General features: G+C 43.4%; 1 protein-coding gene across 1 annotated transcript; it reads left to right on the forward strand.

Annotated features, from left to right (window-relative positions):
• Nucleotides 1-5,990: 5,990 nt before the first annotated feature.
• Nucleotides 5,991-113,344, forward strand: C8H21orf91 (chromosome 8 C21orf91 homolog). Its single transcript, XM_069204104.1, has 5 exons — nucleotides 5,991-6,125; nucleotides 18,248-18,381; nucleotides 65,214-65,747; nucleotides 91,987-92,049; nucleotides 107,145-113,344. Coding segments are annotated over exons 1-5 (900 nt in total). The 5' UTR covers nucleotides 5,991-6,123; the 3' UTR covers nucleotides 107,312-113,344.
• Nucleotides 113,345-144,179: the final 30,835 nt, after the last annotated feature.

Below are 144,179 nucleotides of genomic sequence, written 5' to 3' on the forward strand. Positions count from 1 at the left end.
CCCCAGCCCTCTTTGTGTCACTGTCTAGAGGAGAGGTGTGAACAGCCCAACTGTCAAACTGACCCAGATGGGGAATCCACAAACAGACAGAGTCACAGAATGGATTAACCAAGAAAATGCCTACTTTCTAAAAGTGGCATTTTCAAACTAACAATCTAAAAACCAACTTCACTAAAAGATGTGTTTTTAAATTGTGAGACCCTAAACTCCACATTTTTATCTGCTCTCAAAGAGAATATGCGCTTTAAGGATATTTAAAAGCACCCCCCATGTTAACCTATGAGAGAGATAGGCCTTGCACAATGAAAACCAAATTTGGCAGTATTTCACTGTTAGGACATATAAAACACACTAGCATATGTCCTACCTTAAACATAGATCACAAAATACAGGGACAGGGAGAAATAATGGTCCAGTGTATGACCTCCCTAATGAAATGCGTTTAACAACAAAATACACTGTTCCAAAAGAGGCAGTAGGAAGGAAGAGTCCCAATTATAGGAGCAAGAGACCTCACACACCCAACTGGGTGTCATGCTTCATCATCGGAATTGCTCCTCGTCAGACCGGCGCTGCAATGTCTGATGGGCACACCCCAGAGGGGGGCTCTTTGCCGGAGTTCTTTTACTCGATGATGCCAAGACCCCGAAGTGCCACACCCAGTATACAGTATGTGTGTCTTCAGTTCATTAATCTTATAGCCCGAATGCCCTATAAGCAGACAAGCCTGAGCCTCAATCTCGGAAACCGCTACACGCGGATGCGCTGTAAGGATTGCGATATCGTCCGCATATGCCAGAGTTTTATACTTAATTTGGTGAACTATTACAGGCTTAATGTTGGCACTTTCCTCCAGCTTCTGTAGAAAAGGGTCAATATACCGAACAAATAACAGCAGATAGTATTGGCTGCCCTGTCTGGTGCCCCTGGAAATGACAAAGCTGTCTGACACTCATCTCCTTCCAAAACCTCCACGTATGCCAAAACACATGGGATATCAGAATCCCCAATCCAACGGTGGTCCCGCCTTGACTCGTAAAAACAATAGTGGTGGAGCAATATAAATCATTATAAGTTAAGGATTTGGCAAATAATAAAAGTCGTAAGGAAAACTTGGATTAGGTGAATAATAAAATAACTAAATAATCAAAAATGTAAGATGGTCAAAATTAAATAAATGTTAAATAGTTACATCACCTGTGAAATCCACCTAAAACTGACTGACATGCAGAATTCGCAGTTTCCCAAAGGTCAAAAATGAATTTTTCTCAAAACCAGAGGACAATCACTACGAAAACCCTGTACTTGGGAAACAAAACTGCCTCACAAACTTACCTGCACCTGTAAATATATTGGATAGTCTTGAAGAAATCACCGAAGAAACGCTGTACTTGTGAAACAAAACTGCTACATAAACTTGCCTACGCCTTAAATATCGGATTGGACAAACTTGATATATAATTAGGATGACCGCTGTTTAAAATAAACCATCCAAAAATCTTATGACAGATGCTGCGTAAAGATAATGTCTGTTTTTACCCAACATTCTTATCTCCACAGTTCCATCCATGATGTACCCCTCCACATTCTATTCTCCATGCCCTAGGGTACATAACACAAGATAATTGAACTCCGAAAAAAATGTGGAACATAAAACGCTTCGCCCAGATTTTAAGAGATTGAGACCTATTCATGGTATATCATTGATCTATATTAAAAGACACATGGCAAATAATCATAGCTTCTTGCTTGCAAATTCAGACCCAAGGCCTCATTCTCCAGCCCTTTATTCATAGTTTCCTCAGGTTGCCAACAAGACAGTTTAATTTTTTTGGACAGGCTTTATTTTATGGTAAAGCTTGTGGTGAACCCCAATGTCTATTGTGTAGTTGTATGGTACGATTGTGTGTGGTTGTAACATTATTTGTGGGAGATGTGTCAAGGCTCTTTTTATGGCTTTATCATGGCAGGGACTATGTCCAAGCTACACAGTGCAAGTGGACCATTCTTTCTTCTATCAAAATATGTTACATTAAATGCAAATAACTGGGATAAAGTGTCACTCACAGTGTCACACATTGCTAGGCCTGCCAACTCACAGGGTGCCATCATGTGTCACACAATTTCCCTCCATGCAATCACCTGGTGAGGAGCCGAAATCACATTGTGGCAGAGAATGCAAGCTGGAAATGACTTCAAAAAGTGACTTTTCAGCTTATCTTTGAAGGCTCTGAACAGCCAATGTCCATTAAGAGGTGTGAAAACACCCCAGGACATCGGCGGCAGCCTCGTCCACCGTTGTTTTTTTTTTCTGGAGGGAGTTTGGGGGGATTTGTGGAGGGCAGAGTGCCTCTTACCATGCCCTCAGCACGTGGTCTCGCCCTCCAAGACCAGGCCCCTTCTTCACACTGCAAAATTTAGTTGTAGGTTGTCACACACGAAAATTATGAAAATGCCACATGTAGCCAACCTGAAAACATAGCAGCTGTGGACCCCCTAAACACGCACAAGAAGTCTATATTTTTCTCTGAGAAATGTGACAAGCCTGGCAGTTCGCAGGCAGTTACCATCTAGCTAGTTTTTTTTACAGACCATGCCCCACCACTTTAATTCCTAGCATGTTAAAATTTGGGGAAAGTCTGCGAAATACAGGATTTTTTCTTCTGAAACATCAACCTAAAAGAACAAACACATAAAGAAATTAGTAAAACAGCCCTGCCAAGTACCACACATCAAGCGTTAGACTAATGCATTTTAGTGTAGTGATCCGCATCACCACACTACAATGTACAAGTCATGCATTTATACCACCTCCTGACACCAGTTGCGCTGAGGCAGACACAAGCGAAAGTGCCACCTATAGAAGCACTCAAGCAAACAGCCAGTCTGCACGCTGCTCTAGCACAGAACGCTGCACTCACTGCACATTGGGCAGGGCTACCTGGTGCAGTTATTTAAGTTCACTCATTGCAGTGGGTTGTGGAGGCCTGTGGGCTCAGCTGTGCTGGCGGTATTCATTATCTGATGACAGCTACTGCTGAGACTCACTCAGCCTGGGACGGCCACCACGGCATCATGTGACAACAATCACATAGTGTGTTGGTTTGCAGCACCACTGCCTGTGCCACTAGTTTTGTGCAAGCCATGCCTCATCATGCGCCACCATTAAGAGACCTAAGAGGCAGGTCGCACGGAGTCATTGTTGCAGACACAGGGATCATAGTTACAAATGATCCGCCTAAGTATGCTGCCTTGCTGCAAGACTCGTAAACCGCTCAGGTCTGTGGAATTCATCACTGACGTAGAAAATGTATATAAGTTATAAATATATACCTTAATTTCAGCAGCCAGTGAGCCTGCGAGTAGTGAGACAGGAGATGATTAGCCCACCTGAGGTAGTGGACACAGAGGCGGCAGGCATGTTATAGAAAAGCCCCAGTGTAATCCACAGAAGGTGATTGTTTGCAGCCGGGGCTGCTTTTAATAATATTCGGTGGGGCGAGGGAAGGGGTCGCGCAGTGGAGGGTTATGTTCGCACTGGTGGGGTGGATGGGGGTGTTAGCGCAGGCGTGGGGTGTGGTGGGAATAATTAAAAAAAAAAAAAAAAACACTTACCTTAGGAAGGCCGCCTCGATGTTCCTTGCCGCCTCAGTGCTTCTGTGCGTCTTCTCTCCCCAACCAATCCAGACACTTGTCTCATGCTGTTATCCAGCAAGAGACAAGTCCCTGGATTGGTCCCAGCGGCCTGAATTGCCGCTCAGATGGGGACTGAGAAACTGCACTGGTTCTTCACCCGGGCTGTGATACACAGCCCGAGTGGAGAGTTCTAAGTACACATGTCGGTTTGGCTGGCCTTGGATGGCCGGCCAAACCGACATGCGCACTTAGAAGTGCACACTACTCCTCCCCCAACACCCCTCTTTGCTGCTGCTGATGATGATCACCCCACCACTGCCTTGCCCTACGAGGATGAAGCAAAAATTAAAATTATAGTACGGTAGTTGTATTATTGTTTTATTTTTATGCTATCTTTCAGCAGCGGGCGACACTCCTCCGCCATAGCAGAGGGGCTGCCCCTGATTGGATGTATAAATTCGGACTCTGAATCTGTAGTTTTCTTTTTCCATTTCGTACTAGTAGAGAAGCTGTGACCACTGAGATTAGCTATGGAGGCCTTCTATAAAATGTATTAGATCTATGTACATAATGGGGGCTTAACCCATTGTTGTACTTCCCTGTTAGTGTGGGCACCTGGGGTCTTCCTTCCCTCTCTGCTGGCGGCACACAGCCCCTTCTACTCCTTTACTACTGTTCGACCCCTCTCTGTAGCTTCTTATCTGAGCCCCATCTCTGAAGAGTGGGCACATGCATGCCACGTCTATCAACTCCAGTCATTTCTTTTTTTAGGCACATTGTGTTGTTAGGTTTGAGGTTTTATTTTAAACAGCGTAAAAGGCGATCAAAATGTGCGCAGGCATTAATATTTATGACTCGCCTCGAGGATCATGATAATTTCGGGGACACGGCTGGCAAGATACAAGGTTGGGGTTTGGGGATGGCGCAAAATCTCTCAGTCTTGCTTGTTCTGTACCATGCCTAAAAAGAGCACTAATGGTGTGCAGCCTAGTGAGGCTGATTGGAAGACAGCTGAGTAGTCAGTGGGCATGTGGCGCATATCGGTTAATGGCCTAATGTCATGTGACACTGCTAGGTAGGGTGAGGCACATTTTCCAGCATGTAGTTGGTGACATTTGAAGGGGTTTTCTGCACATTCAGGATTTTTTAAAAGCTTCTTATTGCTCAAAGGGGTACTTTCTGATATTTATTTCTGCAGAATAATTTCATTACTTTGTTTTACTCGTGAGAAAGTGTCAGTGTAAGTGTCACACATTTGGCAGTAGAATGTCACTCACAGGTATCCTAAAACCATAGAAATGTCACACATAAGCAACATGTGAACTTGGCAGCTATATGTGTTTCGCTAGCCTTCATTGTTTTATTTTGCTCGCAACAAAGTGTCACTCATAGTCGTTGAAACGTCACTCATAATTACAATGAAATTATGAAAATATCACACATAATCTGAAACCTTGGAAGCTATGGTTAAAAAGTATTTTAAAGTTCTCTAACGTTTCAGAATGATTACTAGACAAATGTGGAACTTCAAGATTACAAAATAATTCTGACAAGTGTAAACGATGTTTCCACCTACCTACTCTTAGTTATATTACCACTGCAAAAAGTTAACAAATGCCCGGTATGTATTATTTCTAAGAAAGAGGCCACCGACCCTTAAAAATGATAATGGAAGATTGGCCACTCTTCATTTCATTATAGGGTTTATTAGTCTTAAATGCTAATTGTAGAAATTGTATGTGTTATTTTACTTCTACAGACAAATAGTTTCAGGAGTGTTTTACCTAATTTATGTAATAGTGTATTTGGTGAAATCTCGACAACAAAATGCAGGACAGTCCTCTCGCCACCAATTAAAGATGGCCGCTATGCTGAAGTACGAGCAGTTTAAGAAACCCATCGAAGCCTAAGAAACAGAAAACGGACAGGAGATAACGCCTGCCTCAGAAGACCAGTTGGGCTGTTTTGTCCGGCGTTTTCCCAGGGGTCGATAATTTCCCTTCAGAGCACTGCACACGAGAATTGGTAGCTTATGATCAACACGATACATTTATGAGACACACAATACAGTTTCTATTACTCATTTGTTGCGGTAAGAAGTGATAAACGTTCCCCAAAAACGAGCTTTCACTGTTGAACAATAGTTGGTTGAATAAGCATTTTTACCTGTAAATCTTTTAAGGCATGAGAATAGTTATTTACCAATTGTAGTATAATACAAGTTTTCTTTCCCTTTCTAACATAGGTACATAAGTGCGAAGATGGCCGCCAGTTTTGCTTTTTTACCATTAAACGTGGGTTCGGAGTTATTCTTCTGTCACACTCGTCCTTCTTTAGTTTCTATGCTAGGGGATGTCCATGCTGGCAGCAACAGCCCAAGCTTTAAGAACAATAGTAAGGAAGCGGCAGCAACTGCAGCGGGCAGCTGTGCCCGAAACGAGGGGATGTACAAAGAGCACCGCAGGACCAGCGGCCTTATAACAACACATGTAGGTAATTTTTGGATGTAATTACCCCAAGGCAATGTTGTTATATTAGCTGTTTTCTCTCTGCCCCCCGACCCCGGCTGACGTTTCTGTATTTGGTACCCCACCCCACACTTTTTACCTTTCCCCAAAACAGAGATGTAAACCTTTCCTCGTTCCGCTGGTTTTAAGTAGGCTGCTTCAGGACCCTGACAGCTCCCTCGAGGTTGTAGTTTTGACCTCCATGAAGCAGGAGCCCTGAAGCTCGAGCTGCGGTGGGTGCCAGAGGGCAGCCAGCCGCCCGAGCAGTAGTGTAGTGTTTACCGAGCTGAGGGGGCAGTGCAGCGGCTCCCACACGCACTCACTGGAGCTGGACGCAGTGGCCTCGCTCTTTGGACCGACACGGCTGCAGGCCCACCCAGGTCAGCGGACGCTTTGGAGGGGTGCTAGGGTATGAAAGTTGTTTGTTTTCCACCGATGTCCCAGGGTGTCCTTCCCCGACTGTTTCTATCTGATGTGCTCGAATCTGCCCCAGCTTTTTGATGATATGGGGTCTATGCGTCTACTGCCCCTGTTGCACGGCCTGCGCCGCATGCCGCTGTTGTGAAGTCAGGTCTGCTGCCAGTGATCTTCCCAGCTAAGGTTTCCACGGTATAAATTCCGAGGTCCTCCTGTGGCAATTGCTCCTTAGGGTCAAAGAGTCTCGCTGTCTGCTGTCCTTGTTCAATTTCGAACTGTGTGTTTTGCTGCCCCTTTTATCTCTGACTGTTTTGAGTGGTGATTTAGATCAAAGATGGTGTGTGTTCTGGTCCTAGAATAATTAGCTGGGAGCTAACCAACACGGAATTAAAAGCAAAGGACATCGTTTGGGTGTAACGTTAGCTACCCCTGCCACTAACTTTATCTGTCACTGCACATGACACCCCTGGTCTCAGGAAGTCATGAAAATAAATAAATAAAGTATTTTCGTAGTTTTCACTACTTGCCCTTACCACTGCCCCTCAGCAGCAAATAATAGACTGTCGTTAATCTAAGGGGACAACCGATTGATTTTGTGTTAATGACTGAAAAATATCTTACATCACTTCTCCTCCTCCATTTTGTCAATTCTTTGTACGGGGTGAATGTGAAGAGACAAAGAGAGTCTTGAAAAAAACAGATTTTTTTCTGCGCACTTTTGGAAGATAGGATTGTTGTGTGTGTGTGTTTTTTTTTTTTTTTTTTTTTTGTCTTATGGAGTTTTCAAAGCGTGACAAGTAGAGGCCCATTTAGTTGTTTTGGCTTTTTACCAAGATATTTTGTAGCTGGAGGTGTAATTTGCTTTTCATATTTTGGTCCTTTTCGCAACATGCAGTTTGATCTTTCGGTAGGCAGATGTCTTTAGGACAGGAATTTTCTTTGTGATGCAACGGCTTTTAAGTTAAAGCAAAACACCTCAGAGCTAGAGTGGGCTAATTTAGATGAAAAAGAAACTGCCAGATGCCTTTTATCTTGACAAATTGCCATGACTCCTCTTTTTGGGCAAGATACCGTGGGTTTTTTATTGGTGGGAGTTATAATTCTGCCCCCTAAATTCCATCCATGTTCCTCTCATATTTTTCTCTAACGCTCTGCCGACCAGATTCTTTTCATCTGGTGGCTGTTTTCAATTCCTTCACCCCATCCATCCTGACCTTAATTCTGTGCCAGTTGCCAGTTTTGATCAGTGCTGTTTTCCTCTCATCCACTCCGGTTCCTCCCTTATGTCTTGCTCCTTGTTCGGGTTGTAGTAAGCAAAACAAAGATGGACTACAACTTAATTTGACAGGAATGATGTAATATTTCTCAACAGTTTTCTGATTGACAAACTCAAAGTTCCCCAACTTGAGGGCTTTGTCTGCTGTTCTTATTTTTTAAAAATATTTTTTTGCCCCATTGGGTTTGCGCATATTCAAGTGATTTGAGATCTGTTTGTTTCTCTTAATTCCGGTTAATAAATAAATTATTGCATTAATGGATGCCTTTACTAGATGTGTGTGAAATGTTGTCGTACATATGATACTTCTGTGGAAAACTAAGAACGATTAATGTGCCAGTCTGTTTTTGTGTATTTTTAGGTTTAAACTGGAATGTAGTGCAAGTTTATAGGCCTTTCTGTAGAAGCAAGGGAGCTTGTAGATCACATGGTTATAACTTATTCTTTCAGTTCTGCATTATGGTGTGAGAAATTGTGATGAAGGATTAATTGTATTGTGATTTAACTTTTGAGGAGCCCATTTGAGTTTTAAGACTAAGGGCCTGATTACGACTTTGGCAGAGGGCATTACTCCATCCCAAATGTGACGGGTATCACTCCCGCCGTATTATGAGTTCCATAGGATATAATGGACTCGTAATTCATCGGACGTGATATCCGTCACACTTGGGACAGAGTAATCCCCTCTGCCGAAGTTGTAATCGGGCCCTAAATGTTTCCAACTTGTTGATGCATGGGGAAGAGAGTTCATGTGTAAATGGGCGCAAGTGATTGACAATCTCTCTACATGGCGTTATTGTGCCTGGATGCTTATTGTTTTAAGTTGAACAGGTAACCTAAGGCACCCAGTAAATCGTTGCGAGGGATCTGGAGAATCTGAATTGGACTGTGTATGAAAGAAAGGAAATAAACATTTTCTGCACAGGTCACCAAAGCCACTCCCACCCCGCCCATATGTTAGTAGCTAGAATGTTGTGCTGCTTCTTGTGGTTAACATTATTAATGCTGTTGAGAAAGCACTAAGGTACTACCAGAAGACAGGCCTGTTTTTTCATTCAGAATGTGATTCCTGTAGTTTGACCTCTATCTGCTATCTCCACACTAACCTCTCTAGCCTCTCTTCCCCCCTGCCCCCCAGCTGAAATATCTGTATCTACATTCAGTTGGTCTTCCGGCCAAGGTCTCTATTGACCTTACTCTCTAGAGCGACGTTACTCAAAGTACGGCCCGCGTGCCGCCTGTGGCCCCACAGACCTTCCTTGGCGGCCCGCGGACACGTACAGGAAACGCCATATAATAATGTCCGCAGTATATAAACATAGAAGAGGGCCGCGGGAGCATGCGCAATCATGGCTTCTTTGCGCATGCTCCCGCGGCCCTCCTCTATGTTTACCCACGGCGGCCATTATTTATGGCGTGACGATCCTGGAAGCCAAAGCCCCATAAAAGTCAGCGCTTGCAGCTAACTTTTACGGGGCTTTTTCGTCTGCTTCCTGTCACCGGCTCCACGTCTGCTGCCCGCCTGCCTGCCTGCCGTTCTACATTTGTGGCATCTTTACAGTGCTTTATTAAGGCAGGTAAGGCTCTTTGGTTATTTACTTATTTGTTTTTAATGTAGTGTGTGTGTTACTGGGGTAGGGGTGAGAGCAGATTGCGCTGTGTGTGTGCGCGGTGTGTGTGTGTGTTACTGGGGTAGGGGTGAGAGCAGATTGCGCTGTGTGTGTGTGTGTTACTGGGGTAGGGGTGAGAGCAGATTGCGCTGTGTGTGTGTAGGAAGTTGGCTCTGTATGCACTATTTCAAAGTAAGGAATAGTATGCACAGAGTCCAAGGGTTCCCCTTAGAGGTAAGATAGTGGCAAAAAGAGATAATACTAATGCTCTATTTTGTGGTAGTGTGGTCGAGCAGTAGGCTTATCAAAGGAGTAGTGTTAAGCATTTTTTGTACATACACACAGGCAATAAATGAGGAACACACACTCAGAGACAAATCCAGCCAATAGGTTTTGTTATAGAAAAATATCTTTTCTTAGTTTATTTTAAGAACCACAGGTTCAAATTCTACATGTAATATCTCATTTGAAAGGTATTGCAGGTAAGTACTTCAGGAACTTTAAATCATTACACTAGCATGTATACTTTTAACATAAAACACAATAAGCTGTTTTAAAAGTGGACACAGTGCAATTTTCACAGTTCCTCGGGGAGGTAAGTTTTTGTTAGTTTTGTCAGGTAAGTAAATCACTTACAAGTCTCAGGTTTGGGTCCAAGGTAGCCCACCGTTGGGGGTTCAGAGCAACCCCAAAGTTACCACACCAGCAGCTCAGGGCCGGTCGGGTGCAGAGGTCAAAGAGGTGCCCAAAACGCATAGGCTTCAATGGAGAGAAGGGGGTGCCCCGGTTCCGGTCTGCTAGCAGGTAAGTACCCGCTTCTTCGGAGGGCAGACCAGGGGGGTTTTGTAGGGCACCGGGGGGGGGGACACAAGTTCACACAAAAAGTACACCCTCAGCGGCACTGGGGCGGCCGGGTGCAGTGTAGAAACAAGCGTCGGGTTTTCAATGTAAATCAATGAGAGATCAAGGGATCTCTTCAGCGTTGCAGGCAGGCAAGGGGGGGGGGGCTCCTCGGGGTAGCCACCACCTGGGCTAGGGAGAGGGCTTCCTGGGGGTCACTCCTGCACAGGAGTTCCGTTCCTGTCGGTGCTGGGGGCTGCGGGTACAGAGTCTTTTCCAGCCGTCGGGAAATGGAGTTCAGGCAGTCGCGGTCAGGGGGAGCCTCGGGATTCCCTCTGCAGGCGTCGCTGTGGGGGCTCAGGGGGGACAACTTTGGTTACTCACAGTCTCGGAGTCGCCGGAGGGTCCTCCCTGAGGTGTTGGTTCTCCACCAGTCGAGTCGGGGTCGCCGGGTGCAGTGTTGCAAGTCTCACGCTTCTTGCGGGGAGTTGCAGGGGTCTTTAAGTCTGCTGCTTGAAACAAATTTGCAGTTCTTTTGGAGCAGTGCCGCTGTCCTTGGGAGTTTCTTGTCTTTCTTGAAGTCGGGCAGTCCTCAGGATTCAGAGGTCGCTGGTCCCTTGGAAAGCGTCGCTGGAGCAGGGTTCTTTGGAAGGCAGGAGACAGGCCGGTAGGACTGGGGCCAAAGCAGTTGGTGTCTTCTGTTCTTCCTCTGCAGGGGTTTTTCAGCTCGGCAGTCTTCTTCTTCTTGTAGTTTCAGGAATCTAAATTCTTAGGTTCGGGGGAGCCCTTAAATACTAAATTTAAGGGCGTGTTTAGGTCTGGGGGGTTAGTAGCCAATGGCTACTAGCCCTGAGGGTGGGTACACCCTCTTTGTGCCTCCTCCCAAGGGGAGGGGGTCACATTCCTATCCCTATTGGGGGAATCCTCCTTCTACAAGATGGAGGATTTCTAAAAGTCAGAGTCACCTCAGCTCAGGACACCTTAGGGGCTGTCCTGACTGGCCAGTGACTCCTCCTTTTTTTTCTCATTATCTCTCCTGGACTTGCCGCCAAAAGTGGGGGCTGTGTCCAGGGGGCGGGCATCTCCACTAGCTGGAGTGCCCTGGGGCATTGTAACACGAAGCTTGAGCCTTTGAAGCTCACTGCTAGGTGTTACAGTTCCTGCAGGGGGGAGGTGTGAAGCTCAGAGAGCACAAAGGCTCTCACCGCATGAGGTCAGAAACTCGTCTCTCAGCAGCAGGCTGGCACAGACCAGTCAGTCCTGCACTGAACAATTGGGTAAAATACAGGGGGCATCTCTAAGATGCACTCTGTGTGCATTTTTTAATAAATCCAACACTGGCATCAGTGTGGGTTTATTATTCTGAGAAGTTTGATACTAAACTTCCCAGTATTCAGTGTAGCCATTATGGAGCTGTGGAGTTCGTTTTTGACAGACTCCCAGCCCATATACTCTTATGGCTACCCTGCACTTACAATGTCTAAGGTTTTGCTTAGACACTGTAGGGGCATAGTGCTCATGCACATATGCCCTCACCTGTGGTATAGTGCACCCTGCCTTAGGGCTGTAAGGCCTACTAGAGGGGTGACTTACCTATGCCACAGGCAGTGGGAGGTTGGCATGGCACCCTGAGGGGAGTGCCATGTCGACTTAGTCATTTTCTCCCCACCAGTACACACAAGCTGGCAAGCAGTGTGTCTGTGCTGAGTGAGGGGTCCCTAGGGTGGCATAAGTCATGCTGCAGCCCTTAGAGACCTTCCCTGGCATCAGGGCCCTTGGTACCAGGGGTACCAGTTACAAAGGACTTACCTGGGTGCCAGGGTTGTGCCAATTGTGGAGACAATGGTACATTTTAGGTGAAAGAACACTGGTGCTGGGGCCTGGTTAGCAGAGTCCCAGCACACTTCTCAGTCAAGTCAGCATCAGTATCGGGCAAAAAGTGGGGGGTAACTGCAACAGGGAGCCATTTCTTTACAGTGTGTTACTGGGGTAGGGGTGAGAGCAGATGGCGCTGTGTGTGTGTGTTACTGGGGTAGGGGTGAGAGCAGATGGCGCTGTGTGTGTTACTGGGGTAGGGGTGAGAGCAGAAAAAGGGGGCGGGGTGGTTGTGCCCCCTATAAGCCCTGCCCCCCCACCCCCTCTGTCACTTCAGTGCGGCCCTCGGCCGCAAACCATACTGCAATTTTGGCCCCTGAGAAAAAGTTTGTGAGTACCCATGTTCTAGAGTCTAGGTTGAGTCTAAATGCTGAGTAACCATTACAGATTTTCATGCACAGTGCTGTTTCTTAGGTAGCTGTTCTGGTGCATAAGTTCAGTTACTGAAATTCATATCTAGGTTTGATGGCGCTCAGTAAGCTTATGCACCACAGATAAATAGTTGCTTTTTCATAAATTCCGTGTGTCTCATTTTTACTTTCCCCCTTTTATGAGGGGGCATGGGCAGTGTCGGCAAGGGCCCTTTAGAACACAGCTGTTGCGCTTTCTCAGGCTACTTCAGATTTGCCTTGAAGCCTCGCAGGTCGGGTGACCTGTAGTATCAAGGCCAGGTTCTGAGAGACGGGTCGAGTCTCATTCTCATACCTATTCCCGGATTCCTTAACAACATTAGTTAGAAGTTACACAATTGACGCTCTGAATGTGAGTCAACTCTGCAATTTATTTTCTCCTTGTTGCCACAGTACTAACCTTATGACGTCTACCAAATCATAGTCCTATTTATGTATCAACGGGATTTTCCAGTTTTTGGTTACCCGAGTGTCTGATATGTCTGCCTCCCTACTCTCTTCTAAGCAAACTTGTTATGCTATTTTCCTTTATGGTCTGAAATACGGAGTTCCTTGGTGTTTTTCCTGTGCTGTGCCTGACACATCGTTTGATTAGAGCTATGTAGTTGCGCTCTCTTAGCACTGTATTTTTGTTGATGTGTGCCCTCGTGACATTTGTACACACTTCTGTGGCATTGTTGGATGTTTATACGACGGCTACTAACGTTTGTGCATGTGAGAAACCATGCGTACTTTGGTCAGAATGAATACAACGCTGGTGGTTTACAGATGTCTATCATGTGTCCTTTGCCAAAACGTAACTTCTCATGGGCGTGGTCCCTTGGTGAATTATGTACAGTATTTAGACCGTCATTCTTGTCAAAGGTTTACATTCTTTAACATGGCCTGCAGCACGACATTCCGTACACTAGCGTTAGTGAACCAGGAGGGGCAGTGAGTTGTGAGGGATTTAATCAACGTTCACCCGCTCTAGCACTTCTCAGGAGAAACCTTTCCAGACTTGAAGTCAGCGTGAGAGTGATGGACAAAGTATGTGAATTGCATGGCCTTGGTGATTGCGGAGGTGCAGCTTTTTTATGAAGTCGCGGGTTTTCGCCTTGCTGAGAATGTAAACCGGAGAAGATCAAACACTGCGTCTTAGTGGCTTTAGAAAGGGGTGGAGATACATTGCCTGTGTTATTAGTTTCACTTTATTACGCTTGAGAGGAATTTCCACCTAGTTGTTAGTTGATTATAGCACACATTTGTTTAAAGATCCTTCCTGCTTCAAGACACGGAATGTACCTTCTTCCCCTGGGTCTTTCTAGTTCCGTTTTTGAAAGGCCTTGACTGTATTTTTTTCACAGAGACGTTTTGCTTTTTGGTTAATTGACAGAGCCTTGTTATTTTAAGCACAACTCAGATGTTTGCATGTGCACGTTGCCTCTTGGGCTGTTTGGCTTTAAATAGCCCTTCTTGTGGCTTGAAATGGGTACTTGTTTTGTGCTCTCCTTGTCTATCTACAGGCAGGAATTCAGTGTGAATCTCCGGAATCATGCATACTTATTTTGTGATTAGTTAAACGGCGCCTACAACAGGCCACTTTGTTTTGTATTAGGACACTCTGCATTGTGATTGCAACTGTTTTTCTTTTCATTTTCAGGGACACACGCATTGAGTAGATAATTTAAACTTGGAGTGTGCGAAATTTCTATAATTTGCAGTTGCGTAATTATGCACAAAATTAGAGAAATTAAAAACCTGCATTTTGAGATATATTCTTCGCACAAAAAACTCACAGGCCGTGAGCAGCAGCTGCTCACATTCTGGTCTTTCTCGTTGTTACGGTACAAAAATTCTGCAGTGATGTGGCAGAAAGCAGCTACAAGGTGTAATTTAGAAATTTCACGTAACAAGTGTAATGCAAAATTCCCAAACATATTTGAAGATTACATGAGCGTGTTTGGCCCTCCCCTGGAACATGGACCAAGATCTTGTGTCTATCAATTGCTCCCAATTTTTGGAGATACATTATTTTTGTGTTCAGGCTCTTCATATGAGTGCCTGCCTTTCTAGTCTGTCTTCCTTGTCCCCGTCCATGTAGCTTCTTTTCCCTCCCACCCACTACCCTGTACCATACGGCACTGCACTCTACACTGCTCTACTGCACTCTACTCTGCAACACACTGCACTCTGTGCCACTCTACTCTGCACCACTTTACTCTATGCGATAGTGCTCTACACCACTGCTCTATAAACTGCACCCTAGTCTGCATCACTTTACTCTATCCAGCTACATTATATGCCCCTCTACTCTAGTCCACTGTATACTGTGCCACTGCACTATCTGACACTGCAAACTTCTGTGAACTACTCTGCTCTATTCCACTCTACTATGAAACTACATTTTGAAACACTCAGACCTTCCAATTAAAATAAAAAAAAATGTATTTTGAATTAAACCACACTGTTGTAGCACTAGGTATCTTCCTGCAGCACATACTCCAGCATTAAAACACACAGATCTCTTCTTGATTGATCTAATTCTAGCCCTGGGTGACAAAAGTATGCTAGCAGAACAGAAAAACACAAAATATCTCTTTGCATAGCAGGTGAGCATGGCTCTCTTTTCTGAGATATGGTGATAATCTACTTTATACAAAAGACACTAGATTCATTTCTTCACACAACTCTGGAATAAAACTGACCATTACTTGCAAAATAATAAACCACCACAGTAAAATCATGACTCCAGGTTTGTGAACTGACTGTGCATTGCTCTGCTTCCCAAACTTATAATACAGTGTTACCCAAACACGCATATATTGAAAACCCTGACTCGATATCCAACATATCCCTCATTATCCCGGTGGACGTGCTGTACCCCTAACATTTTACAGGTTAGTGGTGCACCAAGGAGTATGATAGATGGGGACTGTTAATCTCAAATCACGAGGCAATGTGTCCCAGAGACCAGCTTCAAAACAGCATTTCATAATGCAGTCAAAGAAAAGGACTGACTCAAGAAGTGAGCTCTATAGTGGAATTTAGAAACGCGTAAAGGTTTATTACACAATTCATAAAGATACAATCCAGAAATAGTAAAATGCTGATGCAGCCAGCAAATCCCATTTAAATACAGAAAATCATTACAATGAAGGTTCTCAGCAGTAAGAACAATGCAGAATAACAGGCAAAATCATACATAAACAAAATCTCAAATGTGCAGAGATAGTAAGGAATCGGGCCGCATCCCTATTAGAGAGCAAATAGATCTCGCTCACCCCCCAAATTCAAGGGTTTATATAGACATTTTCTGCATGAGAAAACCTTAAAACTGCAAAGTCACCATGGTGTGAGCAAAAAAGCAGATTTTCATCAAATTACAGAAGTATAAATTGTCACTATTACTTTAGCACTAAGACAATACATGAATATTAATTCAACCCTTCGATGTAATGTCATCTGGAGGTGTCGGAACTAACTAGTTACACAAACAATCAATCAATCAAAAAACGTATTAAGCGCACAACACACCCATTAGGGTCTCAAGGCGCTGAGGGGGGGGGGGAGAAAGGGGGGTTTGCCGTTTACTACTCAAAAAGCCATGTCTTGAAGTGCTTTCTGAAAGTTAGGAGGTCCAGGGTCCTGCGTAGGTTTGTGGGGAGGGAGTTCCAGGTCTTGGAGGCGAGGTGGGAGAAGGATCTGCCGCCGGAGGTGTTGCATTGGATGCAGGGGACTGTGGCGAAGGCGAGGTCAGCGGAGCGGAGAAGTCGAGTAGGTGTGTGGAAGTTCACTCGTTCGTTAAGGTAGGCTGGTCCAGTGTTGTGGAGGGATTTCTGAGCGTGGATAAGGACTTTGAAGAGGATGCTTTTGCTGATGGGCAGCCAGTGAAGGGATCTGAGGTGAGCGAAGATGTGTTCGGGGCAGGTTGAGGATGAGACGTGCAGCTGCATTCTGGATTCGCTGGAGTTATTGCTGAAGCTTGGCAAACCATTGTGAATGAATGCAATACTGTGCGGGCGCAGAAGGTCCTTGGAAAATATTTAACAATAATTCAGGCCCTCCTCTTCGAAAACAGTGTCTTTCAGGGATAAACAAATCCACATCTTGCTCCATGCATTATCAGGCAGAACTATAATCGGATAATATTCATGGCAGCATCCTTTTTGGACAAGATTGCGTCAAGGCCTTACTAAGGTCTAGTTAGCCTAAGCCAGAAAAATACACTTTAATAGGTCGTAGCAAATTTGTTTAAACTAAAATAGTTCCATGTCAATATGTACACATGTAGATTGGTCTGTACATTATTTATAATGCATGTTTTGATTTTCACTCACAAAACCACTAATAGCCCCTTCAAAGTCTGCACATCTCAAGTAGCCCTGTAGTTCCTCTTAGCTCCCCTTTCCTATATTTCACAACAATTTATTCTCTCTTCCAATCTACTTCTCCCTACTATTTCCCACATTCTTTCCTTTATTCAAATATTGCCTCTCATTCATACATCACGTACTGTGTTGTCACACATTCTTCTTTAATACCTACCATGCATCCACACTCGGACTAACCATAACAATGGCACACCACAGACTGGTTTTTAGGTTGAGCATAGCAGCACGCAAGCGCTGCTTTTCCAACGTGTTGGTATTTATCTGGGCCTTTAACCACACGCCCATCACTACCACTCGTTCGTGGGCTTTCTCTTCAAAAATCTTTTATTTTCGTTGGTAAATGCTTTACGTTTTTCCCTCTTTGAGGGCAGCTTAGTTACCGCCTTGGACATCTCCCCTGTTACATGGCTAATTGCACTTTTACCGATATGCTTGACTGCGAGTGAACTTCTTTTCCCTTTTGGGTGCTCCTTTACGCTGATGCTGTGCCGCTTTGAATTGGCTTGCTTATGTGAAACTGTATTACTTTTCATTTTCAATTTATGTGGGAAGAACATTCAGGTTAGGAATTTACAACGCTAAGAGCTCTAACTTGAGCAAATGGAGACCCATTGCATTGCAAATGCTTGTTATTATTGTGTTTGAATATACATTTTCAAACAAAGATTGTGCCCTAACGAAAGCTTGTTGTCTAGACCTTCCTCCTGCATTTCAATATGTGATGCATCTTTTCCTGATATTGTTCAATGTTTTCTGCTTCTTCGATATTTACTGTACTCTTAAAAAAATAAAATATTTTGAAATTGCTTTTTTTTCTATTGTATGTGGGAATTAAATGTTTCATTATGTTTGTATTGGTTTTATGGATACTCATTTCGGTATTTGTTTATTGTTTTGTAGTTTAAGTCGTAGAATTTTTCAGTAGTTTAATGGGGTGAGATGGGGGCTACATAAGTTTAAAAGATAAAGAACTGCTGCCTTAGGTTTTACATAAGAGCCGATATGGCTTGTTCTTGCTTTGACCCATATGCCAACCAGGAGCAGACATATTGTGGAACATTTTAAAACTGAGGGCTATCTGTCCCCATCAGACTCTCTCTAGAAATATTTTGTCTTCTTGAAGGAAGATAATGTTTCTTCTGTGTGCTGTCGGTGCTGGCTAATAAGAAACGTTTCTACAACGTTATAAATAGTACTCAAGTATTTGATCACAGCATTTGATCTCAATTAGTTCTCTTCTACTGAGTTTTTATTGATGTTGTTAAACCAGTGCCACTTTTAATGTACTTTTTTTTATTTTTAGGGGCACAATGATTGAAGAAGAGCAGTTTGTAAATATTGATTTAAATGATGACAATGTTTGCAGTATTTGTAAACTTGGAACCGATGTAGAAACACTGTCATTCTGCCACATCTGCTTTGAGCTGAATTTAGAAGGTAAGGTTAATTGTATATTCTGGACTTTATTTTTAAAATAAAATCCATTAAGTACCACGTTTATGTGCCGTACAAAGCCCTACTTGATGGATTTTGTTTTGAGATTGGGATTTCCTTTGACATCTTCGCTATTTAATCATTTGATCATGGTGTTTACCTCAGTATGAATATCTGTATTCTAGTAAGGCATTGTAGAAACAATTGCACTACTGTTTTCCTTTAAGTCGTTAACTAGTTTGTGTACTTTAAAAAAGCAACCTATTATTTAACTTGAAAAGGTTTACCCTCACAAGCAAAAAAGCAAAACTGTTTGAATCCCTCAGTGATTAGTTATTTTTGCGAAAATATTATTGTATGCCTCTATTTCATAGTGAGTCAAGGCATATTAAACAAAAGTTAGGTCTACTGTTTTTATACTTCTGTAACTATTATGCAAGCTAATGTATGAAAATAAAGCTTTTTCATTAGACAGAGTACTCCGGGCCCGAACCAAGAATCCATTCGGGTTATGATTTGGTTCACCATGTTAAGCCTGTAGAAGTAAAATGGTAGTCTTAAACTGTTAGCAATCAGTGCCCTGCTTGTGTGCTCCAAATTCAACCCTGTCAACATAGTTTCCTTAGTCTGGTCCTATAAATTGTCATTGCGTGCACCCTGACCAACTGGAGTTGTGAAATAGAAAGAATATCATTGAACTTTAGTTTGCACACCTAGAGCGATATTTAGTAGGATATTTAGTACACAGTTGAAATAAAGTATACCACTAGTGTTCTTTGTGTCAACAGTTCAAAATGATTTTTGTACCAACCTGTTCTGCTTTTTTGGATTGCGTCCACTCGCACCATCTGAGTAGTTTCTAGGTCTCTCCTTCAGACCACTTGTAGCTGTCTGTCAAAGATCTCATTAGGCCCATACTGGAAACCTACATTGGACTTCGTGCCAACCACTTGCTTACTATTGGTTGGCTTTCTTGTCACTGTCATTTACGTACTTCTTATTCAATGACTTTCCTCACTCTTTCTGTTTGTCCCTCCCCTGGAGCATAGCTTCTTACCTATCCTTTGCATTCGAAAATGTGTATTCTTCCATTGCTCGTTAGGGAAGTACTTATTTTTTTTTTTTTCTTCTTTTCATTCAAGACTCCACGAAATTGCATGTTTTTTTTTCTTGCTTGATCCTTGGTGTGATGCTTTCACCCTCAAATCCCTGGCCCACTCAGATAGGGTTGTTTCCTTCCCAGCTCGTCTATGAAATCATGGCAAAAAGTAAATGTTTGCTATGGTATGAACAAAGAGTACTTTACAAGTTGTTTTCGATTTTTTTTTTGTTTTGCCTGTATTTTACATATTGCATGAAAGCACAGTTCCTGTGCTGAAGGAGGGGCCGGCTACTGCACTCATCCAGTTGGCATTTAGGCGTATGAGATGTACTTAGCATGGTAGAAACGGAGATGTCTCTTGCTCTGAAGATCGCAAACCTGCCCCCTGGGCTACCAAATGTCTGAACCATATTTTTAAGATCTAAGCCATGTCAAACTTAATCTTACATTGGCAAGTATTTCCTTTAAATTCCGACACTTCTTATTTCTTTTAAAATAATTGTTAGTGTTTCTAAGTGAGAAATATTTGAAAAATGAACTATACCATTTAAAAAAAATTGAAAACATTGAATTTATGTACAGTTTTGAGATACATTAACATGTTTCTTTTTCTTCAAGTATTTTGAAATGTTTTTCTTCTTTTTTTTATTTTAAATCAATGCTTATAAACAACCTTCGACAAAGTCAGTAGTTTGGCACTTGCAATGTAAAGGCTAGATCTATCAGCTTTGCCATGTTTGTTTTTTGCTTTGAAACCAAACTGTATCTGCTGAGCTCATGTCTAGGAATTCACAGATCATTATTACTTCACTAGAAACCCCCTGCATGCACCCTGGTATTTGTGGGGAAAACAGCCTATTGGGTAACTAACCAGTAGCAGTCCCAAGGATGCTGACGTTTTTGTGACCTGACAGGCTAGGCTAGGGGAACCTGTGGCCATCGGCTGAGCGCTTACCTGCAGCCTAATCTGCGTTTTCATGTTCTCATGGCACAGATAAAACCTGTTAAATCGACTACTGGGTGGTTATTTGGCTGGCCGGGCTATCCTGTGTGCTGCATCATGAAACAACGTGCAGGAAGGTGAAGAGCCAGTGAAGTGAAATTCTGGTTGCCACGCAGGCCATTGAAACAATGACTGTTAGGGTAGCAGAGCTTATTCATCCTATGTGCTGCTTCGTGAAAAGGTGCTCCTCAGTTGGGGGCATTTATGCAGAGGAAAGCTAGGCAGGCCACACCCACTACTATAGAGCCTTTCCATGACAGTTCTTATTGGTGACAATTTCCATTGGTAAAGTCAAAACAGAGAAAATGCAAACAATGAAATTCCTGGAGAGAATTCTCTTAAATTACCCCGAATCTTGGTGCTGATGAATTCTTCAACTGCTACAGGTAAAATGTCCTAGTCAACCACTGGAACATCCTCTTTGTATTATTTTTTTTTTTAGTTAAATGTTTTGGCTGTGGACTTGACTTGCTGTCTCTTGAATCTCAACTTGAGAAAGCACCTGCACTTTTGTCCTTAGGCAATTGTTAAAATAAACTGCTTGAGAATGGGCCTCCATTGCAGGATTAGTTAAGCCCAGTTGAAAGCAGGGCCGTAATTAGTGTCTACAAGGGAAGACCTGTAATTGGCTGAAAAATGTTAATTTATTAGCTTTATTAGGACTAGTTGGAAAATGCTGTAGTAGAAAACCATTAGTATGGATTCTTACATAGGTGGATCTTTATGGTTTGGTGTAATCCACATGGAGAAAAAAATCTTTGTCTAATAGGCCTCTATTTTATTTCTACCTTGTATTCTGCATAAATGCTTGAGAACTAAATGGTAAGTAGTATCTCTGTATGGTATTTGAATTTATTATCCACTTACCGAACAATAAACTATACATACTTGGGCAGTTTTCCTAAGTAATTCTCTCCTTATGTGATGTTGGAATGTAAAATGGTGCTGATTTTTAGTAATACTCATTGGAAAAAAATGTATACTAAATAAACACCTGCATGAAATGGTATTTTCATTCAGCATAACCTTGTTCTGTGTAAGGAGACGTTTTGGTTGTTTTCTGTGTTGCCTAGATGTTTGCATGGCCATTTAAGCACTCTATAATATGGTTTCTATTAATTTTACCACAAACATGCCAAACCCTGGTCATGATTAGGAGAAGGAGGAAGAAAAATGGATTCTAGCCATATAGTCCTTCATAGCAAGCTAGAGCTGCCATTAAAGCCCTGCTCCATAACAATCACACATACCTTTAACAGCCGATCTAACCCACTAAGGCCAGGCTGTAAGGCTATTAGAACATTCTGACTCATAAGGGTGAAATGTCTACATTAAAAAAGGGAGCCTTCTGGGAGACTCGGGGCTTACATCCTCTCTGGCCTCCGAAACATAAGTGTCATCCAGAGCTCCTGCAGTGTGCACCTGATTGTTCCCAGCATACACACACTGGAGTAGTGAATGTGTCCAGCAGTCAGCCCCTGGATGTTCTTGGGCCCTGCCGTACTGTTTTACAGAGCTGAGGGAGACAGCTGAGCAGAATTTCCCCTTCCTTCTTCCGAGGCTCCAGTGACACAAAGCAACAGGGCAGGTGTAGGGGTAGAACTTGGTGTGTCCCCTCGCCCACAGTCTCTGGCTTCCGCATTCTACTATGCATTCCTTTCAGGCTGTGGAGAGGCGGGGAAGGAGAGTCAGAGGTTGTAGATTAGGACATTGAAACATTGACAGCAGCAGGACTACACCAATATTTTGATATCTTTTTACTCAAGTGATAGCAGCTCTTCCTTTCATATGGATTCTTGGACCTTCTCTAAATAGGCTCCTGTTATTACTTCTTGCATACTATAAATCTTTTAGCTATTTGTAGGCGAAGATCTCTTGTGGACCATTCCAAAAACCTACAGTGGGTTTAGAGCCCACCCATTTCTTACCATTGGTTTGCTTTGTTGCTCTCATTTGTTTTTCTCATTCAGTGACTTTTCTTCCTCTTGTGGTTATCCATCCCATGGCGTACATACCCTCTTCACCGTCCTTTTCATTGTCTTACTTGTATTCTTCCACTGCTCACATTCGGGGAACTTTTTCCATTTTTTTTTTCCCAGCATCCCAAGAGAGTGCATGTGATGTCTTTATCTCTCCCCTTGTGTGCTGCTTTCTCCACCAACCACCTGCACCTTGCATGTGCTCCATGTTGCTCTGTCTTGCCCCAGGCCTGTCCATTATTTTCTCTACCTCTTTCTTGTCTTTTTTTTTTTTTCTTCATATTTTTGTTCCTTGTCTGGCCCAACCTCAAACACCTCCTTTGCACCCTCACCTCCAGTCCAGTCCATGTTGCTTTCTCCCCCACTAGCTTCTCCTTTGCCACCCCACATCGTGGTCATTTAATAAATATATATATTTTTTTTTTCTCGAGGACTTTGTTCCGGCCATATTCTGCCAGCACGATCAGCTTTACAAAACTCTCTTTAGTGCAACATATATGTATATTCACAAAAAAAAACAAAGGTTACAGGGGCGTTGTAGTTAGGTTCAGATTTGTTTATGCACAAAAGCATAGAAATGCAGCTTTTATAGTTGGGTATTTCAAGTAATGATAACTCATGCGCTAAGGTAAATATAGCTCATTCCCACACCATGCACAGTTTTCTCATTGATAATTTTACTGCAAATGTTAGTGATATTATCATTAGTGTCATAAAAGATGTCATGAGTGAGGTGGTTTTTTTTGTTAACACCCCCTTACCCCTTTTCCCGACCGCCTCTTGACAGATCATCCTGAAACTTTCAATGCACAAGACTCTACAGGGCACTTTTTGTGGAAAATGTAGTAAAGATTCGCCAAACAGTACCAAAGTTATAGGCAAGTCAAAAAATGGTTTCTTCTATGGAAACTGGGAGACAGGGGGTGTAAAGAAATGGCTCCCTGTTGCAGTTACCCCCCCACTTTTTGCCTGATACTGATGCTGACTTGACTGAGAAGTGTGCTGGGACCCTGCTAACCAGGCCCCAGCACCAGTGTTCTTTCACCTAAAATGTACCATTGTCTCCACAATTGCCACAACCCTGGCACCCAGGTAAGTCCCTTGTAACTGGTACCAAGGGCCCTGATGCCAGGGAAGGTCTCTAAGGGCTGCGGCATGTCTTATGCCACCCTAGGGACCCCTCACTCAGCACAGACACACTGCTTGCCAGCTTGTGTGTGCTGGTGGGGAGAAAATGACTAAGTCAACATGGCACTCCCCTCAGGGTGCCATGCCAACCTCACACTGCCTATGGCATAGGTAAGTCACCCCTCTAACAGGCCTTACAGCCCTAAGGCAGGGTGCACTACACCACAGGTGAGGGCATAGGTGCATGAGCACTATGCCCCTACAGTGTCTAAGCAAAACCTTAGACATTGTAAGTGCAGGGTAGCCATAAGAGTATATGGTCTGGGAGTCTGTCGAAAACGAACTCCACAGCTCCATAATGGCTACACTGAATACTGGGAAGTTTGGTACCAAACTTCTCAGAATAATAAACCCACACTGATGCCTGTGTTGGATTTATAACAAAAATGCACACAGAGGGCATCTTAGAGATACCCCCTGTATTTTACCCAATTGTTCTGTTCAGGACTGACTGGTCTGTGCCAGCCTGCTGCTGAGAGACGAGTTTCTGACCCCATGTGGTGAGAGCCTTTGTGCTCTCTGAGGACAGAAACAAAGCCTGCTCTGGGTGGAGGTGCTTCACACCTCCCCCCTGCAGGAACTGTAACACCTAGCAGTGAGCCTCAAAGGCTCAGACTTCGTGTTACAATCCCCCAGGACACTCCAGCTAGTGGAGATGCCCGCCCCCTGGACACAGCCCCCCACTTTGTGGCGGCAAGTCCAGGAGAGATAATGAGAAAAACAAGGAGGAGTCACTGGCCAGTCAGGACAGCCCCTAAGGTGTCCTGAGCTGAGGTGACTCTGACTTTTAGAAATCCTCCATCTTGCAGATGGAGGATTCCCCCAATAGGGATAGGAATGTGCCCCCCTCCCCTCGGCAGGAGGCACAAAGAGGGTGTACCCACCCTCAGGGCTAGTAGCCATTGGCTACTAACCCCCCAGACCTAAACACGCCCTTAAATTTAGTATTTAATGGCTCCCCAGAACCTAGGAACTCGGATTCCTGCAACCTAAGAAGAAGAGGACTGCTAAGCTGAAAAACCCTGCAGAGAAGACGGAGACACCAACTGCCTTGGCCCCAGCTCTACCGGCCTGTCTCCCCACTTCTAAAGACACTGCTCCAGCGACGCTATTCCCCAGGGACCAGCGACCTCTGAATCCTCAGAGGACTGCCCTGCTCTAGAAGGACCAAGAACTCCCGAGGACAGAGGCTCTGTTCACCCAAGACTGCAACCTTGAAACAAAGCAGCAACTTTGGAACAACTTCTGTTTCCCGCCGGAAGCGTGAGACTTGCTACTCTGCACCCGGCGCTCCCGGCTCGACTTGTGGAGAACAGTCACTTCAGGGAGGACTCCCCGGCGACTGCGAGACCGTGAGTAGCCAGAGTTGCCCCCCCTGAACCCCCCACAGCGACGCCTGCAAAGGGAATCCCGAGGCTCCCCCTGACCGCGACTGCCTGCTCCTCAGATCCCGATGCCTGGTAAAGACTCTGCACCCGCAGCCCCCCAGGACCTGAAGGATCCGAACTCCAGTGCAGGAGTGACCCCCCAGGAGGCCCTCTCCCTTGCCCAGGTGGTGGCTACCCCGAGGAGCCCCCCCCCCCTTGCCTGCGTGCATCGCTGAAGAGACCCCTTAGTCTCCCATTGATTTCAATTACAAACCTGACGCGTGTTTGCACACTGCATCCGGCCGCCCCCGCGCTGCTGAGGGTGTACTTTCTGTGTGGACTTCCCCACTTCTTGGACTTGTGGACCCCCCCCCCCCTCCTCCCCGGTGCCCTACAAAACCCCCCTGGTCTGCCATCCAATGACGCGGGTACTTACCTGCTGGCAGACTGGAACCGGGGCACCCCCTTCTCCATTGAAGCCTATGCGTTCTGGTGTGGTAACTTTGGGGTTGCTCTGAACCCCCAACGGTGGGCTACCTTGGACCTAAACTTGAACCCTGTAGGTGGTTTACTTACCTGCAAAAATTACACTTACCTCCCCCAGGAACTGTTGAAAATTGCACTGTCTAGTTTTAAAATAGCTATATGTCATTTATGTGAAAACTGTATATGCTATTTTGCTAATTCAAAGTTCCTAAAGTACCTACCTGAAATACCTTTCATCTGAAGTATTACTTGTAAATCTTGAACCTGTGGTTCTTAAAATAAACTAAGAAAATATATTTTTCTATACAAAAACCTATTGGCCTGGAATTGTCTCTGAGTGTGTGTTCCTCATTTATTGCCTGTGTGTGTACAACAAATGCTTAACACTACTCCTCTGATAAGCCTACTGCTCGACCACACTACCACAAAATAGAACATTAGAATTATCTCTTTTTGCCACTATCTTACCTCTAAGGGGAACCCTTGGACTCTGTGCATACTATTCCTTACTTTGAAATAGTGCACACAGAGCCAACTTCCTACAGGGAGAGAGAGAGTGTTCTCCCCCCCCGTCCCCGTCCACCCACCCCCAACTGGATTAAAGTGGCAGAGAGAGACACACATATTTTAATGTTGATTGATTCTGCTCAACATCGGCCAACAGCGTTAGCAAGGCCATTGGCTTTGCCAGTGCTTGTTTGGGAAACCAGCACAGTACCCCCTGCCCCACAGCATGGTTGTTGTTATGCAGCTATGTATATGTTTTAGGACCCCTGCCTTTATACTGGACTTCTAGAATGGAGGCCATCCAAGTAGATCTGCCTCTTTTCTCTCCCTCTATTCCCTGCCTCATTCCCCTTTCTTCCTCCCTCTTCCTGTGTTACTCCCAGACTCAAACTTTACAGAGTGGTTGACACGGCAGCTACAGTGAGCTTATGATATGAACTGAAAGCATAATAGCAACCATAAAACATACCACGACACCTACAGTGTAAATTACAATTGCAAGCTAATTACAGATATCATCTGCTTCCCTATCCCACACTTATGTCTCAATCACACTGCCAAGTGCAGTGCCCTGGACAACATAAAAGCACCTCTTGGATGTCTCATGCATGACAACAAAATGCTTGCCACATGAGATCACAACTAACATAACTCTCTGCCAACCACACATTCCCCCCACCTTAGGTAAACGCAATGTGGAGTGCTATATACTTGTTACAGCACAATAAAGAAAATAACTGACTTCAAATTCTCACACTTAATTTGTCCATTCATAAAAGCCCTTCACTTTACAAATAACAGGTTTACCGCTGTTGACCAGAGATCAATTTGAGTCCGTACTATATACTGGGTGAATGTTAAAGGAGGAGCTGAGTTACTTTGCAGAAACTCTATACACCATGTGCACAGAATGCTGGCTACAAGCAGAGGTCCTGGACTCATGGCGAGGCTCTTTGTTACAATACGGACACAAAGAAATATAGATGAATTGCCCTGCTGGACATTGAATGGAAAGCATACACCAGCACTCTAAGAGAATTAGCCAGATGGATTGAGGAAAAAGGGATATTACCCTTCTTCCCAACTGGGTTCTGCAAAGGTGGCTCATCAATTGACAGCATAGTTGCTTTATCCTAGATAGCGCAGGAAGCAAACACAAAAAACATGCCAGCTTTTGAATGCTTTGTGGATTATTCAGCTGCGTTTTATGGTGTCTCCTGCATTAAGTTATGGAAGACGTTGAAAAACTGAAAGATCCCTTACAACATCTTGAATGCAATCATCTCACTATATATCAGAACCTGAGTAAGAATAAAATTGGCTGGGGAGACGGTCTCGGGTACTGAAACAGAGCTGTGTCTTAGCTCCAATGCTTTTTAACATGTATATGGCTAATTTGGACAAAGCCCTTCAAAAACCAAATTTAGCCACCCCGAAAAATGTGCAGCAAAAGGCACTCTTAATGCAGTATGTGGACGATTTGGTAACATTTGACCACACTAAAATAGGTCTACAAAGGGGGTTGGACACTTTAAATCTCTGTAATGAAAGCAACGAACTAGTGGCCAACCCAGACAAGACAAAAGTGGTGGTTTCGGACACTTCATAAAAAAAAAAGCCGTACTGGTGCCCAGACCATTACTACTGCAAGAATGTACAACTACCTGCGGTATGGCTCTGTGAAACGGGAAAGTCCTCTCCACACTATGCAATCTTCAGGGGAAGCTATGTAGTTCAACCACGGTACCAATCAGGAGGGCAAAAAAACCAGACTGTTGGCGATTGCAGGGTATGCACAACAGGCGTTCCCGGCCAACTTTATGTGATGCTGGAAAAAACCCAATGTCGGGGGTACAAATGCACCTTCAGGCTATCGGAATACACGTGCACTAGTCTGATCCATCTGGAGTTTGGTCTGGCCCAGTATAAATATGGATGTTTGGGCACACAGGCGAAATACTATTACTACTTGGGCCTAAAAGCTCCAGCAGGATCCTTGAGGAATGTGCTTAAAGCAAACTCATGACACCGCTACATGCAAAAGGCCGCAGAGGGTTGCTAAAACTAGCAGCTGAAGACTGGTCAAAGGAAGGCACAAATCGCGCTGCCATAAAGAATGCAATAAACAAACAAACATCTACCAGCTGTTGCGGGACGAGGATATAATTGGGTACAATGGAAACAAAGGGCAGCCAGGTTTAATCGATCCTACGAGGCAAGCAATATACGGCCGCATTTGAACAAAACACTTGGAAGGAAATGCCTAAAAGAGATTCAGTAGGCCACGTTGGAGCCTTGCCAACAAATGTAGACTTTGCAAGCACAGAGAGGAGTCTCTGTTGCTCTTGGTTTGCTGCTGTTCCTCCTTGTCTCAACAGTGTCGGACGCTAATTAAACCAATATTCTTTTCAAAAGGAGTAAGGACATGCGCAAAAGCAGTTTCCGTGCCTTTTCCAGTACCTCTTCCTCAGATTTGGGAAATATGAGAGATATGATCCCAGCTGAGCAAAGTAATGGGGCCTGGCAACAATAAAGAAAAGCATGATTCAATTGCCCCAGACAGCTGGCAGAGGCAGTGGAACACTCTCTGCTGACCTAAGTATACTTTATCTCAAGTAATTGTATACTATGTATGTGGTGTGGTTGCAAGACAAAAGTTTTTAGGAGCCAAACATAAGCTCCTCTTTATAAGTCCTAGGCACAATAAGCACACCCTCACTTAAGAGCAGAGGTCTTCTAACTTTTTATAGCCACCCCACCATGCCCTGTGAAATAGTCATTGGGTCCCCTTCCGAATTTTCAAATTTATCCTTAAAAACTGGTAATGTTTAAATATGTCTAGACTTATTCAAACATTTCAGTTAAGTTCTGTTACTATATTAAAAATGCAATCAAATACATGATGCCAAACATATTATTCTGGTCAGGCAGGCCTAACTAACATGTAAAAGGATCCACAGTGTGATTATTAGAAGTGGGGCTTTCACAAAGTATTTGGAGTTCCCCTCCTTTTTGACATATACATGTTAGCTATAGCCCATTACAGAGCAGTTTATTGGTGCTCATTTTTTTCACCTGCTAACGCTTTCCTTTCTAGTTATTTTACTCACTCTGGGACTCGTTTTAGGCCAATTAATCTTTTGACCCTGATTGAAGGCACCTTAGGACGAGATAACTAATCAGTATGTCAATCAATATGTCAATAACATCATCAATAAGACTCAGAAACCACCATGACCTTGCAGTCATGAATAACCACACCAGTTTAGTACGATTATATGAAGTTTATTCCCTATTGATTACAATTCTACTAGCAAGTTTATTAGTCTCAAAACCAAGAAACACATCAGTATTGTCATAATATGGCAACTTGAATAAGATTTCATCAAAGCCAAAATCGCAAACATTAGAACATAGCACGATGTCAACATATGTTAACCTTAGCAGAGTATCACTAGCACATTATTCAACAAAGCATTGGATCAGTAATTTGTCTATTTGCGTTTGTTAAGGGAACCCCCTCAACTAACCTCGAATTAGCATTGGCATAATGGGCTTCATGCAAAATAATTTAGTAATAACAATTTAGAAAACATTCTAATTATCGTCTCTGTCAAAAGTAGCAATTGGTACCTAGAAAGGAAAAGCAAACAGACAATTACAATTTCATTGTCATATAGTTACCCTCCATATTGGGGCAGCATACAGATTCAGTCTTCGTCCTCAGGACATCAGATGATTCGCCATCAGACAGGGAATTCAGCAAAAAACGGGTAAGAAGGGACACTTCCCTCATAAGGAGGAAAAGTATATAACGGGCAAAATAAGGACAAAAGATGGTTTGAAGAACCAAACAGCAAAGTCTCTATGCAGAGTGACAAAGTGCCTGGGTCATAGCAAAAGTTTGCAACGGCATCTCCTAATGGCTCCTTGTGTCATAGGTTTTTATCCCTTTTTCTGTTGTTCAGTCCCCTAATTTTCTATTGGATGGGGTCGGTACCCCACTATCTCCATCCAATGGGATTGGAATGATTTCATAAAATTTGTCACCCCATAACAGTTCTCATGTAGTTTATTGGTTCTTATGATTGACGTCTCCAGCGGGCAGAATGTCTGGTATGATTTCATACTCTAGTGGTCCTTTTCGCATCTTTAGTCAGTAGGTCTAATGTTTGTACCGGTTTAGGCGACCTTGTACCTGTCTTAGTCTACAGTGTTGCATTCAGCAAAAAATGTTTCTCTGAGCAAGTTGAATTTCTTGGGAACGGATCTGCTATGGTTACATTCAGCTTATAGTTTTTGAAAAAGTACGAGTAAATGTCCTTCAGCGAGTCAGCACACTGCACGTTAGAAAAACACATTTAATATGAAAACCGGGCAGCTAGGCCTTGACTCATGCTAACTAAAGTCTAATTTTTTATTAGCAAAACCTTAACATGTAATTCTTAATATTCGTGTAAAACTTATATTTTAACATATCATTTTTCATTATTAGTCAGTTTAATTAGTCATGGTATATATTTGCGGCCACTCCCCGTGGGCACATTTCAAGCGCATGTTTAGCAAAAACACATTAATACATTTTCTATGCGGAATTATTACGCCTTAGTTCATAAACATTTCATGTTAATTTTAAGTATAAGACTACGCTCTCACACCTGAAAACAAAGCTTTGTCATTAAAATAATGCTTCTTTTAGCCAGAGCCTCGTGAAAGGATCACTTTGCCCCCTCTCTTCCTCCCCCCCCCCCCCCCCCAGTTTGAAGACCCCCTGCTTTAGAGGATAGGCACTTGAGAACCTCTCACGTAACTGTACACCAGGCAGGAGTGTGTCGGTGCATATAGAGGTTTTTAAGTCGTTAAAAACAAGCTTTTAAAATGTTTTAGGTATAATGAGCGTATCGTCAATTTAGAGGTATCTTTAGCTAGGAATGTTTGCGTCTTCATAACGTTTTGCACAGTAACCAATTACGCTGGATTTAATGAGTGAATGTATACCAGGAGTGAGGGGGCTTAGGAGCTCTAGAAGTTTTTAGGCGCTAAACACAAGCTTCCTGTAACAGGCCTAGGGGACAGGAATTCTTAGCAAGGAACGTATCCGTTCTCGTATTGAGAGGCACTGGAACCAATTATGCACAATCTAACAATAAGCAGCAGGAAAATGTATTGTCACCCTTCTTTCATTTTTACCTTCTTCTCTCAGAAGTGTGACTGAATTGAATGCAATTGACAAGCCACAGTCTAAATATATATTAGCATATTTTATATTTTGTTTTATTTTAGATATGTGATTGTATCAAATGGGGAAACTGAGATAATTTTAAGTAATCACACAATATTTTTCATTCAGTAATATATAGCTAATGCTTTCACATTCTTATTTTATTGCTCTCACTTTTTGTTTGTGCTATGTGTTTATGAACTACATATCTACCTAACACACTGCAGATTTTTAATTAGGAGTGTGCCCATTTTCTTACTTGACAGTTTAGATGAGCGGCCATACTTCTTTTATGTTTGCGTTGTCTAGTTTTCTTGTCTTACCAATACACTTTCAGAGCAATGGTCAGTGTAGTCAGAAGAAAAGAATGCAAGCGTGACTATTCCTGTTGTAACTTGTCAGGCTATATGTTGTAAACGAGGGTTGCCAGGTGGTTGCTCCCGTCTAAAGTTTTCTTACACTTTATTCCTTAAGTTTTTTTAATTTTTTTTAAAATTGTTATAGTTTTTTCCTCTTGTTCAGTTTGTTTTTGTGAATCATTAGTCTGTCTTGGGTGAAAATGTTTAAGTGTAAAGCAAGTGGTTTAGAGGTTGGTGTCTTAAATGTTAAAGTTAAATAGCATGCCCCACGTTTGAACCTTTCTTCACTTTAATCAAGTGCAACATTCCTTTTAAAACAACGCTTAACATATGGGGCCAATATAAATGAGGCATAAGAGCATAGGCCAGATGAGATATCTAGTAAACAGTTATTATTTATTTAAATATTTCACATCAGAAGCACAGAAAATCACTGCTCCACCTTCCTCAGCAACTGCACTGTTTTCAGTGTTCTTTATACACCGGTCAGTGGCCATTTCCCCACATAATGTGTCTGACTCGGGTCCATAATTGTGCGATGGGTAAGAACTAATTAACATAATTAGCGGAAGTAGTGACACTATATCTAGTGCCTCATTACATCACTATCAAATTACATAAGATTTTTCCAGCCAGCAGCCCAACAAACTGCCATGCCCTACTAGCCTGCACTTCCTTCCTGTTTTAGACTGTGTCTTTTCAACTATTAAACATTTCCTTGTGAAACCACAGTAGGTAGCTTCACTCTTAATTGCTCACACTTGCTGTCACTCTTCCCTGATGTCCATAACGGATGGAGCATCTTTGCAATGGATGGAAGTGTAACAGGCTGTACTAAGGGTGGTATTCTGTAAGGATGGCGAACACAGCAGTGGTGCAGTAAAAACGTATTTATTCACAAACAGCTTGTTCGACTTTCGTCTTCCTCGGTCCCCAACGTCCACCACTAGAATCCCCCCACATTCTGCAGCCCCAATATTCCATTTCAACATTCCACTAACTACTAACATAGCAATTGCACAACTGAGTTATAACACATTTCCCTTCCAAAAATAAAACAGAAATACTTTGAGGGAAATGCATAAGATACCATTGTACAAACAAAACAAAAAACTTATAATATGACAAAAAAACAAACAGACAACATGAAACAAACACGTACAAAACAATATTGTATACCACATTAAAGAGAATTTTTCAATTAAACAAAATCTCTGAGTTTGAAAGGTAGACAACGGTTCCTCACATTGAGTTTCATCCTTGAAGCAAGAGAATCCCTGTTTGACATTGTCAGCACCATTCCTTTGATTCCCTGCCAACCCTACCTGTTCAGAGGTTTCCGCCTGAACTGACTGTCCACAAACCATTTAGCTACCACCACACTCCACAGAACGTGCATTTCCATTCCAACTCGCTAACAGGTGATCAACGTATTCTCCTTCAACAGAATCACCCCGGTTACCATAGCACTTTGCCACTCTTCTCACATTACACACCTTGCCATCCTGTGTAACCACACTGTTCCTCAACACCTTGACCACCTTAAGAGCCCTTCCAAATTTACTTTCAGACTTTCTTACGATCCCAGGCTTACGAATCTTGACCCGGTCTCCAACTGCAAAATCAGGTCCCTTCACATTCCATTTTTTGTCATGGATTTTGTTCATCTTGGTCTGTTTGCACCTGACCTTTCCCTGACATCATCCATAGACACATTTTCAGATTCTTTGCCTTGCTTCCTTTTGAACCACCATGGACACAATTTAGACACTGGATGCCTTCCCCTAAACAACCTGAAAGGACTTACACCTGTTGTGGACTGTGGTGTAATACGATAATGCCATAATCTTTCCCTTAACTTTTCCTTCCACAACCCCCAAAACCACGTCCCCAAACAATGTTATCTTTAAGAACACAATTAAATCTTTCCACCTGTCCATTCCCTTGTGGTTCATACAACAGAGTTGTAACATGTTAAATGTTACTATACCTAAAAAGAACTCCGTGTGTCATTTGCCATCAAATGGACCCCATTATCTGAAATTAAAACTTCCGGATAACCTTCTCTAGCAAAAATGTCCTTAAAAAAACTCTATGATTACCCCTGCTGATACACAGGGAACCATTTTTACTTCTGGCCATTTAGAAAAATAACCATTCAGTACTAAACCATACCGTGCATCTCCAGGAAGAGAATGAAAAGGGCCAGTAATATCAAATCCCAATTTCTGTCAAGGGAAGTCCGGCCATGAAACAGGCACAAGAGGCCCAGGCACAGTCCTTAACATCTTTTCTGCGTTCACACAAACATCACACTCCCGGACCACTTTGTCTACCATTTTATCGAATCCTGGCCACCAGAAACACGTGCGTACTAGACGTTTCATAGATGTCGTACCCAGGTGTCCCTCATGGGCTATTCTCAGAATAGTCTCCATCAAACCTCTAGGAGGAATGCACTTCCCTTTTTTGAACAACATCTCATTTTCCACCTCCAGTTCACCTCTAATCTTACTAAAAGGTTCTACCTCCGCCGAAACTCTACCTCTGACAGGCCAACCATCTCTCACATACCTTTTTACTACTTGTAAAACACAATATTTTTTTTCACAATTCATCTTCTTTTACTCCCTCGAACTCTGCAATAATGTATTCTGACACTGTGGAAACTACCTCACACTCCCACATCTCACGTAATGCATCGCCTTCCTTTTTCCCATTCTGTGGAAGTCTCGACAGACAGTCCGCCACCGCATTATTCCTCCCCGGCACATATTCAACCTTGAAACAATATTCTTGCAATCTTGACACTAGTCTGGCAATGCGAGCAGTGGCATTCCAACCACCGCCAGGAGAAAGAATTCCCACCAAGGGCTTGTGATCAGTTTGAAGGATAAAACTTGCACCCCAAATATAGTCCCTAAAATGTTCAACTGCCCATGTGCATGCCAACAACTCCTTCTCTATCACGGCGTACTTTCTCTCCGTGTCATTAAGTGTGCGTGAGGTAAACGAGACATTCCATCTGTCCTTACCACATCTCTGAGAGAGTACACTACCAATACCATACATGCTTGCATCCACTGTCACTATACACTGTGGCCCCTTACTGAAGGGTCTTAGGGTATGAGCCCCTACAATCTCTTTTTTAATTCTCTCAAAGGCTTCACACTGTCTTTCCGACCACTTGAACTGAACTCCTTTCCTCGTGAGTTCCCTCAATGGCTCCAACTTTGTAGCAAAGTTCTCAATTAACTTATTATAGTACTCACATAGTCCTGTAAATGATAGTAGTTGCTCCTGATTATCTGGAGCAGGAGCATTTACAATTGCATCTACCAACGACTGTTTTGGGATTACCCCCTCACCAGATATGGTATGACCCAAATATTCTACATATTTGGCAAACAATTTACACTTTTTCTCCTTTAGAGTCAAACCATTCTCTCTCAATACATTGCAGACATTTACAACATGTTCCTTGTGCTCTCTTTCATCCTTAGAAAATATTAAAATGTCATCTTGAAAGCATTTTACATATTCATCCATGTTTTTGAACAAGTGAAACATTGCTCGTTGGAAGACTGATGCCTCAGAGGCTAAGCCAAAAGGCATCCTCTTGAATTGGAATAAACCTTGTGGAGTAATAAAAGCAGTAAGATGCCTTGAGTCCTCTGTCAACTCCATTTGATGATACGCGGCTCTTAAGTCTAAGGTTGTGAAAATGTTCGGACCCTCCAGCAAGCTAATTACCTCTTTAACCTTTGGTAGAGGATGACAATTAACAATCATGTTTGCATTCACCGCCCTCAAATCCACACATAGCCTCAAAGATTTGCCGGGCTTGCGAGCCAACACAATTGGAGATACCCATTCCGAAGATTCGATTTCTTCTATAACATTGTCCACCATCATCTCCGTCAAGATGTGTTTTAACTCTTCTCTGACACTTATAGGCACATTCCTAAGTTTTTGTACAACAGGCTTAGCATTTGCCTTGACCTTAATTTTATGACTGTAATTCTCCAATTTCCCTAACTTACTGGTAAAGACTTGTGGAAATCTGAAATAATCCACTCCTTGTTATCGTAACACTCTACTGCCAACACAGGTTCCTTACTCCTGGGGTTTAGAACTATGCTCAATTTACCTTGATCTATCCACCCTAGAACATTCACCCCTTTCGCTGCCACATACAACTTAATATTTGCTCTCCTTCCCTTAAACAAAATCTCCATCTCAACAAACCCCATTACCTCAATAGTTGTCTCTTCAAAACTCTCAGCCATAATGTCAGGTTCCTTTAGGTCATTAATATCCCAAACTCCCTCAAACATTCTTTCAAAATAATCCTGCACGACAATTGTCCATGGCGATCTCGAGTATGCCATAAGATCTAGTTTTTTCCCCGCAATAGTCACCTCACACATAGGACGTTTCAACCCACTCACATTGTCGTCATGGCCACTCTTAAGTGACAACACTGTGCCACTTTGTTCATCACATCTCACATCACTTTCCCATCCATCCTCCTCACACTTCCTTATGCCTACATGCGCCACTTTCCCTCTTGACATATTGTTACTTTAAAAAAAAATCTCTGCATACCTAGCAAAATGCCCCACTCTACCACATTTTTTACATTCTTTACCAACAGCGGGACACTGGGATGACGACGCTAAGTGATTTAAACTTCCACACCGAAAACATCAACATTTATCCAACCTGTCACCTTTCCTTTCTCCCTACAGCACTGTTACTGGCACCTGAATTACTGTTGGGATTAGCTCTCACGGCACCCACAACATCCATTTCCACATTACATGTTTTATCAGACTCTAGAATTGTTTTCATCCATTTGTCCGACTGCTCTAAAGCTTTGGCGGTTGCAATAACATCTTGTACCTTAGGATCCCCATGACCCACAAATGTTCCTGGATCTTCCTACTTTTCACATGCACAATTATTTGGTCTCGGATGATTTCATCAGTCATTTCTCCAAAATTACAATGTACAGATAAACCACGTAGTGCCGTTAGGAAATCATCAAAACTCTCTTCTGGATGCTGAACTCTAGTGTAAAACTTGAATCTGTTTAACGCTATGCTTGGCGTAGGCTTGAATCTATTTTCCAGTCTCATAAGTGCTTCCTTAAACACATCTAATTCTCCATTGCCCTGCCCTTGGATAACAACAGGTGGTAAAGTTCTGAAAACCATTTGTCCCTCAGAGCATAAACAATGTAGCAGTGTTTTTTTTCCATTCGTGGGACATGTTTTCATCATCCATTGCCTTCATATATGTCAAGAATTATTCTTTCCATCTGGACCAGGGCATAGGTTGATCACCCTTTGTTTGTAAGAATTTAGCAGGCGGTTCAAATTGCATCTTGGCAATTTAAAAGTGTAATTTAGAGGATAAAGTTTATTTAATATGTATTTCTTTGTCCTTGACTTTGTTTACACCTTCTTATTTCTGATGAACACAATTCAAATTGCCTGCTGCGTGAGTCTGTCTTCAATTTCTTTAGTTCCACAGTCCTCTTTCTATGCAGATTGTATATAGCCTCGAGACTACGGACTGAAAATAACCAACTGGAAAGAGACTTCACCGAGTAATTTAGAAGCATGAGCACCGCTTCAAAACTTCAAAGATTCCATATATCACACGCAGCGCGAGGAGTTTTTCAAAGTCTTTTAACGTGGTGAGTACTGTGAAGCTGCAGCGCATAACAATGCGTAGCGTGAGGGGCCGGCACAATTAAAAGAACACTGCCGAGCGGGACACGTGCAGAGTATTTCAAAAGCCGCTATAACCTAACGGCTTTAAAAAGAAAGTTTCTTATCGTGTTAGCTTCACCAAATATACTCAACAAATAAGTTAAAGGACTTAAAATATTCACCACCGCCTTCGTAGGTTCCTCTTCTGAAATTGTTTGCCGTATACACGAAGTAATGACCGTCAGGCTTCTTCGGCTCGGTTTCACGGCTTTGCGTTTCTATGGCGACGCGTCTCAGGTCCGCATAGGAAATACAAAAGTATTTCCAAACACTCGTCGCCACTGTAAGGATGTCGAACAGGGCAGTGGTGCAGTAAAAAACGTATTTATTCACAACCAGCTCGTTCGTCTTTCGTCTTCCTCGGTCTCCAACGTCCAAACGACCACCACTAGAATCCCCCCACATTCTGCAGCCCCAATATTCCATTTCAACATTCCACTAACTACTAACATAGAAATTGTACAACTGAGTTATAACATATTCACTTGTGGTTCAATAAGCATTAATTATAGAGTATTTTATCAAGTCTTGGATTTTAAATGGCACAGGGGATCTTAAGTGAAGCTTGAGCCTGTTATTCTCATGTGCAGATAGCAGATTTTGTTGGGTGGAATGCAAAAGACGTGCACATCGTTCACTTTTTCCATACCACACTTAAGACAGTTCCTCGGCTCATATCTCCCAGGTTGGACGGTTCTGGATGTCTAGTACGCTCTGCACACTGTAAATAAATTATTAGAGTAATTAGAATAATTAGAGTAGCCATAGATACTTGCCATAAAGTTGTTAAATCTGGCATCAGCATTTCCCTCCTTCAGATCTGTGTTGGTAGGGTAAAGTCTTCTTTCCTGGCTTGCCCTAACAACCAGTATCAGTTAGAGAGTTCTTTTATCTGAAGATTTTCTTGCAGCCAGTCCTCCCAGTTCCTGTTGCCTTTTCCATCTATACCCAGATTATGCACCCAGCTTACCTGTTGGTAGTATTTGAATTTAGGCAAGTTACCCTTTGTGATTTCAGTCAGGGATTCCCAGGAGACCTGAGAATTATCTTTATTAACCTGACCCCATTTATTCACACCTTCCTCGATTGATTAGGGGGCCCGCCAGTTTGTCCTGCAAACATTCGGATGTTCCTGGTGAGTTCCAAATTGGTGCAAATTCACTCTAGAGCTTTATAGGGTTTGGTATACATGAGTTATCCAGTAGCAAGGATCTTACATACTTTATTTTAAATGCTCAGCAGTATAGCCAGAAACCCAGGCTTGTAATAACTCTAAACTCTTTTCCTGTGGAGTTTCCTCCATGCAATTCTCGCCCCATTGGATGACCATATAAAACCACTTATCTCCCCCTGTAGTTTCCTGAACCGGTACGGTTTGAAAACTAAGGCTATCACATTAAATATTAAGGTACATTTTTGGGGGTATCATCATTTTTAGAATGTTAGACCTTCCTATTAAAGAGCGTGGGAGACACTCTCACAAACTTAATAATTTCCTGACTCCATCATTGTTTTATCAGTTGATTTGGGCAATTTTATCTACGTCCTCAACTACCTGGATTCCTATGTATCTTATTTTTTCTTTAACAAGAAAGCTGTTGCACTGGTTCCACTCATTATATCTTTCTTTTGCCGAGTAATCTGATAGCCGGAGACCTTCCCAAAGTCCACCAGAGTACTCAAGATTGTTGGAAGGGAACTCCCCAAATCCTGTGTTAACAGCATCAGATCGTCTGCATGTAAAGCCACCTTCTTCACCCAGCCATTCCATTAAAAAGGAATAATATCTTGACTTGCTCTAAGTTTGATTACCAGAGGCTCAATATACAAAAAAAAAAAGTGACAACAGGCACCCCTGCTGCATACGTCTTTTATGCTTATTTGTTTGGTTAAATTCACATTAAACGCTATCCTTGCTGTTGGGTTTTGGTATAGTGACTTCATCACTCTTAAGAACCTATAGCGCAGGCCATGTTGTTGGATTACATAATGTAAGAAGGGCCAGCACACACTATCAAAAGCTTTGGCGGCATTAAAAGTCAACACCATCAAAGCAGTTTTACCCTCTGCCTAGTGCACCAATCAAGTCACATGTTAGCTACTGGAGTTGCCTTCCTTTAATAAAGCCCCTTTGGTCTTCATGTATCAAAGTGCCTTTCACCTTTTTCAATCACTTAGTTAATACCCGAGTATAGATTTTATAATCGCTATTAAGTAGTAAAATCTGTCTATATGATTCACAGACCTTTGAGTCTTTGTTCAGCTTTAAGATTCAACTGATGATCGCCTCATCCCAAGAAGGTGGCGAAGAAAGACCTCGAACAAAAGCCGCATGTAACAATTCAGTTAGGGTAGGAACCAGTTCTTTCAGAACGAGATACTAATTTGGTAGGCCATTCGGACCAGCTGCTTTCCCTCTCTTTAATTTCTTGATTGCCTCCAGTACCTTTTGAAGTTTAAATCCTCCTTTGCTTCTATTTTCAGAGTCTGGATAGCCACTTCTATGAGGTAGTTCTTAATCTGGTCTTCAGAGGTACCTACATTTTCTGTATACAACTTTTGGAAAAAGTTTGTAAACACCTGTTCTATCTCTAAATCCTCCTTGCATATTTTACCTGTTTCTTTGATTTTGATTACCTTATTAAAAATTCTAACATGTTCTGTCTTTGTTTTCCAGGCTAATAGTTTACCAGATCCCTCTTCATAGTCCTAATTAGCTAGTTTGCTGGCTTCCCATATACGACGCACTATGGCCTCCAAATCATTTGTCAGGTCGTCTCTTGCACTCCTTACCCTGTCTTCCGCAGCGGCCAGGTCCTGAGCACTATGCGTATTGCCTGCCTCCCACTGCAACCTTTGTATTGTAGATTTGAGGTCTCTTAACTTGTTCTTTGGTTCCTTATGTTTATTTGCTACCAAGCGGATGAAGGCTTTGTATGTATCCCATATAATATGCAGGGGGCCCAAGTTTTCATTCCCCTGAAAGAACTCTTTCATATCTTCTTTCAGTTGGCCTGTAACCTCAGAGTCTAACAATAATGTTCTATTTAGAGACCATCTGTAAGGTGCGGTTGTTTTATCTAGCTGAAATTCAAGTCACAAAGCTGAGTGGCCAGAGAGATGTTTTGAGACATGTTTAATATTAACTTTTTTTTACTCTTACCAATAGCCACTAAAAAGAAGTTGATAACGGAAAAGTGCCTATATTTATTTTGTTATGGAAAGTAAACTTCTGCTCTCTATTCCCTCTTATCCTCCAGATATCAATTAATCCTAAATTACTTTGAGGTGTTTCACTTGAGCTCTCATTTTAGGGAAGTTCACTGTATGCCTTATGATAGTTTTGTCCAGTGTAGGGGCTATTAACACAATAAAATCCCATCCTAATATTGTAGGAGTTTTAACCTCCAGAAGCTGATTAGACGACCCCTGAAGGGGAGCCAGATCATCAATATTCGGCCTGTGGTACCCCACAAAGGCATACCATTTTCTGTATATTTTTCCATTCTTCTTTCAATAGATTGTCTCATGCAAAATTTAAACTTAATTGTCTGAGATCCTCATTCCTTCTATTCTTTATTCGGAGGCTGTTTACGTTCCTGCTCAAAACCTTTAAAGGTACAAACATTGACGACTCTATCATCTTATACTAAGAAACGGAGACCATCGCAACCTTTATGAACTCCGTAGGGTCTTCATATTTTGTCTTATCTTTTTACCTATGATGACTTTAATTTTTTCTTTCTATTTTCTCCGACATGCTCTTTCACCCAGTGTTAAAAAGCTATCCCCCAATCTTGTTGCCACTCCCTCCCCGGTCACCCACTCTCCTTTCAGAACCCTCCCAAAAACCATTTGGGTACTATTGAAAGATGTATACCCCTTTGAACTCTGGTTTTCCTCTGCCAGTTGTTTGACTTCTGGTGCTCCTTGAATTGCTCTATTAGGACTTCTGCTTCCTGCGGGTCAGTTATACTGTGCATCTTGTTGGTTGTTCCACATAACTTTCACGATCACAGGGAAGCACATCCAAGCGGTTACACCCAACGCTTCAAATCCCTGAATGTGCTTTCCCACCTCCCACTGTCTGTCCTGTGTAGCTCTAGAGATATCCGACCTGACCTGGAAAGAACACTCCCCATTTGTGAAACTATTGACTCTTACAGCCTCTCAGGATTTATTTTCCTTAAGAGAATATGTCTTTTCAGGGTTTTTGCCTTGCTGCACTCTACTAAATTGATCCCGAAATGTACTTTGCATGTCCTCCTCCAACTCTGCGGTATTGATGCCAGGGATAAAAGCTTTGAGTAAGTAAGTTAATCATAACACCTATCATGTTCTCTCCCTCTAAGCCTTATGGAATGTTCCATACCTTAATGTTATTTCTTCTTGCATTCGTTTCTAAAGACTCTATTTTAGCTCAGAGATACCTTTCTCCCATTTTGAGATCCTTAATCTCCTCATGATTGGCTTCAACCTCCTTATTTAATTCTTCCATGGAGGTTTCTTTCACCACCATTCTCTCTATTAGAGTATTCCTTTTAGCTTCAAGGTCACCACAGGTCCCCTGGATTTTCCCCTTGTTCCTTTCTGATATCCCAAACCTACCCTTAATTTCTTCTGCTAAGGCAGCAAGCAATATCTAGCTGGGCTTCATGCACCTGCAGAAGGGAGGTTTGTAGTTCAGAGTCGCAAGGCTGCTCCTGTGCCATACCATTAGCTAGAACCTGAAATCTATTACTAGTCTGAAGAGACTCCTTAGCCCCCCAACCCCCAATTCTCTTCCATACCTATATTGTCTGCTCTTTGTGACTGTGGCTTCTCAGCCTGGGAAGACAGGTAGAGCAGTTGGGGGTGGGGGAGACCATCCTCTGCACTCTTTGACTGAAATTTAAAAAAGGACTGCAGAAAGTGAGTAATCTTAAGTCGGTCTGTAGATTTGCTTCCACCCCACCAGACCCCCTTTATGTTGCTCTGTTCCCCAGGCAAATTAAGAGGCAAATTTAGGGGTCCCTTGGCAAAGGGTGGAAGAGGAACCTGCAAAGTCGAGATTATTATGAACCTTCCTTCTACACCTTTCTCTTCCCCTACCTCCCGGGTTTTTTTGTAGGGGAAAGAGGACCGGGACTGACTTCACTCAAGGTACTGGATGTGTTTTCTGCAAGGATGTGTTTATTCCTTTGAGTATATCTGTTTTTCACTATGCTGAATAGCTGCTTCCACCGTGGAGCGGGGGCTGTGAGCAGATGTAGCATCTAGGTTCAGCACGGATTGGCGAGCTTCAGCACGAATCATCTTCCGGGGTACACCAAGCAGCGTAGACACCAGCTGGACTTCCCTGTCTCTGCTCAAATATCTGCCAGGAAAACTTTTTGGGGCTGAGAAGGAGGAAAAGGAAAGCGGGTGCCGTAGGAGTGTGGCGGAAGGACGAGGCGGCAGACGAAACCTACAAGAGATAGCCAGACCCCCAGCTATTCGCAGAAAGGTAGAAGGCAAAAGGTCAGTGTTGTCCGGAGGGAGAGCTTCGGAGGGGCTTAATTTGGACCTGGAAGTCTTATGATTGGGGGGGGGGGGGGGAGGGGGTGGGGGGGGGGGAGGGGGAGTGGCAAGGCAAGGTGTTTCCAAGGTCATATAAATGGTTTTGATTCCATTTTAAGTGTATCCATTTCTTAGTAGGCACTACCACCAATATATTTTACCCCAAATACAAACAACGTTCTTGGGCAAAATAAATGCTAGAATTCGCACTGTAAGCTCAAAGTACGGAAAATGCCTCACAATTGCAATCAAAATGAAACATTTTTGTATCAAAATGAACAGACTTTAAATCCGTGTTTTTTTCCCCTCAAATGGCACACCTCACCCTCATCACCTCCCTCTTCTAGGTTTTTGTGGAGTTACCCTCCTTTCCCTCTACGATGTCAGATATTGCCACCCTCCCCCATGTCAACTCCCATGGCTGTTTTCACCTAATACCCTCCGTCCGCCTCCTGTTACAAAAGTAACTGCCCACCCCTGCCCAGTCCTATCCTCGTATTCAGTCACTATACAGGTATGCACAATTTTGAGGCTAAGTAAACCGCAGTCTAGAGAGTGCTCAAACCCTGAGGACAAAGCTGTCTAGCTTCCAGATTCCATGCACGAGTAACTCTCCCTGTCCCTGTGTTTTGTCCTTAGGGTATGTGCAGTCCTGTTTTCTATAATCAGTAACACTGGTACCAGGCATGCAAAAGGAAATATTGGACTGGGAGCATTATTCGAACATGAGTGGGGAACATGAGAGCACCCCATAGCTGCCCAAAGTCACCACTATTTTCACTGAGCAGACTGCACAAGACGGTTTATGTCTGCACTCAAACGATCCTCAGGCCTCACCCTCAGCCAACTGTGTTCCTATCCCCACTCTTTTCACAGTGAAAAGCTGGCAGTATTGGGCCTTTCAGGAGGTACAAAGAGGAACTCTGCACCAGTAAGAGAGAGATACTCTCCTTTCAGTTTACACCCTTGCATATGCAGTGCTCGTCCTGTTCACTGTGACTACGGACGCAGCTTCGTTTGACTTTTCCGTCAAGCCGACTGTGTCTCAGGATGTCTCACATGGCATGTTAGAGCTATATAAATACCTACAGAATCCCCATTAAGTTGGGTATAAACATCAATAAATCAGGTGCCAGACGGCACTGTATATGTGATGTGCTACAGAAGTGGTCAACATTGTTTCACTTGGGGGACCCCAGCCTGCCACGCCTCTGATCAGTGTGTTGCATGTTTTAGGTGGTAGGTATGTCAGTCTTGGTGCGGTTGTTCTGTTTTTGCGTTTCTCTTTCTTCTCCGGCCTTGTTTCCTTTATTTTTAGTCTGCTTCCCCTGCCTTGAGAGAGTTCTCATAGTAGCCGAGGGGACTATTGAGGAATCTTGAGACTTCTAGTTGTACGTTCCTTACCTTTAAATTCTCCCTAGGCGTTCGACTGGATCCGGAAGATTTTCATGAGCAGTACCCCTGCACGCCATTGGGTGGCATCAGCTCTTCATTTTCCACGCTGGGTTTGACATTGCGGTTCCTATATAGGCGCCACCTCAGCGCGCTGACGTCAATTCTTTCCTTTCTGTGCCAGAAAGTGCTGATCTAAAGAGAGAGAGAGAGCCCCCTCAGTCACTTTCTGACTGGCCCTTTTTTATTTTTTAAGTTTTCCTCATTTTTCAAGTGTTCTACTCCTGGTATGTTGAGGATGTTCTCAAGAAAGACCGGCTTCAAGCCCTGTGGATCCCGTCATCGGGCAATGCCCGTGACGGGTCTGTGCACCTTGTGTGTTTTTGGTGCCTGGAGTGTGACCTGAAGTCCTGCTCCGAGTGTCGGTCCATGCATCCAAGGGCTTTGAGACATAGTCCCTGAAGCTGGTGGCAGCCCGATGCTCGACTCCTCACAAATCAATCTTGGTCGCAAGGAAGTTCACATGTGTTCGGTTTCAGACCCCTCCACCATTTTCGTCCCACTCCAAGCCCTCTGGGCGATAGGGTAAGTTGGTGCATACGAAGAAGTCTAAGACGTCAAAGTGTTTTTCGACTTCTCTTCGTCCATTGGCCGACGAGCTGAGGGAGTGTCTTATGTTTTTAGACCTCGTTCTGCAGAACCTGCCCCTAGGCCAACTCTGCACCTCACTGAGTTTCGGGATACAGAACAATCCCTTCCCACCATTTTTACGAGGCCAGGCGCATCATTTTTGGGCAGCCCTATAACTCTGGAGTGCCTTTGGGCCCTCTGGAGCCTGAGGATCCAGTCCTGGATCCAGACTGGCGTTGGTCATACCTCCCCGACCTTCCCTGACGCAAATGCTCCATACTCTCCCATAGGCGGTACCATCCCCATTGTGATCCCCCAACACGTAGCTCGATGGGTGTTGTATGACGCCGACCTCGGACACCGGCAGGAGCCTTGCCTCCTTGGTCAGATCCTGAGATCTTTTACTATGGGTTAGGCCTTTGGGATGAATGGGAAGGGTCGCTGGACCCTTTTGAATACCAGCCCCATGAAGCTATAGACTGGCATGAAGACTTGGGTGAGGTCAGTGGACTGGGTACCTCTCCAGATTGTAGTCTGCTTTCTCCCCCACCCCTATTGTGGCTACAGGGAAAGGAGCGTATTGTGCTGTGGTGGTGAGAAGAGCAGCTGAGGTCCTGGAACTTCAAATGCCTTTAGTGGCCATTAAGGCTAGTCTCTTGACAGAGATGCTACAACTGGGAGCTTCCACCTCGAAACCCCTGCTCCAATTTAATGAGGCCCTGACGGTCTGCACCCAAGCTTACACACGCAACACCTCACCCCTGAGAACTTGGTGGTCCAAGCTTCTACCTCCCAGGGTGCGTTCCCTTCCACTCCCCCAGATAGAGAATCCAAAATATTGGGCTCACTTGGGAAGAAAATGTTTTCTTCCACCAGCCTTGCATTGCGTTCTCAGTGGGACACCGTTGTGCAAGTGCCGCGCTGGATTCCAGAGGAGGCCCTAGCTGTACTCTCTCAGGCTGTTGCTGATTGGAGAGACTCAGTGAAGTTCACAGTCCGTTGCGGACTGACATGACCAACTTGCTAGGGAGAGCGGTTTCATTGACAGTGGTTCTGACTGAGGATGTTTAGCTTTTCAGGGGATGTCCAGGCTTCGTTCATGGACTTGCCCCTTGATGGCACTGGTCTCTTCCGAGACCAGACAGACCCTGCGTTCAAGTACTTCGGGGATTTTTGGGCTGTGGCCAGGTCCTTGGGCCTCACGGCGGCACCCTGACACCCTCAGTCTGTCTTTCATGGCTACTGAAGGGGCCTCCAACCGTGTCCATATTGGCCAGCCACCCTGCTGCGCATGCTGCCCAGCCTCTGCATGGCCGAGACCACAGGATCCACTGACCTTGTGGATCAGGTAGCCAGTGGTCTGGACAGTCTGCCGACCTCCTTCCCCACACCCCCACCTCAAGGAAGTGACAGCTCTCTTGGCCAAGGGAGCCATAGAGACGGTTCTCCAGTTGAATCTGGGCTGCACATCAACTTGTTGAAGCTCTGTGTAATCCAGCTAGCACTGAAAGTATTTCTTCCCTCTATCAAGAGAAAGATGGTGGTGTTGTTCATGGACAACACCACTGCCATATGGTACTGCAAGAAGGACAGGTTGGGGTCGTGGACACTTTGTCAAGAGGCTCTGGACATGGCTGGAACAGCAGGGCATATCCCTGGTGGTTCAACATCAGGTGTGATCTCTGAACGGCAGAGCAGATTAACTCAGCCGAAAAGGGCTAGTGGATAACGAATGGCATCTCCATCCAGAGATGGCGCTAGGTCTCTTTCAACAGTGGGGAGAGCCTTGGTTAGATCTGTTTGCCTCTGCAAAGAACGTGCAGTGTCAGCAGTTTAGTGCATTGGAGTTGCCTTTCAAGGCGGCAGTCGCTCTCTTATTCTTTCTCGTGTTTGTTTCTTTCTTGTACTGTTGTCTTTGACACTACATGAGGAAACAAGCATTGGCAAAGCAAATAGGTCTTGGCAATCCGAGAGCTGTAGGCTTTGGCAAAGTACATTTATTTGTGTGTGGCTCTGAGACTGTTCTTGTTGATATACACAAATGCACTAACATTGCCAGTGCCTACAGCTCTCTGATTGCCAAAACCTATTAGCTTTGGCAATGATTATTGGAGGTTGGTCACTGGGGCTAGTGCTAAATTAAGGCCTGAGTAGGCAACAGCCCTATAGTGCCACCACAAGAGACCAAAAGATGGCACCAGATTACAACAAGCAATTTAAAATTGTCTTCCCGCTATGGGAGGTGGAGTGCCCAAAAAGTCAAATGGAATTTAACCTAGGATAATCCCTGCACTGGAGATGTTGGTGTAATGGATCCATTTCTCAATCCTAGTGCAACTAGGATGTAACTCTTATCCACCCTTTCAAGTAATGTACTTTGCCACTGTAAACACCCATGAGTTTGTTTAACATAGTCACCAGGGGAGGCACAGTGATAAGATCACAGGCCCCGAAGGAGCCAGGTCCTGCAATCGGGGGATTAGATGTTAGATTTACAGGACGGACCTCCAAGGATCTGACACCCAGCTGCCACTAGGATAAGGACAGCCAGGGAGATAAAGTTATCTAGCCGGTGTGATTGAGAGACCCAGGCTGCCCGGGGCCTGTGGTCATATTGATGGATAGAGAGTTCCCACTCAGTGTGATGGGGATACACTGAGAGCCCAGATGACTGACCAAGGAATGGCAGCCCCTCTGACTTAGGATGACTTTTTTTCTCCAGCATCCACTCATCTATCTTTGTGATAGGGAGTGACGCAAAGAATCCTCAAAATCGGGCTGCTACAAGAGAGGCCTGGAAGTACAGCTGGGGATATGGAGGAGGGTTTCAAAATACCCACTTGGGAAGGGATATTGTGGTACAACACACTTGGTGGCCTGGGTTTGTGCATGCGTTGCAGGTGCCTAGAGCACCCGAGGAGCAGATAAGGATGATGAAGGGCGCAAGGAACAGAGTGCGCACCAGTTACAGGAACAGATGGAACGCGTGTGCAGCTGCACTTAGCCAGCCGGACAGCAGCAGTCCAAGCAGGTAATTCTCCTGTGGGGTGGCAGCAGGCTGGAGCAAGAGCCCCAAGTGGAATGTGCACCAAACACAGCAGAAAAAATACAAAAAGAAAAGACCAGTCAGAAAACAGAGCTGCAGTCGGTGTCACGCTGGGTCAAAGTGGGGGGTGGGGGGGGGGGGGGAGAGAGGATGATGCGCAGAGGAGAGCCTGGGTCCAAGGCAAGGTGAGGCATGCGGGGGCTGAGAGCACGAATAAACAAGTCAAGGTGAGCATAGTAGGAGGAAGTGGTGGGGCAAACAGGACTCAGGCAGCAGCATGGTATTTCCCCCAAAAATAATCAAATTGGTGCTGGGCACTATTGAAAACATAAGCGTTCTAATGTGTGGTGGGACCAGTCACCCATTGAAAACAAAATAAAAAAAGTAGTCCCGAAACAATGGCTAAAAAATGGCCACTGCGTACATTAATGGTAGTTGGCTGGTACTCTCTGGGAAGGCTAAGATCCGGAAAAGGTATGAGGTATGCATGCCCTTAATAAATAGGGAGACTGCAAAATGGAGTGACGATGGTGCCAGCAGTTGGGACGCCGATGAGAGGGCTTTAAGCCAGAAGAAGATACATTATGTCTCCATGCAAGGCAGCACGTGCACCATATATTCATTTTGTGGTCATTAATGGCAATGACGTGAAGGGGGGGACCCTTTGTGATGCATTCCTGACAAAGATAAGGTAATTCTTCAGACCTTTTTTTTTTTTTCTTTTGTATAACATTTCAGCTTGGTTTTCTTGTTCTGCTTACCTTCCCAGTGGGCAGTGTATTGGCTTTCTTAAGCTTTTTTCTTGTTAATCCCTGGCCTGCTGTGGTGATGGTGCAGCAGTCTTATCTGTGGGTGTTTCTGTTGCCTGACACTTTCTGTGCAGGATTCTTTGCTTACTGTTACTGGTTGCATCATGACACAGTTAGCTGGATATAACATTTCCTGTTTTTTGTATTCTTAGCAAGGCAACTATTAATAGGCAGTGCTTTAATGGGGAAAATAGTGCAGGTACTCACCAAATTGAGCTGTAGCCTGAGGGTGGGGGGGCAGAGCCAGAGGTGGGATTGTGATGGGGCAACTGACAAACATTTAATGGGTTCAAGATTTTCTTGGTGTGAGTGATGACAGGCGTATTCTTGGTGCCTCTGCCTGTATAAAGGATTCTTTTAACTTTCTCTTTCAAATGTTGCATACGTAGAGATTGCCTCTGCACAAATAGCGCTTGAATTACATTTGACTTTTTACATTATACACAGGTCAAGCTATGGTGGGCAGCTCATGGGAAGAGGAGAATATTTTTCCAATCAATACTAGTTAACAGATAGCTGAACAGATAAATGTGAGTTTCCCTTTTTAGGTCGTAGCTGTCTGGTTTGCTACAGACATCTTGGGGACTTTCAGAAAGTTGACGTAGGAATTGCATTCCGTCTGTTAACCATTGGCTCTGTGGTTTGTAACTCACGTTTTCTGACTTTCTGTTTGCTGGCTTTATTTGCTTTAGGCTCTCCAGGTTCTGTTTGTCCCTCTCTATGCCTAAACTGTGTTTACTGTATTCTTCCACAAACTCTTTCTGTAAACAGAATTTAAATCTTGTTATCTTGTCACATTTGCTGTGCTTTGAAAGGTGGAGGTCAAGTGTCAGGCGCGATCTTCCGAGGGTGCTTGTTTACTTTTTTTTTTTTTTTCCCTCTGACTTTAAAGTGAGAGGCTTTCTGTGACAATCTTGCTGGATACTGGGGGTGGGAAAGAGTTTTTCTAGCACAGGACAACATTTAAATGAACTGTGTAAGTACTTCAGGATGTATCAGAATTAGGAACATAAATGAAGCACTTTTTTGATAGTTCTGAAGTGTTTTGGGAACCAATACTTTAATATGATCAAAACGAATCATTACACTGGGTGATGCAAATTTCACCCATTTTCGTTTGTGCACTGTATAGTTTTATTAGTAGAACTTTGTCTGTGCAATGGTAGTGGTCATTTAAATTGAAAACGTGTTGTCTGTAATGGCAGTGTGCTACTATACAATGCATATTCTGCGCTATGCCACTCAACTCTACACCACTCCACTGCACTCTGCATTGTATGCCGCTGCACTCTGCCACTTCACGCTACACATCTCTGCTCTACCCTGTACCACTCTACGCCATGCCAGTGCACTGTTTGTCACTGTGCTCTAGGCCACCCCAGTCTACTGTGCACACCTCCACTCTATGCCACTGTACTCTATGCCACTCTGCAACATTGCACTCTATGCCAATCCACTGTACGCCACTCTGATCTATTTTGTACCACTGCACTCTATGGCACTGCACTCCACACCACTTCACTCCATTACGTTATATGCCACTCTACCTTTGAAACAATCTGCTCTATGCCACTGTGCTCTGTGCCACTCCTCTCGGCCACTGAACTCTGCGCCACTCTGCTCTTAACCACTGCAATGTACACAACGCCACTATGTCACTGCAGTCTATGCCACCACGCTCTGCTTGCATCACTGTACTCTATGCCACAGCTCTGTACTCCATTCTCCACCACTGTACTCTGACACTCTACTCTGCAACACTGCACTCTCCACCACTGAACTCTATGCCACTGCACTCCACTGCGCCATACTATACTCTGTGCTACTCTGCTCTGCACCACTCTACACCACTGCACTCTATGCCACTCTACAATGCACCACTCTAATCTACCCCACTGCATTCTGCGACGCCGCATTGTGAATTCAGTGCCACCCTCCACCACTGAACTCTGCAACACTCTATGCCAGTGCACTCTACACCAGTCCACTTCAGTGTATGCCACTCTACTCCACACTCTGCCTCTCCACTCTACAATGCTGTACTCCACACTTCGCCATTCCACTCTACGACACTCCACACAACTCTTATCTACACCACTAACTTTTAGCCATGCCGAACAGCAGGCATGCTGGTGTACGACATGGCTGAGACCTATTGGCTTTGCCAATGCGGATAGTGAGAAATGAGCCAATTACTGTATTGGGAAAAGCCATGTTTTCAGGGCTTTCCTGAAACTCAGCAGTTCATTATGCGCTCTCAAGGTCGTTGGATGTGTTTTCTACATCTGGTCAACTGTAATAGAGAAGGAATGGCCGCCAAAGTGGGCTCTATGAAATCTGAGAACCTGCAAAAAAAATAGCAGTCACAGAATGCAGAGCTCTTATTGGGACCTATCTACATCTGGTCAACTGTAATAGAGAAGGAATGGCCGCCAAAGTGGGCTCTATGAAATCTGAGAACCTGCAAAAAAAATAGCAGTCACAGAATGCAGAGCTCTTATTGGGACCTATCTTTTCAGTCTGTGCTGCAGCAGTGCCAGTTTCATCCCCTGCATGGCTCTAAACACGATGCACATTGATTTAAAAGGATCCTCTGTTTTACAGTAGTGTCTATACACTACACCGCCTGGGCAGAGTCGTCCCTAGAGCAAAGCCTGACGGCAAGCACTGCCTCCACCGTCCTTCTTTGAGCCCGCAACTTCAAGATCATCGTCATCGGAGACTGCAAGTTGGTGAAAACCTGCCTGGCCTACCGCTTTTGCAGGGGGTCACTTCCCGCAGCACACCGAAGCCGCCATCAGTGTAGACTTCCATGAGCGCACCGAGGATATTTACAGCAAGGTGGTCAAGGTGATTCCATGGATGAACGTGATTTGAAGTGGGTGAAACATCATGGCTACCTATCCATTCATCCACTTTCACCACCCCCACCTGCCCTCCCATTCACCAACACCAAACATCCTAACGTTCACCACCAACTCACCACCTGCCCTTCCATTCACCACCCCCACTCGATTGCGAAAGGCAATAGTTCACCCACAAGCAAGACCTATTGGATTTGCCAGTGCTTGCCGCCCCCCTTCACCTCCCCACACCTTGGGAGCACTTGTGTTTTCAACTGTTTCCCTTGTATGCTAGTTCATGAAGTAGCTTGGTTGGTTATGTTTCTTTGAATAGGGTTCCTACATCCTATGTACCTTGCTACACTTTTGGCTACAAGGATGATATAACAACCAGCTCGCAATTCATGCCTGACCACTTGAAGTTTTTCTCGACTGTACACAGTGTGTTGAAGCTATTATCTATTCCTCCGAGATTATCTTTCTGACGGACTGATTCTGCATATCTCTGCACTCCAAGTGCATCCATTAGTTATGTCTGTGAGAATGATGGAGTTCAGAAGGTGAATGAGTTATAAAGAGGCCTTTTAAATGTTGTTATTATCTTGGCACATTCCCTGTGAGTTCAGGGACAGAAGTGAAAATGTCAGGATGTGCCTTCTGACAAGTTGGTGTGTATTCTCTTAAAAGGGAGGTTGGTGTTTACTTTTCTTCCTCTAACTGCAAAATGAGAGGATTTTGTAAACTGAACTTTTTGACAGCCTTGCTGGATACAAGGAGTGTGAATGAAAGGTGCAGGATATCCTTTGATTTTCTAGCACACAACAAAATGTAAGTACTTGTAAATGAACTGTATAGATATTTCAGAATATATCGGCAGTAAGGAAAGCACTGTTGAAGCGCATTTTTCTTGGTAATTGTGACGTGTGGTGGAAACAAACATTTTCATAGCAACAAAACCAATTAATAAATATGGTGATGCACAAATGAAATATTTACTGAACTCTGATTTCCACACATTGTTGTGTATGTAAAGATAGTGCGCTACTACACCATACATATACTACACTATGTTATGTTATATTATTTATAAAGCGCGTGGCTACCAACAGGCTTCCCAGCGCTAAAAGACAAAGAACCAGCACAGATAGTGAGAGCGGAACCAGCACCTAGAACAGCCAAGTTTTTAGGGATTTCCGGAAATTATATTCATTGGTTATCCTGCGTAGACCAATAGGAAGGGAGTTCCACAGCTTGGCCCCTAAGTATGCAAGAATAGCACCTCCCCATCTAGATTTATTTATGCTGGGGAGGTTGGCAAGGGCCCCTGAGGCTGATCTGAGCTCCCTATTAGGCTTGTAAAAAGAAGCGAGGGTTCTCAGTATCTGGGGGCCCTTGTTATAGAGGGATCTGTGAATACAACATAGAACCTTGAAATTAATGCGTTGCTTCACAGGTAGTCAGTGTAGTCGTTTAAGTCCAGCCTTTACTGAACTTCTTCTGGGAATATCTTATAAGAGCCGGGCTGCCGCATTTTGGACCTTTTGTAGTTTATTTTTGACATATGTGGGAGACCCCGCAAATAAGCTGTTTCCATAATCTAGTCTGGAGATAATTAAACTTGAACAGTGAGCTTTTTAGCAATCGGAGGGAGAATATGCAAGACCTTCCTTAAAAGTCTGAGAAGACCGAAGCAATTAGCTGATATATACGTTAGCGTGACGGTCCATCGTAAGCGATGGATCCAGCCAAATCCCCAGGCTTTTGATATATTCATTTGGCGCCAGAAGAATCCCCATGGGGACGCCAGGCTCCAGAGGCCTATTAGGCCCTGGTTTATGGATCATCAGCTCCGTCTTGTCATTGTTAAATAGCATTCTGCTACTCTTCATCCAGTCTGCAACAGCTTGTAAGCAGGCGGATAGTGAAGACCCGTTTAGATTAAGATTGAAATTAAAGGAGACTACCAATTGCGTGTCGTCAACATAAGAGATCAATGATAGTCCAAAGGATTCAACCACTTCAGCCAGAGGGGACATGTATATATTAAAAAGCGTGGGACTGAGAGATGAGCCCTGTGGAACTCTACAAATATTATGGAACTTGTCTGAGAGGAGTGGTTTGTCTAGTACTTGAAAGGACCTATCTTTTAAAAAAGACTGAAGCCAAGGCCTGTCCTTGTATTCCCATATTCTTCATCCTCAGCCCCAACACCTCATGATCCACAGTATCGAAAGCAGCGCTCAAATCTAAAAGTATAACCGCTGTGGCCTTTCCGTGGTCAAAGCCCTTCCTGGCTTCTTCCAGGACGGCGATGAGCGCTGTTTCCGTACTGTGCTGAGGTCTAAAACCTGTCTGGGAGGAGTGCAGACGGTTATTTTCTTCCAAGAAAGTGGACAGCTGCTTATTAATATGTTTATCTAGGATTTTAGCGGGACTAGGTAGCAAGGAGATAGGTCTATAGTTTTTCAGGTCAGTAGCGTCAAAGGTAAAAAAGAATTCAACAATGGTTTCACTATAGTGTGTTTCCATAGTTCTAGAACTACACCCGTGGATATGGACTTCTTCAGAATGTCTGTTATTGCAGGGATGATAGCTGAAGCTCCTTGTGCTAGTACCTGGGGGGGGGGGGGAGCAGGATCTAAAGGACAGCCGGACTTGAGAGTAGTTAAGTAAGAGGTAACTTCCTCCCGGGAGATGGACGTGAATTTGGAGAGGGTGAACCTATCATGAGGAGGTCTGCCTAGAGGTGGAGTCCGGAAAACTGAAATAGATGTTTAAAATCTTTTGTTGAAAGAATCTCGCAAATTTATTGCTGTTCTCTACTGAGGCTTCTGTGGAATTCTCCTCACTGGGAATCTGGATGATTTCTTTTAAAATCTGGAATACTACTTTAGGAGACCCTGCTGATCCCTCAATTCTTTATGCTTAATAGGTCTTTTGTGCAAGTTTGATCTCTGAATGATAGGCTCTAGTCTCTTTTCTGTAAGCCTTCTTATCCGCTAGTTCGTAGGATTTTCTTTACCTTCGTTCCAACCTTTTACAGCTTTTTTTCAACAGGTGAAGGTGTGGAGAAAACCATGGGGACCTGGTAGTCCTACGGATCCCTGTTTCAATCCTACAGGGAAGTGTAAGGTCGAGGCTATCTGTGATCCAGTCATTGGAATGCTCTGGCTCACAGTCTGTTCCATTAAGAAAGATGGGTTTTCGGCTCTCCAGCATTCTAGTCCAATCTTTGCTGGGGAGCTTCTGCCAGCTCCTGCCCATCTGCCTAACCGGCTGCGAATGAGAGTTCCTTAAATTCATAATTAATTTCAGGGGATTAAGAAATTATCAGTCCAAGGAAGAGGAGATGGGCGTTTAGATCTAAGGGAAGTCAAATTGCTAAACACCAAATCAATTGTATGACCCCTTTCATGTGTAGGGCCTTTCACTAGTTGTTCAAGCCCCACTGCTTCCATTTCTCCTAGGAGCCTTTTAGTCGATTGAAGTTCAAGATTCTCTACGTGGATGTTGAAGTCTCCCAATATTGTGAAATTAGGTTTTTCACAAATCAAGTCAGCCATCGAATCTGGGAAGGAATTTAAAAAAGTTTTCGTGAGGACCTGGAGGGCGATACAATAATACTCCTGAGAAAGTGGATAAGGAGTCCAAAGCCAGGGAGAACCACATTCCTTCCCCTTCTACTTACTGCAGCGGCTGAGACATCATCTTAAATGTAATTTTTATAAATTATTGCAATACCACCTCCTCTGGAGGTTGTTCTATCCACTCTATCTATTTGATATCCTTGGGGGAGAGCTAACCTGATAAATGGGCCTGACCATTCATGCAACCAGGTTTCGGTGAGAAACCGTGCTGAAGGCTGCACCTCACTCAGAAAAATATTTATGTCCATTTTATGGTGGACCATAGAGCGGCAATTAATGAGAAAAAAAAGAAAAATGAGCTTTCAATACTGGCTGTGTCTTTATTTTAGTCGGGTGGGGTGACCACTGACAGATAGAACAACTCCATCTACTATTGCTTAGATCCAAACATCCCTGACAGCCTTTAGAAGCAGGCTGTCTGAGCATACGCAGGATATCTGAAGAGTATTTAAGAGGTGGAGAACTGGGCTCTGAAGTCGGAATTTGTTCAGGGGGACAGGCCCGGTCTGGTGCGGGCGGGTGCAGACGGGCTTGCCTTTGGCACACCAGCGGTGCGCGTCCACCACATCGCGGTAAATAAAGGATTTTGGGATGAGGTCTTAACAACTGGACCGCTTCCCTCTCAAAATGGTGCCTCTAAGTGTGCTGACGGCCGAAGGAAAAAAAAATGCCGGCTGCCTTCACCCAGAACCCCCAACCTCGAGGAAACTGAGGCAGGAATCAAAAAAAGACCAGAGGAGGGTTAAAATACTGTACAGGCACCCCTACTTACCAGAGGAGGGTTAAAATACTGAACACGGGCCAGGGAGCACACATCTTCACACACACTACACTTTCACACTTCAAATTAAAATGAAAAAGAAATATAAATAGAAACAGACTTAAAACAGAAACCGTCTAATCAGCTTTAAAAATCTTTAAAAGTCTCATAACAACCGTATGCTGAGAGCAGAGGACTCTCACCACCTATGAGGCCCGAGTCCGCTGCGCATCCGCCACATCGCGGTAAATAAAGGATTTATGTAACTATGCAACTCTATGCCCTTCCACTCCACTGTACGACACACCACTCGACTCCACAAAACTACATTCTGTACCCCTCTAATTTGCAACTCTTACCCCACTCCACTCTACCCAGTCTACCCCAATCGTCTCCAGTCCATCCCAATCGACTCTAATGTACCAAAATCTACCGCACCCCACTTTGCTACAATCTATCCCAATCTACTCTATTCCAATCTACCACACTCCACTCTACCCCACCCAAATTTACCCATCCTACCCTAATCTACCCCACCTCACTCCAATCTGCCGCTCTCTAGCCCAATCTACCACATTCCACTCCAATGTACCCCTATCCACTACGATACAATCTACCCCAATCCACTCCAGTACAATTCAGTCTACTATACTATGATCAACTGCAGTCTACCCCAATCCACTGCACTTCGATCCAATCTACTACACTATAATCTACCCCACCGACCCCATTCTGCCACACTCCACCACTGACTAACAAACACCACCCCACTCCAATCCACCCCACTTCAATCCACCTCACTTCAATGTACTCCAATCCAACCCACTCCAGTCTACCTGACCCCACTTCAAATTACCCAGTCCAATTTACCCCACTCCATACTCCTGCAGTCTATCCCACTCCACCACAATCTACCCTACTCCAATCTACCCTACTCCAGACTCCCCATCCCACTCTAATGTATCCCAGTCCACTCCAATCTATCTACCACACTCCACTCGAATCTACCCCACTGACTTCAATCCACCCCAATCTACTCCACCCCAATCTACATCCATCTATCCCACTCCAAACTTACCCACTCCAAACTTACCCACTCCAGTCTAACCCACTGCAATCTACCCTACTCTAATCCATCCAATCTACCCCACTCCAACTTGATCTACTCAGCTACACTCCAATCTACCCAACTCTTCCCCAATCTCACGCCAGTCTCGACTCTGCTCCAATCCACCACATGCCACCCAAGTCTTCCCCACCTCCAGTTCAATGTAACCCACTTCACCACAAACCACGGCGTCCCCCTCCAATCTACCTATCACACCCTAACCCAATCGACCCCATTCCAATCTATCCCACCCCATTCGGTTCTACACCATCCCACTCCAATCTAACCTACCATAATCCACCCAGTCTCTCACTCCAATCTACTCCTCTCCACTGTACCCCACTCAATCTACAATTCTCTACCACAATATATCCCACTCAAATCTACCCCACTCTGCCCCAGTCTACCCCACTTTGCCCCAATCTACTCCCCTCTGCCCCAGTGTACCTCCATTCAATATACTCCACTTTAGTCTACCAAGTCTACTTCAATCCAATCTACCCCACTCCATTCTACCCTACTATAATCCACCCAGTGTACCCCACTCTAATCTATCTCTCGTCACTCCAGTCCACCCGATTCCACTCCAGTCTGCCCCACTCCGATCTACCTCAATTCACCCTACTCCTCCCAGCCTACCCCAATATATCCCACTGCACTCTACCCCAATTTACATAGATCTACCCTACTTCTATGTACTCCAGTCTACCCAACTCCACCCCAGTGTATCCCCCTCAACCTCAGTCTACTCCACTCCAGTCTACCACGCTAATCTACCCAACTCCTCCACTCTAATCTACCCCACTTCAATTTACTACAATCTATCCCACTCCAGTCTACCCCACTCCATTCTACTCCACTCTCTGCTAATCTATCCCACTCCACTCTACCCATCTACCCCATTTTACTCTACCCCAATCTAATGTACCCTACCCCAATCTAATGTACCCTACCCCACCCCACACTACTAACGTTTAGCCATGCTGAACAGCAGCCACATTGGTGTACACAATGGTTAAATCACACTACCAAAGCCAATAGATCGCGCATAGGCAAGACCTACCGGTTTTGCCAAATTAATTTGTTTGTTCGTTTGGTCTCTGATTTATAAAAATTAGGAATGCTTAGAAACACTTTTATGCCAGGTAGCAAGTGATATAAAATCAGACATGATAATGTGTGCAAATATCGTGACCTAGTGTATTGATGTGTTCTGATCGTATTCAAATATTTGTTTTAACTTCACTTAAGAAATACAAAAAAGTGCTTCATTTGTGTGAATTTATATATAGTCTGAAACATCAACACAGTTCATTTTTTGATGTTGTGTGCTTGACCAATATCCTACACCCACTTGTCTCACTTTGAAGCTGGAGAAAGAAAAGTAAACAACAACCTCCCTCAGAAAAGATAGCTTGACATTTGACCTTAGTCTTAGAATGCAGAGGAGCAAATGTGAGAAGATACGCCAGCCAGCAAATAGAAAGCCAGAAAATGTGAGTTACAGCCCACCAAACAAATGATAAGCAACCAGGGGAATGCATTCCTAAGTCAGCTTTCTTAAAGTCTCCAAAATGTCTTCAGCAAAACAGAAAGCAGTGCTGTCTGGTAGGTGTCGACCTGAAAAGGAGATTGTGAGGCTGAATCTATTTCACTCCATTTTAATAATTGTTGCTTCCTTTGCACATTTTATTTACTAAAATAGGCTAACCCACGGGTGCAGTGGATAGATAGCAGTTAAGATACAGCATAACACAGTATTGTCAAATCTGTGTGTATTCTACAGACTGGGGCATCATTTAGAGGCTTCGCTCCATCTAAGCCCACATTTCCATTTAATTTACCTCTCCTCTGACTGTCCCCCCACCGACCCCTTACCCCCACCCTGCCTGCCATCAAGACGGCCCTAAGCCACACCACAGATCACACTTTTTGACCCTTGTGGAAATGTTTGTGCGTACCCATGGTGTACAGCATGACTAAAAATGATTGGCAAACAAATAGTTGCCAGAGGTGAGACTTGTTTGATTTTTACCAATGCTGGTTTCTTTTTGGTGGAATGGGGTTCAGTCCACATGACCCCAGTGCTGCAAGATCTCTGATGGTAATGAATGATTATGTAATCTGTTTCTTAGAGATGATCATCTAGTTGGAAGTATTGAACAGGACACCTTAAGAGAAACACATTTTAAGTGCTGTCTATTATTGCTGAAGGGAAATGAGGGGATCTGGGAGTGTTGTTTTGCGGCTGTATTATTATGGTTCAGTGGAGCCATGACTGAGATTGGGGGAAAATGCAGAACCATAAACGTGACAGTGCTGGTTCTGACAAGTAGCTTTTTATTCTCCTAAAAGGGAGGTTGGTGTTTACTTTTCTTACTTTATTTACTTTTCTTCCCCTAACTGAAAAATGAGAGGGATTGGTAAAGTGAACAGTGCAACAATCTTGCTGGGTACAGGGAGTGTGAATGTAAGGTGCCAAATGGCCTTTTTTTCTAGCAACAACATGTAAATACTTGGAAATTAACTGAAGAGATATTTCAGAATATATTAGCAGTTAGGAAAGCACATTTTTCTTGGTAATTCTGAAGTGTGGTGTAAACGAAGATTTTAATAGGAACAAAACAAATCAATGTACTTGCTGATGCTCATGTGAAATGGTCACTGAACCCAGATTTTCACACAGTAGAATTTGTTGTGCATAGTTTTATCAGTAAAACTGTATGTCTGTGCAAATGTAGTGATCGTTTCAGTGGAAAATGTGTTGCCTTTAAGTGACTGTGCTCTACCACACCTGACTAGAACTGGGAAAAATGCAGAACCATAAACGCGACTCAGTGCTAGTTCTGAAAGTTATGCGAGGGCCTAGTGGGTGGCCAAGTTGGGGGTGTGAGCTGTTGTGAAGCCTACTGGGGATTTTACACACCGAATGCAGGCTATTTGAGACTCTCCGAGCGTGCTATTTCTTAGCGGCTCTATCGTCCGGGGGTGGCTCTTAATAGTGCCACGGTATGCGAGGAGCTGTGTGTGATTCTGTTACACAATGTAACGCTGTTTAGATTACTTAATGGCACATCACGAACTGCGTCCGAATTTATCATACGTTGTCATATAAAGTGATTATTGAGCCTATAATCATAAGTATTTCCATGCCTTTGTTGAGCAGCATTAAACATGCCAGTTAAAAACAAGGAATTTTGTACAGCTTGAAAGAACATTTTTTTCTTTAGATATCATTCTTGGGCACATTTACACATTTTTACATCGGCTCACATGTTCAGATCCATGATGGCAACAGACTTTATATTGCAGGTGCTTTGCACAGTCTCAGTAGCGTTTGGCAAATGTTCTAGGTTTTTATCAACTCGCGCTCCAAAAAATATATTTTCTGGTCTAGTTAAAGCTGCATTCTGAAGAGCGGCATTTTCCTGGCTGTTAATGCAGCTCTACATGTCGATTGACGTTTTATGGAAATCTGCCAGCACGTGAATAGTTAGGAAGTGCTCTATTGCTTTCTGCACTTGTGCACAGTGTGTGCTAGAAGTCCACTTACATAGTGTCTATATTGCGACGCCTGACTTCCTGCTGTTCAGTTGTGTCCCAGGCATCATTTTCTCAAGTTGAGATAAATATAATTTCAAGCAACAGTTCTCAGGGGAAGAAAGTTGATTATCATGTAAAATGGTAGTTTGAGTGTCTGTAAAAGGAAATCTAACCACACTGACAGGGCAGGTGTTGTTTACAATATAATATTTGTTAGTTTTTTACAATTGCTGGATTAGGTCCACAATAAGGTCAAACCCATGCTATTTGTGGCCCTAACTTAAAATAGAAGTAGGATCCTGCAAATAGTCCTACCAGCAGCCCCCAACGTTGAGTAATTTTTGCATGTCAATATTGAATAGGTATCTTTCATTGAGCTTAGGGACTCCGCAGTGGTGGTCGAGGTGACTGAGAATCTTGGCATCTTGTCACACCTATGACATAATGGAAAATACTCCCAAATTTAGAAAACGTGGATTGTTTTTAGAGACTGTGTTTAAAGGACGTATCCACTCACGATTTTCTTGATTATCCATGTCGAAGCCTGTATGAAGTGTTTATTATTATTATTAGATTTTTTTTTTTATTAAATCTTCACCGAGTTTTGACACTTTTCTGCACAGTTCTGTTGGGGGTTAAACTTGTGTTACAGACCTTTGGCTATACGAAAAGGTTAGTAATGTGAAAAATCTCATGTGGCCAATTGATTGAATTATGAATCCTCACAGTAGAACATTTGTTGAAGTAATTTTGATGGTTTTAACTGAGAGCTTCTATTTTTTATTTTATATTCTGCCCCATATTACTTTCTCAATTTCTGTTCTAAATGTTTACATTTATTTAATTTCCAGTGCTAGTTCGTGTGAGAACCATGGTGCCATCTTATTGTGTAGGACAAATGGTGCTAACATAGGACAGATGGTACTAACTTACTAATCGTATGGTCTCACCACTGAAAGACATAATTCAAATCGACTTCCAAATTGCCAGTTACTTTTGAAAGTGAGCTCTTTCAACTGTGTATCAAGTCATGATCTTCAGTTTGATTACATATCCAAAATAAATACATGACCTCAGAGACTTTGCTTATTAGCTAACACTTCTTCCAACTAAAAGTGACTGTAAAATGATCCGTCCAAGTCAATTCAGATGTGTGGTCTATTCTTAAGGTACGATGATTAGTGGGAACCAAATCTAAAATATGGCCAGCTGAGTGAGTAGACGCTTGGACCAATTGATCCAAATTAAATGCAGTGAACATACTCCATTGTAATTGCGCGTTTTGTGTCTTTCGTATTATCTGTATGAAGACTAAAATCACCTACAACTGTTCAGTTTGTGTACTAAATATAGTGTTGTAAACAGTATCTCGAAAAATGATAACTAGACCTCCACCTGCAAAGCTAGTTGTTCAAATGGGCCATTGATGGGATGCCAGCTTTGGTATTAGGGACATATTGCTACTCCCACCATTTGCTCGTGCCGAAGCAGGATGGAGTCCTTTGCACCATTTTGTATTTCACCCTTTGAATGCTTTCCGCTGAAGTGAGACATCCTAAATGCTCACTTTGGACCAAGTTCTTCCTGTCTTGTATCTGGGCAAGTGGATGGTCACCTTGGACTTGCAGGATGTGTAGTTTTCTGTGCCCATCCTGCAATCTCACAGACATTATCTGTTTGTTCAGGGTTGGCAAGGAGCAGTTTCAGTTTGATATGCTCTAGTTCGACCTTACAAGTGCCCTTCTGGTGCTCACGAAAGTGACGCCGGTGGTCGCTTTCCACCTCGAGATGTTAATGATACCAGTGTTCCTGTACATCGACAACTCACTGTTGAAGATGGCATTACTATAATTCATCATAGATGCCCTTCAGATGACGTCGAACCTCCTGGAATATATAGGGTTCGCAATCAACAAGCTGAAGTCAAACTGTCTCCTTTGCAGTGGTGTAGTTTTAGAGAAGCTGTATTGGGCATGGTGCTGTTCAGGGCCTTTCATTTGTTGTAATGAGTACAAAACATTCAGGGTATGATCTTGATCTTTCAGCCTCGGTTCAGGATCTTGGTGAGGGCAGCGCTGAGACTTTTTAGCCTGTTGGCCTAATGCATCCTGCTTGCCCACTTCGCCAGGTGGCATATGCGGGCTCTGCAGTGCGATCTGAAGTTTCAGTTGGCCCAGCACCAAGGAAATCTATTGGATGTGTCATCCAGGTTTAAGGGTGGGGACTGCACAAGTTCTGCAGTGGTGGGTGCTCGACTGCAACCTGACCAGTGGCAGAATCCTTTCCCTCTCCCACCCAGAGCTGAAGTTAGTGACCGATGTGCCCCTTGTAGGATGGAGTGGTCATCTGAGAGCAGAGGAGGTCAGAGGACTCTGGTTTCAAGCAGAAATCTGGCTCCTCGTGAGTGTTTTGGAGCTGCAGGCCATTTGCCTGGTGTGTAAGGCCTTCTGTTATTCATCAAGCCAAAGCTGGTTCAGGTTCTCATGGACAACACCACCACCATGTGGTATAGCAACAAGCAGAGCCAAGAGCCATAGAACCTAGAGTTAGCCGGAGCCTCAAGCCACTTTCCTAATTATGAACCAGCTGGCAGGATCTTTGAATGCCAGGGTGGACAAGCTCAGCCGGCTTTACCAATCACCAATGGCAGTTGTAGTCTGAGGAGTCAGTGGGGTTAGTCCTGGCTAGATCTTTCAGTGCCATCTAACATGCAGTATCAAAACTACTGCTTGTGGAAGTTTCCAAGAACTCTCCCTCTTGGAGACACTACGGTGGAGCAGTGGTCTCTCTATAGGCCTTTCCGTCACTGCCTCACCTGTCCTGATTTCTGAAGAAGATCAGGAATGATTGGGCCTGATCCATTGTAGTGCCTCTCCATTGGGCAAAGCTGCGGCACCAGATTAGCCTTCTGCATCAGACCCTGCGCAGTCCACACCTCCCATGCGTGGAGATTGAGTAGGAGCAGGTGACTTTGTTTAGTCTGCATCATGAAGTTGCCGGTCATCCTCATGTTCAGTTGCCTTCATATAAAATTTATCTTCGCAGCATGTTAGTACATATTTGTGGCTTGGTGTGGAGTCAGCAACTCGGAGGCCTTACATGGCACACTGGTGTTTTACTATTTGTTTTGTCTCAGCAAGGCCTTGGAGTGGGCACTATTAAAGGTTATTTGTCTGCCTCTTGTGTCCCTCTTCCGTTTGTCCTTTAAGTCATCTGTTGTGATGCACTTACTTTATTATAGATTTGACATGCATGTTCCCCCTCTCTCTTTCCCCCCCCCCCCCCCCCCCCCCCCAAAGCATTTAGGGCATCAAATTGGTCCTGGCTTTGCTAAAGTGTACCCTTTTCAAACTTGGGCTGAGCTGTTCGCTTCATCTCCTCTATTTCAAAATAATCTTTCTCATCTCAATCACTTCAGCTTGTCACAAGTGAGCTTGAGGGTCTATATTTGTACCTTTTTCCCAGACAAGTTGGTGTTGTAGATGAGGCCACCTTCCTGCTCAAAGTGTTAACTCCGGTTTCACATGGCACAAACTAACATTGTTCTTACCAACACCTCACCCCTCGAAAGAAAAGGAGAGAGTCCATTGACTGAATCCCAGGAGAGCTTTTGTTTTAGTTATTTATCACACCAAAGATCCTCTGCTGGAGGATCAGCTATTTGTCGGATTCTCCAGAGCAAAGAAAGGCAAGGCTGTGCAGAAAAGTGCATTGCCCAAGAAGCTGCTTCTTGAAGGGCCAGGTGCTCATGCCACCAGGGCCCAGGCTGCTGTTGGTGCTGGTTCTTGAGATCGGTCTGGCCCAGACATGGACATCACTGCACACATTCATTAAGCACTTCTCCTTTGACAACGTAGTCTGGAAGGAATAGCATTTTGGCTGTTTGGTCCTGCAGGACTTTTTAGTCCGTGCTTGCACCACAGACTCTCCACCATGGAGAGGTACTTGTTTAATATCTATTCTAAATTTGCGAAATCTGCAGTTAGAAGTATGCGTCAGAAGAGCAAGTTACTTCTCTTCGGTAACACTTTTTGGTGATTACTCGAACTGCAGACTGCTCACTACCTTCCTAACTCTCCATCAGGTGTAGTGGTCTCCTGTCACCTAAAAAAGTTCCCAATTATAGATCTGCATACTGATACCTCTGATTGTTTTGAGCTCTTCATCTGAGGGAGCGGAAAGACTCTACCAAGAAACTCCAGGGGTAGTGCTTATATGCAGCTCCCATCTATCTCTTCTTGTTTGGAAATAAACCAACACAGACCCGCACAATGCCACCTAGAAGCACTGCGTTAAAACATAAGCAACCAGTCTGACGCATGGGTAATAGTCTAGAGGTGTATCTACCAAAAAGAACTTTATTGAGGGTAAGTAACTTGTTCTTCTTGGTCTTGCTTTTGAAAACATTTGAAAAAAAATAATGGGATCAGGAACCTTGTTAATGTTTGTATTGAAGTGTTGATTTTCTTTTTCTTTGTCGTGTATGATTAAATCAGAAAAATATCTATTTTTTGTATTTATTTCTAGGGGTGTCGAGATCCAGCCTTTTACATACCAGGTCATTAAGGGGACATAAAGATTGTTTTGAGAAATATCATTTAATTGCTAACCAAGACTGTCCACGATCTAAACTCTCGAAAAGCACCTATGAAGGAGTCAAAACTATTTTAAGCAAAAAAATCAATTGGATTGTTCAGTATGCACAGAATAAGGATTTATACGCAGACTCTGAATACCCCAAAACGTCACAAAACCAGCCTTACGGTTACAAGCATCAAGGTGATAGGACGTTGTTGCCACAGTTTGATTCAGAAGTACCTCGGTATACCTCAAAGTGGATTGATGGAAGTGCTGGAACTTTCTCACAGTGTTCACAAGATATTTTGAACCGGAGACAATCCACAGGATTTGGACTGGATATGTTACAGAATGCAGGGGCCACTTTCTGCCACAGAAGTGTTGTGTGGTCAAACCCACCAAAGGGGGAAGCGACTGAAAAATCTACACATGACCCCAAAACCAGCAATCAAGGAAGACCTCCTCATTTCAAGAGAGAAGAGTGTAAGTCTTTGTGAGCAGTGGTATACCATGTGTATAATTTTAATTTTTTAGAAAATTCAAATTCACAAACATTGCATTTTCGTGTTAATTTGTGAATTTCAGCTGCCATACTGTACAAGGTAAATTAAGGTATGTTAAATCTACAAGCCATACTGATATCCCTAAAAGATCTGCTATTTGAGTCATTTGATCATGAGCCCGGAGATTAGATTATAACCATGAATGATACACAGGACACTCACAACCCAGCTCTAAGACAACAACCCAAAAGAGTCAGCATAAAATTACAATGCACATGTGTAGATATAGATGACCTTTAAGCTGTCGAAATATTTGCTTATCCTATGGGGTTGTATGCTGCAAAGTAGTTGTTGACCTATCACACTATCAGAATAAGGAATCTGCCTTTCGATATGCTCCGTTTCTAGCTTCCTTTGTGTTTACCATGCTTGAAACATTGTTGGCAAGGATTTTTGGAATTATGTGGAAGAGTAGATTGTGCGACAAGGTTGACTTACCTAATCATAATGAGAGGCAAATTATATTATAATACAGCAGAATCTGTGGCAATATTATTTCAGTATTGTCTGGGCAAATGGTTCACTTTATTAATACCATACTGCATCAGTGGGCAACTGAAAGGTGACGAGTTAAACTTTGTTTAGCAGCAAGTGTGTGCTTTTGTATTTTTATTTTAATTTTTTTTTTTTAATATTTACCCATTTGTGTTAGAAATATTTTTGTTGAAATCTGCACGTTGTCCTGAAGATGTGTGACTATGTAGGAAATGCATATTTATGCAGAACACTCAGATACCGCAGAATCGCATAATTTCAGCGGCCTTTTATATAATACTGCCCTGACATACAAAATTATCAACATTTCATAATTGAAAGGGATCCGACTTCCACATCGATTCTCTGTTATTCTTAAAAACATGAATAATTTTTGGCTGGTAGTAAAGGGCTTGAATGAGTAAATGTTGGTTACAAGGTTTTTCAGTGAACATGTATATTTTTTTTATGCTGAAAATTAAGAAAGCCTGCGTCCAGTCACGAGCAATAGATCACGTCACAGGACTGGCAAAATGCAAGAATTAGAACCTCAACAAACAATGTTTATTAGACATGCTGCAAAGAGAGAATACATTCAAAGGAAACTTTGATGTACCAAACACTTCTTTCTGCTGGTCTTCTAACTGTAGAGCCCTCGCTTTTTAAATATTTTCCCAGGCATCAGACTGGATTTGGGACATTTTCAGCAGCAAACCTGTGCAACAGTAGTGGAATTGCTCTGCTGTGTTATGGAATTGTTCCACTTCGAAAGTGATGAGTTGAGTCATATATAAGCATCACCCATGCACACTGACATCAGTTTTGTTTCTTTCCATGTCTGCAAACGCTGATCATGAGCCTCCCTTGATCTCTTTGAGGCAGTTTTTCTTTTAAAATTACTTCTATGAGTGTGCTAAAGAAATGTCACCTTCCAAAACCTTAGGTTTCAACAATGTAGGGACTGTCACAAACGAATGTCTGTGACAGATCCTCACCAGGTTTGCCTGTGTTGTGCCTGGGGTTAGATCACAACTCAAAAGCCTGCAGAGAATGTGCCTTTATGCATCCTAAGGGCATTCGGGAACAGGAAGCAAAGCCCCATGTCATGAAACACCTAAATACTCCAAGCTGTGACCAGTTAAGATTGAAGAGAAGGTCCTGTTTCCAAAGTTCTTCCCATGACAGATCATCCCCACTGTGGTAGATTTAGGGCAAGTCTAACAAGAAGTGAAAGAAGTCTAAGTGGGATTTAGCCCTTTCCTGCCACACTCGAGCTGCAGAGTAGGCACCAATGTGCCTACCCGTCTCTGATCGGGTCATGTGAGCCGATTCCAACACTTGTTCCGCAACAACCAGAGTTCCAAGGGCAGACGGTGACTCTGCAAAAAATAGAGGAATTTGGTAAGGCCATGCATGCTGTCATCTCCTTCTGGTGTGCCTTTGGCCCCAATTTGGGCTTCTGCAGATAGGTCCGCCCTCTGCATCATTTGGGCCCTCTGGACCCGAAACGGGCTCAGCACAGAAGCCTATGCTGAATCCATTCCGGATTCGCAACCCATGGCAGATAGACAAAGGACAAAGACACGCAACCCATAGTAGTAACGACATCTTGTGGACATTCTGAAAGCTTCCCTGGGAATATTCCCCCCCCATTGCTGACCATGGGCTTTTTGGTTTGAAACTCTCATTTGCAGGCTTTCTATTTGATGGCTTCATTTGCTTTAGGCTGTCCAGCTGGCATTCATCCATCTAGTAGAGCACCCTTTTTTACTGTATCCTTCCAAGTGCTTGTTTTCTCTAACTAGGCCTTTAAATCTTGTTCTTATCTAATTCTTGTTGTAATCTTACTGTGAAACAGAAAGGCTTTTTTCAAGCACACAACAAAAATTGCACTGTGCTGATATATCAGAATTAGGAAAGTACAAAATTAAGTTTATTTTTTGTCTTTCTGAAGTGAAGTGGAAATAAATACTTTCCTACGATCAAAACACACAGTACACTAGGTGATGGCATTTCCACATATTAACGTTTGTGCTCAGCAAAATTGCATGTCTTTGCAAATGTAATGGTCATTTCAATTGAAAATGTGTTGTCTGTATTGACAGTACGCTACCACACCATGCATACTTCACACTACCCCACTCTACTCTACATCACTCCGCTTTACTCTATGCCTCTCCACTCTGTGCCACTCCACCTCATTCTACAACTCTACACTCTAGGACATGCCACTCCACTCCTCTCTACTATAAGGCACTCAACGCTACTCCACTCTGTGCCCCTCCACTCAACACCACTCCTCTCACCTCACCTCACTCCAATCTACCCCACTTCACTCCGGTTTACACCAGTCTATTCAAGTCCAGTCTACCCCACACCACTCTAGCCTACCCGAATCTCCCCCACTCCACTATACTCCATTCCAATCTATCCCACTCACTCTAACCCATTCCAATCCACTCTATTCTAACTACCTCTACACACTCTAATCCAATCTTCCCCAAATCATTTGAGTATACACTACTCCACTCTACCCCGCTCCACTCCAGTCTACCCAGCTCCACCCGATTCTACCCCACTCCAGTCTACCACAATCTCCCACTCCACTGCAATCTCCACTCCAATCTCCACTCTATCCAGCCCCACTCCAGTCTACCACACTCTAATCTACCACATTCTTCCCCCACTCACCCCAATCTACCCCACACTAATCTCCCACTGTACCCCACTCTAGTCAAATCTACCCCACTCTATCCAATCTACTCCAGTCCAATCCAGTCGACCCTACTCCACTCTATCCCACTTCAGTCTACCCCACTCCATTTCAATCTGCCACACTCAAGTGCACCCAGTCTACCCCACTACACTCCATCCCGCCCTCATTTACCCGACCCCACTCCAACCTACCCCAATCTAACCCACTCTAGTCTTTCCCAGTACATTCCAATCTACCCCACTCTACCCCAGTACAATATACTGTACTCCAATCTATCCCATTCCACCCCACTCCAGTATACCCCTGCAACTCCAGTCTACCCCTCTCTACTCCATTCCAATTTACCCTACTCTTCTCTACCCCGCACCACTCTACCCCAATCTGTCCCACTCCACTCCACACCATGCGACTAACGTTTAGCCGTGCTAAAAGCACCAACACTGTTGTACAACATGGCTAAAACACATTGCGTAGGTGACACCTATTGGCACTGCCAATGCTTGTTTGCATTGTCCGACAAGGCTTTGCTTTTGGCACAGTTAAAGGGTACATATCTGGCCTTTCAGATTTTTGAGGTTGTAGGATCAATATATTTGTTTGCCACCTCTTGTGATGCTTTCTTTGAAAGGTATGCAACATTTGTTTCCTCCTCCTCTTCAGTTCGTTATGCCCCAGTGGGATTAAAATGTGTTTTTTAGGTTCCTTATGTGTACTCCCATTTGAACCCATGCAAAGCTGTCCTTCGTGGCTACGTATCCTCAAGACAGCCTTGCTCATTGCCATAACATCAGTGCAGCAGTTGATAGAGCTGCCATCCCTCTGTATCAACCCGACATACACCATGTTCTACCCAGGCAAACTGGATTTGGGGACTCGAGCCTCTTATTTTCCAAAGCCGGTAACTCCTTTTTGTCTGGCAAAACATCTGCCCCCTCATGCACTTTGCTCCACTTCACCCCTCTAAGGAGGAGAAAAGACTCCACCAGTTAAATCCGAGAAGAGCCCTAAGTTTTTACATCAATCATAGAACACTGTGTGGATGATTAGTTCTTTATTTGACTTGCTGGCGCAGAGAAGAGCAAGACAGTGCAGAACAGGACCATCTCCTGTTCAACTGTAATGTGAGTTAAAATTTGCTATGCACAGGCTAAAATGCAGCCTCAGGTGGGATTGCTTGCTCATACCGCCAGAGATAAGGCTGCATTGGCATGTGGAGTGCCTGTTCTGGATTTTTTCCCAGGCTGCTAAATGGCTTCACTCCATACATTCACAAAGCACTATTGTCAGAACGTGTGTCATTTTAGGTACTTTGCCTGTTCGGTCGGGCAGAACTTTTTGATGTGAGCCAGTTCTTGGGGTCACCTCCTGGATGATATCCTTTTCGAATCTAATCAAATGATCAGGAATCTGTGGTTGGAGGTCTCTCAGAAGAACTGGTTAAATACATGTGGTAATGCTTTTTCTGGAAGAGACTCCATCTAACCACTGGTTCCTCATCAGTCTGCCCATTTTCCCTGTTCTGTGAACTGGAGTCTCTTCCATCCAAAAAGGTCCTATGTCATAGATTTGCACACTGGTCCAAACCAATCTGTGATTGGTCTGCGTGTCGGAAGGCGCATACCGCTCAAAAAACAGTTGACATCAGCGCACATAGGTGGCACCTATAAACAGTGTCATTGTGGAGCCGTGCAATGTCACTGCCGGCGCTCAGGGGTACTGCTGAAAAATTTCCAGAGCCAGTGTGACACCTGGGAAAATAGACCGAAGGTGAAAAATCTATGTAGGAAGTTGGCTCTGTATGTGCTATTTCAAAGTAAGGAATAGCATGCACAGAGTCCAAGGGTTCCCCTTAGAGGTAAAATAGTGGTAAAAAGAGATAATACTAATGCTCTATTTTGTGGTAGTGTGGTCGAGCAGTAGGCTTATCAAAGGAGTAGTGTTAAGCATTTGTTGTACATACACACAGACAATAAATGAGGTACACACACTCAGAGACAAATCCAGCCAATAGGTTTTGTTCTAGAAAAATATGTTTTCTTAGTTTATTTTAAGAACCACAGGTTCAAATTTTACATGTAATAGCTCTTTTGAAAGGTATTGCAGGTAAGTACTCTAGGAACTTTGAATCATTACTTTAGCATGTATACTTTTTGCATAAAACACAATAAGCTGTTTTAAAAGTGGACACTTAGTGCAATTTTCACAGTTCCTGGGGGAGGTAAGTTATTGTTAGTTTCAACAGGTAAGTAAGTCACTTACAGGTTTCAGTTTTTGGTCCAAGGTAGCCCACCGTTGGGGGTTCAGAGCAACCCCAAAGTTATCACACCAGCAGCTTAGGGCCGGTCAGGTGCAAAGGTCAAAGAGGTGCCCAAAACACATAGGCTATAATGGAGAGAAGGGGGGTGCCCCGGTTCCAGCCTGCCAGCAGGTAAGTACCCGCGTCTTCGGAGGGCAGACCAGGGGGGTTTTGTAGGGCACCGGGGGGGACACAAAGTAGCACCGAAAGTACACCCTCAGCAGCGTGGGGACGGCCGGGTGCAGTGTGCAAACACGCGTCGGGTTTCCTTCAGGTTTCAATGGGAGACCAAGGGGTCTCTTCAGCGATGCAGGCAGGCAAGGGGGGGGTGGCTCCTCGGGGTAGCCACCACCTGGGCAAGGGAGAGGGCCTCCTGGGGGTCACTCCTGCACAGAAGTTCCGTTTCTTTAGGGGCTGGGGGCTGCGGGTGCAGGGTCTTTTCCAGCCGTCGGGAAATGGAGTTCAGGCAGTCGCGGTCAGGGGGAGCCTGGGGATTCCCTCTGCAGGCGTCGCTGTGGGGGCTCAGGGGGGACAACTGTGGTTACTCACAGTCGTAGAGTCGCCGGAGGGTCCTCCCTGAGTTGGTTGTTCTCCACCAGTCGAGTCGGGGTCGCCGGGTGCAGTGTTGCAAGTCTCACGCTTCTTGCGGGGAGTTGCAGGGGTCTTTAAATCTGCTCCTTGTAACAAAGTTACAGTTCTTTTGGAGCAGTGCCGCTGTCCTCGGGAGTTTCTTGTCTTTTTCGAAGCAGGGCAGTCCTCAGAGGATTCAGAGGTCACTGGTCCCTTGGAAAGCGTCGCTGGAGCAGGGTTCTTTGGAAAGCAGGAGACAGGCTGGTAAGTCTGGGGCCAAGGCAGTTGGTGTCTTCTGGTCTTCCTCTGCAGGGGTCTTTCAGCTCGCAGTCCTTCTTCTTGTGGTTGCAGGAATCTAGTTTCTAGGTTCAGGGAGAGCCCTTAAATACTAAATTTAAGGGCGTGTTTAGGTCTGGGGGGTTAGTAGCCAATGGCTACTAGCCCTGAGGGTGAGTACACCCTCTTTGTGCCTCCTCCCAAGGGGAGGGGGTCACATCCCTAATCCTATTGGGGGAATCCTCCATCTGCAAGATGGAGGATTTCTAAAAGTTAGTCACCTCCGCTCAGGACACCTTAGGGGCTGTCCTGACTGGTCAGTGGTGACTCCTTGTTGTTCTCATTATTTTCTCCGGCCTTGCCGCCAAAAGTGGGGGCCGGGGCCGGAGGGGGCGGGCAACTCCACTAGCTGGAGTGTCCTGCGGTGCTGTGACAAAGGGGTGAGCCTTTGAGGCTCACCGCCAGGTGTTACAGCTCATGCCTGGGGGAGGTGTTAGCATCTCCACCCAGTGCAGGCTTTGTTACTGGCCTCAGAGTGACAAAGGCACTCTCCCCATGGGGCCAGCAACATGTCTCTAGTGTGGCAGGCTGCTGGAACCAGTCAGCCTACACAGATAGTCGGTTAAGTTTCAGGGGGCACCTCTAAGGTGCCCTCTGTGGTGTATTTTACAATAAAATGTACACTGGCATCAGTGTGCATTTATTGTGCTGAGAAGTTTGATACCAAACTTCCCAGTTTTCAGTGTCGCCATTATGGTGCTGTGGAGTTCGTGTAAAACAGACTCCCAGACCATATACTCTTATGGCTACCCTGCACTTACAATGTCTAAGGTTTTGCTTAGACACTGTAGGGGCACAGTGCTCATGCACTGGTACCCTCACCTATGGTATAGTGCACCCTGCCTTAGGGCTGTAAGGCCTGCTAGAGGGGTGTCTTACCTATACTGCATAGGCAGTGAGAGGCTGGCATGGCACCCTGAGGGGAGTGCCATGTTGACTTACTCATTTTGTTCTCACTAGCACACACAAGCTGGTAAGCAGTGTGTCTGTGCTGAGTGAGGGGTCTCTAGGGTGGCATAATACATGCTGCAGCCCTTAGAGACCTTCCCTGGCATCAGGGCCCTTGGTACCAGAGGTACCAGTTACAAGGGACTTATCTGGATGCCAGGGTGTGCCAATTGTGGAATCAAAAGTACAGGTTAGGGAAAGAACACTGGTGCTGGGGCCTGGTTAGCAGGCCTCAGCACACTTTCAATTCAAAACCTAGTATCAGCAAAGGCAAAAAGTCAGGGGGTAACCATGCCAAGGAGGCATTTCCTTACAATCTACAATCACCAGAAAATTTGCTACTAACGATAAGTAACTTGTTCCTTCAGAGATGGTGAGTTTGCCCTAAAAGGCTAAGTCTTATAATATTTTTGTGTGTCCAAGTGAAACATGGGCGTGCCCAAAGTTGACGGCATCCACTTGTTTCAGCTCCTGGTTCATAGAATCTGTATGTGGATTTGTAGGCTAGCAGATGCCAATTATAGTGCAGAAAACCCTCTTGTAGCTTAATGTTCCACAGACAAAACTGCAAGTCAAAAAATAGGTGTTCCCAAAGAAGCCCCATTGCTAATGCGAACACCCTCAAATTCAAGTGTTATAATTATTGGAAATGCCTTTTCCCACAACCAGTGCACTTCTAAACTTGCACCTACTATAAGGGATTTCTGCATCTAACACAAATGTGTGAAACAGAAATTACATATGCACAGTCCATCAAATTTAGCATCTTTTTTTCCACATGCATATTTTTCTTAGAAGTGCCCTTAGCTGTTACTCGAGGATTACCCTGAAAACCTAGGCTTTTAGCTGCCTGGATGATACTGTTATTTTTTTTTTCTATTGGCCCCTATGTAAGAAAATAGTGAGAGCAAACAGTGCTGTAGACAACATAAGATTTTAAATTATATACAACATATATGGGAAGGCAATGAACGTTAGTAGGGGTTTTGGTGTCAGCAGGCTAAAGTTTCAGGTTCTAAGCATTAGTAGATGAAGGCATGCTGATTTTATCAGTTTGCCCACGTGGACAGTCTTTCAGCGTGCATTGTCAACAGCAGTGGTTAAGTGGGGTGCTTTTGGAGTGGCTATCCAAGGAATTGATGATACAGGGACTGTGATCCATTCCTTGCTGTTTGAGTCTCCGGTCTCCTACAGGGTCACCGAAGTTGTTTTTATGCTTGTGTGCATGCTGGGTACACATTAGTAGCAACTTGTCCATCTGATTTCCCCTTGTCTTTATCTTCACAATTTCCCCACAGACTGCCAAATTCTGTTAATTCAGTGAATGACCATTATTGTGCCACCCTTCTGTAAGCTTGTGATGAGTCACTGTGTGAAGCCTGACGGCACTTAGCAATCTCTTCAAGTGCTTTACCAATACTCTGTATGTCCCTGTGCAGTGGACCAAAATGAAACTTGAATCTACACCTGACCTTCCCCTTAAAGGTATGCCCCCTTTTCCTTTCAGAAAAGTTAAAGAATCCTCCTGGCATGAAAGAATAAGAAACTTCCCTCCACTATGACAGCAGGTTCTTACCTTGGACTTTATCACTGCTGATCAGTGCTAAAATGCAGGTGCTCTCCCTTCTAAAGTTGTTATGATTGGCTTACACCTAATTGGCACATTTAATTTATCTATAAGTCCCTTGTACAGTGGTATCCCTATACCCAGGGCCTGTAAATTAAATGGTACTAGTGGGCCTGCAGCTCTGCTTGTGTCACCCACTGAAGTAGCCTTTCATACCTGGACTGCGTTTGCAGTTTTCTGCCACAGGGACCTGGCATCTAAATTTACTTGCCAGACCCAGAACTCCCCTTTTACAACGTGTAAGTCACCCCAAAGGTAGGGGCTAGCAAGCCCTATGGGCAGGGTGCTATGTATGTAGAAGGCAGCACATGTTCCTGGTTGCATGGTCTGTCTTGGTAGTGACAAACAGCCTGTTTCGTTTCTCACTGCTGGGAGTGCTGCCTTCTCATAGGATTGCATTGGAAATGCCTACCTTATGTCTAGGGGGCGTAGATTTATGAGGGTTAGCGTAGGCATGTTTGGTATGGTTGGAATGGTAGCGAGCAATGCTGTTCACTGGTGTAGGTGGATTTTTTTTATTATTATCAGTACAGAAATGCCACTTCTAGAAAGTGAGCATTTCTCCGTGCTTATGACTGGTAAAACACCAGAGCAGCTTGACTCCTATCCATGTCTGGGCAGAGTGGCAGTTGGGCTTTGTGCATACTTTTCAGACAGCCTGTACACAGGAAGCGTGGAAGTGTCCGAGGTGCATCTGCATTTTCAATAGTTTTCCTGGGCTGAGAGAAGGGGAGGCGGGGCACTCTTGCATCTGCTAAGGCTGTGCCCTGGCCTCACACAAAGGGCTTGTTTACCCCCAACTGATGTTTGGAGTCTGTGCTGGAGGAGAGAGGGCACACTCCCCGCTCCCCAGAAACAGTTGTAACTAGTTGGAACCTCCTCTCCCACTCTTTGTTAAAGCTTTGCAAAACTGAGTATAAGTACAGGGGATTTTACCCCACATTTTGAAGACACTCTGGACTGTAAACATGCTTGTAACTGGACACAGAATGCTGCTGGAGGGGATTCACCAGGAACCGCATTGGACTGCTATGATGACCTGTGACCTGCTTGGACACTTGGAGGAACTGCCACTGTCTGCTTCCCTTTTGTGATGGCCTGTTGATGGGCCCTGCCGCCCTGTGCTCCCCCTTTGTGTCCCCAGGGGCTGGGTGCTGTGGCTCCTGTCCTGTGTAACTGCTTGGTGCAGGGGTTAACGAGGTCGTGGGCAGGAGGGGCCCCTGTATCAAAACCGAGGGGGGGTGTTCCGCCCTCCCTTCCCCTAACTATAAAACAGCCCCCGTTTGGCGCCAAGAAGCACAGGGGGCCCCATTTGGCTCGTGGCACTGCAGGTGCTCCTCATATATAAAACGGGTACTTTGAGCATTGTATGCTAACCTGTTTCTCTTATGATGTGCCATATATTTGCTAATGTTTCTTTTATGGGCATGCTGTGCTGATATGTTTTCATGACTTGCTGTATGTTTTCTAATGTTCCTGGTATGGGCATTTATGATACTTTCATGACAAGTGCATTTCTAAAGTAATGTTTTCCTGACTGCTGCATATTTTGAAGAATAATGAGTAACCTGTGTTATATGTGACTACTGTTGATATCTACAGAGTAGTAGAACTGTGCAATGTTCTGAGAACTGCTTGGGTAGCAGGGTATTACTGACGTTTGTTTGGTCTAAAGATGTGTACAATACAGTTTATTTTGATATAACTTGGTGGTGTGTTTCCTTTGTGGTAGGGATAGTGCTCTGTGCGTGTTGTGCAAATGCTTTACACATTGTGTAAAGAAATGGCTCCCTGTTGCAGTTACCCCCCACTTTTTGCCTGATACTGATGCTGACTTGACTGAGAAGTGTGCTGGGACCCTGCTAACCAGGCCCCAGCACCAGTGTTCTTTCACCTAAAATGTACCATTGATTCCACAATTGGCACACCCTGGCATCCAGATAAGTCCCTTGTAACTGGTACCTCTGGTACCAAGGGCCCTGATGCCAGGGAAGTCTCTAAGGGCTGCAGCATGTATTATGCCACCCTAGAGACCCCTCACCCAGCACAGACACACGGCTTACCAGCTTGTGTGTGCTAGTGAGAACAAAATGAGTAAGTCGACATGGCACTCCCCTCAGGGTGCCATGCCAGCCTCTCACTGCCTATGCAGTATAGGTAAGACACCCCTCTAGCAGGCCTTACAGCCCTAAGGCAGGGTGCACTATACCATAGGTGAGGGTACCAGTGCATGAGCACTGTGCCCCTACAGTGTCTAAGCAAAACCTTAGACATTGTAAGTGCAGGGTAGCCATAAGAGTATATGGTCTGGGAGTCTGTTTTACACGAACTCCACAGCATCATAATGGCTACCCTGAAAACTGGGAAGTTTGGTATCAAACTTCTCAGCACAATAAATGCACACTGATGCCAGTGTACATTTTATTGCAAAATACACCCCAGAGGGCACCTTAGAGGTGCCCCCTGAAACTTAACCGACTGTCTGTGTAGGCTGACTAGTTCCAGCAGCCTGCCACACTAGAGACTTGTTGCTGGCCCCATGGGGAGAGTGCCTTTGTCACTCTGAGGCCAGTAACAAAGCCTGCACTGGGTGGAGATGCTAACACCTCCCCCAGGCAGGAGCTGTAACACCTGGCGGTGAGCCTCAAAGGCTCACCCCTTTGTCACAGCCCAGCAGGGCACTCCAGCTTAGTGGAGTTGCCCGCCCCCTCCGGCCACGGCCCCCACTTTTGGCGGCAAGGTTGGAGGGAACAAAGAAAGCAACAAGGAGGAGTCACTGGCCAGTCAGGACAGCCCCTAAGGTGTCCTGAGCTGAGGTGACTCTAACTTTTAGAAATCCTCCATCTTGCAGATGGAGGATTCCCCCAATAGGGTTAGGATTGTGACCCCCTCCCATTGGGAGGAGGCACAAAGAGGGTGTACCCACCCTCAGGGCTAGTAGCCATTGGCTACTAACCCCCCCAGACCTAAACACGCCCTTAAATTTAGTATTTAAGGGCTACCCTGAACCCTAGAAAATTAGATTCCTGCAACAACAAGAAGAAGGACTGCCCAGCTGAAAACCCCTGCAGAGGAAGACCAGAAGACAACAACTGCCTTGGCTCCAGAAACTCACCGGCCTGTCTCCTGCCTTCCAAAGAACTCTGCTCCAGCAACGCCTTCCAAAGGGACCAGCGACCTCTGAATCCTCTGAGGACTGCCCTGCTTCGACGACGACAAGAAACTCCCGAGGACAGCGGACCTGCTCCGAAAAGACTGCAACTTTATCCAAAGGAGCAGCTTTAAAGAACCCTGCAATCTCCCCGCAAGAAGCGTGAGACTTGCAACACTGCACCCGGCGACCCCGACTCGGCTGGTGGAGAACCAACACCTCAGGGAGGACCCCCGGACTACTCTACGACTGTGAGTACCAAAACCTGTCCCCCCTGAGTCCCCACAGCGCCGCCTGCAGAGGGAATCCCGAGGCTTCCCCTGACCGCGACTCTCTGAAACCTAAGTCCCGACGCCTGGAAAAGACCCTGCACCCGCAGCCCCCAGGACCTGAAGGACCGGACTTTCACTGGAGAAGTGACCCCCAGGAGTCCCTCTCCCTTGCCCAAGTGGAGGTTTCCCCGAGGAAGCCCCCCCCTTGCCTGCCTGCAGCGCTGAAGAGATCCCTTGATCTCTCATTGACTTCCATTGCGAACCCGACGCTTGTTCTAACACTGCACCCGGCCGCCCCGCGCCGCTGAGGGTGAAATTTCTGTGTGGGCTTGTGTCCCCCCCGATGCCCTACAAAACCCCCCTGGTCTGCCCTCCGAAGACGCGGGTACTTACCTGCTGGCAGACTGGAACCGGGGCACCCCCTTCTCTCCATTGGAGCCCATGCGTTTTGGGCACCACTTTGAACTCTGCACCTGACCGGCCCTGAGCTGCTGGTGTGGTAACTTTGGGGTTGCTCTGAACCCCCAACGGTGGGCTACCTTGGACCAAGAACTGAACCCTGTAAGTGTCTTACTTACCTGGTAAAACTAACAAATACTTACCTCCCCCAGGAACTGTGAAAATTGCACGGTGTCCACTTTTAAAATAGCTATTTGTGATTAACTTGAAAAGTATACATGCAATTGAAATAATTCAAAGTTCCTAATGTACTTACCTGCAATACCTTTCAAACAAGATATTACATGTTAAATTTGAACCTGTGGTTCTTAAAATAAACTAAGAAAAGATATTTTTCTATACAAAACCTATTGGCTGGATTTGTCTCTGAGTGTGTGTACCTCATTTATTGTCTATGTGTATGTACAACAAATGCTTAACACTACTCCTTGGATAAGCCTACTGCTCGACCACACTACCACAAAATAGAGCATTAGTATTATCTATTTTTACCACTATTTTACCTCTAAGGGGAACCCTTGGACTCTGTGCATGCTATTCCTTACTTTGAAATAGCACATACAGAGCCAACTTCCTACATTGGTGGATCAGCGGTGGGGTACAAGACTTTGCATTTGCTGGACTACTCAGCCAATACCTGATCACACGACAAATTCCAAAATTGTCATTAGAAATTGATTTTTGCAATTTGAAAAGTTTTCTAAATTCTTAAAAGACCTGCTAGGGCCTAGTGTTAGATCCTGTTTAGCATTTCTTTTAGAGTTTAAAAGTTTGGTAAAAGTTTGAATTAGATTCTAGAACTAGTTTTAGATTCTTAAAAAGTATTCCAACTTTTAGAAGCATAATGTCTAGCACAGATGTGAATGTGGTGGTACTCGACACCACACCTTACCTCCATCTACAGATGAGAGAGCTAAGGTCACTCTGTAAACTAAAGAAAATAGCAATGGGCTCCAAACCTACCAAAGTACAGCTCCAGGAGCTTTTGGCAGAGTTTGAAAAAGCCAACCCCTCCGAGGATGGCAACACAGAGGATGAAGATAGTGACTTGGAGGAAAATTCCCCCCTACCAGTCCTATTTAGGGAGAACAGGGCTTCTCAAGCCCTGACTCCACAAATAATAGTCAGAGATGCTGGTTCCCTCACAGGAGGGACCAACAACTCTGAAATCACTGAGGATAACTCCAGTGAAGAGGACATCCAGTTAGCCAGGATGGCCAAAAGATTGGCTTTGGAAAGACAGATCCTAGCCATAGAAAGGGAAAGACAAGAGATGGGCCTAGGACCCATCAATGGTGGCAGCAACATAAATAGGGTCAGAGATTCTCCTGACATGTTGAAAATCCCTAAAGGGATTGTAACTAAATATGAAGATGGTGATGACATCACCAAATGGTTCACAGCTTTTGAGAGGGCTTGTGTAACCAGAAAAGTGAACAAATCTCACTGGGGTGCTCTCCTTTGGGAAATGTTCACAGGAAAGTGTAGGGATAGACTCCTCACACTCTCTGGAAAAGATGCAGAATCTTATGACCTCATGAAGGGTACCCTGATTGAGGGCTTTGGATTCTCCACTGAGGAGTATAGAATTAGATTCAGGGGGGCTCAAAAATCCTCAAGCCAGACCTGGGTTGATTATGTTGACTACTCAGTGAAAACACTGGATGGTTGGGTAACTGGAAATGAAGTGTATGACTATGTTGGGCTTTATAATTTGTTTATGAAAGAACACATTTTAAGTAACTGCTTCAATGAAAAGTTGCATCAGTATCTGGTAGACCTAGGTCCAATTTCTCCCCAAGAATTGGGAAAGAAGGCAGACCACTGGGTCAAGACTAGGGTAACCAAAACTTCCACTGGGGGTGACCAAAAGAAAGGGGTTACAAAGCCTCCCCAGGAGAAAGTGGGTGACACTAGAAACAAAGAAAAAGAGTCCCCTGTAGGCCCCCAAAAACCAGACCAGGTGGGTGGGCCCAGAGACACAACCCAAAACAAAGGTGGGTACCAGGGTAAGAGCTGGGATGCCACTAAGGCATGGTGCCATAACTGTAAACAGACAGGGCACCACACCAAGGACACTGCTTGTCCCAAAAACAAACCCCCTAGCAAAATCCCAGGGGTGACCAGTGTAGCCATTGGGGATGACTCCTCAGATGAGGAGGTCTTCATAGCCTTCAACTGAAAAAAGGGCCCAACAGGTGAGTTGGAGATTCCAGAGGGAAGTAGACACTTCCACCACCTACAGGTGAATGGAATCCCAGCCACTGCCCTGAGAGACACTTGTGCCAGTCACAATATTGTGCATGACAGGCTGGTGTTCTCAAACCAGTACCTCCCAGGTGAGATGGCCAGAGTAAGAGTTAGCCCAGACAGGGTCACTAATAGGCCTGTGGCTCTTGTGCCCATAGAAGTGGGTGGAACGTTTAGCTGGAGAAGGGTGGTAGTCAGTACAGACCTCCCCCTTGATTGTCTCCTTGGAAATGACTACCCAGAGGTTAGTCAGAGCCCAAGAGAGGAACTGGTCCAGTGCCAGTCCTCTCCCAAGGATTCTGGAGTGCCTACCTCTGCAGTAAATGCAAGTAGGCCCCAGAAGAAAAAGAAAAGGAAACAGAGTAGGAAAGGTGGACAACCTTTAGCCAAGGTTCCAGCAAGCCAAGGAGATTCTGCTCCAGTAGGGGAGAATTCCAAAAGTGACTCTGATAAAGTCCAACCTGACCCACAAGAAGTCCTGGCTAGTCAGGCAACTGTTAAGCCTGAGTGGGTGGCTCCTCAGCTAACAGAAGAAAGAGTGGAAGAAGGGTGTTTACTACAAGATATGGTAACCCCCCACTCTAATACAGCAGACAGGCACCCTGAACCCAAAGAAGCCTGTAACTTAGCCCCTTCCCTTGTAGGTGAAGAGCTAAAGGTGTGGTTCTGGGCACTGACAGCTGTCAGTGGCCTCTGCTAGGTGTTAGCCTTTATGGCTGCACTATCCTTGGCATGGTGGTCTGACCACATGCCAAATAACAAGTTAGGCCACCTGACCCTGTTGGTCATGGTGGGGTTACTCCAGCTCTGGGTAACTTCTTTGGGTAAGCTAGGGGTGACCCTGGCTAAGATAAGATTAGCAGAGGTGGATACCTCTAACCCCAAAATAGAGAGAATGGGTGAAGACATAAAAAGCACAGACGAGGCAGTTCAGACTAGGTCCTATCACTGTGGAAGTGGGTCAGTTCCCCAGAGGGAATGACCTGAACAGGAGGATGTAAGGCAGAGTAGGCCCTGCAACAAACCAGCCTATTTCCTCTACTCTTCCTCGCCTGACAGACTAGGAAGACTCTCCCAGCTTTGGCTGAGTCTCCTGGCCTGTGGGCTGGGGGGGGCTTGTGTAAAGAAATGGCTCCCTGTTGCAGTTACCCCCCACTTTTTGCCTGATACTGATGCTGACTTGACTGAGAAGTGTGCTGGGACCCAGCACCAGTGTTCTTTCACCTAAAATGTACCATTGATTCCACAATTGGCACACCCTGGCATCCAGATAAGTCCCTTGTAACTGGTACCTCTGGTACCAAGGGCCCTGATGCCAGGGAAGGTCTCTAAGGGCTGCAGCATGTATTATGCCACCCTAGAGACCCCTCACCCAGCACAGACACACGGCTTACCAGCTTGTGTGTGCTAGTGAGAACAAAATGAGTAAGTCGACATGGCACTCCCCTCAGGGTGCCATGCCAGCCTCTCACTGCCTATGCAGTACAGGTAAGACACCCCTCTAGCAGGCCTTACAGCCCTAAGGCAGGGTGCACTATACCATAGGCGAGGGTACCAGTGCATGAGCACTGTGCCCCTACAGTGTCTAAGCAAAACCTTAGACATTGTAAGTGCAGGGTAGCCATACGAGTATATGGTCTGGGAGTCTGTTTTACACGAACTCCACAGCACCATAATGGCTACACTGAAAACTGGGAAGTTTGGTATCAAACTTCTCAGCACAGTAAATGCACACTGATGCCAGTGTACATTTTATTGCAAAATACACCCCAGAGGGCACCTTAGAGGTGCCCCCTGAAACTTAACCGACTGTCTGTGTAGGCTGACTAGTTCCAGCAGCCTGACACACTAGAGACTTGTTGCTGGCCCCATGGGGAGAGTGCCTTTGTCACTCTGAGGCCAGTAACAAAGCCTGCACTGGGTGGAGATGCTAACACCTCCCCCAGGCAGGAGCTGTAACACCTGGCGGTGAGCCTCAAAGGCTCACCCCTTTGTCACAGCCCAGCAGGGCACTCCAGCTTAGTGGAGTTGCCCGCCCCCTCTGGCCACGGCCCCCACTTTTGGCGGCAAGGTTGGAGGGAACAAAGAAAGCAACAAGGAGGAGTCACTGGCCAGTCAGGACAGCCCCTAAGGTGTCCTGAGCTGAGGTGACTCTAACTTTTAGAAATCCTCCATCTTGCAGATGGAGGATTCCCCCAATAGGGTTAGGATTGTGACCCCCTCCCCTTGGGAGGAGGCACAAAGAGGGTGTACCCACCCTCAGGGCTAGTAGCCATTGGCTACTAACCCCCCAGACCTAAACACGCCCTTAAATTTAGTATTTAAGGGCTACCCTGAACCCTAGAAAATTAGATTCCTGCAACAACAAGAAGGACTGCCCAGCTGAAAACCCCTGCAGAGGAAGACCAGAAGACAACAACTGCCTTGGCTCCAGAAACTCACCGGCCTGTCTCCTGCCTTCCAAAGAACTCTGCTCCAGCGACGCCTTCCAAAGGGACCAGCGACCTCTGAATCCTCTGAGGACTGCCCTGCTTCGACGACGACAAGAAACTCCCGAGGACAGCGGACCTGCTCCAAAAAAACTGCAACTTTATCCAAAGGAGCAGCTTTAAAGAACCCTGCAATCTCCCCGCAAGAAGCGTGAGACTTGCAACACTGCACCCGGCGACCCCGACTCGGCTGGTGGAGAACCAACACCTCAGGGAGGACCCCCGGACTACTCTACGACTGTGTACCAAAACCTGTCCCCCCTGAGTCCCCACAGCGCCGCCTGCAGAGGGAATCCCGAGGCTTCCCCTGACCGCGACTCTCTGAAACCTAAGTCCCGACGCCTGGAAAAGACCCTGCACCCGCAGCCCCCAGGACCTGAAGGACCAGACTTTCACTGCAGAAGTGACCCCCAGGAGTCCCTCTCCCTTGCCCAAGTGGAGGTTTCCCCGAGGAAGCCCCCCCTTACCTGCCTGCAGCGCTGAAGAGATCCCTTGATCTCTCATTGACTTCCATTGCGAACCCGACGCTTGTTCTAACACTGCACCCGGCCGCCCCCGCGCCGCTGAGGGTGAAATTTCTGTGTGGGCTTGTGTCCCCCCCGGTGCCCTACAAAACCCCCCTGGTCTGCCCTCCGAAGACGCGGGTACTTACCTGCTGGCAGACTGGAACCGGGGCACCCCCTTCTCTCCATTGGAGCCTATGCGTTTTGGGCACCACTTTGAACTCTGCACCTGACCGGCCCTGAGCTGCTGGTGTGGTAACTTTGGGGTTGCTCTGAACCCCCAACGGTGGGCTACCTTGGACCAAGAACTGAACCCTGTAAGTGTCTTACTTACCTGGTAAAACTAACAAATACTTACCTCCCCCAGGAACTGTGAAAATTGCACTGTGTCCACTTTTAAAATAGCTATTTGTGATTAACTTGAAAAGTATACATGCAATTGAAATAATTCAAAGTTCCTAATGTACTTACCTGCAATACCTTTCAAACAAGATATTACATGTTAAATTTGAACCTGTGGTTCTTAAAATAAACTAAGAAAAGATATTTTTCTATACAAAACCTATTGGCTGGATTTGTCTCTGAGTGTGTGTACCTCATTTATTGTCTATGTGTATGTACAACAAATGCTTAACACTACTCCTTGGATAAGCCTACTGCATTAGTATTATCTATTTTTACCACTATTTTACCTCTAAGGGGAACCCTTGGACTCTGTGCATGCTATTCCTTACTTTGAAATAGCACATACAGAGCCAACTTCCTACACATTGCCTCTAGGATGGGCCGGACTGCTCGTGCCAAGTTACCAAGGGGGTGAGCAGGGGTTATCTGGGACGTGTAATTCCCTTGCCCCGCCTAGAATGGGTGGGTTTTGCCTGGCTTAGGTGCATACCCTAGCCAACCAGAAACCCCATTTCTAACAATGCATCCCCACACACATTCACCAAGCATTATTGTGTTTTTATACAGATGCATAAGGAAGTTCAAGTGGACAGGAGGTACTACAGCACCTGTTTGCAAGCTCATCATTTCACCCCAACCAGCCCAAGGAAGGGGAACCACCACATAATCTAATGCACAGCTTGTGAATTCAGAAAAGGATTCATGCTGCAAAACGAAATGGTTACCAGTAGGAGTAGTTTTGCAGTCTGGAGTTTTCTGGATTCACATGCGACCCACCCACTTCCCTGGAAATGAGAACAAGGCAGACAGGTGGGAAAGAGGTCATATATAAGGATAAACTGTTCTTCATAAGAGGAGAAGAAAGAGAGGTTAACAGAAACCAAGAAAACGAAAGAACAAAGAATCTGAAGATGGCTACCAAGCACAGAGACTTCCGGGCCACCGTCTGCCGTCACACAGAGGATGGACCAAGCACCAAATGGTGTTCGTCCAGAAGAGGAAACAACAAAGGAAACTGACAATTCCAGACCCATCCTCTAGATGGCGGAATAATGCTCAACATGTGAATCCAGAAAACTCTTCTGGCTGCAAAATTACTCATACTTGTAAGTAACCATTTCGTTCTGGTGGATACAAAAACTGCACATTTTGCAGCGTGAATTTTTTTCTAGACTCACATGCTGTGCATTATTCTGCCATCTAATGGTTGAGTCTCCAAAGACTTTTTGTCCTTCCTTTATTTTTGTGTTTTGTTGTTGGGCATCGATCTACTTCCATTTGTTGTCCCCTGTGATGTCATCACACTTCCTCTGGAAGCTCCCACCTTTGGTCTCCATCTTCAGATTCTTTTTTTTCCACTGTTGGGACTGGACGGTTGCCGAAGTATCTCCAACACTTGAAAGAAAATTACACAAAATTCACAGAGAACATCACTGAAAAGTTGAAGGAATACACAGTAGGACACCAGGTAATTCGCACAGAGATCAAAGTAGAAGACAGAAGTTTCCTTGAGCTTTTTTCTGGAGAATACCTGTGCACGTGGCTCCCTGGACGATTTAATGGTGAACACTCCTTTCCAGTTAAATTGCCACTACAAGTACTCTCAGAAGGACAGTCATCCGGTCTGTGATCGCCAATCAGTCACAGAGATTTATAGATCGCAAACTCGTCACCTGGGGGGGGAGGGGTGGCCTGGGGGCTCTAAGCACTGGTGGGTGGGTCTGCGAGCCTTGGCCGACTGGAGATGGCAGTCAAAAAGCCATGTCTTTAGCTGTTTTTCTGAGGTCTTCCAGGGACTGAGTGTGGGCAGTTGAAGGGGGAGGCCATTCCAGGACTTGGCGGCGAAATGGGAGAAGTAGCGGCCACTAAGGGGCGTTACCAATGGATGCTGGGGACGTAGGCCAAGATGAGGTTGGCAGAGTGGAGCTCTGTGGCGGGCCAGTGGAATGTAATGTGTTTGCTGATATAGGCAGGTCCTACATCGTGGAGGAGTTTGTAAGTGTGCATGAGGAGCTTGAAGTGACACCCTTGCTGAGCATGAAGCCAGTGGAGGGCCCTGAGGTGGGGAGAGATGCTGGTCCTTCTGGTGAGGTAGAGTCTTGCTGTAGCATTCTGGATGGTCTGGAGGAAGTTAAGGAACGGTTTTGTGGTTCTGGCTTAGAGTGTTGCTGTAGTCAGAGTTGCTGGAGATGAGAGTCTGGGTGACTGACTTCCTGGATGTGATGGGGATAAATTGGAAGATCTTGCGGGGATGTGGAAGCAGGAGACAGCATTATTTGTTGTTTCATGGGGAGTTGTGTGTCCAGGATAATGCCAAGATTGCGTGCATGGTTGGAAGAGGTGGGAAGGGGGCCTAAGGTGGGGGACTGCCAAATGTCATCCCAGGGGGTGGGCTTGTATCCGAAAGATGAAGATTTTGGTTTTGTCTGAAGCAATTGGCTCTCATCCGGGTGGCGATTACCATCAAGGTGTTTTTGGAAGTTGCTTCGTGTGGCAGAGGCGTCGCCTGTGGGGGATAGGGTGAGCTGGGTGTCATCAGCGTAGGAGATGATGTTCAAGCCGTGGGTACGAGCGATGTCAGTTAGTGGAGTCATGTAGGTAATCTGGGCTTGCCAGTGGACCATTGTAGCGAGGACTACAATGCCTGCACCTCATTCACACCGAAGACGCTGAGAGTAAGAGAGATGCAGCGGTTATCTCATCCTACCAGTCAGGGTCAGCATACACACCCTTCTCCAAGATTTGAGACTGGAGAGTGACAAGGAGGAGAGTGTTTCTGAAGGAGCAGAGGGAGAAGCAGTGGAGGTCGACTTGGAAATCACTGACTTAGAAGCCTAGGGGGTCATAGATGCGTATAGACAATGAGGTAAGAGAACAATCAACCTCAAAAAAAGATATCTGGTTTGTATAAAACTGACTTTGAGAGCATTCAGGATTAGAGAACGATCACATCAGACAAGTGGATTCTAAACATAATACAATTTGGATATGGCATCGAGCTGTTGAAAACACCGCCACCAAGAAGATCAAAGATGAGGTCTTTCAAAGGAAGAACAAAAGGCTACTCAAGGAGGTTGAGGGGGTTACTAGAGAAAGATTCTATCGAACAGGTTCCAAAATTAGCAATCAACAAAGGAAACTAATCAATTTATTTCATAATCCCATAGGTAGATGGATTTCTTTGACCTATTCTAGACTCTAGGTTTATAAACGGATTCCTAAAAACACAAAAAATTCAAAATGACATTACAAGAGGTTATACCACAACTACAAATAGGATGTTACATGGCAACAATAGACCTAAAAGTTGCCTACTTGCACATCCCAATGAAGCAAAACACAAGAAATATCTCAGATTTGTGGTAGGCAAAAAATATTACCAATTCGAAGTTCTAGCCTTTGGAATACAATCAGCACCAAGAGTATGATTGCACAACTGCCTTGTTGCGGTGCATCTGCAAAGGCATGGCATTCAAGTCTACCCTTATCTGGGCGACTGGCTAATAGGAGCAGACTCGTATACAAGATGCAAGGAACACATACAGCATGTGATGAAAACACTATTCACTTTGGGATTCTCAGTAAACCTGGAGAAATCATCTGCAGATCCAGAGCAACAAAAAGACTTTTCTAGGAGAAAGAATCGACTCTGTCCAAGAGAAAGTGTATCCCAGTGAAAAGAGAATCAAGGCCCTCTAGAAGGAAACTCAACGCTACCAGAAGAGACAAGCTCGGACGGTGAGGACGTTACTGGGAATGATGGTTTCCTGCATCCCTTTGATACAATATGCAAGACTACACATGAGACGATGACAAGAATGGCTGCACAATCAATGGTCCCAGACAACAGGGAGTTGGGAAGATATAGTAGTTGTCACGTGGAAGGTGGATGAAGAGATAGTATGGTAGAACAGAGCACACGTAACTCGGGGAGAACATTTCTACAAACAACTGCTACAGTGGCGGTCACAACAGACGCATCACATTTGGAATGGGGGGCGGGCACACACACAAACAATCTCAAAGTATGTAGAGTGTGGAAGCATCAGGAGGCGGTACAACATATCAACCTTTTGGAACTACAAACAGTGTTCTTAGGTTTAAAAGCATTTCAAAAAAGCTTTGGGGAAGGTCAGTATTGATCAGAATAGACAATACAACCGCCCTGTTCGATATCAACAAACGGGGGGAAACACAATCCCTGACTCTATCCAAATTAGCACAAGAAATTTGGAGATGGACAATCCAAAGGAAGATGGACCTATTAGCAGTATATCTACCAGGGAAGAACAATTTCGAGACCGACGGACTAAGCAGACAAGCTTCAGACTCCCAAGAATGGAAACTCAACCAGACAGTTATTCAAAGGATCTTTCAGGAATGAGGAGCTCCAGAAATAAATCTGTTTGCAACCCCTTGGAACGCAAAATGCTAAAGCACCTCCAGACAGCCTGTAGGAGGCTGGTCTGGCTTATAGTGGGTACCTTGTGGTACTTACACCTTGTGCCAGGTCCAGTTATCCCTATTAGTAGATTAGAGGTGTTCTTTCAGCCTAGGCTGATAGAGGTAGCTATAGCAGAGCAGCTTAGGCTGAACTAGGAGACATGCAAAGCTCCTACTATACCACTTATGTCATATAGCACTATATCATAAGAAAACAAGGTACTTTATTTTAGTGACAATATACCAAAAGTATCTCAGAGGATATCCTCCCTTAGGAGGTAAGTAATATACACAAAATATATAGACACAAACCAAAATCAGGTAAGTAACAGTTAGAAAAGTAGTGAAAACAATGTAGAATCACAATAGAATGCAATAGGGAGAAATAGGCCTAGGGGCAACACAAACCATGTACTCCAAAAGTGGAATGCGAACCACGAATGGACCCCAGGCCTAGTGTAGTGTGTAGAGGGTCACTGGGAGTGTAAGAAAACACTAAGGGTGTCCAAGATACCCCAAGACCCTGAAAAGTAGGAGTAAAGTTACCCTACTACCCCAGAAAGACAGTAAAGTCGAGATAGGGGATTCTGCAACGACAACAACTGACTGCAAATCACTGAAGAAGGGTTCCTGGACCTGAGGACCTGTAAAGGAAGGGGACCAAGTCCAAGAGTCACGCAAGTGTCTGGGGGGGGGGGGGGGAGCAGGAGCCCACTAAACCCCGGATGAAGGTGCAAAAGGGCTGCCTCCAGGTGGAAGAAGCTGAAGATTCTGCAACAACGGAAGGTGCCAAGAACTCCTTCTTTGGTCAGAAGATGTCCCACGGCGTGCTGGAGGATGCAGAGTTGTTTCCACGCAGAAAGTCCGCAAACAAACCTTGCTAGCTGCAAGAGTCGTGGTTGAGGATTTTGGGTGCTGCTAGGGCCCAGGAAGGACCAGAAGGTCGCCCCTTGGAGGAGACAGAGGGGGCGCTCAGCAACACAGAGAGCCCACGCAGAAGCAGGCAGCACCCGCAGAAGCACCTGAACAGGCACTTAGAAGATCTGAGGACAGCGGTCGACTCAGTCACAAAGGAGGATCCCACTACTCCGGAGTCCAACTCAGCGAGTTGGGCAATGCAGGACTGAGTACTAGGGGCCTGGGCTGGGCTGTGCACGAAGGAAGTCCTGCAAAAGTGAACAGAAGCCCGAGCAGCTGCACTTCACGCAGTACACAGGATTACTGTCTGGCCCGGGGAGGCAAGGACTTACCTCCACAAAATTTGGACAGAAGGGGCACTGGACTGTCGAAGACACTTGGACCCAGTTCCTGTGTTCCAGGGACCACGCTCGTCAGGATGAGAGGGGACCCAGAGGACCGGTGATGCCGAAGTTTGGTGCCTGCGTTGGCAGGGGGAAGATTCCGTCGACCCACAGGAGATTTCTTCTTGGCGTCCAGTGCAGGCAGACAGCCCTCAGAGCATGCACCACCAGGAAACAGTCGAGAAAGCCGGAGCCTCTGTGGTAATGAGGTATAATTCCTCCCCCCCCCCCCCCCCCCCCAAAAAAAAATCTCTGATACAGAGGGTGATCAGAAAATGCAAGATCAGCAGGATGATATTAATCCTAATTGCACCACAATGGGCAAGACAAACCTGGTTCTCTGAGGTATTCGGAATGGCACAAAGGAAAGGAATCAAACTACCAAAGAGACCAGACCTAACGTCAATAGTAAAAGGAAGGGTTCTACATCCAGAGCCAGAATCTTTAAACATGGCAGCATGGCTCGTGAGGGCTTAGAAATCAGACTTCTGGACCTGCCAGAAAAATCAATCAATGGCTATCCTTAGAGACTCATGGAAACCAACATCTAGAAAATGATATACCACTAAATGAAAGAGATAGATACTCACTATGATGTTACAAACAAGGACTTCTAAGAAAGAAAACAAAGGAAAAGACAGTGTTAAAATATTAAACACATCTTCTAGAATTTAAACTAAGCTTCTTTAAAGGTACACATAGCTTCTATAGTGGCTTACACAAGAGGACACTATGGCCTTTCTAGCAAATACACCTTTACAAGACATTTGTAAGGCTGCAACGTAGTCATCAGAATACACGTTCACTAGACACTGCTGCATAGATGAATGGAAAAAATACAAATGAATAAAGAAGCACAACTGGGACAAATAGTTCTACATCTGTTTAGTAATCAATTTTCATCTTCAACCCAACCACGTCAATGATAACAAACCCCTACTAAGTCCAGAAAAGATTTGTGCTTCAAAATGTAAACTTTCTTACCTGTCGGTGTAATTTTGCAGCTTGAAGAATTTTCTGGATTCACAAGCGGCCCACCCATCTCCACCAAGAAGATGAAAGGGAAAAAAGTAGGGAGAATCTGAAGATGGCAATCAAAGGTGGATGCTTCTGTAGGAAGTGTGAAAACGTCACAGGGGGGACACCAAATGGAGGTAGGTCGAGGCCCAACAACAAAACTAAAAAATAAAGAAGGACAAAAAGTTTTTGGAGACAGTTCCGGACCCACCCACTAGATGGCGGAATAATGCACAGCATGTGAATCCAGAGAATTCTTCAAGCTGCAAAACTACACCAACAGGTAAGAAACTTTGCAGTCCTCACTGCCTTCCCACCTCTCTTCTGTGGACTTGACTCCTGAATATTATAATAATATTCAAAGTTCAATTTTTGACGCATGGTCAGTCACCTTCAGTTTGTATATGCAGCTCCGCTTGTCACTTCTGTGGCAGCTTGATGTCAGCATGGAGCCTTATGGCACCATCTACTGACGCGCAGGGGGAATTGCTGGAATATTTCCCAATCCAGTCTAGAACCTGGGAATATTCTAAAGGTGAAGAATATGAAGTTAGATTGAGTATCCACCAGAAACCGCATTAACGTAACCGAGCATTTGGTTCTTTTGACAGTCAGTCCTACTGCACAGTATTGTTATTGTGTAAATTGGCTCACATAATCTTCTCTCTTGGCTCCTTTAAATAAAATGCACTTGATAGTATTGTAGTAATTGTCCTACTCATATTCCCAGAGTAATTTGGTAATGCATTGTCGTATCAGAGGTGGTGTAATTTTGCTGAAACAATTAGAATATTTTTTACGGTACTTTATAAATAGCTTTTTGAATCCAATACAAGCTCACAATGTTCCTAATTTCCTGTGCCTACTGTGCTGCGAATGATGAATATGCCTTTCCTTTTCAGTGGATTCTATGAGCAATAAGGATTTAGAGCAGCTGAATGGAAAACTCCTGCAGCAAATCCAAGGTAAGCAGGAAAATTCATTTTATTAAAAATAATTAGTAGGGTGGCTTCATTACCAATTAAGAATTATAAATGGAATGGAGAGTATCTTTAAGATAATAAACATTACAATAAAGAGTATGTTCCATAGATGCATACCTCCTGCAAGGAACAGTAACCACATTAATCTGCAGAATTTGTAGAATGTAGTCATGTTAAATGACTTATACTTTAAAACCAAATGCTCTTAAAAAAAAAAAAAAAAAATCTCTGAAGCTTTTAGTCAAAAATTTAATTTATTCCCCAAATAACTCTATTAAATATGCACTTTGTAGTTGTGTGTCTGTTCACCTTTTATTAGGCTGTTATTGGTCTCTTGCTTACCGTCACATATACTACACTCTTACCACAGAAGAACTAATTACTAATATCATTGGAAGTCAGAAATAATTATGTGGAATACTTTAAGAACTAAAGAAGCATAGCAATCTAGGAGTTACACCAGATCGTTATATTTTCTATCTTTCCACCTTGTAGAACGTGCAGCCTTCTTTCCCCAGCATGTAATATTCTTTGTAATAAAAGGCATATTTCAGTACCTTTTAACATGGTGAAAGTACTTTTGAAGCTTTTTAGATCATTTTACAGTATTATTTAATGCATAAGAACTAAAAGTTTTCACCATTTCCTTTATGCTTTCAGTTCTTAAAATAATCTAACTAATTCAGCCTGTTTATCCAATGCTTATTTTACTTCTGTTCAACAAGAATCCGCATCTACATTGTGTTTCTAACTATGTAAAGAAAACAGATATTTTAGGTGTCTCCTTGGGATTACCAAAGACCTCTTGTGGGTTTACCAAAAAAGTGACATTGGGTTTACAGCCTCTGCATTCCTTACCACTGGTTTCTTTATTGCTTGCTTGGTTCTTTTTCAAAGGCTTGCTTTGTGTGTTTGTCCCTCACCTGGAGGGTTGCCTCTTCACCATCCTGTTGATTGAATGACCTATATTCTCCCACTGCCCACATACGGGAAAGTTTTTCTTTTTTTCAGTGCTCCATGAAAGTGCATATGTTTTACAGCTCTCTCTATCTTGTGTGTCTACCCACCAAATAACAACCCCCCAATTCTCCATGTTGCCCTAGTCCTCCTGTGCTGCTCTATTTGTAGTGTGCTTTTCCCTGACACCCTCCCTGCCTTTTATTGCTGTCTCCCTTGTGTGTGTCTAGTTTCTAACCTCTGTTGCTTTCTCCCTTTTCTGCACTGCATCTTGTTTTTTTCTTTTTTTTTCTTTTGTGACCGATGCTGTACAACGAATAGTATTGGCGAGGCCAACAGGGGAGACCTTTTGGTTATGCCAATGCTTTTTTTGTTTTGTTAACAACTGCTGAAGAGTTTTTTGTAAATCATTTGTCTGGACTCAATAAATTCCCCATATATTGGCTTTGCCACTGCTTGTTTAAAAGGTAGCTAGGTTTTATTGAGCCCCAGTGGTATCACTGATCTGGATTTGAATCCTGAGCCGTATAGGCTTCATCATTGTTCCTGGTTCATTTAAAGAAACGTGCTGCTGGACAGTGAAAAATCCAGGATTAAAAGGTTGTCAATAATTGCCTTTTTCATATTTGTGATGGTTTACTAGTTTACTCCCTTTCCTTAATTACCATTGGTGAGGTGCCACATTGCCTTCTATTTTGAGTTAGTCCATTCCACTATTGACAAAAGCCTAAATAATCATTACAATTTTATTTTGTTTTTCTAATGGCATTTGTGTATATTGGGATGGATCAGCATAGTGAAGGGAGCAAACTTTGCTAGATGCTGATTGCAAGAGCCTCATCCATCTTTGTGTACATCAGACTCCATCTTAGGTAGCATGGGATCAGTGAAGTAGGGAAGTGGTGAAGCCACTGCTTGCAGCACTCAGAAATCTTGCAAACTTAAGAGAATAAAGAAAGGCACAAAAACAGTATCCCAAAAACAGATTAAAAGGGAAACGTTTCAAGAGGGTTCTGCGGAGCCAGATTATAACATATTTACTGAGATTGTGAACCCTCCTCCGCAGAAGCAGAACCTTGGCTTCAGTTCACTGAAGCCCCCAAGAGCCATATGTGGCTGCATAGGAGAAACCTTTTTCAGAGCTGGCAGTCCACACACCGATTTGTCAGATGTTATCTTCCTGCTCCTGGTGATCCCACTTTTTCTATTCTTACTCATCTCCCGGAAGTTTGGTTGTCCAGATGTCTAACCTGGAGCAGAATGTGAATATCTTCTCTACATCACTTACTGAGATGTACTGTAAAGTCTTTACTTCTGGCACACAGGCCATCGATCTTGCTAATACCACCTGACTACTTCATGGAGTACTTCAAATATAGTTGAGCTACAGCTTGTGTGTTGGTCCAAGCGTGCCAGTTAAACTGGCAATATTGGATGTTTCATGATGGCACAGTCCCTGCAGATAAGGCCATCTTGAATCTTTGCCTTCTTAAACTGTTCATTTGACAGGAGACTTTGAAAATGCTGTCCCTATGCAAAGTTCTATTGACACGGACTGCAGGAGTCTAGTTGGTGTCCATGAATCTTCAGTATGTCAGTTTCGGCTTCCAGTCCTTTTCCACAGGTTGTACCTGAGGATCATGGTCGGATCTCACATCTATAAGTTCATGGTTTTACCCTCCAGACTGATGACCACTCCATGTATCTTTGTAAAACTGCTGGTGTATGTAATGACTTCACTGTGATGGTCATGATTTCATGTATTTCTGTATTTTGACTGCCAAGTGAAAATTTCCCACACTTGTTAAGTGACAACTACAGCAGGCAGTGACTTCCTCCATGACTTAAACTTTACAGCAATATCTAAAATGTCCACCTCTCTCCTACACAGAGGCAGGCCTTCTTTGGGGGCAGTACTAGACACAATGTTCATGAATGCCTTTCCTTTTCTTCCTCCTCTGAGGGTAATTGTTTTTTTAGATAATTTCAAGGTTTATGATTTTGGTGCGGATCTTGGTTCTACAGATCTTGCATCTGCTTGTCCTGATGGTCTTGTGCATCCTGTTGGTGCCAGATGACAGACGAGGGCCCCTCAGTTGTGTCTGGGTCATAGTGGAATACTCTAACTACGTGAGGGTGTATTATACTGGGAGAAAACTAGGCGCTCTGGGTAGCGAGGTGAATATCAACGAAGAATGTTGAATCTCGAAATGGTGCACTCTTGAAAGACCACACCCAAAAGGTCTTGATAGATGCTAAAGCACTATTGCAAACATAAAATACAAGAGGCACTCATTATACCATGAAAAATAATAGTACTCATGAGTCAGTATACATAGGCAATGTTTTGTCATATATTTCTGAAAATTAATAGGATTATTTCCAACATAATCCCAAATTACAGTATCACTGTCCAAATCCAAATAGTAGAATTAATTGATCTGTTGTTCCAAGTTTACTATGATCCAAAGTCCAAGTCCAGATTTCTCTAATCAAAGTTCAATCATATTCTTCAAAAGATGATATAGCTTATTATTTAAACTTTAGCAGCCGCATCCAAATTGATAGCCAGTCCAGATTTCTCTAATCAAAGTTCAATCATATTCTTCAAAGGATGATATAGCTTATTATTTAACTTTTAGCAGTCGCATCCAAATTGATAGCCAACACGTGTTTCGTCCGGGAGTTTCCCAATGACTTCATCAGGGCTGTAAATTATATAAGTACCTATTATTATACGTGTATCCAGATTTCCTAATTAAAAGGGAGAGACCTTCACCAGTGTATGGACATGAAAAAATATATGAGACAATGTAAAAAAGGGGTGAAGAAAATATATGAAAGGAATATAAAAATTAGTGGAAAAGTTGTGGAATGAAATTTGAACAGAAAGGTGGGATGCAGACATATGTTAGTTCTCAGTGCACCTTAATTCCCAAATGTAAGAGTATCGTACCCTTAGGTATCAAACATCATATATTATTGTTAGATACTATGTCACCCATTCTTGAGTGAAAGGTGAACATGGTGTTAGGATATAAGAATTAGTGAATAAGTATAAAAAAAACCGAAACTTACTTAAATTGCTCCTATTTACTGAATATGAGCTGACCCCGTACCCTAGTGATGTCCCTTGCTACTAAAAACCTGTGCAAATGAGCCATACTCTTACCTAAACATATATGTAGATGCATCCTATATCATAAGTATTCCTTACAAGCGAATCCCAGAATAATTCCGTTAAGCAACTTATCTGCTATGTAAAAAAATAAATATAACCATCAAACATGTCCAACCAAACCAATATCAAGAAACAAATCAGAACCATAGTGAACCCTAAAATCCCATCTTTATCTAATCAGAGTTCTTATCAAAATTAACATGCCCTATTAAATAAATTCCTCCAATATTAATAAAGTAGGCCAAGTATATAAGTATATCGTAATCCTATCTCTCTCCTAAGTCCCTTTTAAAAAAAGCATTACTACTATGTCCTATCCTGAAATCTTGAATAAACTTATACCTAAAGCATGTAGCTTACCTGATATCAGTTATTTCAATCCACCTTCCAGTGAGTCAAAACGTGAAGAGCGAGTACGTGTGTGTATCGATCAAGTATCAAAACTCGAGTGTTCATGTCTGGGTCCCTTATATGAGACCACAGACGAAATCTCGCGCTACTGATGAAATAAAAATAAAAGAAGGACCAAGAGTTATGGCGGCCATCTTTAGAGTGAATCACATCTTCCAGGCAGAAATGTAGAAAGTAACCATAAAGAAAGGACTACAATACTGGCAGCCATCTTGGAGGGATAAAGTATCAAAACTCGAGTGTTCATGTCTGGGTCCCTTATATGAGACCACAGACAATCTCGCGCTACCAATGAAATAAAAATAAAAGAAGGACCAAGAGTTATGGCGGACATCTTTAGAGTGAATCACACCTTCCAGACAGAAATGTAAAAAGTAACCATAAAGAAAGGACTACAATACTGGCAGCCATCTTGGAGGGAGTCTCACAAAGACCTATAACAATGGTCGAAAAAAGAGAGGAACTACCTTATATACCGACTATCTTCAAATGATTATATCTCCAATAGTAAACTATTAAATAAAGACCTGGAGAGAGCATTGTAATACATACCCTAATAGGAGGTCTCATATTAAAATGAGATGTCGTAAATAAAATTCAAATACCCACTGAAATTAGAATTGTATGTGTTATTAGCAAGGAGTGTAAAACAACAAACCATCTACAGTGAAGATTAGTAAATAGTTTTAAAGAAAATCAGTAATATATAAGGAAAGTACAGTCAATATATTAGTAATATTTGAATAATATATCCCCAGAGATTATATATCTAAACTTCATAATGTAATTGGTTCCAGAGGTTGTTACATTGCATCATTTCGTTAGTAATCCTACCAAATACAAAGCATGGATCACAAAATTGAATGTACACTACTTTCACAGAAAATCAAATTTCATCGCCAGTACGTGCTATCATTGACCAGTAGATACATTAGTTAAAGTGAATTACATTTCACATTAGACCAGAATCTCAATATACCCAAATGATGTCAGTTTACAAAATGTATATGAACTTATATTAATGACAAAATGTAGTCAAATATCATATTGACAATATTGAGATAAGTTACCACTGCTGAATACTGTTAAGATGTAAAATATGTTTTCCCTAGTCACCAAGAAAGTATTCAAGTTCCCTATCCGTATTTAAACCTGCCTTCAATCGTAATATCCACATGGCCTCTTTCCTCCTTAGTATCAACTCTCTATTACCTCCTCTTGGATCAATTCCTACATGCTCAATACCAAAAAACTCAAACAATTTGTAAGGTCCTTGAACTTCACATGATATTATATGTGCTACTAAAGAATATCTACAATCCTCACGTGCAAGTGCCCTGGCATGCTCACCTATCCTAGCCCTTAGTGGACGAATTGTACTCCCCACATAGTACCGGTTACATTTACAAAGCACCATATATATCACAAACGGGGTACCACAGTTAATATGTGTTGTGATCCTAAAGGTCTTTCCCAAATTATCACTAAATTCTATCCTTTTACGGCTTGCCCATTTACATAATCCACAATGCCCACAGTTCCGAAAGCCTATTGTGTAGCTGGACAGCCAGTTCCCCTTATTGAGATCTAGGGGATAACTCGGACTTAAGATGCCTCTCAAGCTTTTACCTCTACGAAATGTAATTTCCAGTTTAGCACCGACAATACCTTTTAAGGATTCGTCCTGCAACAGAATATGCCAATGTCTAAATACAAGCTTATGTAATGTTTCTGAATTCTGAGTGTAGTCTGTTATTAATCTAACTTTTCCTTGCTCTATTTGGTTGTCATGTACCCTAGGCTTCAATGTATATTCCCTTTGGATTTTTTTAACTCTGTTTTGATTTACTAATAAGCTGCTTGTGGTATCCCCTTTGTTCAAAGCGCTTGCACATATCTTCAATGCATGTCTCAAACTCTTCGTCCTTACTACAATTGCGCCTAGCTCTGACCATTTCACCACATGGTATCGCAGAAATCTGATGGTAAGGGTGGGCACTTGCTGCATGTAAGATATAATTAAAGGCAGTGGACTTCCTATACAATCTGCTTTGAATACTATTGTGTTCAATATATAGTTGTACATCCAAAAATTCAATGCTAGTATTGCTGTGCTGGTAAGTAAATTGAACATTCATATCATTTGCATTAAGGTATTTGCAAAATTCTGTAAGTTGTTCCACACCTCCTGTCCAAATCATAAGACAATCGTCGATATAACGACCCCAGTACAATATGTCCAAGAGCCACTTGGCGGCCTCTGGGCCCCAGACCCACCTCTCCTCAAACCAACCCATAAATAGGTTCGCGTAAGAGGGGGAGAATCTCGAGCCCATTGCCACACCTTGTTTCTGTCTGTACCAGTCTCTCTTGAACAGAAAAAAGTTGTTATTCAAAACTAACTCTATCATATCTAGTATCATTCTTGTGTGTTGCCACAACGTGATCGATTTTCTATTAAGAAATGCCTCAACGGCCTTCAAACCTAAATCATGTTTTATACACGTGTATAAAGAAACCACATCTAAGGTGACAAGGGTCATGTTAGTATCCCATTCAAAATCACTTAGAATACTCAGGATGTGTGTAGTATTTTTAATGAATGATGGTAAATTATTGACCATGGGTTGGAGGAAAACATCTACAAATTCAGATATTTTTTCTGTAGGTCCTGAGATCCCCGAAATAATAGGTCTTCCTGGGGGGAATGGTAATGCTTTATGTATTTTCGGTAAAGTGTAAATACATGGATATCTGGGCCGGGCATTCAACAAATATTGGTATTCATCTTTATCCAGTAATTTCGATTCGTACCAACCCTTCAATTCTGCTGTATACAGTTGATCAATCTCGGAATTGGGTTATATGTAAGTTTCTCATAACATTTATCCTGTAATTGAGAAGCAATTTCCGTCTCATAGTCATTTAAATTCATTATCACTACATTGCCCCCTTTATCCGCTGGTCTGATGGTAATTTCTTTATTCTGCTGTAAATCCTTCAGGGCCATTTTTTCACCATGACTCAGGTTCGAACCTGAGAAATGTGGCTTAGCTTTATCCAAATCTCTACACACTAAATCAAAGAACATGTCTAACTTATTATTACCAATAAGCTTAGGAACCCATTTGGACTTACTTTTGAGACCACTACTTATACTGATATTATGTGTGATGTCAAGATCATTTACCACCTGAGAGAAAATAATTGGAAATTCCTCATGTTCAGAGATAGACAGTAATGTTGCTGTGTCTTGAATATCTTTAATTGAAAATTTATTTAAATCTAAACTCTGAATTACATTGTCTTGATTCTGTATATCAGATTGATAAAGCAAGAAATGTTTCTTCAGTTTAAGTTTGCGAACAAATTTAAATAAATCTATTTTCAACTTATTTACATCTCCTCGATCTGTGGGGCAAAAATTAAGGCCCTTTTCCAACACTGTCCTCATCAGATGTGAGAGTCAAGCTGGCTAGGTTAACAACATTTATAGAGTCAGTTGTGCTTTGGTTTATACCCTCTTGTCCCAGGATCTTGTTTTCATGCCTGTTTTTTCCCTTATGTTTCCCCCCTCGTCTACCCCTTCTGGTCTTCCTAAATATTGTTTCTTCATGTGCAGATCGCGATTGCTTTGCTTTATTCTCAGAAGTTCTTGTAAAAAAACCACCACTACCAGGCTGTTTACTTTGTGGTACACTTCCCCCACCACCTTCAATGTCGCTGTCACTGGAAATCTGAGCACTAATGGATGTGGAACCTGAGTTAATAGAAGACTGTGATACTTGCCTAGTGAGATTCGATTGTACCAAATGATCATATTTTCGAGCAAAAGTAAATACTCTTCCTGATTCGTAATCCCTTTCATCCCTTCTTAATTTTCTTGCCTTTCGCTGAGTAATTTCTTGTTGAAATGAGGAGAGAATCTCCTCTAGGATATATATATATATGCTGCTTTGTAAATGTAACCGGTACTATGTGGGGAGTACAATTCGTCCACTAAGGGCTAGGATAGGTGAGCATGCCAGGGCACTTGCACGTGAGGATTGTAGATATCCTTTAGTAGCACATATAATATCATGTGAAGTTCAAGGACCTTACAAATCGTTTGAGTTTTTTGGTATTGAGTATGTAGGAATTGATCCTAGAGGAGGTAATAGAGAGTTGATACTAAGGAGGAAAGAGGCCATGTGGATATTACGATTGAAGGCAGTTGAGACAGGTTTAAATACGGATAGGGAACTTGAATACTTTCTTGGTGACTAGGGAAAACATATTTGACATCTTAACAGTATTAAGCAGTGGTAACTTATCTCAATATTGTCAATATGATGTTTGACTAAATTTTGTCATTAATGTAAGTTCATATAAATTTTGTAAACTGACATCATTTGGGTATATTGAGATTCTGGTCTAATGTGAAATGTAATTCACTTTAACTAATGTATCTACTGGTCAATGATAGCACGTACTGGCGATGAAATTAGATTTTCTGTGAAAGTAGTGTACATTCAATTTTGTGATCCATGCTTTGTATTTGGTAGGATTATTAACGAAATGATGCAATGTAACAACCTCTGTAACCAATTACATTATGAAGTTTAGATATATAATCTCTGGGGATATATTATTCAAATATTACTAATATATTGACTGTACTTTCCTTATATATTACTGATTTTCTTTAAAACTATTTACTAATCTTCACTGTAGATGGTTTGTTGTTTTACACTCATTGCTAATAACACATAAAATTCTAATTTCGGTGGGTATTTGAATTTTATTTACGACATCTCATTTTAATATGAGCACTCCTATTAGGGTATGTATTACAATGCTCTCTCCAGGACTTTATTTAATAGTTTACTATTGGAGATAGAATCATTTGAAGATAGTCGGTATATAAGGTAGTTCCTCTCTTTTTTTCGACCATTGTTATAGGTCTTTGGGAGACTCCCTCCAAGATGGCCGCCAGTATTGTAGTCCTTTCTTTATGGTTACTTTTTACATTTCTGTCTGGAAGATGCGATTCACTCTAAAGATGGCCACCATAACTCTTGGTCCTTCTTTTATTTTTATTTCATCTGTAGCGCGAGATTTCGTCTGTGGTCTCATATAAGGGACCCAGACATGAACACTCAAGTTTTCATACTTGATCGATACACACGCGTACTCGCGCTTCACGTTTTGACTCATTGGAAGGTGGATTGAAATAACTGATATCAGGTAAGCTACATGCTTTAGGTATAAGTTTATTCAAGATTTCAGGATAGGACATAGTAGTAATGCTTTTTTTAAAAGGGACTTAGGAGAGAGATAGGATTACGATATACTTATATTCTTGGCCTACTTTATTTATATTGGAGGAATTTATTTAATAGGGCATGTTAATTTTGATAAGAACTCTGATTAGAGAAAGATGGTATTTTAGAGTTCACTATGGTTCTGATTTGTTTCTTGATATTGGTTTGGTTGGACATGTTTGATAGTTATATTTATTTTTTTACATAGCAGATAAGTTGCTTAACGGAATTATTCTGGGATTCGCTTGTAAGGAATACTTATGATATAGGACGCATCTACATATATGTTTAGGTAAGAGTATGGCTCATTTGCACGGGTTTTTAGTAGCAAGGGACATCACTAGGGTACGGGGTCAGCTCATATTCAGTAAATAAGAGCGATTTAAGTAAGTTTCGTTTTTTTGATACTTATTCACTAATTGTTATATCCTAACACCATGTTCACCTTTCACTCAAGAATGGGTGACATAGTATCTAACAATAATATATGATGTTTGATACCTAAGGGTACAATACTCTTACATTTGGGAATTAAGGTGCACTGAGAACTAACATATGTCTGCATCCCACCTTTGTGTTCACATTTCATTCCACAACTTTTCCACTCATTTTTATATTCCTTTCATATATTTACTTCACCCCTTTTTTACATTTTCTCATATATTTTTTCATGTCCATACACTGGTGAAGGTCTCTCCCTTTTAATTAGGAAATATGGATACACGTATAATAATAGGTACTTATATAATTTACAGCCCTGATGAAGTCATTGGGAAACTCCCGGACGAAACACGTGTTGGGTATCAATTTGGATGCGGCTGCTAAAATTTAAATAATAAACTATATCATCCTTTGAAGAATATGATTGAACCTTGATTTGAGAAAATCTGGACTGGCTATCAATTTGGATGCGGCTGCTAAAGTTTAAATAATAAACTATATCATCTTTTGAAGAATATGATTGAACTTTGATTAGAGAAATCTGGACTTGGACTTTGGATCATAGTAAACTTGGAACAACAGATCAATTAATTCTACTATTTGGATTTGGACAGTGATACTGTAATTTGGGATTATGTTGGAAATAATCCTATTAATTTTCAGAAATATATGATAAAACATTGCCTATGTATACTGACTCATGAGTACTATTATTTTTCATGTTAATATGAGTGCCTCTTGTATTTTATGTCTGGGGTCATAGTGGCTCCAGAAACAGATGAAGATCATGCCTACAGAACAGATTTCCCACTCTGTCCTTCTGGATCTCCACTGGTGTGAACCCCTCCAATCTTTTGATGGGTCTTTCAGTCCTGTACAGGCTAAGCCTACGATGGTCCGTTACCTCTTTGCTGGGCTTGGGTGTTCTGGGTGATTTGATGGCTGGGAAAGAGGGTTCGGGTGGGGGGCTTTGGTCATGCTCTGAGTTGGACCTTCGCATAAATGTACTCGAGCTGCAGATGGTCCATCTTGCAGTGAAAACATTTCCTCTCTCTCGGGGAGCAACATTTAAATTACATTTTACAACTCCACTGCTGTTCATTACATCCCTGGACCGGGTGGTATGGAGGTAATGGATGCTGTTTCGAATGGTGTTTCAAAAGTAGAAGTGGGTGCAGCAACTGGAATTCTTTATGGTATTGATTGCTCCAGTAGGCTTCCTTGGTGTGAAGGCAGATGTTCTTAGTTGTGTTACACTGGAGGACTTATTTTGTGCCATACACTTCTCTTTGAATTGTTTATTAGGGGATACCTTCAGGTTTGCTGGTCTCCAAAGCTGTTGTACATATTTCAGCTAATCCAGCTTCTGTTAAAAGTAGTGTGGGAGCATTCAGCACAGTTGATTCTGATTACACCAGAATGGGTATGATGGATCTGATAGGCCGTTGGAACTCAGCACTAGGTTGTCTTTGCCTCTCCCAGGCAAATCGGACCTTCTCTTGCAACAGGATGATCTGATCTTCCACCACAATCCCCATACAATGTGTCTGGACATTTTGAGATTTAGCACTACCAGTTAGGCATGACAAAATGACCTACCTATGATCTGGGGTTGTAGATGTCATTTTGGCAGCAAAGAATCCCACTAGCAAATCCATCTAAGCAGGTCACTGGACTGAGTTTGAATGGTGCAGTTTGGAAGATATCAACCTCTTCAAATCTCTACTTTCCAGTGTCTTGCGATTTGCACTGGACCTTAAGCAGCAGGGTTCAGATCTATCTGGTGGCCCTGTCTGACTCATGTGTATGCCTGACCAACCTTCTCTGTTTGAATTGCCATTAGGTGTGTGTTCTGTAAAACGTTTGCTTTACTTGTTTAGTCCCACTTGATTTATTGTTGCTTAGTGGGATTTGAATCTCGTTTTGAGTTTGTGATGGCTTCCACATTTGAGTCTATGCACAGTTCCACGGTTCAGCTTCTTATCCTGCAGACAATTTTGTTGATTGCAATAGCTATGATGCATACAGTCTTACAATCTCAGGCTCTATCAGTGTGTCCGCCTTTCACAGTTTTCTATCAAGATAAACTGGTTCTTTTCACTTGCTCATTCTTCTTATCCTAGGCTTTTTTAGGTCGAGCGTAGGCAGCCCACATGTGCTGTCTGCAAGACATGCTGTATTCAGTTAATGGGCTTTAACCACGCCCACTATTGCCATTTGTTCTTTGTTGTGCTTGTCTTAAATACTTCCTTTTTATTGGTGCTTTTTTCCAAATGTCTCACCTTTGTGTGCTTAGTTCCCTCCCTGGCAATTTCACTAAGAGAACATTTTTGTTGGCAATTAAACTGCGTTCACTCTTCCTCTTGTTACAGCATGTGATGGCCCCTCCTCCCGTCTGGGCATTGCAACCTTAACATTTAGGAAGGGTCACGTTGGTTTCCGTGACTGAACTGTCAGCTCGATGCTTAACTTCTCACGTTTTAGTTCAGACCGAGTTTGTTTATTTTTGTTAAGTGTATTTTTTTATATTTATTATTATTAAAAAGCTGGGTGTTACTGTCCAGAGCTATTTTCTTGAAGCAAAAGCGAGTCTCTACTCGCATCCAGCTCAAACAGGAGTTGCCGCCCTCGTAGTCACACGTTAGCCTAGTGCCGTACGCAGTCTGCCGAAATGGCGACTGAAGCTGCACCAAAGCAAGCACAGCTGCCTGCTCCTCCTCCAGAACCAAAAAAGCCCATGAGTTAAGAACGTCTCAATTTCATGACAAGAATACAGAAGTTGTCCCACATGTAGCACGTTTTTACGATTAAGTCAGAGGAAGCAACACACGCATAGACAACAAAATTGAGTAGGATCTGAAGAAAATAGTGGACTACTTTTGGATTATACTGGTCTCGTGTACATTATCTGTGAGGGATAAACATTTGAATTTTAAACTTTTATATTGTCACTTAAAAAGGTTGTTTCATTAAGCTACTTTTTGACACAGTTTACAGCATTTTAACCGAGCGATCGACAAGTGAGGCAGTGTTTACCATACCCTTAGCTCGTTCCTCACAACCACTATAGGTGGGCGAGTCCGCAAACAAACTGGGAGAGCCGAGCAACAGATCTGGCTCGGATTTTAGAGTCATAAAGTCTTTTCAAAATTAAAAAAAATTACTGCATTTCTTTAACATATGGAAGCTTTGCCATAAACCGGGCACATTATAGCACTGTAGTGAAAAGTCCTTGCTAAATTATATTTTTGTTCAACTGGTATTCTGAGGTCAAATAATAGAAAGTGCTTTCAAATGCAAAAATGAAGAAAAAAAGTGTTTTTTGGTGAAATAAAATATTTGCCTAAGATCAGCCAATTTGCGCGTGGATGAGGTTTTCTTTTTCGCTTTGTTTTACCTTAGTGATTTTATTTTTTAAATGTAGCACGAACTGAACCTGAAGGCTGAGTGCTTTTAATAAGCACCACTTACATTACATAAGGTCACCTGCCTTGTTTATAGGTCTGGAGAGAATAAATTATTTGTCCAGAATCACCGGATGTTGAGCCAAAGCCGAGACTCGAACCGGGTTCTCCAGTTGGAGCTTTGACAGAAACACCACATCCTGGGTAGAGGGAGGCAGATAAAGGATTAAGGTGCTGCATAACTAAATACTTATGAGGTCCCAAAGGCGAGACCTATTTGCTATGCCAGTTCTTATTGCACAGTCTAGTACCCTTTTTTCCTCCCTCTTCTCCATCCATCAAAGGCAAATTTAAAACATTATAATGCTGCATCTTAGTCATGCAGTGTCTTATTACATCAACTGCACTTGTCAGGATACAAGATGATCAGTTATTTGCAAGCAGTACTAGAGCCAAAAAGGGCAAGATGACGACAAATTTACCATTTCAGACTGGTCTTCCATATCAAGAACTGTTATGCCATAGTTCGCTCCGTAGTTGTCCCAGATGTCAAAAGCTGCCAGGTGGCTACAAGGTCATCTTTACACAATTTTACCTGCACTACTTCCTGATGTAGGAGGCATGCAGTGACAGGTACGTTGCACAACCTGTGTTGCATGATTTTCTTGGTTATCCAGCACTCCATCCCACCTCCGAGGGAGCTATTGTTTTGAGACTCATTTATATGGTGTGTAATCTGCATCCCTTAGAAGAACGTTACTTACCATCAGAAACAGACTTTCTGATGGATACTAATCTTCCTGCGGATCCCTTACACTGTCCATCTTCCTCTGTCAGTTAGTACTTTTTTAAGATCCTAAGATATACACACTTGTTTTGTGGTGTGTTTTCTACTGTTGTATCTCAAATTGTTCCTGTTCGCACAGCTCAGGAACTGACCCCAGTGCACTATTTGGCATCTTATGTACTCCAGTGCTGTTATGTCTGGACATAGTCTCTGCTGGAGAGCATGGCGTCACCTGGTAATTCTGGATTGCTTTTGCTACAGCAAAGCTTTTTCAGGCCAGGCAGTAACCAGGAAGGACAAATCACTAGATGAGTCATCTGCATGAAGATTGAAAGATAATTTACAAGGTAAGGATTCTACAGAAAGATACATAACTTGAGGAATTTGCAGGAAAGTTATCCACCAGAATTATTGTTTACAAAGCTAAGTAACTTTATCTTTTTTCCTATTCAGAATGTTTAATGAGTAACAAAGAACTGGGACATTGGGGATTTGAAAATTGATAGGCGGATAGGTATCTTGAATAAAAATGTTCTGGAAAATGTGTAAGAGAAATTCTAAAATAGTAATGTAATTTCATTTAAACATTTTAGATGTATTTGATGATCTGACGCGTGAAGTACAAGAGAAAGATTCCTTGTCCTCGGAGCTCCATGTTCGCCACATTGCAATTGAGCAGCTGCTGAAAAACAGTTCTAAGCTTCCATGTCTTCAGATGGGACGAGCTGGAATGAAGACAAACTCCCCAATCAATAACTGAACATAGATTTGCTTTAGTGTGCTGTTTGTGTCACACAGCTCTACTCACAAACATTTTTAGAACCTGTTTTGCTATTTTTAAACGTTTACACATTTATATTGTAAAACTAGAATTGCAACTAGTGTTTTTCGCCAGGAGATTTTGTTTACTGCAACAAACGCTGTCCTTTTTAGCAAATTATTTTGAATCTGGACGTTTTCAGCTTTAGTACCACGCAAAAAAACAAATACAATACAGTACAAAACTTGTGTCTGGATGCACCATTTACAAAATATGCTTAAAACAGTTGCCATTATTTATTTTTCAACCTTTTCCTCCTGGTAAAATGTCCTTGCCAAAACTGCTATGGCTGTTACAACAGGTCTCCTTTTAGAGATGCCCAGAGATTGAAGGTTAATAATTGAATATGTTTTTTTTAATTCACCAGCTTACTCAAGTGCAAAGCTGGCAGAATTTTTAAAGGGGAGGTGTAAAGTCAGTGGCACTACATACATCCCATCCGCTGTTGCTAGCAGTGAATGAAGGTACATAGCTGCCTCACTCTATTGTGTTCCCCGGCTTCCACTCAAAGATACGGCAAACCTGAATGACGGGAGGTAAAGAGAGTTGCCTGTGGTTTCAAGTGTGTCTGTTTGGGTGGGGCAACCTACTACATGGAATTGGAGTGGTAAAGCGAATCTTCACCTTTGGCAAAAACAGAAAATGTCTTTCTTCTTAAGGGCAAATTTCCGGTCTTTGCCGGCGAATGGATTTACTCCATAAGTCCCTAGCCTGCACTTGTGAGGATTCAAATTCCCAAAGGTAGCAAGAACGTCACCTGGGATAACCAGGGCTGAGTCAGTTTAACGATTTGCTTTTCTCTGTGAATATTGGTGAGTGTTCAGTTATAATCATAGCACTGGCCACTGGACAAAGGCACTATCTGAAAATTAATTTTAAAGGAATAGCATTCTGTCATTGGTTAAAAAAAAAAAAAAATGTGGATCTTATAGACACTGTTACTGCTTTAACAAATGAAGCACATGTCTCGGATTTTACAATTAGTTTTGAGGAACCGTCATACGGAGAAAACAGTATTCAAAATACATACACATTTTCGTATTTATTATGAGCAATATTTTACTATTGATCTTTTTTTATACTTGTAAAAAAATATTTTTCTAGGTTCTCGTGAAAATAATGTCCTTGAATGACTGTTGTATCAGTTTAAAGTCTTGTGTATTGTAAACATTTTGTTTCCCCCCTGAGGTTAAAGCATATTTTTGCCTTGAAACTGCTTATTAAATTATATTTGTTTTGAGAGACTTTTGGAAAGCATAAATGGATGTGTGTTTGTATTGGCAGTAAAACATACAAGCCATTTTTGTTTTGCATAACCATGCACAGACGTTTTCAGATGTAAACATTAACCAATTAAGTATTAAATTGTGGACTAGGTGTATTTAGGGGCCGTCATCGATGTCCCAAACAAATGTTGACTAAAAGTCATTGCTTATATTTGTGACCTTGCTTAGACCATATTGGGCCTTATCTCAGGTGAGAGACATCATTGGGTAAATGAACACTCTACCAGGCAATTATCCTAGTAATATTCCAATTCCTTATTACTGCATGCAGTAAAAAAATAGGCCAATGGTAGGACGTCAACATTATTGTAGGCCTCGCTTATAAAGTTTTCTTTGTGACACTAGTGGAGTTTGCATTCCCAAAAACAGTAACCAGCTGGTGGGAATTCCCTGAATTGGACTCAGTAAAGTATTAGACCCACACATCAGTTTTGCTACTGCAAGCATTCTGTATGTTTTACTGATTATCTGTTGGACTTTGATCATGGACAGGACAAGGAATCATTCGTCCAGCAAAATTTAGATAAGCACCCACAAAACGTGGTGATTTGTGGGAGTTCACAAACTTTTTTTTTTTTAGTCACTGTGGAAACAGTAAAACTACTCCTGCAAAATTTCTTCCCAAAGGAAGGGGAACAACCCCCAAGTTCCATTGTTCTATGGCAGAGTTAATGGGAGGTCTCTCCAATAAGTATTTTTCCTGTGGGGAAAGACAAATTCATAGTAAACATGTTTTTGTACAGTTCTGCCATGCATACTAGCCCTTTGGATACATTCTTAATCTGAAATAAGTGTTGATCATTGAGACAGAGATTGTGGCAAAATGTGCTCCTGTGTCATATTAGCAGCTGGTGGTGATCCCTTTTAAGACCAGTAAAGACCTGACCTTAGTATTGATGGTAAGCACTACCATTTCAGATCTACCTTATTTTTTGTACTGGGGAAAGCCAGTGGTAGTGCAGTTACAGCTGGAGCAAATTTTACCAGTGTCCTATTTTCTGCTTATTAGACTTTACAAAGTGTAATCTCTGCACTTACAGTATTTCGTGGTTTGATTATTACTCGAAGATATAAGGCGGCTTGTTAGGATGGAGCAGTTACTGATAAGTCAGCCTGTTTAGAGATATTTACAATGTATATGTCCAGTATGGCAGCTATTATTATTAAGTGATAAAAGGAATGGTGTTTATAGAATAATTATTATGAACAAGGTACGGGCTATATTTAAAAAAAATGGTGCTTAAAGAGTAAACATTATGGTAATGTTGAGAGGTCCATAATGTTAAAACCAAGTATTGTACTTTAGAGTTTGTAGCATGTGGCCCTCAGGGATGATTCATAGTTAGGACTACATACTAGCAGTTTACAACAATCAGCCTTTTTTATGCTTCAGATATTAAGACAGTGTTAAAAAGTGGAGAAAAAACAGTCATTAGTATCTGACCAATTTCCACATATTGACCGGGCTTTAGTTTTCAAGTGCAATAAAATGTATAAGAGCCCAGTCTTTTAGGTATGTTTATGATTTGCTCATGGTAGAAGAATACTTGTTCGAAATAACAAAAGACTTTGCATCACATCCTCCAGTTTAACTTTAAAGGACCATTAAGATTTGGTTATGTGAAATAGCCATGCATATGATTGAAAGTGGATGCCTTGCTCTTAGAACTATTTCCTTTTATATGTGATTTAATTTAACTCATGAACAGTATCATTTATTGAACAGCCTTTTTTTTCTTCAAATCAAGTGATTGAACTACCAACACACTATTACTTATTTGAGATGTTAGATCTTTCGTAATCTGTTGTTCTTCCTTCAGAGCCATCCTGTCTCTAAGCAGTGGGCTGCTTTTTTTTAAATCTCTTAACCTTCTACAGTTCTTAGTCTGGTCATGGATGTTCTTGGCAAGGCAAGCCTTAGTTCACAAAGCTGCTTTTCTGCATAGCAGCTATTCCCTCCCATAATACCCATTTTCCCCAACTTTCTCCATTTTCTGCTTTACTCTCCTGTTGGCCCACTGGTGTTTGGTTTATTTTCAATTTTCATTTTACCCCATTTACTTAATTCTTCCATTGCTATCCGCCTTCTGACTCTTATTGTCACATTTGTTTCCCTGCTAATTCAGATACACTGATTTGAGCTCATTATCCTATAGTTATTTAGGTGATTAGTAGTCCAGTTAAGTCTTTAATAAATGGAGTTTGTGTTCTTGAACGGGGAAAGAGAGAAATATGCCAAAGTCCAATTTTCTTTTAGTTGTATTGCAACTATGGTGTTGAAGTTTTCATCGGTGAATAAATAGATACGATAAACTCTTAAAATAGTCCTGAAGGATTTTGGTTGCACATGCTCATCCCTATCCTTATTATGTGGTAACAGCACTCCAACATTAATGGTATGCAATGCTTTGACATTCAGACTCAACTAGTTTTGAATTTGAAATAAAGCAGGGCCTGCTGGCTGAAGACTTATAGTGAGTGCAGTCCGGGTCCAGGCGTAAACCAAATGTGTGTGTGTTTTTTTTTTTTTTCTTCTTTTTTTCCTTTGGTTTCTTTTTTCAGGTTTTAATATAATTGCTTTAAGCTCATAGTCGTTTTTAATTTTGTGGTTCATTTGGCTATTAGATAGTTTTGTTTTATCATGGTCATGTAAAGATTATAATTTTGAGGTTTTTTTTGTTTTGTTTTTTAAAGTTGTGAATACAAATTTGTTGTTTTTTGTAAATAGTTTGAACTGAGGACTCTACAGGACACCCTAGAAATTATGAATATCTGTAATACATGGAAAAATGATATTGGTAATGAAATGTGGTGAAAGAAGTCTGAGTAAATAACTACTGCTGTGGATGTTGACTGAATCTCTGATCGTTAAGACAAACACAATAATGATAAATTGTAATTGCTATTGTATAGTTACTTAGGATTGCACATATTGAAAATTTCAGTTCAATATAGGCAATGATGCCTTCTTCTCATATGCACTGTACTGAGATGCGGGGAAGGGCGTTTATTCTATATGACTTTACAAACTGAAAAACACTTCCTAATTGAAACCTCAAACTGAAGCCGTGCAATAGTTGTGCCTAATATACGTCCCTTTTGTAAAGCAACTAGAATACACCTTCCCCTCCCTAGGCTTTTTTTAATGCATGCTAATGCAATATGCTGCTGCTGAGGCCAACAAAAGTTACTTAATTTGCAAAGGTAGATATATATTGTACCAATGACCTCTGAAAAGGATCACAAAGTCGTTGCAGTAAAACCAGGCTGAGTTCAACAGGCCCAGACTTATCCTCACAAAAGTTAAATGGCAAAACACAACCAAAGGAAACAGATGTCTTTTGAACACTGCATTTTGTAGCTACTCACTTTCTTGTTTGCTGTTAAACTTGTGACTGCCCCTTCACATAAATGTTTTCTTCTGATTTCCATCCACCATGTTTGCATGTATAATGCTTTTAGGCATAAATCTAGATATACGTTTCTGCAATAGAACTCTCCATATTTCTATGCACTGGCCATATGATGGCATGTGGCGAGTGTAAAGCCATTAAATTGTATTTTTGCCCACATATGAGCAATCTGAATGACTATTGTGTATCTTTCATTTCAGAAATGAACTGACAAAGTAGTTCTAACTCGAAAACAGGAAGTAAAACATTGAAACAGCCTATTTCTTGGGTTGTTTTTTTAGAAATAGATTTTGTAAAACTTAAGTACACATAACCTCTATTCCCCCATGGATGAGATTCTGCAAGGTTTATACAAAAAATGTATGCATATGATTAATATTTATGAATTTTAAAGATTCAATTTCAGTATGGTATCAATCTCTGAACACAAAGATGCCATTGGTTGCCATATACCTATCTGGATCATCTTACAAGGGGTTTGTTTACAATTTGTGACACAACACAATGTTCTAATATTTAAGCTCATTCACATTTAATAAAAGGTTAACCACAGCTTACATAGCCCTAGAAAATTGGGGTAAGATGAAAGTAAGGACTAAGGAAAGGTATATTTATGTTTGAGGGCCTTAGTACAGTACTGTGCGAATAAAAGTCAGAGCAACAGTAATAATAATAATAAGTGGATATTTTGGTTAATATTTAGCTCTCCCAGCCTTTAAACAATTTGGTGCTCAGTTGTCTGGTTTGTAACTTAAATCATTTGGGTCCATGATCTTTCAAAATTTGAATGGCCTTTGATGTATACCAGTAACTGGGCAAAATAGCCGCTTAAGAGGTTTCAAGGGGTTCCCATTGATATCTACATCCTTCTAATGTATCCAAGTGCAAATATTTTTTCAGCATAATGTGCAAAGACTACTTCCCATTATTTGGCTTCAAACTGAATTTTCTGTGTTTTTGTACGTTTACAATTCTGTTGTGTAACTTGAATTGGTGATTGGGAATTGTTGAACAAATATATATATTCATTTGTAAGATATTTAACTGTATAGAAAATGTGCTTTTAATGATCGTTTTATACAAATACAGTGTTCCATTTTAATCCATGACAAAGAAACTAAAGTATATTCTTGAAAGTTAGAGAAACATGATCATGGTCTACATATGTCGCAATAATTTGATTGCCCTGGTATGCTTTTGGGCTGTGTGACATTGTATGCTTTTTTTTTTTTTTACATTTTTTACATTTTGCAATAAAGCACATATTTTATTAAGTCTTCTTTTTTCATTTATTATTACTTGCTTATATATACAAGTTATACATGCTAATACTGCATCCTATTTTAATGTTATGCAGTGCTTGAAAAGTAATCTTCATATCTCCCTGAGGCATACTTTATTTCGGTTTTAAGGACTTAGTGGAAACTTGATTCATTATTTTCAAATTTAAAATGGTGGTTTGGTATAGGTAGCCTTTCTTAAGTGTTTAAATAATAAATACTAATAAATAAGAACTTTTCTTCATATTTTGAGCCGTAACAACCCAAAATAATTAGATTCCCCACTTGCTTCACCGCTGTTCACTCACAAGAGTTTGGCTAAGCACCCTTTTCTTTTGGGGCATATATATATATTTTTTTAAGCTCTATATAACCTACATAGGCCTAATCCTGTGCTATATAAGACCCCATTACCTCGGATTAATACTCTCTAACTTGAGAAGTCATAAATACTTCTAATTTTGAGTATCTACCAACAGAACTATCCTTTAAACCTGCCATATGAGAGCATCTGAATAACTAGCATTATTTGTTTTAACTTTCTCTATTAAACACGTTTCATAAACGAAAGGTAGGGGTTCCCAGCATTTGAGATGTGGTGTTTTCACAAATTGTAGACCTTTTGCTGCAACAATTTTGAGGTTGCTTCAGTTTGTTCATTTTTCTATAGTGCTACATGCCTCAGATGCTGTTTCTTTGGAGGTTGGCAGTGAGCTGCGGAGAAAGCCAGGTATCCAGGAACTGAATAATAAATTCTGATAGTCATACTATGCATTGCAGAGGATGCCCCAAATATTGTAACATGCTTTTCATGTTCTAATCCTAGATGATATTTGTTATTCTCTAAGCTGCCAGGCCTTCCAAGAGAGTAGTTTACATGTGTTGTATGTAAAGGCATATTGTAATGATAGCATGTAAACTCCTTTTATTTTATAAGTAGGATTTCCAGAAATCGGTTTAAGCAGACAATCGCCTAAAAAAAAAAAAACACCAATGATAAAATCAACTGACCCGGTTTAAAGAGTGATTGATATTTTTTTTTCTTTAACAAGTTGTATCACTTGAGGGAGCCAATGCTATGCACAAGTACAGACAAAGGGGTGGGAGTTGTAAATTAATACATCAACATCCCCATTCAGTCAGGTACCACCACCAATACCAGCACCTGTTGAGTTTGGAAACATACAGCGCCATTCAGTATTAATATACTGGGTATTCCAACTCCACCGGCATTAAGCTGTGCCAGAGTATGATATTTTGAAATCACAATGGGCAATAATCCCTCCCAGGCACAGCTCCTTCTGTGCATTTCCTGTCAATCTCAGAATGAATATGGCATGCCTTAGTTACTAACAAAGATATCTCTTGTGCTCACTGAAGAAAAACTGTTTCTGGTGCATCATTCATTAGATGGCATATAAAGCTTAGTAGTATAGGAAAAAAAACGATATATTTTTCTTATTCTTCAAGTAAGTCCATTTGATTTTTCTTATTCTTCAAGTAAGTCCGCTTGAGGCTATCCTCAAAAGAGCTAGGATACCCTCACAGGTAACAGGGCACTATAAAAGTACCCATAACAGATTCTGTGCAACCTAAGGATCTAATGATGCAAATCAGACTTTTCTTGACTGTACAATGTGCTGACCATGGTGCCAGATTTTCAGCAATTTCCTTTTCAAACCATTGTAATTTTCTCCAGCCTTCCTTGACTTGCCAAGGTTTTACTCACATCTGTGCTTTTCTGGGTCTCGTGAATATTGAGTATCTGGCATGTGGGTTTTATGGGTTCAGGATGCCTGTGGTTGATAAACCATGTGTAGTGCCTTTGGAAAACTGGAAAAGCAAATAAGTATGTGTGTAGTACCGGTCTTTGATCGCAGGTATTACCCTTGGCTGGATAGAAGCCTACCACAACTATGTAATGTCAGCATCTACACATCGTGAGGTTTATATCACTGGGTGCCAAACCTTGTCCGCCCTGATTAGCTGACTAAAGCTGAACATGACGATTGACAGATCTGTAACTATTGTTTCCAAAATATGATGATTCCCTCCGTCTCCCTTGTGCAATAACATCTTTGCAAAAGTATCTATTACATCTGTGTTCTCCTGGATATCCTCAGCATATAAGTACTAGACGCATATGTTTTTTGTTTACGAGTCAATAGACCCTACATGCAATAAACTGGATACAGTGCATTCCTGAAATTTAGAAAGCAACTTAAAGTGAAATGAGAGATTACTGTACTTGTTTTTTCATCACAGGTTTCACTTCAGAGCGATGTGGAAACATACCACAAATATAATTTTCAGAAGCTACACATCCCAATGTTTCTGTTGTGGAAGCTAGACTTCCTTTGAGTTGATTAGTTAGCCAAGTAAATGCTTTAGACATGAAGTTTTCATAATTTCATCATTCATCTCCTCAGCCCATAGTAGTTTGCTTCAGTCTTCCTTGCAGAGGGACACATCCCTACCAAGGCTTCACTCCCATCTAGGTCGTCCAAGTTTGAGCCTGTCAGGCTTTTTAGTAGACTATTAATGGCTTTGATCAGGAAGACACTGGTCACCTGGGAATGTTGTTGATACGGAGAGCTTCCCGGGTTGGGGGTGTGCGCCGTGTCGGCCAGCTGTCAGGGAAAACTGCTAACCCTGAAAATTTCTGAACATTAAAGACCCAGAAGAATTCACAATGATGAGGCCTGCATAAATCATATGTTTTATTAGCCAGAATCCCATCCAAAAAGCTAAATCTGATGAGTATCATATGCAGTGCTAATGGCAAGCCCTGTCTATCCCCTCTCTTTACACAGAAGTGATTAATTGGTTGCCAATTCTCCCCCCAATTAAAGTGGGAATCACAGATTTTCGTATACCTGGGGCTACAGGTAAACAGAGACTGGAGCAGGAGACTGGTAAACATCCACGTTGCATTTTGGAAACTGCTCCATATACCTGTAATGGACAGAGTCGCAATGTTCAATTTGGAAGTGATTCTCTATTTGTATGCCTCTTCCCCTGTACCCTTCAAGTAACAGCTGCTTCATGAACTGGGCTCCGTATGGTTGATCAATACAGGATTACGGGTAGCCAAAAGAAGCAACTTTCTTCTACAAGGTGTGTACCTGTCCAGTTCTGGGTAAGAGAAAGTGGTGTCATCCAAGCAAGTCACACTGACAAGATTCTCCTGGATGTCTAGTTTCCGAAATGTCTGGGTATGCTAAGTGTCCATAAAACACTTTTTTTTATATAAATTCCTCAGTCAGCTGGCATTGTAAGTAATCCAGACCTTGCTTTCTAGCATGTTTGTAAAGTATTGCACTGCCACTCTGATAGGGTACACAGCAGACCTACAAACAATAAGTGCGTGAACAGTAATCCTAAATGGCACTATCACCACTGCAATTCCAGACACTCTGGATAATTTTTTTCTACTCGAAATGTGTTGCAATGGACCTGCTTCAAAGATCAACATAGGACGCTAGTGGGCAATAACTCTTCGCAAACCCTACCACTAGCACTCCCAACAGCTCCATACACGTTATTACTTTTCTTCTATTGCATAGGACTGTTTTTTATTTCATAGCTCCTAGATGTATCGTTGTAAATTTTAAATTCTTCTGAGGGATATGGACTTAAGTTCATAGTTCTTGTCATCCCAGCTAACAAGTGATTTGAAGCAGTACATTTCGTGCCAAACAAGGCTATCAAAATCTGATCTTCTACTAGGAAACCAGGCTTAAATTAGAATTGCCTCTCTAGTACTCTATAGGCAAAAGAGGCACTAGTATTTGTTTTGCACAACCACATAGTCTGTAACATCTGCAGGAAAACTTCAGAGACTTCCAGCAACATCTAAATCGAATTTCAGTAGTGAAAATCTAAAGTATTTATTTTCGGGACCTGCGGAACTAAATATTGTGCAAGCCCATATGTCCCACATGAAACATTCGCACATATCCCTTATTCACTTTCTCCGAATGCTCTTTTATCAGTTTTGTGGCTCTTATGCCAGGGTAGCTCTTTAAACAAGGAAGATTTAAAGTTGTATTATTGAGCTTTTAGTATTTTCACATGTGTCACTATTTTCCATTTCTTCATTAGGCTCTGTTTCTTAATGGTCCATAGGTTTTAAAGCATTTTCCCATACTTGTGTATCTCAGCTTGTATCAACTGTTGCACTGTACCAGGGTGTACAAAGTGAAATTTATATACTCACAAAAAATTATACTTTTTTTTTTTTTTTTTGCCACATGGGGTATCTCCATCAACCGAAATTCCTCGTTATTAGCACAATTGGCCATTTTAACAAATGAAGTCCAGGATTTAAAAGCTTTAGTAAACTCATTAATGGTCCAATTAAAACACAGTGGGAGTGAGTCAACAAACAAGTTCGTCGAAGAGAGCAAGCAGTTGTCTAAATTATTACCTCCACACATTTCAACATCTTCACTTATACTAGATAGAGCACAGGACAAATCCATACTGAGTGTAGTTGGGACAAAAGCCAAAGAGACCCAGCTACCTCTGTGGTGTAGGAATAATGCTTAAAAGCAAGTTACCTCTGGAACCATGGAAAGTAAGCAATGGTACCAGATGGACTAGAAGTTCCATCAATAAAAGCCCAGTCTTCCTTGCCCAGATCCCAATTCTATGGAAGCTTTAGAAAATTCCAGGCAGGGAGTGAACATATGATATGCACAAGATTACGATAGATGTTAATGGACTCCAGGGTAGAGCAGGGGACACAGAGTTTATATAATTAACATCCCAAAGCTAAGTAAAAGAAGTTGGGTATTTGAGGAGGTACTAAAAATATGGTTATATTCCGGATTAGGAACAAACAACAATGTTTGTTGACTGTGTGCTCAGATATAACAAGGACAGAGCACTTACAAAAGGAAACTGGAATTTATGATTTTTTTTTTCTTTTTGCGTTCACTCGTAAGGACATTGTGGAGGGTTTAATTGCAATGGATCTTAGAATGAGTACAACAGACCAGCAGATGATGTGACTCAAACTACACTAACCATTTTACAATCAAACACTTTGATCACTAGATAGCTGTTCTTTGGTTTCTAAGTTGCAGCACAGCCAAGGTAGGCAAGATCTTGAAGTAGTTGATTGGATGTTAGAATTGGGGTTACTTAGTCAATCACTGCAAGACCATGCGGGGGGGAGGGGAGAACCAAGAAGCGAATGCAGTCTTGCTTCACTGAGGAGGCAGCAGGCTGGCTAATGAGTACCAGAGGGAATGACTAGGTCAAAAATTTCTAATGTCTGAATGGGGCGAGAAGATCAATTTGATGTTCGCAAGGCTACCAGTGTAGGGACTGTAGCCATGGTTTTCTGGAACTGTTGCAGGCCTTAAACACAAGTTACTGGATCCAGACTGGTGTAACTATATTGAGCAATTCCATCTTTGCCTCTTCCAAGAAACTTGGCTGATTCATTTTTGTAGAACTGATACCTTCCATGAGTGGCAAGCCATCACGGGGGTTGGTGGTTTGGATCAAAATCACCTTAAATGTGGGATTTAGTATCCTGGAAATAGACTCATGCGACATCCTTAGTGTAACCCCAGATGACAAGAACATGACTTATGTCCACTTGTTCAATGTACACAATAGGCCGAATAAAAATCATTGTGAACCCCAGGTTATAGACATATTAAATAGCACCCTTGAATGTGCAAGACCACCTGACACCGTAATCATAGGTGGAGAGTTCAGTTGTACATATGAGCCTATAAACGGCCCAGAAGCAATAACAGAAGAGGAGGATATGGCTTGGGGCGTCCCACAGCTGGACACAGGTCCTTTAGTACCATGTACTCGGACAGCAATATAAATAATCCAGCTCACAATGGAGCAAGATTTAAGGGCATACAATGGTAGAGTTGACCCCAGTAAGGAGGATAATATTGCCCTATATACATTCAGATGGGTTTAGACTCTGTTCACGGATAAACTATATCATGCATAGTTTAAATAACTGACACAGGATTTCTGGATTCAGGATAGACATCCTCCTCTGTTTAGAAATGGTAGGGTGCATATTTGAAACAGTCATCCGGCAGAAACCCTTTATTAAGCCATCCCTCGATTGGGAACAACCGTAGAGCTGTTAAATGGTCATGCATTATAGACAACTTAGCAACTATGACTAGCATTTCGAAACATTTACGGAGGTAGTAGGTCCATATGTAGAGCAAGTGTAAACTGGAACCTCAGTAATGACTGCATCACTCTCTAGTGATGACTCCAAAGCCTTTACTGACCATAGCTGCCAAGAAGGAACAAAAACAAAGCAGTAAGCAGGTCCAATAGTAATCCTGGGTTCACTAAGGACTGTAAGCAGGCTGAGCAACTACTATTAAAGAATTTAAAGCATGGGAGAATACATTTGGGAAGGGACGATAAGGATAATGTTATGATGTGCTTAGCCATCATGAATTCTTGAATGTAATGGAGCGTGGATTCGAACAAGGGTGGTTGGTGGAGCATAGTCCGAGGGCTGAACGCCAGGTTGTGTCTTCGGGAAATAAACAAAACATTTTGTCATTAAACACGTCTCTGACTTTTGATCACAACATTTTTGGCGACAAGGGAACCTGGAGTTAAGGCACAACCTGGTTCCATGGGCTGTCATCGTGATGGACCTGAAGTTCGGGGAGGCTCAGATGAGTTGTGGAGCTTGAACTGCTGTGTTCCATGGGCTGTCATCAGCAACGGACCTGAAATTAAAAGAAGCTTAGACGAGCTACGAGTGTGGCACTTGAACTGTTGTCCCTGACGGTAATTGCAGTTCCTCCTGTTCGCCAGGCCATTTCTCTTCTGATTCGGAAGAGGTGCGTGGCTGCCATAAGCACACAGGATTTCCGGGGTTTCCGTTTTTTTATTTATTTTTGCTCAGGCGGAAGAGCGTGGAAATCGTTTTTTTTCCCCCACACACAGCTGGCTGCCCATTTGTTTTATGAGACGGAGGTCTGTGGCTGGATTACTGGCTGCTCGTCTCAGTAGTGCGGGGGCAGCATCTTTAAAAAAAATAAAAATAAAAATAAAAAAAAACTGAACACTGGTCTGCTGCCCTGGGAAGTGTTCTGGATGTGTTCAAAAGCTGATTACTAAAGTGAACACTAGTCTGCTGCCCTAGTAAGTGCTGTGTGCTGTTCTGCAATCATTTACCTCATCAAGTGTAGTGCACTTTGAACAATTCTAAACTGCTCACTCATTTGGTTGGTGTGGAAGTGCATTGTGGCGGCCATCTTACTTGTGTAACAGATCGAGCTTAATTTTCTCTCTTTACAAAGTCTACATTGTTTTCGCACTTACTTATTTTGTAAATCTATTGTTGAACTTGCTAGAGTTCAGAGGAGAACTTATTAAACATTTATTTTTTGTGGTGTTAAAACAGAGTTCACAATATAATTGAGTTATGGCCTCAGTAGGGAATATTATTACACCACCATTTTTCCTTCAACAAGTGGGTCAGCCCGATATTTGTTTGGAGGATTGGATCGAAATTTTAGAAAATCACATCATAGCATTTGATGGTCAGAATTTTTCGTCGACCAGGAAAAAAGCAATTTTATTAAGTGCTCTTGGCAATGGGGGCAGTGAATATTTAAGTACTTGCCGGTAGCAATGGGCCCTAATGGTCAGCCTATGGATGACGTTTATAAAGAGGCTATAAAAAGGCTGGAGAATCGTTTTGTATGAGAGGTTAACTTGGTAATGGCCAGATATAAGTTTTACACACAGCATCTAGGGGAGCATGAGTCCATTGATGAGTTTGTGGCCAGACTAAGAGAACTCGCTATTAAATGCTGTTTTGGTAATATGACAGAGGAATTGATCCACGATCAGTTGATTGTACAGTGCAATGAAAAGAAAATTCAAGAGAGACTTTGGGCGGCGAAAGATCCTTCACTCATGGAGGCCATCGGAATGGCTATGATAATTGAAGAATCACAGAGATGTATGAAAAAACTTAGCAAGAAGGATAAGGCAACTGATGTATCTGTGGTTGGTCAGGATCAACAGGACTGCGCCGAGAATGAAATTTGTGCAATAAAAAAAAAAAGGAAAGGAGAGACTATGGTCTGAGCAAGAACAAAGGGGAACAAAGTATTCCTGGTGTCAGAAGTAAAGGGGACTGTGGTAGCAGTTTCCATGATTCTGAGTCCAATAAATGTTTTGCTATTAAAGTTTGCAGGAAATATGGAAGGAAAGGTCACTATGCAAGAGTGTGTAAAACCAACAGGAGTGTGAGTTCTAGTGTGGGTGTGGTTGAGAATGCAATGGGAAATGTGGATGCTGACCGAGTCCTCGTAGGGAGGGAAAACCTCAAGATTACAAATGGGACCGTTTCTGAGATGAGAGGATGGCTAGGCCAAAAGCAATTTTTAATGTGTGTGGGAAGAACATTGAACTAATGGTGGACTCTGGGTCCATGTACACAATCATAACCCAACGTGTTTTCAAAATATTGTGTCAGAATGTTAAACTTTTGCCAAAGGACATAAACCCAAGTGGTTATCAGGGTGAAGCCATAAAATTTTGGGGTACATGGAAGGTAATATACAGTATGGTTCAAGGGGTACAAAGGGTAAAGTGAATGTATCGATCGAGGGACCTGCAATCCTGGGCCAGATGCACCAGTTTGATCTGAACATTATATTAAATCCCAGAGCTCCTAATCAGGTAACGAACTCACTCTAATGAAGGTGTTGACTGAAGCGGAAAATTTATTTAACAAAAAATGGGGATGTCTGAAGGGGTACGTTCATAAAGTTAAAGTGAAACGTGATGCTGCTCCAGTACAGCATAAATTAAGGCGAGATCCACTGTCGGTTTGTGAGGGATTGAAAAAACTTTTGGCAGAGATGTTGGAAGATGGGGGTCATTGAGCCTGTTGAGGCGTCGGAGTGGGTATCGCCAGTGGTTATCCCCAAGAAGGCTGATGGTCGCCTGAGATTCTGTGTTGACTTGCGCTCTGTCAACCAGAATATTGTAGTGGATGTGTTCCCGCTTCCCAATATAAGTGAACTACTTACCCTGGTGAAAGACAAGAGATATTTCTCTAAACTAGATCTAAGGAGTGCGTATCACCAAGTATGATTACATGAGAGCTCCAAGTCACTCAATACATTCATCACTCCAGAGGGAACATTTCGGTTCACTCGCCTGCCGTTTGGGTTGCATCTGCTGCCAGCGTTTTTCAACAAGTTATGACGGAAGTTTTGGAAGAGGTGAAGGATGTAATTTATTTCCAAGATGACATTTTGGTGATGGGAAAATCAGAGAGAGAGCATAATGCCACCTTACGCCTAGTGTTAAAAGAATTGGAGGAATATGGTCTCACACTTAATCAAGAAAATTGCACCTTTTTAGCTGAAGAGGTGGTATTTGGGTTACAGTGTGACTATGGGTTCAATCAAGCCAAAATGTTCCTTGTTGAATGCCATAAGTGGAGCATCTGTCCCAAAGGATAGAGATCCTTTAAGATCATTCCTGGGGTTGGTGAAATACTATGCTAAATTTGTTGAAAAGTTTGCAGAAAAAACAGAGTCTGAAGAAATTGTTGCGAAAGGGGAATAAAGTTTGAGTGGCAGGAAGAACAACAGCTGTGTTTTGACAAAATTAAGAATGAGATATGTCAGGAAGGCATATTATCAGTGTTTGAAAGAGGTCTTAAAATTATTCTCACTGTTGACGCCAGTGCTTCTGGTTTGGGAGTGGTGCTTTCTCAACTTCACGGAAGTGAAGAACAAACTGTGGCGTTTGCTTCTCGCACCCTGACGATGGCTGAAAAAAAGATTCGGTCATAGAACAGGAGGCTTTGGCTGCAGCCTGGGGTGCTGAATACTTCAGTGTACATTTATGGGGCTTGCCATTTGTTTTGCAGACAGATCATAAACCGCTGGTCAGAATCTTGGCTCCAGGTGGTGCAGGGAAGGGTTCAGCCAGATTAGCTAGGTTTGTGGCCAGGCTTCAAGAATACACTGTTGAGTTCTTGCAAGGGTGGAGAAATGTTCAGGCGGATTGCTTATCCAGACTGTCATTGAACTGGGAGGAATTGGATGGTGTTGGTGTGAGAGATGCAAATGAGGAGGGTGCTGTTGCCACCGTGCATGATGTAGTGGATTGTGGAACAGGCTCATTTTCAGAAATGCAGTGGCAGGAAAAGATGAAGGATGATCCTGTGATGAATGCGTAGTTAAAATGATTGTGTGCAGGGGTGAGAGAGAGTGTTTTAGCCCTGGCAGTGAGGCCCTATTTGAAGGTGCTGTAGGATCTTTCAATGTGCAGTGGTGATGTGATTATGAAGGGAGATTGTTTTGTTCCTCCTGTGGGGTTGCGTTTTCGTATCTTTCAGTTAGTGCATGAGGGTCATCTTGGTCAAGGCCTGACCACCAGGAGAGTGAGGACGAATTTTTGGGGGCCAGGTATGGACAATCAGATCAAGGAATGGGTGCAAAATTGTGGCTTGTGCAAAGTGAGTGAGAAAATGTAATGGAGGACATTTAGTGGATCCTGGCAAGTCTTGGCATACTGTCTGTTTGGATTTCATTGGACCACTGAGAGAGTTGCCTCCTGATATGAAGTTTGCAATGGTGGTGGTTGATATTCACTCGAGATGGTTGGTGGTGGACTTCTTAAGGGATGTTACTACAAAAACCACCATTTGTGTTTTAAAGAAGATCTTTAAGGAAGAAGGGGCTCCAGCAGTTCTTATTACAGATAATGGCACGCAACTTACTTCGCATGATATTGTGGAGTTTTTAAGAACTTGGGGAGTCTGACATTCTTGCATATCCTTGTATAATCCCAGGGGCAATGGTGCAGCTGAGAGAGCGGTTAGGTTGCTTAAAGGGACTTTGCAATTGGCTTTGACGAATCAGTGTGATGTCAAGGACACAATTTTTGACATGGTGTGGGCTTTCCATACCACCCCACACAGTGTTACTCCGAGGGTTCCATTTGTGGACATGAGGGGGTGTTTACCCGGCACTAAATTGGTGCCAGGGTGGTTAAAAAAAACTTTGGGTGGAGAGTCTACTTCTAATGATTCAACTGAGTTTCTCAAGAGAGGAGAAAGAACTAGTTCACGTGTGAAAGTAGAAGATTGGGTGAAAGGGAAATCGGGCAGAATACAAGGAGGCTTAACCAAGTTCAAAGGTCCTCACCGGGTTAAACAAGTTGGTACACATTTCGTGATTTTAGAAAATGGTGAGAGGTGGAATTTCAGAAATGTAGCTTTATATCAAAAGGGTGGAATAATTGATAGGGAGTCTGATGAAGGTTGTTCAGGAGCAATGTTCATGAGTGATGATGAGGTGGTCAGTGGCAAGGGACGGATGTTTGTTGCTGATTGCGTTGATGAGCTTCCAAATGAGTTCAGTGATGAACCTGTTGAGAGTGAGGAAGTGCCTGCTCTTCAGAAGAGGATTAGGAGGCCACCATCTTATCTGGAAGATTTCGTTAGATGAATTGTGTTACATGTAGCTTTACTATTAGACAATGGGAAAAGCATATCTTATTGCTTAAGATTTTGCTCATTTCATGGGCTTATGTGATTCTTTATTTTCTTTTATTTCAAATGTTCATATTTCTGATCTTTGTTTCATGTATTATTTCTTGGTCTTTGGTTGCTACGTAACTGTAGATTAACTTTCTTGAGAGGATGTGTTATGATGTGCTTAGCTTAGCCATCATGAATTCTGGAATGTAACGGAGCGTGGATTCGAACGAGGGCGGTTGGTGGAGCGTAGTCAGAGGGCTGAACGCCAGGTTGTGTCTTCGGGAAATAAACGCAATTTTTTGTCAAGAAACACATCTTTGACTTTTGATCACTATAAGAAGACAATAGCCAGTGCTAAAAGGCGATGGGAGGAGATGAACTGGAGTGATTTACTCCAGGTGGCAATGATACAGTGAAAGTTTTGAGAATAGTGGCTCATGGAAACAAGGATATAGCTGCTAGCACAGAGCACTACTTGGACTCTGCCACCTTAACCAATCACTTCTCTGACTTTTACTCTGAGCCTAAGTCATCCACTAATGGCCCACAGTACCATGTGAGTACCACAGGACAAATGACCCATTTTACTTTGGAAGAAACAAAGCAGGCAATAGAGACTATAAAATTGGGAAAAGCTCCAGGGCTAGATAAACTACCAGGTGATCTTTATAGGCATGACAAAGAGGTGTGGGCTCCCTATATCAATGTGATAACCAATGCAATAGCCTCAGGAGCACCAATCCCAACGATATGGAAGGGGACAGAAATTGTCCCCATCCATAAAAAGGGCAGCAAGCAAGAACCAGGAACTATAGGTCTAATAGATGAATAACATAAAATCTATGCTAGACAGGTGCTGGATAGATTAAACGAAAGAATAGATGGTAATAACATTTTAACATCATATCAGACAGGGTTTAGAACCCACATAAGCACTGACTATCAAGTTTTTAGACTTCTGTATATTTTGTGAAAGTATACTAAGATAAAAGGAGGTCACATTTATATAGCATTCATAGATCTAAGGGCAGCTTTTGACCTCGACCCTAGAGGGCCCTTGTGAGCTTCACTGAAGAAACAAGTCCCAGAAGACATTCTAAATCAGATAGTTAGGTTACATCAAGGTAATTTTGTGGGAGCACGACGGGCATGAATGGAGAATTCACAGATACGATACCCTGTGAGACAAGGCTGTGTGCTCGCACACACCTTGTTCTCACTCTATATCAGTGACGTGGTAGACTATCTTTAAAAAAAACAAAATCAAAGCGTGATTCTCTGAAACTCTGTGGAACTCCTGTACCTGCACTATTATTCGCAGACGATACTTCTTGATCTCACTAACGCTGAAGGGCTTACAAAATCTTCTAGATGATTTTGATTCTTACTGTAAAGAAAAGGGCCTTGAAATAAATATTGGGAAAACCACATACATGGCCACAAAACCCCACAAGAACCTTAGGAGGAAGATCAAGGTTGGTAGCATGTAACAAACTTTGCATACCTAGGCATAATAGTTGATTTGAGACTATCGTGGAACCCGCAAATAAGCCACTTTGGAATTGCTCTTACTTAATGATCTCGAGCCATTCTTAACGGATTTCAGGTATGCACTTCCAAAATGATCATGCCAACCCTAGAGATCCACAAACCCAAAGCACGGTTGGCTGCTTTGTAGGTGTTTGAACTCTGGGGTACTATCAATGTAAAACAACTTGCATCTGGAGAGAATACATTTAAGAGAAGGCTTGCCAAACTCAACACCTCTTGTTCCATGATTTAGTCATTAGGTGGATAGACCATATTACAATTTTGTGCCCCCTTCTCTATTGAATCAGATTATAGTTGACCCCGGAGTTGGCAGATTATAGCGAGGGTATCCGGGATATACTGGAATTGAATAGTCCCCCCTCACTCTTCCATGGCTTAGACGTGTTAAGAAGTGGTTGATTGATCTTGTGGTTCTGACCGGTAGAGGGGAAGCCCAATCAATGGCACAAAGCTTTAAAAAGCAACTAAAACTAACATATTGGGAACATGTATTGAACTTTCTTCATTCAATATGAAATTCTTCATGTAAAGGCTTACACCATGACATGGAATTAACACGATAAGGTGCAATGCACTTTATGTACCCTCAGTCACATTGAGGATGTTGAGCACATTCTGGCCCATATTTATACTTTTTGACGCAAACCAGCGCCGGTTTGCGTAAATAGTTTTACCGCCAGCTAACGCCATTCCTACGCACCATGCCCGCGCCTAATTTAAGGATTGACGTGAGCCGGCGCTGCGGGCTGTTCAGAGTATAAAAAAAAAATACTCAAACCAGGCAGCGCCGGCGTAGGGGAAAATGGGGCTGTGCGTCAAAAAATGGTGCACGTCAGGTTTGAGTCAAAAATCATGGCTCAAACCAAACTTGTGCAATTTTTTGATGCACAACCCCCATTGAAATGACTCCTGTCTTAGCAAAGACAGGAGTCATGCCCCCTTGCCCAGTGGCCATGCCCAGGGGACATCTGTCCCCTGGGCATGGCCATTGGGCACAGTGGCATGTAGGGGGGGGCACAAATTAGACCCCCCATGTCACTTTAAAAAATAAAAAAATAATACGTACCTCAACTTACCTGTCCTTACCTGGCATGGGTCCCTCCCATCCATAGGTGTCCTCCTGGGGTGGGCGAGGGTGCATTAGCGCAGGTTTGCGGCAAAAAGTACAGCGCCGGATAGCGCCATTCTGAGACGCCGGCCGGGCGTCATATTTAAGGAATGACGCTAGCTGACGCAAAGGGTGGGCTAGCGTCAAAAAAGTAGACACTTGCAGGGTGGGGGTGGCGGTATGAGAGATGGGGCTTTAGCACCAAAAAATTATGCTAGGCTGGTTAGAGTAAAAAAAAACAATAATGACTAACTAGATTAGCGTCATTTTATGGAGCTAAACCTACCATGCCACATGACTCCTGCCTTAGAAAAGGCAGGAGTCATGCCCATCACCCCAATGGCCAGCAGAGGGGACAAGGTTCCCTGTGCCATGTATGGGGGCCCATTTCAGGGTATGGCAATCAATTTTTTTTTTATAAAATACTTACCTGTGCTTACCTGGGATGGGGTCCCCCATCCTCCGCTGTCCCTCTGGAGTGGGTGGGGAGTGTCCCTGGGACTTGGGGAGGGCACCTGTGGGCTTATTCCATGATGTTCCACCATGGAAATAGGCCCAGATGTCCCCTAACGCCTGCCCTGACCCAGGTGTTAAAAAATGGGGCAAAGCAAGCTTTGCACTATTTTTTGACCCCCTCCTTCCTCCCATGCACCATTTTTGCACGGGAGTATAAATATGGCGTTGAGGCCATAGAGTCAATTTTTGCCCGGGAACGCCTACCTTGCATCTCATTAAGACAAGGTAGGTTTCCACTTCCAAAAAATGACTTTATGGCCTTAGACCCATCTAGCGCCAAATTTATGGCGTTAACACTAAAGTATAAATATGGATTTATTTTTGCACCGAATTAGAGTAAAAAAAAATGACGCTAATTCGGTGCAAACAGAGTATAAATATGTCCCCAAGTCTTTTACTTCACAGATAAGTCAATTTGTAAGTCATCTAATTTTAACATTTATATATATTCTTAACATTGGTATTCTTTATTGTGCAGTAGCGTTCTAAAATAATGTAATGTTAAATTAAATTTGGTTAATTCACAAGTTAACATTAAAGTCAGGTTATTTTTTTTTTTTATTAACTGTGTTAGTCAATATTTAAAGCAAATAGGATTTTTTTTCAATGTTATTTATTTTTTATATTTAAAAAAATATTTAATAAGTAGGTATTAGGTTTTACGTTTTTTTTTTTTTTTAATAAATAGGTAAATGGTATTTTTGGATGTATATGGTTGGGTTTTTTGGGTGATGATTTTTGGATTCAAGGAGGTGCATTTTTCAGGGGTAGGAAGGAGTTTTTAGGATTCAGGAATGACTAGAATTTAGGGTTAGTAAGTGTTTTTAGGGTTTAGGGAAGAGTAGCGTTCAGGGGTAGTAAGGAGTTTTAGGTTTCAGGGAAGGGTAGTGTTCAGAGAGCAGCAAGGAGTTTTTTTTATAGCAATTATTATTGGATTTTAACAAAATCAAGAAGGCATCGCCACAGGGGCCAACAAATACATTCAAGATGAGGGACTTAGCATGCCCATGAATGTTAATAAATGCACTTCCTACCCCACTAGTCCCACCAAAACCCAAGAAAGGAAAACATTGCCTCTACAGCAGTTCGATCTTTTATGATTCGTCCCATTCCCCTTTCTTTCGTCCACATACATCTGAATTTCCTACTCAGTATATGAACTAGTGGGACAAGCTGGTTCCAAAACTATCCCCCTATAGTCAACCCATGTCTGCCAAATTGTAGGGTGTTTCGGATGACATACAGCCTGGTACAATGTGACCTCAACCTCATGCAACCTCTAGGGTCTCCTCCATTAATTGTCTTCCCCCCTCCCCCATTGATATATTTGGCTCTGCACCGCCTGCCAGGTCTGCTTGGCCTCCTCTAGAAGAGACTGCTGGTACTGCTGTTGCACAGGCCATAGCTGCCGACCACACCGCCTATCCATTGGCTGCGTTCCTCGTACAACTGCATCTGCAGTTAAAGATCCACTAGGCCCTGTGCCTTCGCTTCCCTGCACAATAGCTGGTACCTACTCCACACAATGTTGGTTTTAAGGCTTCCCACAGCTTCGCCGCAGATGATACTGTGCCGGTATTTTGGGCAAAGTACTCTTCAATGGAACGTGTAATATGTAGTTGATAAGTGGAGTTCTGCAAATGCCAAGGTGAAAGGTGCCAGCAGAAGGCTGGCCTTCTGGGCCCAGCCTTGAGTCTAATGGCTACCAGTGAGTGATCAGAAAATCCCCTGGCTGGGATGGTAGCATCCAACACTTTATGTATGTGGGTGTTGGGTATAAAGAAGTAATCCAATCTGGAAGAGAATCTGTGGACTACGGAAAAGTAAGTATCCATTTCTGGAAAGATGATGTATTCTTTACAACTCTGCAAGGCCTAGTGCGGTGAACCGAACCTGGACTTGTTTATTCCCGTGGCGCTACTGGAATGCAGCACCTGCCTACCAGGAGGTCCATTACATCATTCCAGTCCCCTTCCCCTCCATATCACTGACAGGCCCCTTGGGAACTCCCCCACCTCCCCTTGAATGGACCAAGAGGTCTGTGAATGTCCTAGAGGGGGTATATATACAGCAGAGACTGAGAGATTTGCCATATAGGGTGCCTGTGAGTAAAGTATATCTACCCTGGTGATCTGTCCATGTCTAGAATGGTAGAAAGGAGACACTGTGCCGGATCAATATGCATGTAACCTCTGGACCCCCTTGTGAAACCAGAACAAAAGATCTGGTTATAGCCTTATCTGGCAAGACAGAGGGGCTTTGGTGCCGAGGAGGTGCATCTCTTGTAGCAATAATATATCTGCTTCCAACCTCTTGGTGTGTTTTAGGACCGTCCCTCGTTTGATTTTATCCAGCCCCCCTAGACATTCCACGATATCACACTGCTATATATAGGTGGGAACTTCAGGTCTTGTGGTACCCATAATATGCCAGGGTGGAGGGGCCCGAATTGCTGTGTGTTTTCTTAGAAATGGATGTGTGGTGGATCTGTGTTTTAAAGGTATATAACAACCAATGCCCCCCCCTCTAATCTCCCCCCCCAACACATACTTCAGCACACCAGAAGTACCTATTGTGGACTGTGTGGACACGGGCCCTAAAAGGGGGTACCACGTGGCCACTCCCAATGTATCCCCATTCCCAACTAATACAAACCACTAAAAAAGATTAAGCAGCTGTCTCTAGTGCGTGCGGTCAGACATTCTGGGGTCCACACTGATAGACACACAAATAGATGCAGACACATAAGTGCTACCTAGGGCTAGTTACAGTTTGACCCTCTGTGAGCAAGAGCTCTGAAAGGCAGCCAAGTTTGTGACTAAGGCCCATATTTATACTTGCTTTGCGCTGAATTAGCGTCATTTTATTTTTTTACACTGTTGTTTTTTTTTTTTTTCGCTAATTCAGTGCAAACTTAACTCCATATTTATATGTTGACACTAGACCCGTCTAGTGTCAAAATATTGGAGTTTAGATAACATTTTTTATTGCGTGTAATCACAGTGCATCAATGAGATGTAAGGTAGGCGCTCCCATCCAAAAAATGACTCTAAGCCCTTAGCGCCATATTTATTCACCTGTGCAACAATGACACACGGGTGGGATGCGGACCCAAAAAATGATGTTAACTCTAATATGCGTTAAATTTTAACACCTGGGTCAGACCAGGCGTTAAAATGAGGCCCATACACCACTATGTAAGGAAAACACACAGAAGCAACATTACCAACCCACAGGACAAGATGGAAGTGCTACTGCTCCAGCTTGGGAGACGACACATGGGACAGCAGCAGCAACAACAACAACAGCAACCACCACTGCAGCAACCATAATGGGGCCCACAAAGGCAACGCAGATGGCCTCCTTGGCCTCAGGGAACAAGACATCATTAGGACATACAGACTCAATCAGTAAGCCATACTACACCTGCTGCACCACATTGAGCCACATATCACAGCCAGCCTGCAGACCCCACATAATATACCACCTGTTACAAAGCTGCTAGCTGTCCTGCACAGGCTGGCAAGTGCCTCATTTCAGAGAACAGGTGCACTGGTTGCTGGTGTGTCACAGCCATCTTTATCGGTGTTCCTGCTGAAGGAGTTAGACGCAATTATCTCTCTGACACCTGACACAACAGATTCCCCAACAGCCAGCAAATGCATCAAGAAATAAAACAGGGGTTTTACCAATTTGCTGGCTTTGCGCATATGCTTGTTGCAATTGACTGCACCCATGTCCGACTTGTTCCACCTGCAGCAACAGTGGGTATGTCAACAAACCTAGCAATATACACACAACACACCAACCCTGTAGGACACACAAGACATGCACCACTCCAAAAAACACATGGCCAGGGTAACACAGATGTGCAGGTAACAACACATATGCACCATGCTGTAGGACAGCACAAACATATACACCCTCATGTACGTAACACACCCACAACTAGACAGGCACACCACGTGAAGGACAGATGGAGATATGTACCCTTTGCTAACAGAAGATGTACATAAACCACTACACGTACCCACGGGTTGCCCACTACGTACACTCCACCCACACACACACAGTACACCAAACAAAGAATAGCACAGCAATGTCAATGGCATATATCATGCTCATGTAACGTAAGTCACACATAGGCACAGACCCCTTAAATCATGCTGTGCAAGTCTGCCAGAACAATCATCAAATTCCAGACAACTTGTGCCAATATCAACTATATCTCATCAACACATACCTGACTTACCTGTAGTGTGCATGTACATCTGCCTGATGCATTGGGTCACACATAGAAATACAAAATTAACGGCCATCACATACCATATGACAGATTTGTGAGAAGTGGCACCACGCCTACTGAAGTGCCACCTCACATGCACCACTTGCTGACCCACAACACCATCATGTCTGTACCGTAAACAATAAATGGCTCACCATGGGGCAGAGTCATTGCTAGACGGTGCAGATCATGGATGCCATAGTGGGACCCTGTAGGAGTTTTTAGGACATCACTGACCTTACATGCACTGTGCTAAGGGACACATTTGCTAAGTAGCTCAACTCCATCCCATAGCCTGTACTGTGCATGTGTTGACAGAATAAATGCTGATATATGTATTGGAAGATAGGAGAGACACTGGTAGTAATGCTGATCATCCTGAAACAATGGGATACACACCCTTAGACACCTGATGGCTGGCACAAACATCAGCTGCCACTCAAGATCACTAAGAGACCTACATAAGAGTCCCCAGTGCAATTGACTTGGCATGCCCTGTATGTACAAGTTGACAGATGACCACTCTTTTGTGACTTGAAGCCACATTGTAAATCGGGCACCCTCCCACGCGACACTTAGCGTGGAAGGGGCGTGCAATGTGTGTTGCTGTAGGTCTTTCACCACAAGATACATAGCATGATGACACTGACTCAGATGTAGGTCTCACCTAAAACCTTAGGCAGTGCCAACATCAAACACTACCCCAGGGGTGCCGTTTGCAGGTTGCAATAAGGAAATATACTGTGATTTGACCTCATATGAATGTGCGACCTATGCATGCTGCATACTGCTGCACACACAGAAAGAGCCAATTCTCCATCAAAACAGTATATACTTAGGAAGGTGTCCCTTCCTGCACAGCTACATCGACCTTCACAGGGTAGGTAGCCAAGCACCCTGGTGCAAGGTTGGCAGTGTTGGTGCACGGCTGTATATTAGGCGCCGGGACAGGGAACAACAAAGAGTTGCCTAGTAACATGTCATACATGGTGCATTCCTGCATAGTGAAAATGACGCAGCACAGCGCTGCCAGTGTCGGAGCTGTGTTGTGCATTGTCACTTACTCATTAAAATGGGCCTAAGTGTTGCACTTTATCTGTAATGCACATGTCAAAATGTCTGAGATGTCCAGGTTTTGTAGGGATACCATGTTGTCACCACATCTGACCCCTTTGTGTTGTGAGGATGTGTCATGTCCCCTCTAGTGATAGCACACTGATACAAAGGTGCACTACACAACACATGGTACATACATACTGAGCATCCATTAGGATTCCAAATTTGATGTCCCAGGTCCTTGAGCCAATACCTAAGATTGTCATGTTCAACAACACAGTGCTAATAAAACTTAGCACAAGGCGAGGAACTCACACCATACCACAAACACGTATGAGTCACAACCAACTCCAAATAACAACTGCCATGCTACATAAAAAACCTGTTGCAAGCCTTAGCAACAACTTACACCTTTTATCTTTTGCAGCGGATCAGGGTTATGGCATTCAGCCGTGGATGACGACCCCATTTGCAAACCCAAACACAGCAGCAAAGCATACCTACAATGAGAGACACCGTAAGACATACAATATTGTGGAAAGGACATTTGGCATACTGAAATCTAGATTCAGGTGCTTGGACCTGACAGGAGGCCGCCTCCTATCCACATTGTGTGCAAATTCATCCTGACATGTGCCATCCTGCACAACATATGTGTGCGGATGAACGTTCCCATGTATGCCCAGGTTGATGACCTGCCGGAGGAGGATGGTGGTGACGATATGGAGGGGAAACAACACAACACAGCTGCTAGGGTACGCTGGAGACAGCACATAGTTGACAACTTTTACTCTTAACCACTGAATTCACCTTGTTAATTTTGTAAATAAACACTTCACATAATATAACCAATCCTGCTTTGCTCTCTTCAATCTCCACTACATATACTATAGGAATGTGAGTCTAACCTCAGGGAGCATGTTACAAATACGAATCTGACAAGTACTGTTGCAACATCATATCTGATGTGTAAGATTGTACTACCACGATCACACACATCACTAACAGCTTCATCACTGGTATGTGACAACTGAAGGCCACAATCCATGGACCACAACATATTTTGTACATCCACGTTGCCAACTTGTTTATCAATGTATGCAAGGGGCCCACACATGAGGTAGTGGATGTCAAAAAATAGAATTTAAGTCATGTTGGAACTGAACACTGTCACAACTCAGTGTGAAAGCTGCAAAGGCTGCATGGAACATGTGTGACAAGGGGGAACCTCATTGATAACTATGGTTATTATGATTTGCCCAGGGATAACAACCAATGGAAGAAGTTGGGCCTGCACAGTCTATCCATGGTAATCTGTCCTATCACTGCCATGGGGCACACCCTTGACACAGGGTACACATGACCTCAAACATTGCACGGACACGTCTGTGGAATGCACATCAGTATGTATGAACATATGCAGCTAGAGCTGCAGGTCCACTACACAAAACCAACAACCATTGGTAAATGCAACAATTTTAATCAAGCTTTTGTGATCAAAACAAATTCTGGGTGGAATGTAGGCTGTGTGTCATACACAATATGTACCAAAGATGTACACAGACAAATATGCAGGCTTCACACAGGTCTCCATGGACTCCAAATCTAAGTACGTAGACAGATGTCCGGTCATATTTCCTAGGTAGCAATGGTGCACCCATCATCAACAATGCTTGACCTGTGTATGTAGCTTTAAATAGTATGCTTTGTCTGACAACATCACACATCACATATGAAAACACAATACACAATCACAAATCAGAACTATTGCATTGTACTGAATGCCAAACATATGAGGACACACTGTTGTCACACATGCATCTATATATGCACGACGTGCAAAAATCTGCATGCTGTTGTCTGCGTAACACACATTTGTGAAACTGACCAATCACACTCTTACCACATTGCTGCATGGACTACCACATGTGACCATACCCACATGACACATTGTAGCACAGCCCATGTTATATGTATGGTGAATCAGGGTGCATCTAAGCACAATGCAAAAAAACACGCAGGAAAGGAGTTAAAAAATATTGCGCAAGTGCTTCTAAAACATCTGAAAATGCAAAGAAAATGACACATGGGCCCTTAGCGGGAATTCTACGTTCACACTCCTTTTAATGCAGCCTTCTGTGAAATCAACGCATAACCGTCATGCATCAATGTAAACGACGCACGTGGTTATGAGTCTAAAAAACTACACAAATGTAAAATGCTTCGAATAAAAACATGCATAACTAATAAAATGTGATGCACGGGGACAGGAAGTGATGTAATAGGAAATCCTGTCTATATGCATGGTACAATGGTTGTAGGTTCACTTTCTCTTTACAGTCGGTGCCTTTGTGACTGTGTGGTTGTGTTTTGGAGCTGGTGGTAGAGTCTTGGTTGTGTTTTGAAGTTTGTGGTGTCCCTTGTGTCGTGTCCTGTTGTGATTTGTGTGCATTTTGTCCCAGTAGTTGTGGTTTTGTGTAGTTTTTGTCCAGATTTATATTTGCACTGTGGGGCGTCTGTCCAGGGTTGTTAGTCAGTTGGGATAAGTTAATGGGGTTAAGCTTCCGTTTAGTTGTCATTCTTATTATCTGGGGTCAACTCTGACCATCATTCGACGTGTCTGGAAAGGGAAGGTTGACCAGAATGTCAGAAGAAGAGCTTGGTTTTGTATGGCTGGTATCACACTACCTGCATATGATGCTTGAGATGGGTGGCCGGGTGATCCAGGGATACTGGACCGAGGCCAGGCGGCTGCGGTGGGGCAAGGTGCTCCACCACCTGAAACGTGTGTACAAGACCAGCAGGAATGAGCACCTGCTAAAGCATCGCTGGGAAGATCTGGTGGCCAGGGAGCAGGATCTGCTCGATTATCTTTGTATCAAGATTGGCAGAACTGTTGGTGAGTCTCCCATTGGCATACTATTGACTGTCCACTGCTCTTGAATGATAGTAGCAGATGAGTTGGAGTGCTGCATGCAATGCTTTGGACAGGTTGTATGCAACCAGTATGAAGATTATCTGCACCAGTCTAGGCCTGGAGTTCACATGTCTAACAATGATACCAATGCAGGTCAGATGTCTGATGAGTCCTCAACAACCACCACGAAGGCACACATTTCAGAGCCCATAGCGTCACCTGTGCCCCGGCATAGTCTCATGTATGAAAAGACACGGCACCGCTCGCCTACCATATTTTCCCTGGATTGGGTCAACAAAGTGGTGCAATGTATGCATAGCGCAACTTTGTCAACATTTCACGCACATGACCCCTGCCTCAGCCATTATATTAGCAAAGGGGGTTTACCTGCCTTAGGGGGCAATGAAAATGGGGCTTTTGATACCAACTTTGCCACATCAGTCATGAATTAATCATCGCATGATCAGTGCAGACTAACAATTGAGCTGCATGTCTATCACAAAGCTCCTCTGGGTGCCTAGCAGTAAAAGCTTGAGTACCTGAGTTATAAGTCTTGCAAAGCGCCAGGTTAGTGTCTTTTTTTTATTTTTTTTACACAACTCCCCCATATACCATGATGTGCCATCTTCTATAGATGGCCCACACATGGTGTTGTCAGGGGTGTGCTAAGGGGCACACATCATGTGTGGCAGCACTAGGGGCCAGAATAATGAGGGTAGCGCCGCCCGTGCATCATTGTGTGACGCATTAGCAGCACAAATTAAACCTCAAACACAATTTGTAAGTTAGCGTTGCATATGCATTTGTAAATGACACAAAGATGGCGCTCGCTTTTCATTATTCGAGTCCCAGGCGCTGCCCCACTGTTGTCCGATTGGCCCCTTTGTGTCATTGGGCAAGGCCTTGTAGGAGAGATTGAACATGATTTGGAAAGAGACTACTGGCAGTTCCATGTTCCAGTTCATGTTCTGTCACCGACTGCCTCAACCACCCCCATACCACACACATATGCAGAGTTTGTTCCTCAAGGCTACAGCTCCTCACTGACAGTATGAGGCTGCACTGCATCACCTCCATCTCTGCCACATCAGTCACTAACCTGCAACTCCAGATGAATCCTCTGACCACAGAGCAAGTGTGTCTGTGTTGAACGCTATATCTATGCCCTTGTACTTCTTCTTTACTAGATTGACAATAGTGTACAATGGAAACAGTGGCAGGCCAATCAGTATTTGCAATACATACATATCACAGTGCAGTCAATGTGCAGGTAGACAAAGCAACTGCACATGAGTCCACAACCATGGCAATTCCTAAAGTGTGTCTGTCTTGTGATGGCACACACATTTAACTCTGTTATTGCAGGGTGTGTAATGTAAATCCCCAACAGCTTGAAATACCCACACAATCCCAGGGTAGTAACATGTCTGTGAGCTATGACGACGACATAGTTGTTACCTACATCTGTGGTATGCAGAAATGCCATGGGTGTGACAATGGCCTGCCACTGCTACAACCATATCACATGATCAAACAGTCCCATTTGGCAATGGAGATGTCGCGCCCACAGACAGCTGTATGACAATGCCACATATGGATGTTGCAGAGTGTAGCACTACAGGAGTCTCTGGCCCAGTGCTATTGTTCAGATATGTAGCTCTAACTCAGCTGAGTGTCTGTGTCATTGTGTGATCAGTGTTTTGTCTGTTACACTGTTTTCCACTAGGATGACTGGCTCACTCCTCTCAACTAGTTCACACTGAAATTTGTTGTCCACTCGCAGTGACTATGATTTGTCACTAAGCATGGTTTACCATTCATGTCTTACAGGTGGACCAGCCCCCTACACAATTGGTGAAGTGGTGTGATTTGAAGACCCAGATACATCCAGTAAGTGTGAGAATGTGTGTCCTGTGAAGTAGTCCAGGGTTTGGTGTGAGTGAGTCATGTGTAGAATTCAATGCCAGATGTGATAAGCTGTCCAATGATCAGATATCAAAGTAGGCTCAAAGGTGATATTATGGCCCACTTAAAGGATCCCCAAGCACCACCAGGGGGTCAAGTCTTGTGAGGCTCATGGTGCACAATAGCCAGCATCATGTACACAAGGTGGTGACAAGCCACATTTAGGGCTATATGTGACTAAGAATGACAGAGTACAATGCTGTGAGAAAATTGGCAGTGGCGCACTCCATCATTCTCACAACTCAGGGATGCATCATATTGAACCCAATTTGGTAATCCCTGTATTGTCATGAAGGAGGAGGACTGGGCTGGCCATTGTCCCCCAGCATGGTGCTCCGTCTTTTGCACTCCATGTATGTCACACTTTTGTGGAGTGTAATTTGCTTGCATGCAGGTCAAGGCCAAACGTGTGCTGGCATGGAAATGGGTGTGAAGGGAATAGTCATGGAGGATCTGGTATTGATGGGGTCTACACCTGGACACATGAATGTAGATGTGATAGACCTATGGATACCAGCTTCCTAGTTGGCAGACCTCCTAACATATGGTCCACTCCTTGACTCCATGTATAAGTGGGCAGGCCTTGGTGGATGACCATGACAGTTGAGATCATGGATTGCATGGCAATCCCACCCAGGCTCAGGGGAAGAGGAATTCCTCAAATGTGTAGGTAGATGTGATGTTCACAGTGTAGGTGACAGTTACATTTAACAGGCTTGCATGTGTACCTATCAGCTCTAACCACTTATGGTTACCAACAGCATCCCATCCTCCCAATGAGATGTCCAGGTTACTGGTGATGTATGGTTGGAAATAGACACAGTTGATAAGGAAGTTTGGGCCTGGTCTATGTAACGTTAAGGCCTCCTTTGCATCTTTTTTTTTTACGCAAAAGCAGTGCACACTTCCAAAAGTTTGGTTCATAGTCTAGTTTTGCGTCACTTTAGCTTCAAAAATATGATGCTAAGGCAGCATTGACGTCACATTTATAAGGGCCATTGTCTTTTCTGGAATGTGAGTTGGGGTGCATGTGTAATTAGATGTAGCAGTGTAAGCTACTAATCTGTACAGACTCCACACAATGCTGACACTGATGGTTGCCTGTCTCCATTTTACAGCTGCCAACATGACCAATGATGAGCTGCGTGCTTTTCAGAAGAGGGCAATCAGGTCCTGCCATATGCTGGCAGTGGAGTCTGGGTTCAGACAAATGGCTCACCGCTACCCTGTAGAGAGGGCAACAGTGGAATGGCGGGCATTCCCACAAGGGGTCCCCACACTGCCTGAGAAGGCTCAGCAGACTCCTAGCACATCAGCAGTGCAGGGGGGCACAGCTGGCACCACACCCACAACATCAGCCTCAACTGTATCCACATCAATGTAAAAGCCCACACCACCTGCTGCCATGAACACACAATTGGTGCAGGATCTGCACAGAGACCTATCCTTTGTACTAAAATGTTTGGACAGCTTGGAGGAAGTTGTTGGGGTATCTATGTATTTTCTTTAATAAAAAAATAAGATAATTTTTTTTTTTTTTTTAAACAAAAAACAAATATATATATATGCATTTGTTTAGGATTAGTTCGTATATGTGTAGAATTGGTATATGTTGTCCTGCATGTGTCTTGTGAATTAAGGGGGATCAAGGGGGGCAATGTTTAGAGTGTGGTGTTAAATGTGTTAGTTAAGTTTAGCATAGGGTAGATAAGTTTAGTTGTTGGATTAGTATTGTTAGAATAGGTTAGTTTAGGATAGGGTAGTTTTTTTTTTTTTTTTTTAGGTTAGTTGAAATTTGAATAAACAATTTTACGTACTCCTATACATTTTGTGTTATATGCTTGTGTCTCAGGGTCTTTTCATGAATGCTCAGTGCAAATTGTGTTTTGGCCTAAGGATTCCGTCCTGCCTCCGAATACCTCTCTTGACATGTGCATCGCCTATTGACAACTGTGCTGTCACATTGGCAGCAACAGCACATCTACTTGTCCATGCATCTGCCATCCAGTGTACCCACCACTCAAGATGACTATGTTTACTTTGAATTGGACAGGTAGGTGTAGTACTACAGCTGTCAGTGTTGGGGTCCAGTGTAGGAATGTTGGGAACTGTGGCACATCTGACAACAGCCTAAATTGGAACTCTGTCCTGCAAAACTGACTGGTGTCAATCACTAATGATGTTAGGTATCTCTGTATCACACCAATGTGTTCTACTGATACTCCCAGCTGTTGATAATGCCCTTGACTTACTTTACAGCCATTTCTGCTGTACATATTGAGGGAAGCATACATGTGTTCTTCACTTATGACATACTCAGTGAATTGCTTGTAGGGGATGAGACCAGCATAAACATATATCATTTCAGGGACCTTGTGTGTAGCTTTGTGCCCCCACAGTCCTGCACTCTTGTACTGATATTCTGTGACCAATGACATGAACACATCAAAATTACTTAGCGTAGTAAATGTGTCACAATACACAAAGACAGGCTGATTGTGTATTAGGTGTTTATTTACAAGTGTTGTACTGCGATATTTAAAATGTCCAGGTCAGTGACCCCATTAGTGAAACCCATACAATTGTGACAACACAAGTCCAATGTTGAGGGACATGTCACAGGACATCCTTGGGAGAAGTGTCGTTAAGTGCGGAGGACCAACAATTGCCAATTGGTGAGTGACAGCCAGTGACTGTCCATAGCAGACATGTCAACAGTGTGAGGGTGAAGAGTGCACATATCCAAATGTGCCAACACTGGCATGATCTCAAGCACAGGACAAAGAACACTGCTCATAGGCTGGGCTACTGGATACTCTTACGAGTGAAGCTGATCTGTTCCACATCTTCATCCTCCGATGTGTGTGGTGTCTCCTCTGCCCTTGATGGTGGTAGTAGAAGGGGCCACACTCACTTCAGTGGTTGAAGATGTGGAATCGCAATTCCTGGCAGCTGCCATTTGTGGAACAACATGTGGCATCACTGCAGCAAGGAGGAGCTGCTGATTTTTCAGGACAGAAGCAACATTCAGGTGGTAGGCAGCCATGTCTGCCCTCGGGGAGGCCAGTTCCCATTGCATGGAGTCCATCTTGTTCTCAAGCATGCTGCTACCAGTTTGGGAGGGCAGTTGTTGTGGCCTCTCCCTCATGGCAGCAGCTATGTCCCTCAGACACTGCTGAACTCCATGCAGTGGGGAGTGTGTGCCTCGTTTGGCTGCTGTATGTTCATTGGCCCGTGTGCATTCCCTCTAGGTTAGCTGCCACAGTCTCGATCCCCACCCGCACCTGCTTGGCCAGCTCCCGTTGGACTCCTGCCACTGTCCACTCAAAGCTGGTCCCTGTGTCCTCGGAGTCCTGAGCTATGTGGGTGCTGGCAGGTTGTACTATTGGGGTGATGGGTGTGGCATCTTGGATGGCTGCTACATTATTTGTCCTCCTTGCAACTGGAGGTGGTGTCTGGGTTGATACCAGGACTTCTTAGAGGGTCTCTGGGCTGATGGTTGTCAGCTGGTCATCGGGGAACTCCAGGATAGGCAGATCAGCAGGAGAGCCATCATCCTCTGCAATGAGATGGTGTAAAAATCAATCTTTCAATGTTGTTGCAGTTTACATGTCACGTCACTGACTTGCTATATGTTTCTGCTTTTCTGCCAGCCCTTGCATGGTAGTGAAACCCCCATGCAAAGGTTGGTGGTGATGTGGTGTGTCCCTGGATGCCCCTGCACAGCCCATGCACCTGGCATGGGCAGTGCACGAGGCCCCTTGCCCAGCCCCTTGGCACTTTCCACTGCCTGATTTGCAGAGCTAAGCGCAGCATGTCCTGTCACACCCAATGCACCCCAAGAGTGGCACTGACTCATTTTGGTCCATCAACAATGTAATGGTAACTGCCCCACAGAGCTACCATGAGGATACAGATTTACACCCGCCATCCCAGCATGTTACTCATACTGCCAACCCCAAAGAGTACATTGCACTAGCAGTTATACCAACACCAGACTTACTCATACACCATCCCCCACCCGTGAACTTGATATTGTACACCATTATTTTCACAGACGTACAGCATGTGTTGTATTTGTGTGGTTATTTTCCCATTCGTCTCACATGGTTGTGTCAGAGTAGTTGTGCGGTCAGCCTGTATTTATTGTGACCTACAGATTGCAGTCTATAGTACATTTTTTCTCTGGTGGCACAGTTCTGATCAGCGTAAAAATGTGTGGCTCCACACGGCACCAGTTTAGTTACAATGGATAGTGGCATGGTTCCTGTGATACAGGACCACCCTGCTATTTCCCCAGCACCTGCCCAGATTACTTTTCCCTGCACCCAGAGTGGCACCCTTACTGGATGATGGAGTAGTGGCTGCCTTTTGAGGATGTGTTGTTTATATGTGGGGTGGTGGTGCTTCCGGCACATGTCTAGGTACTGTTGGGAAAGGTTTCAAGGTTGTGTGCTGTAAGATGCAGCACACGTTTTTTGACAATGAGACAAGGCAGTTGCAAGGTGTTTCTGCAAGGGACACCACCATGACGTAACCCCAGGAATGGTATTGACTGACTTCCTAGTCTCTGATGTCTTGGTCATGCTGGTAGGGTTTGTTTGACTATGTGCAAGAGATGCTGTGATGACACAACCAGGTGCACAGTCATTACACATGCCTTCCATCCTATGTGCTGCATATGTACATGTAGGTATTTATCCCTGGTGGTTAACATATGCCCAGGTTGTGTATGTGTTGTGATGCATGACACTACCAAGGCATATGTACATATGTTGCTTACGTTTGAATGGTGCAACTTGCTTCATGTACAATGTGTCCCTCTGCGCTCCTTTGACATGCATTGAGTGTGTCCTATGTGCCTCCCCCTTCTTGCACTTGACAATTTTGCATTATTTTCCCCCATGCAACTTACCCTGCATTTGTGGTGTTTCCTGGTAGTCTGCGCTGTCCTGTGCTGTGATACCAGTGACCAGTTCCTCCGGGATGACCGCTACAACCATCTCCTCCATATCGCCAGGTCCTCTTGTTGTGCTTGTTGTGCTTGACTTCCACCTCCAGTTTGCAGTGCTGCCTTTTGCTCCTTGCCTTGCCATTTTCTCCTTTGTCTTTCGCTTGGAATCATCCCAGCATTTCTTGCACTCAGTTACAGTTCCTCTCACCTCTGCCACCCTGTTGATCTTGTTAACTGTCTGCTGCCAGATTGCCTCTCTCTTGCCAATTGGCAATTTGTAGGTGACGAATAGTTGTTGCTGGTGCTCTGTCACCTCTCTCACAAGGATTTCATGCTCCACCGTTCTGAAACAACACTTGTGCTTTTTCTTCTCCCTCCCCTAGGACTTGTGTTTGTCCTCCTGGCTGGTTCCTGGTTGTCTGGGGTCACCCTGGAGTCTCTCCTGCCTTCCTGGGTCCATTTGCCTCTCCATTGCACTGTTTTCTGCTAGTGCGAATAAAAACGGTGCATATCTGTTCTGCAACATGTTTACGTGACATAAAACAGGTTAGAGTCCTTTTTGCAGGGTTAATGTCATTTTACCTTACGACAAGGCATAATGGTTAAAGTAACAATTTTTGACTCTGTACCTTCAAATGGAGATCGTGGCGTTTGTCAGTGCTGCTCAGCCGCAGGGCCTCAACCTGCATGTCCTTGTGTCCTGCCACTAAGGACCAGCAACGTTTTATTTTTTATGGAGGTCAGGGGGGAGGAGCCCCACAACCCTGGCCACCCAGCAGGCCCCCTGGAGCAATGGCAGCCAGACTTCTCCCTCCACAACAGCCCAGACAGGAACCTGGGAGAGCAAGTGCACCAAGCACGCCCTCTGCTCCCCTGGCAGCGCCCACAATCTAGCCTCGGGCGGGGCTTCTTCCACTCCCTATGGAGAAGGTTGAGGCACCCTTGGGGGT

The sequence above is a fragment of the Pleurodeles waltl genome, chromosome 8 (assembly GCF_031143425.1).
Source record: "Pleurodeles waltl isolate 20211129_DDA chromosome 8, aPleWal1.hap1.20221129, whole genome shotgun sequence".
NCBI classification, from domain to species: Eukaryota; Metazoa; Chordata; class Amphibia; order Caudata; family Salamandridae; genus Pleurodeles; species Pleurodeles waltl.

Bases quoted from the DNA above. Each gene is read 5' to 3' on its own strand.
- C8H21orf91 (XM_069204104.1), top strand. The intron at 65,748-91,986 runs GTAAGTCTTTGT...TTTCCTTTTCAG, and splicing joins TCATTTCAAGAGAGAAGAGT to TGGATTCTATGAGCAATAAG. The intron at 92,050-107,144 runs GTAAGCAGGAAA...TAAACATTTTAG, and splicing joins ACTCCTGCAGCAAATCCAAG to ATGTATTTGATGATCTGACG.